General features: G+C 44.8%; 1 protein-coding gene across 2 annotated transcripts; it reads left to right on the plus strand.

Annotated features, from left to right (window-relative positions):
* Positions 1-33837: 33837 nt before the first annotated feature.
* Positions 33838-113455, plus strand: PLPP3 (phospholipid phosphatase 3). 2 transcript variants are annotated; one of them, XM_068239418.1, is made up of 6 exons: positions 33838-34796; positions 75098-75255; positions 85095-85375; positions 86144-86201; positions 96982-97158; positions 111612-113455. In XM_068239418.1, the coding sequence occupies exons 1-6, from the start codon at positions 34658-34660 to the stop codon at positions 111720-111722; spliced, it is 924 nt and encodes a 307-aa protein (XP_068095519.1). In that variant the 5' UTR covers positions 33838-34657; the 3' UTR covers positions 111723-113455. The 2 variants fall into 2 exon arrangements, with proteins under 2 accessions (XP_068095519.1, XP_068095518.1); XM_068239417.1 differs by lacking the exon at positions 75098-75255 and adding an exon at positions 77076-77233.
* The last annotated feature ends 30724 nt before the right edge of the window (positions 113456-144179 follow it).

Below are 144179 nucleotides of genomic sequence, written 5' to 3' on the forward strand. Positions count from 1 at the left end.
TGACATGTACCTGTTGTTGGTAATGTCTGCATTTTACTGCAGATTTCTTGTCAATTGTAAAGTCTGCATGCCACTAGAACTTGCCTAATATGGTCAATGTCAATGAATACTTGACTGTTGTTTGGGGTACAGGTAGCTTATGTGCAGCAGTCACAGGTGGTGCCCAATCTGCCCAACATACCTCCCCCAATCTGTCAGCAGTATGATCTCCTAATCTCTGTTAGCAGTATTGTTCAGTATTGTTCAGTATTGTTCTAGACTCAGAGTGGGGGACATATAACAGGGGCACTACACAAAATGGTGACAAACTGGGGTTGATTCATATAAGGCTGTGTGAAAAAAAAATCTGGTCGGGAAAATACAGCATTCGGTATTTTAGACTTTTGTGTGCCAATTCATAAAAATTTTCAGAGGTGCGGTAGAAGTTCGGGAAATTACTGATGCCCATTGACAAAAACCTTTGCGGTAACAGCAGAGCAGGGCGGAGTGTCTCTGTGTTGTTACAAGCTGTCCCGTGCAGTGAGAGCATTGTGAGGTATCCAACATCCCTTTAGATGTTTTGTTATATTGCCTCTGCTTGCTCTGAATCTTTTCTGAATCTGTCTATTAGTCTTTCTTAACATTCAATTTAATTGCCACAGCTTAGAAGAACTTCAAGAAACTTTACACATGCCATGCTTAGGTGATTTTCCCCACTAACTCCTATACATCTTCAAACTGGAAACTAAAGGGTTAAACAGCCGAAGGTATTTAGGTGAAGCCTGTTTTGTTCCGATTTCTCTGCTGCTGCCTGGGGGGTTTAGAAGCTTGTCCCACCTGAGAAGGCTGCGGGTCCTATCAGATTCCATCATTGTAGGAGAACAGGGGCTGTTTCCATTGGTTCCCTGCTTCTGTCAGTCACAGTTCTCACTGCTTCTGCTTGTGAGTCATGCTCCTAGCACAGTCTCCTCACACAGACTCTGCATTATTTTCGTCACCTCAAAGCAGATGGTATTTTGTCGTGCCTTTACCGCATGTTGTAAGCTTTACGAATTGACATTTACTGACACGTGTTGTGGTATTTACTGCACAAGTCGGTAATTTAACTCACTGCTCGATCATTTCAGGTTTCCATGTGGTAACAGCCTTTATGAATTGACACTTTCCTAAGTGCTTGGTAAAGTCAGCTGTTTTCTGCATTACCGAATGTGGTAATGCTTTATGAATCGACCCCAATGTAAGGGAACTGGAAGCCTGAGACACATTTCAAGAGTACTCAAAAGATAGGTATTAAAGGGCGCTGCTATCAGTCGAATTAAAAATCAATATGTCCCTACTTCTTCCTGCTGCCTTTCCCTCAAGGTCTGGTATATACCCTTATCCCCTTCCAAGCATCTAATAAAAATTCTATAGAGAGTGGCACTGGACTTGATTTTATTTTCTATTTAGTAAAAATTCCAATCTTTAGGATAAGTATCACTATGTATTCAAACATGATTAAAATATTGCAGTATCATTAATAACTACTTTACCCCCGCGCGTACGTATTTCTCCGCCCCTTTTTCCATCCTTTAACAACCAGGGACGGAGAAATACGTACTTTCCGCGTTCCCGACGCTGTCCGCGCTCCCGCTCGTAAACACGCCGCCCGCCGCTAGTAAACACGCCGCCGCCCGCTCGCCCAGAGATCAATGAACGGGAAAATCCATTCCCGTTCGTTGATCTAAGCCCCGCAATGATCCGCTGCTTTCCTATGGGCAGCACGATCATTGTGAGAAAAAACTCACGTGTCCAGCCTCCTTATACTTCCTCCAAGCTTCCGGAAGGAAGCTTGGAGGTCGCATTAAAACAAAAAGTTACTGTGGCCATCTTGTGGCCAAATAGTAAACTACACCCTACACATTTTTCACATACAAATAAATGACTTTTACACATAAAATTAACTCATTACCTCCCACACTCCCCATTTTTTTTTTTTTTTGTAATTAAAAAAAAATTAAAAAATTTACAATTAAAAAAAAGACATAAATAGTTACCTTAGGGACTGAACTTTTTAAATATTTATGTCAAGAGGGTATAACACTGTTACTTTATAAACTATGGGCTTGTAATTAGGGATGGACGCAAAAATGAAAAAAATGCACCTTTATTTCCAAATAAAATATTGGCGCCAAACATTGTGATAGGGACATATTTAAATTGTTTTATAACCGGGACAAAAGGGCAAATACATTTCATGGGTTTTAATTACAGTAGCATGCATTATTTAAAAACTATAATAGCCGAAAACTGAAAAATAATTATTTTTTTCCCCACATTTTTCCTATTTTCCCATTAAAACACATTTAGAAAAAAATAATTCTTGGCATAATGTCCCACCTAAAGAAAGCCTAATTGGTGGCGGAAAAAACAAGATATAGTTCATTTCATTGCGATAAGTAATGATAAAGTTATAGACGAATGAATGGAAGGAGCGCTGAAAGGTGAAAATTGCTCTGATGCTCAGGGGGTAAAACCCCTCAGTGGTGAAGTGGTTAATATCAATTATAGTTCAAAACTTCATAGAATCCACATCCTCATTGTAGGTGAATCCAATAAATATAGGAAAAATTATAAATAAAAATAAAAGTGAAAATCAAGGTCTAAAAATGTCATACAGGGGGTTGCAAAAGTATTCGGCCCCCTTGAAGTTTTCCACATTTTGTCATATTACTGCCACAAACATGAATCAATTTTATTGGAATTCCACATGAAAGACCAATACAAAGTGGTGTACACATGAGAAGTGGAACAAAAATCATACATGATTCCAAACATTTTTTACAAGTAAACAAATGCAAACTGGGGTGTGCGTAATTATTCAGCCCCCTTTGGTCTAAGTGCAGTCAGTTGCCCATAGACATTGCCTGATGAGTGCTAATGACTAAATAGAGTGCGCCTGTGTGTAATCTAATGTCAGTACAAATACAGCTGCGCTGTGACGGCCTCAGAGGTTGTCTAAGAGAGTATTGGGAGCAACAAGACCATGAAGTCCAAAGAACACACCAGACAGGTCAGGGATAAAGTTATTGAGAAATGTAAAGCAGGCTTAGGTTACAAAAAGATTTCCAAAGCCTTGAACATCCCACGGAGCACTGTTCAAGCAATCATTCAAAAATGGAAGGCGCATGACACAACTGTAAACCTACCAAGACAAGGCTGTCCACCTAAACTCACAGGCCGAACAAGGAGAGCGCTGATCAGAAATGCAGCCAAGAGGCCCATGGTGACTCTGGACGAGCTTCAGAGATCTACAGCTCAGGTGGGAGACTTTGTCCATAGGACAACTATTAGTCATGCACTGTACAAAGTTGGCCTTTATGGAAGAGTTGCAAGAAGAAAGGAATTGTTAACAGAAAGCATAAGAAGTCCCGTTTGCAGTTTGCCACAAGCCATGTGGGGGACACAGCAACCATGTGGAAGAAGGTGCTCTGGTCAGATGAGACCAAAATGGAACTTTTTGGACAAAATGCAAAACCCTATGTGTGGCAGGAAACTAACACTGCACATCACTCTGAACACACCATCCCCACTGTCAAATATGGTGGTGGCAGCATCATGCTCGGGGGGTGCATCTCTTCAGCAGGGACAAGGAAGCTGGTCAGAGTTGATGGGAAGATGGATGGAGCCAAATACAGGGCAAACTTGGAAGAAAACCTCTTGGAGACTGCAAAAGACTTGAGACTGGGGCGGAGGTTCACCTTCCAGCAGGACAATGACCCTAAACATAAAGCCAGGACAACAATGGAATGGTTTAAAACAAAACATATCTATGTGTTAGAATGGCCCAGTCAAAGTCCAGATCTAAATCTAATCGAGAATCTGTGGCAAGATCTGAAAACTGCTGTTCACAAACGCTGTCCATCTAATCTGACGGAGCTGGAGCTGTTTTGCAAAGAAGAATGGGCAAGGATTTTAGTCTCTAGATGTGCAAAGCTGGTAGAGACATACCCTAAAAGACTGGCAGCTGTAATTGCAGCAAAAGGTGGTTCTACAAAGTATTGACTCGGGGTGCCGAATAATTACGCACACCCCACTTTGCAGTTATTTATTTGTAAAAAAATGTTTGGAATGATGTATGATTTTCGATCCACTTCTCACATGTACACCACTTTGTATTGGTATTTCACGTGGAATTCCAATAAAATTGATGCATGTTTGTGGCAGTAATGTGACAAAATGTGGAAAACTTCAAGGGGGCCGAATACTTTTGCAACCCACTGTATCTCAAGCTCGATGAATTATGGAGCATTAGGTGTGTTAATTAGAGATGGTGGCGAACAGTTCGCCAGCGAATCTCTATGGGCCAATACTACTTCCGGTTCGCTATGACCCGAAGTAGTACGGCTGTCATAGCGACCCGGTAGTAGAGATTCGAGCGAACCGTTCGCCAGCTAATCTCTATGGACCTGCACTACTTCAGGGTCGCTATGACCCGGAGTAGTACAGCTGCGCTGGGCCAGCGGTGCGCGTCTTTGATCGCACGCCTGTTGCCAGGCACTCTCTGCGCATGAGCGTGACGTCACTCATGACGTCACGCACATGCGCATAAAGTGCCTGGCAACAGGCGCGCGATCAATGACGCGCACCGCCGGCCCAGCGCAGCCGTACTACTCCAGGTCATAGCAACCCCGAAGTAGTACAGGGTGAGGGGTTCGCCGACATCTCTACACGGAAGTAGTACAGTAAGAGGGGTTTGCCGGCGAACGGTTTGCGAACCGTTCGATGACATCTCTGGTGTTAATAGGTCTCCATAAACCTCTAAAATAGGGTTGTTACCAATTGGTTGAAACGTCACACTATACCAATGTATTCACACACTCACCATACACCTCGCTCACACTAGAGCCACCTGATTCCCCTATGTTAAGCTCCTCTACCTAAAAACTCAACAGGACTGTATATTGCACAAAATGATATGCATCTAATGGCTGTCTGTAATATTAATCATTTGTAAACTCGGTATATTGCACAAAAACAGACTTCTCTTATGTCCAGATCCGTGTTTTTAGTCGAAATCACTCAAGAGTCTAGCAGCTTTACTGTATAAGTTCTCCAATGCGGGCCCCGGCCGGTGGCCTTGCACTTTGTTTCCACTCCGTTGTTTCCAAACAGCCTCCCTCCGTACTGCGTCTGTTAGCGTAGTCCCCGCAGTCCTGTGTCAGGGAGATGCGGCTTCCGGCCAAGTTGCTTTCTGGGAGTAACGTCACTTCCCTACGGGCGTCCATCATGCGTTCCACCTTGCGCTTAACTCACACTCACTGATCTCCAGGCCTGTATACATGAACTGTGTGATGCGAAAAAGACTTACGTTGGTGGGACCAACTGGATTAAATGCTGAGGCGCCCCCAGATCGACAATAGCTATATGGCTGTCTTCCTCAGGATCAAATCAACAGAGTGCTTCCACTTCCTGCCTTAAATACCTATTGGAGCCGCGAAACACCTTCCTCCCCTTAAAGGGGGACTCTCACTTTTAATATATCCACATTCACAAAGGATATACATCACACTGATAGCGAACTTCTTATCATATCAGTTCTTTATCCATATGTTAATTATAGTCAGAAATTACTTTAATTTCATATTCAGCACAACTCATAGGGTTTCTTTCCTTCTTTAATTCAGTATTTATGCCACTTTCTCTTAATCACAATAGGTCCCTCCCCTTCTTTGTTTATTTCAAATCCATCATCCGCTTCCCAAAGTCACTCGCGACTGTCCATGGCAGCATCTTCCTAACTCACTTGGGGAAACAGATGGCTCCATGATCAGGTGGCTCCCATTCATTCTACCTCAAAAAGCCAAACATCTCCCACTCTTCATTTAAGCCTTTCGGCACCATGGTATTCATGTTGAAGATCCATTGGCTTTCCTTTCTAGACATCTTTGCTATGTAGTCGCCCCCTCTTGGATCTCTCTGGACTATTTCAAGGCCAAAATATATTACATTTTCTATTTTACATCCATGATATTGTTTAAAGTGTTTAGAGGGAGGTTGTTCCTCCCAACCCTTGAGGACATTTCAAGAGTACTGTAAAGATGGAGCACTCTTTACCTACCGCCACTAGGAGGCTGGAGCCCCCAATGGTTGGAAGTTGAAGGTTGCAAGATCATATGGGGGGCACTAGAAAGCTGAGACTCACTATATGAGTAACTAAAAGGTTGAGACATAATCAGAATCAATTTATTTGGACTAGTAAATTTGCACTTACAAGCAATTTGACTTGGCAGTTGCTTAACAGACACACATAAAACAATACAAGGACAGACAGCATATGTATTACAAGTCAAGGACAGTATGTAGGTTATAGTCGCAGTAAACAGGGTGAGAAGTGTTTATTTTCAGTACTATGCTGTAATGCTTTCAAGTCCTTGCAGATCTAGCATGTTTCTGCATTAAGCATGGCTACCACCTGAGGGTAGAATGTGTTCCTGTGCCTAGAAGTTTTAGTTGCTTCTCCTGAAGGCAAGAGCTGTAAGATGGAGTGAGCTGGGTGGGAGGGGTCAGAGGCAATCTTGGTCGCTCTCTTTCTGCACCTACTAATGCAAAGATCCTGCAGGGAAGGTAAGCTACAGCTAGGGCTGCTCAAATCCGGAACCGGGAGATACCCGGATAGTTGCTATCTGGATATCTCCCAGTAAACCTGGGCGGGGGGGGGGGTCAATCTTACCTGTCTGACGTCTTCTTCGTCCGTCCCTCGGCGCCACTCACGATGTGCTCCATGCGCGTCACGTGATTACAAACACTTCCTCCTCCAACCCGAAAGGAGGAAGTGTTTGTAATCACTTGACCGCCGCTTGGACCGCACCGTGGGAGGCGCCGAGGGACAGATGAAGAAGACGTCAGACAGGTAAGATTGACCCCCCCCCCCCCCGCACAGGTTTACTGGGAGATATCCGGATAGAGCTCCCGGTTCCGGATTTGAGCAGCCCTGGCCAGGGGCAAACGCAGGATTTTTAAGGGGGGGGTTCCTGAAAGGTCCAAAAGCACGTATGTCCCGAGTGCTTCCGAATACAGGTGGCTCCATACTGCCCATGCACAAAAGTGCGCTGGCGTATTACGGAGCTGCCTATCTTTGGAAGTACTCAAGGACACTAGTGTTTCTGAGGGCTTCTGGTAGCAGCAAATGTGAACGGGGTACAGCGCTGGAACAACTCCCCAAGAGAGGAACAGGAGATAGACTTAGTTTGGACAATTCAGTGGAATATGCTACATAGTTTCACATAGCGCAAGCGATACCCATATGATGCAGGGATATATGCATCTGCGGAAGATGTCGGCGCTACATAAATACTAAATAATAATATTTTGCCTCACCAGGATTGCACTTTTTTTTAGCTTTCCTGTAAGACAAGAACACACAGTCAGCACTAGGGGAAGAGGGAAACAAAGGTGAATGAGGGAGGGCTGGTGCACACCAAGAGTGCTTCTGAGCGTTTTTCAAATCAACAGTGATTTGAAAAGCGCTTGGCTAATGTTACCCTATGTGGGTGTTCCCACAGCAGCGTTGTGATTTTTTCAAAATCGCAGGTATACTGCATGTAGCATGTTTTTGAGCAATTCATTCAAAAATCGCTCTGAAAATCACTTCACAAAATCACACTCACAAATTGCTAGCGATTGCTATTGTCATTTTGGCGTTGCACTAGCCCAGAGAGAGGAGTGGAGAAATTGAGAATAGCCTGAGATGGAGCAGAGAACTTATCTGTATTGAAGTCCCACATCACACAGGCTACTTGCCTGTAATCGGACTCCTGTCCCTGTCAGTCTCTCACACAAGTCAGAAAGAAGCCCTCCTGGAGTCTAGGGACTGTCAAAAACTTTTCAGCTTGTTATCCACACCTTATCCACACATGCGGTCATTATAACAATGGGGAGAGACCAGACAGATGTTTGCCCACAGACCCTGAGTCCAGGCAAGCTCTGCATCATGCTGTGCATATTTACCAGCTTGCCTGCACTCTAATTTCATCATGTCTGACACTTCTGTGCTGTGGAGAGTCCAGGACTCCATAATCAACATTCTCTCACTGCAGGCTGCATCTTCTTCTGAGGGTTGTGAGGGAAGCTCGGCTGCCTCTCTCATTCTATTAGCTGGAGGGAGGCACCAGAAGTAAGAAGGGAGGGAGAATGAGGCTGTTTATATTATGCGGGCTTCCCTGGCTGAATACACAGCTCAGTGCAGGGGGGAGGTTCCAGACACCCGGAATAGCCCCCTGAGTTCGCCAGTGGCCCTGGCTACAGCCAATTATACTTTCCCCTGTGCGGATAATGTGCTGTAGTCTCACCTTTTCTAGTACTGAGCAGGAGCCGAACCATACAATCATACAATCATGTCATGATGGATTCAATGATTGCAGTGTAGAACTGCACCATTCATTTTTGTGGTAAGCCAAACTTTTTCAGGTGCCGTAGGCACTGGAATTCCTACTACAAGAGAGATTTTTTACTTAAAGGAATTATTGGACAAAAAAATGAGTTTCACTTACCTGGGGCTTCTCCCAGCCCCATGCAGCCATCCTGTGCCCTCACAGTCACTCACTGCTGCTCCAGTTTCCCGCCGCCAGCTAGTTTTGTTTTCGGGGTCGGCAGGCCGCATTGCATACATTTTTACGCATTCCCGCTGGTGCAGGAAGATTAATACATATATTTTTACACGTTAGTGGTGTAATGCGTACATTTTTACGTATTGAACCACCGACGAATAAAAATGTGTCAAATACGTAAAAATGTACGCATTACACTACTAACGCGTAAAAATATATGTATTAATCTTCCTGCACCAGCGGGAATGCGTAAAAATGTACGCAATGCGGCCTGCCGACCCCAAGGTCGGCAAAAACAAAACTAGCTGGCGGCGGGGAACTGGAGCAGCAGTGAGTGACTGCGAGGGCACAGGATGGCTGTATGGGGCTGGTAGAAGCCCCAGGTAAGTGAAACTCTTTTTTTTTGCCTGATAACTCCTTTAAACACACCATATTTGTCCCATGAAGACCTGTCTTGCCCACACTCAATACCCAACCCTTCTTTTAAACACTGTAATGGTCATCTAGTTTTCGTATATAAATCCGGGGGTGGGTTATAAAATATGTACAAACTTACACTGTGGCGTAGTAACTTACCGGATAAGTGTTTATGCTTGCTAATGTTGATGGAAACTGTACTAGACATATACAAGTTAATTGCACATTGTTTGTTATAGTTACAGTCCCAAGTAACACTTAAATGCGATGTTAGGACACTTCAGAATGAGGAATTTCCAGCATACTGCAAAGTATACCTGTAAATACAAACTGAACTGTGTGTTGCATTGTGAACACTAGATGTCACTGTTGTGCTTTGCTTGAAATATCCTATTCCACTATTTTCTCATAATGTCATAGCACCTCAGTGCGAGCTGTATAAAAAAATAGCTGACTAAAGATAGCCATTCGACCACAGCGCCTTTCGACCGATGATTGACGATACAACTGAGATCACAAGTCGTTCACTGCAAAATCGCCTATCTTGATCATGGGATGTTTATCGCAGGACAACCGCGGTGCCGTGGTTAACCACAATTTCTGCTCAATTAGATGTTTTAGTCAAATCTAACCTCTAATTGTGGTAAAAAAAATTGTAAAGGGGATCTCCGGACTAAATTAAAAATCCTGCAGCGTCCCTGTAAAAGAAAGCTACCTGTGTAGTCTTGCAGAGGAGTAGCTATGGGTGGGCAAGGGGGAACATGTGTCCCCAGGCACAGCACTGTGAGGGCGCTCAGCAGGACCCACTGCACCCCCATGTGCATGAGAGGAGGCTTGCTGGCTGCCCGAAGTGCCCCTGCTTCTCTCCCTCCCTCTGGAGAAGTTTTAACAGCAGCAGAGTAAGGCTACCTAAAGGAGGCACATCTGGCTATCTAAACGGGGGAAGGGGGCACATCTGGCTAACTAAAGGGGCACAAATTTGGCTATTTAAAAGGGGGCACATCTGGATACCTGAATGGGGTAAGGGGGCACATATAGCAATCTAAATAACTTTTGACTCCACCCATGACTATGACTACATTCTGATGTGTGGCCACGCCCATTTTGTCCAAAGGGGGGGGCGCAAAAACTGTCTTTGTCCTCGGGCACTGAAAACCCTAGCTATGCCTCTGCAGTCTTGTCTTGCAAAGCCGCCCCGAAGACCCGCATCACCCAACTTCCGGTGGCTGGCCCCACCTCCCCTCTCTCCCCTGCAGTAAATATCTTGGTGTTTTTTTCTGGGGAGAGAGGAGGTGGGGCCAGGTGCTGGAAGTCAGGTGATGCAGGGTCTTTGGGACAGCTTTGCGGGACAAGTCGGTTTTTAATTTAGTCCGGAGGTCTGCTTTAACGACCCTTTTCGACTAGCAGCGTTTTGCGATTTGATTCCAATCTCGCTTCGGAAACGCTAAGTACTCTACAGACTAATGTGAACTATTTCTCCTGAGCGCAATCACCATGCCTGCTGCATTTGTGTGCATTGTAATTCCTATAGAAAGTGTAGAAGCGCAGGAAGATAGCAATTGCACCACTATGCAATTTATTCACAATCTGGGATCTGAAAATATATTCCCACATCTCCCGGCGTATCGCACCACAGTAGGTGTGCAAGGCCCTACAGGTTTTCATTGCTTTAGCGTTTCCCAGCTGTAAAAAAGGGTAACGCAACGCAATAAAAACGTCCCAGTGTGAAAAGGACCTCAAAGTCCTAAATCCAGAGCATCTATGTTTTGACATTTTTAAAGAGAACCTGTACTGAGTAAAAATATTTAAAATAAACACATGAGGTAACTTCAAATGAACATTACATAGTTACCTTGCCAACAGTTCCTTTCAGAAGCTCACCATTTTCTTCTTAAAACAATCCCTTCCAGTCCTGACAATATTTTGTCAGAACTGAAATATATCAGTTGCTGTCAGTAAAATATCAGTTGCTGTCAGTTATAGCTGAGAGGACAACTCATGTGCCCGGTAATGTCCATGTTTCTCTATGGCTCAAGTGGGCGATGTTACAGTTTAACTGTGTGCTGACCAGAAAGCTGTTATGGGTAATGGCCATTTTCAAAATGGAGGACGGAAAATTCCCTTGATCACAGTGAACAAACAGGACGTGGGACAGGAGAAAGACACTGAGGAGTAGACTACATGGAAGATAAGTATGACTTGTGTATGCTTATTTTGACTTTTAATTTTCAGTTTAGGTTTTCTTTAAGGGTGAGTCAGTGGGAAGAGGGAAAAATGTATCTGGAGTGGGGTGCTGGACTATCTGCCACACCTCATTACATGGCGTTTTATGCTGCAGGGAAGTCTTCAGGGCATTGCACAAGTTCAGGTGCACTTTACAGTAATCTCCTGATAGGTAGTGTCACTTGTTGCACCTAGTTGGGTGACACCTCACACTTTGCCTAGAAGGAGATGTATAATTATTATCCGGAGACCCTTGCAGTCCAGGAAGTGGCTAGTTCCACCTGCTTGGGAAGTTCTGTATAATTACTGTAATAAGTACCTCAGTGGTTTCATTTAGACTGACCATACGTCCCGGATTGCCTGGGACAGGTCCCGGATTCGGGGTCCCCTGTCCCAGGCTGGCTTGGGTCCCGGGAAACGCGTACATTTGAATACGGCGCTGGTAGACTTGGGCGCAGGATCCAGCTGTTAAATGGCTGGTCCTGCTTCTGCACAAGTCCGGGGCGTTTTAATTACTATTCCCCCTCCAGGCCGACATGGATAGTGGGGGAATGAAATAATTCGGCTTCCAGCGATTGCTGGAGGCCGAATTATTGTGTTTTTTAAGCAACTTCGGCTCCGTCTTCTGACGGAGCCGACCTTCCTCACTGAGCGCCGCTATAGACTGATTCCCATTACAGTCTATGGCGGCGCTGGCTGCGCCCAAATCTAGCAGCGCTGAAAAGCACTGCTCCGCGGGAAACGTCCCACATTTAGATGCAGGACGTCCCGGCTGCGGGAGTATGTGACGTCAATGTCCCGCCCCCCGCCGCCCTGCTGCTACTGCTCCCCTCCCTCCGTCTTCTGCCTGCATTGGCTAAGGATTCCCAGCGCTGTCTGGACCCGCCCCCCGCCCTGATGCTACTGCTCCCTCCCTCCCTCCCTGTCTTCTGCCTCCATTGGCTAAGGATTCTGTCGAGCAGGGCTACGGCAAGATGGCTGCCGAAGCCCTGTACTGGGGACTGTGTCTCCAGTACAGGGCTTCGGGGCGCCATCTTGCCGTAGCCCTGTCAGCGCGGGAGACGAGCAGGAGGAAGGTGGTCCCGGGAGCAGCGCGCCAGAGGCCGGAGACTTCTGCCAGGTGAGTAAATGCTTTCTTTTCCAGGTGAAATGTTTGCCCGCATTGCGTTTCTTTTCCGGTGAAATGTTTTCCCGCATTGCGTTTCTTTTCCGGTGAAATGTTTGCCCACGTTGCGTTTATTTTCCGGTGTAATGTTTGCCCGCGTTGCGTTTATTTTCCGGTGAAATGTTTGCCAGTGTTGCGTTAATTTTCTGGTGAAATGTTTGCCCGCATTGCGTTTATTTTCTGATGAAATGTTTGCCCGCATTGCGTTTATTTTCTGGTGAAATGTTTGCCCGCATTGCGTTTAGTTTGTACTGACATGTTTGCCCGCATTGCGTTTAGTTTGTACTGACATGTTTGCCCGCGTTGCGTTTATTTTCTGGTGAAATGTTTGCCCGCATTGTGTTTATTTTCTGGTGAAATGTTTGCCCGCATTGCGTTAATTTTCTGGTGAAATGTTTGCCCGCGTTGCGTTTATTTTCTGGTGAAATGTTTGCCCGCGTTGCGTTTATTTTCTGGTGAAATGTTTGTCCGCATTGCGTTAATTTTCTGGTGAAATGTTTGCCTGTGTTGCGTTAATTTTCTGGTGAAATGTTTGCCCGCAATGCGTTTATTTTCTGGTGAAATGTTTGCCTGCATTGCGTTTATTTTCTGGTGAAATGTTTGCCCGCATTGCGTTTAGTTTGTACTGACATGTTTGCCCGCATTGCGTTTAGTTTGTACTGACATGTTTGCCCGCATTGCATTTAGTTTGTACTGACATGTTTGCCCGCGTTGCGTTTATTTTGTACTGACATCTTTGCCCGCATTGCGTTTATTTTGTACTGACATGTTTGCCCGCATTGCATTTATTTTATACTGACATGTTGCCCGCATTGCGTTTATTTTGTGCTGAATTGTTGTCCATTGCTTTTATTTTCTGGTGTCCGGGGTAACTGTTACTGCATTTATTATTTAATGGTCATAGATGGCTACGTTTGCTGCTTTGTGGTTACGGTATACTATAAGCATCACACAGTTTCTGCACACCCATGATGCAAAGTCTCGTTTGTCCACATCATGGTGTAAACACTGCTTTCTTATGCCTCGCTGTTACATCATTATGTTAGCTCCGCCCATACAATGTCATGGCCACGCCCATTTCTCACTGCGGCGCGCCACAGCCCCCCCCCCCCCCTGGTCTTCATCGATGCGCGCTCCTCAGTCCTCCCCGCTTTTCGCCACGCCGCTCTGCGCCCCCCCCCCCCCCCCCCCCGCGACCCCTCCCCGTCCCAGGTTGGACCCACAAAATCTGGTCACTCTATTTTATTACACCTGTATTTCTGTCATTTACCAGTTTCCACAATTCTAATTACAGTGCTTAACATCTGTTTTTCCCAGTGCTCTGCCATGCTTACTGGCCTCAGCTCTCTGATGTAAGCTGGTCAGGTTCCACAGCTAGTATTACTAGTTTTTCTGCCAATTAGGCTTATGGCCCATCCAGCTAATAGTGTTTATTTAGCTAAACGTAACTCCTCATTTAAATCCTCTCCCTCTCTGTCACTCTCAATGGTGATGGTTTAGCAAAACAGGTGACTAGAGGGTGAAAACATCCAATCAGATGTCATCATTTGAAGCCTTAATGCTAACCAACATTTTATGTCAGCACTGGATATTAGGGGGCAGTGGTGTACACACCACAAGGCTGCAGGTGCTTACAGCACCGGGTGTAGCCGTGGCTAGTGTGGTGCTCAGTCAGTGTTCTTCCACCTGGGACCTTTTTCATAGTTTGGGCAACATTTGGGAAAATAACAGCGGGCAGGAAAGGACTGTAGTACTTTCTGCACTAGATGTAGCACCCCTCCCCCTTTCTGTCCTGTGGGCAATGTGACTCCTCGCTCTCTACACGCAGCCTGCAGTGAGTGAATGTGCAGAGCAGCAGGGTAAGTAGAGAGAATGATTGCTGTGCTGCAGCTGGGACATTAGCAGGAAGAGGTGGCAGGGTGGGTTTAGTGCTTCAGAAGTTGCCTGTCATTAGTAGCTATGTGCACTGGCTGCTGTAATACCAGAGTGCCCTAGACTATTTATTTATCCTGATCAGAGTAATTAATCAATAATGTAGGGTAGGCTGCTGTTCCAGAAGCCAGTGGCACTGACATCTTCTGCAGCACTGTACAGAGTACAGAGTTTCAAAACGGTCAGCACCGTCCACATCCTGATGACTCCTTTTCCGTACAAATCCCACCAAATTTGCAGTGACACGCTCTGCGCCCCAACCCGTCAACCTTCCCATCAAAAAATTGTTGTTTTTGGGTGGTGTCTGTAAATAATCTGCACCGGGTGTCCCTAGGTATACCACTGTTAGGGGGAAAAAAATCTTCCGAATTCCTGTTGCTGCAAAACTAAACACGCTAAACACCCATGGTAATTTTAGTGGTATTTACCCAATCTACGAAACACTGATGCTCATAGTGCAACTGGTTTTGTGTGCAATACATGCACACTGGTCATTTACAATGTGTTACGCAAATAACCTCACACATGGCATACAACCAGCGCACACGTTATGCACATAACGAGAGCTGGGTTATGTGCATAACATGAGTTAAAGTGTACCTGAGATGAAAGAAATCTCAGGTATCATACTTACTTGGGGCTTCCTTAAGCCCCCCTTGAGGCCGCTCAGTCCCTTGCTGTCTCCCCGTGTGGCTCCTGTCCCCAGCCATATGGCATGAAAGCCTGGTCGAGTCGCTACGCCACTGTTCCTCTCCATAACAGCCCCCACGACAACCGCATCTTTAATCGCTCTGGAGATTTGTGGTAGCGGAGAGTATAAGTGGGGTGTCTCTTCGAAGGCAAACTATCTATATAAACTAGACCTGACGTCTTCAAAAAATCCCACTGCAGTATATTCTCCCCGTGACCACTCCATAACCATAGCTCCCAACTGTCCCTTTTTCAGAGGGACAGTCCCTCTTTGGGAGCCCTGTTCCTCTTTCCTCCTCGTTTGTCCCTCTTTCAGGACTTTGTCCCTCTTTCTATATATTTATATATATATATTGCTATACTAAAAATGTGTTTGATTGACTCTAAACTTTATTCCCATCCTTCAAATTGATATATTACTAATTTTAAAATGTTACTATGAAGGAAAATTAACCAAGATAGAAAGGACCAGTGTGGTTTGAATTCTAAAACAACATATTTTTCTTATGAAATTTTTATGGTATGTGTGACTAGAAGCGTGGTGGGAGTGTGGCCAGGGGTGTGTCAGGGGTGTGGCTTAAGTGTCTCTTTTTCTCATCTCAAAAAGTTGGGACCACCCTGGTTTCCTCCCTCGAATTGAGATCAATTACCTTCATTGGCTCCCCCACAACTGTCCTTTGGGTGTTGCAGAGACAGTGCGTATTGAAGATCAGTTCATTGTGAGAAATGTTTTAAATGAATTATAAAATTGCATACACTTTTCAAGGGTGGATTTTGTTTATAATTAGAGTTTAAATAGCCTTTATCTATATTTTATAATGATTTACGGGGACAGTGTTGTCCAACTGGAGCATCTGACCTGAGTATACTAAAGAGCAAAAAACACTCCACAGAAAAAAAATTCTAAACCAGCTCCTTGCCCCAATGCCATGAGGAGTGAAGTGGTGACTGACACTTGCAGCTGTACCCATCCGACCTGTCTCCACACCCCAGCCACGGTGCAGCTCATTAATCTACTGCTCCCCATTTACCTAATCACTCTTGTGTGTGACAGGCCTTAATTGCTCGGGAAAACAGCCCATCAAAATCTATTTAAGTGCAAAGCAGAGTAATGTGTTGAGTGATCACTGAGGCCCATAATGCTTCTGAGCTGCGGCTGTCATGCCAACCTCACGCTAACTGCCTGGGCTGGTTACCATTCAGGCTCTCTTTACTTAATAAACAGGAAAATATTCCCAGCACCCGGGAGATCTTCAGATGTCACTGATTCATATAGGGCAGATTAGCAATGCCATGGGGGGAAATTATTTTATTAAACAGATATAGGGCTTGATTCACAAAGCGGTGCTAACTGTTAGCACGCCTGTGAAAACCCCCTTAGCACGTCTAAACGAGCTTTTCGCGCGCAAAACTTTATGTGCGCACTGCACAGAGCGCAGGGCGCTCCGCGCCAAGTGCCTATTAAAGCCTATGGGACTTAGCGCGCATAGGACTTTGCACGTGTAAAACTTTAACTTTACGTGCGCAAAGTTAGCGCGCGATCTGATTGAGAAATCCGGTGCTAACCTACTTAGCACCCTGGTTAGCACGTCTAAAGACTTTAGACGTGCTAAGTAGGTTAGCACCGCTTTGTGAATCAAGCCCATAATGTTTTTTGTTTGGTTTTATTGTGTTGGATAGAGAATCTGCATGCCGCTTTTTTCTCTGGCCTGAGAAGCAGATTTGACAGGTAGAAAATCAAACATACTTGTAGCCACAAACCCTCCAAACCCCCTTCCCCACCTCCACCACTGCCGCCACCACCACCAAAACAAAAGTAACATACTTACCTAAAAAGAGGGACGTCTCTGAATGCCTTTCAGCTTTCCCAGTTCTCTCTGCATCATGCTGCTCCACCATCTGGCCCCTCTTGCAGTGATCTGACTTTAATGTCCTGGAAGCCTTTGAGTCTCCTCAGTAGACTGTGGAAGTACTTGGGTCTGAATGGTGATATGGCTTTTGGCCTAAAAAGTTTGGACACCCCTGTATTAGATGGGAAATGTTTTTTCACTTGGGTTTTACTAAAGTATCATAGGGGTGGCTGAGAGGTTGGGAAATTCGCAGTTGAGCAATTGTAGCCTCACTTTTTTCTTTTAATAAATTCAATCTGTGATGGATACACTTACAAAGTCTTTCTAGAGATGCTGCATTCAACTGTAACCACACAAACCTCTCAGCAACTTTCACAATGATCTCATATGACCCAGGTGACCTGAGTTGAGGTTGGCACATTTTTAACCAGCTCGGGGCTGACAATTGTTAATGAATCCCGTGAGGTTTGCTGACCACCTATGATATGCCCATTGGGGGAGCCTGAAGATCTTGAGAAATGGCTCAGTAAATTAGGCCATGCCCTACTTTATTAAAGGACTCCTCTATGGACTCTGCTCTGTGATCTATATTTGTGCTGAGTTCTGAGTTCTTCCACTGAGATTAAAGCATAAAGCCCAGGGCATATAGCACTGGGATCTCTATCAGATTACTCACTTGCTATTTTTACACACTGCCGGCTCCGTAGAGGAACATGAACACCCAAAAAAGGGACTCGTGCACCCGGCAGTCTCCTCTTCACCAACTCATATTCATTTCACACAGGCCACATCAATAGGGGACTCCTACACATATCAAGTAGAAGAAGTGAAGGTTACACATATCAGATAGAAGAAGTGAAAGTTACACATATGAAATATTATATAACAAGTGAAAGTTACACGTATCAAATACAATAAGTGAAAGTTACACATATCAAAATGACATGTCAAATATGTCTGTGCAGTACTGTCCTGATGACGTCGGCCAGACCAAGGTGACCCGCGCAGTGGAGTGCAGAAGACGCCGACCTGGCGAGGTCGGGTTCTGCAGCGGAGAAGACCGGGAGCCTCCGGAGCTGCGGCGAGGGCACAGGACGGCTGCCGCAGGCTGGAGGAAGCCCCAGGTAAGTGGATCTTTTTTTTAATTTTCCTTGGACCCTAACTTTAAAGTTATTCTGAAGTAATTTCAAAAAAACAAAAAAACAGATGCCTAAGGAGACGGAAGGTTCAGGGGTTTATAGAGCCTTCCTGTTCCTCATACGGTCCCTGCGTTCCAGCAGTGCTGCATCCTCCGTCGACCGATGAGTCGGAGTCTGCTCACCTCTGCTGTTGCTGGAGGCTTTGGCATACTTCGAAAGCCCAAGTGGGCCCGAAGACGGCCGTTCCGTACTGCGCAGGCCTGGGTGCGCATTCTTGCACATGCGCAGTACGGGGCGGCTGTCTAGGGGGGCTTTTGAGAGGGATACCTGAACGTGGTGCCCCCTGCTATTCACATAATCTACAATTGTGTGCAACTGAGCTCTCTCTCCTGTTTATCGCCATATTTTTCATTGCTACATTTGGTACTGCAGACACAGGTGCATGTATTTGCATCTTTTTAAATGGCAATTTGCTGTCTTGGAGTGAGCACTTGCTTCTTGTGTTTGACAGATTGATCAAAATGCCAGTAAATGGGCGAAGTCAGGGCCGGATTTACCATAAGGCACTGTAGGCATGTGCCTACAGGCGCCTGGTGATTGAAAGGCGGCTCACTCCCCTCCCGGAGAGCCTCCCTCCTTCCTTCCCTATGCAGAGTCCTGATGAGAGTGTAAATGAGAGGTTACTCACCCTGCTCTCGGCATTCCACTGACGAGAACTCCCTTCAGTCAAGGGCACCCCTAGCTACGTAATACTGAGGTTCCTCTAGCTATCTTCTTGAAGGCACCTCCAGCTACTTAATACTATGGGTACTTCTGGCTACCTAATACTAAGGAACACCTGTAGCTGCCTATGATGGGCAAAGGACAAAATGACAGCCAGGGCAGCCAGCACAAGTGTGGTGCAGTTTGCGGCGGTTTGCAGGTTCAGGCATGGTGAAGTCTATGGTGCCAAGATATCTGTGTCTATAGGCTCCTGTTAGGTAAATCCGGGCCTGGGCGAAGTAACAGGGTGATCCATTTGTTTTCATCGACTTCCATCAAGCATGTGAACAAGGCTCAAATCTACCATCTGACAGCGCTGTAAGCAGTGTGGCCAAATGTCATTAAATATTATATCTACACCCATTCAAGGGTTAACATTGCATCCCATACCTGGAGGATGTAGTGGTTTTATATCTGAGTGGGTGTCACAACCGCAGGCATCCTGGGCCGCCACCAGCATTGAGAGTAGCGCACTTCCTCACTCTTACCTGCTTAGAATCACTTACTGTTGTATTGTTATTGATAGCGGGATGAGATAGAAAGAAGAGATTCGGCTTCTTGCTGTGGAATTCCGCAGGCATTTCAGACACGCTCCGACAAGTTCAGTCAGCTCTGCGGCTTTCTAGGACCACAGAAATCTTTGCCCTGAAAACCTATTTTCACCGGCGCTGGGAAATGTGTCAAGTTGTATTTTATTTTCTGGATATTTACATAATAGAACTGCCTGCTGTTCCACCTATTTTGCACAAATAAAATAAGATAAAACTCCAGGAACCAGACACAAAATACAATATACACAATTCCTGTTTGCTGGATTCTGAAGAGGTTAGGGGTGCTGCTAAGGTTTTTGTGGCACCAAATAGAACATAATTCACGCCCCCCCCCCCCCCCCCTTTTGTCCCCCTCTGTGTCACTTTTGTTACCTCTATTCCTCCTGTGTCTCTTGTCCCCGTCTTAGCTCTGTTCTCTCATGTCTCCTTTGTCCCTGTGTCCCTGTCACCTCTTTTCCCCCTGTGCCTCTTTTCTCCCTCTCTGTGTCACCTCTGTACCCCTTTGTGTCTCTTTTGTCCCCCTCTGTTCCTCCTGTGCCTCTTTTGTCCTCCTTTGTGTCACTTCTGATTCCCCCTGTGTCTCTTTCATCCTCCTTTGTTCCCCAAGTCTATTGTGTCCCCCTCTGTTCCCCCATGCCTTTTTTGTCTCCCCCTGTGTCACGTTTGTTCCCCCTGTGTCACCTCTGCCAAGTTGCAATTACTAACTCACATGGCCCTGATCCAGCGCCGAATCTCACAGCTCTCCTGCCACTTAGCATCCGGTCACCATGGTTTCTTCTGGCCAGCAATTCTCATCATGAGAGGCACCAGCCGGAAGTTACTATGGTGACTGGACGCTAAGCGTCAGGTGAGAGGTGAGATTTAGCGCTGGATCAGGGCCATGTGAGTTACTAATTGCAAGTTGGCAAAAGGGGGGCAGCGGAGCACAGGGCAGCCCAGTCCGAGGCCTCTGCAGATTGTGAGGCCCCAAGCTGTTGCGTGGGTCGCTTGTACCCTCGTAGAATAATTGGTAGTGATCATTGATCATGGGGGACAAAAAGCAGTGTGCATGCATCAAAATTCGACCAAAATGATACATCCTGACTGTTTGAGGTTCTACACTTGATTTTGGTCATATTTTGGGAACTAAATCCATATACTACTTGAGTTTTTCCATCGATATCGGACCATTTGATTGAATTTGCTAAAAATCGATGCTGCAAACTAATCTTGATCAATAGATTGTCAGATGAAATTGCCAGATGGAAGATTTTGCTCAATTGGCGTTTGGTTGGAAGTACGTCCCTAGCGGCATCTGATTTCCCAATGAGCGATGCAGCAGTGGAGCTACTCTCACCGTATCTTCCATGTCTTCTCTCTACTGCCGGGGTTCCTTCTGTCTTCTAGAGGAGCTGTGTGTTACAGTTATGCGACAAACACTAGAGGCCAAATACAAGAGGCCTCTAGAGGTCACATGAGGTACTACAAGAAAAAGCTTCTGGAAATTTGTCTCTCCTGTAAGCGTAATGATAATTTTACATTTTGCCCCAAGTGTAGCAGCAGTGCAATTTTTGCACCCGATGTGCAGGTGCCCATACATTACTCAATTTGTTACATCAATATTCAACAGATTCAATGATAATGATCAATGCAGCAACGTGGCCACCCGATCGTAATTTTGATCAATTTCCAGCTGAAATTTATTGAAACAATCGATCCAGCATGTTGGATAGATCTCACTCATAAGGAATCAGTCCGTTGCACGGCAGCAGCGTTCAATTTCTTGGCAACCAATGGGCCCCTGGCCCGTCTCCCGCATGTGTACCCCAGGCCCATAGTGAGTGTCGAGGCGGTGCTTAAGCTCATCTGACTGCTGGCACGCCTCCTCCAGTGTCCTGTGTCTTCTCTCCATAGCCGCTGGGCGTCTATATCATGTGACCTGATGGCCTGTACACGGTCAAACTCATGCTATCAGGTCACAGGGTACAGGCTTCCCAGCCTGATGGAGCGAACACAGTGAAGAAGTTGTGTCATCAGTCTGCACCACTTCAGGCATAATGTATACCAGGGGTATACATTATATGAGAGAGGTCAGGGGCGTAACTAGAAATCACCGCCCCCCCTGCAAAAATTAGGATGCACCCCCCAGGCCCGCTTAGTGCCGTTTTGGGGGGCTGGAGGGGTTGCAGCATGAGGGGAAAGCGTGGCCACACATCGGCGGGGAGGGGGGACATTCCCTCCCCCTCACCTCGGGCTCTCCCCTCTGCACTCCCCTCCTGCATCAATCATCAGTGGCAGCAGGTGGCGGGCAGGAACACATACCTCCATCCACTGCGGAGGTCCATCTCTAAGTGCCTCACGCTACTTCCTGTTTAAACAGGAAGTAGCGTCAGACACTTAGAGTTCGGAACCTCCGGCGAGTGGATGGAAGTATGTGTTCCTGCCCGCCGCCTGCTGCCACTGATGATGATTGATGCTGGAGGGGAGCGCAGAGGAGAGAGCCGGAGGTGAGGGAGGGGGGCTGTCCCCCCTCCCTGGCGATGTGTGGCCACGCTTTCCCCTGAGTGGGCCCCAGCAGGTGCAGTAGCTGCGTCCCCTATTGTTACGCCAGTGGCCTGGTGGTCCAGCATTCAGTGGAGACTGCACAGATTTCAACTAGATCATGCTAAAAACCATTGGAAATCTGTGTGCACTACACTGGCAGTGACAGATCCCCCTCTGATCAGATTCGATCATAGAGGGGTCTCTCTGATGATTGAATCTGCTGCCCATCTGCCAGTGTATGGGCACCTTTAGTTTCCTCAGTGTTCTGAATGTTGCCTGGTATTTCATGTGTGCTTCTGAGGCCAGCTTCACTATGGCAGCCAATGGCGCATTGTTCAGTATTTCCATGTTGTGGCTGCAGCTCTGGAACACGACTTTTACAAGTTCAGGTCAAGAGATCCATCAGTTTTACACATAACGCTGACTGCGTTTGTGGCTTTTGCTTTCTCACTTTAGCTTTACTTGGGAAAATGTGAAGTAGATGAATCATTTTCTCCAGTCTAAAGCTTGCTTCCTTCTTCTCCACCACACTGGACTGAGGATCTGTGAATTCTTCATGCGAAAGAACACCTGCAGTGAGCAGGATATGGAAGTGGCCATCTTTATTATTCCCCTTTCTTAAAGCGGACCTGAACTCAGAACGTCCTCTCTGCTCTAAAAGATAAGCAGCAGCATAATAACTTTAAAGAAAAAGATTTCTTTGTTACAGCTGATATAACTCCTACAGTGTGTCTACTTCCTGCTTTCACGGAAGCAGACATTTATTGTATTTATAAAGCGCCAACATATTACGCAGCGCTGGACATTAGTTAAGCTTACAGACAATATTTAGGGGTGACATACAGCAATATGACAATACAGGAATACATGCAAACCAGATCACACAGCACAGTATGAGTACCAGGTAATGCTTAGTCACTGGATGGGAGCATGGAGATTAGGCAAGTCGAGTTCCTTCAGATCCATAGGATGGGTGTACGGTAATGGAGCTGCGTGATCAGGTAGGAGACATAAGGAGGAAGACCCTGCCCTAAGGCTTACAATCTAGAGGGAGAGGTAAGGACACGAAAAGTGGGGGACTAGAGTTCAGCTGCGGGTTTAGAGCACTTCTGAGGGGTGGTAGGCCAGAGTGAAAAGGTGAGTTTTGAGGGCCTTCTTGAAGATGTTGAAGGAGGGAGAAACCATAATGGGTGGAGGTAGGGAGTTCCATAGTGTTGGAGCAGCTCTTGAGAAGTCCTGGAGGCGTGCATAGGATTGGGTGATGCAGGGGGGCAGTCAGGCAAAGTTCATTGGAGGAGCAGAGTGTGCGGCTAGGTGTGTACCTCTGGACATCCTGTGTTTACAAATTAGTTTACAAATTAGTTGCTTTGCCGAGGCAGCCAGCTGACATAGCTGAGAGATCAAATTATAGTTGTGATTAGTCACAGATGAGAGGGAATTAGATAGGCTAAACTCTCTAAATACATACGGGGGCCATTTCTCTATGTTTTCCTTCCTGTCGTGTGCAAGAGTTCAGGTCCACTTTAATCACTTAAGGACCGAGCTGTTTATGTCTGATCTGTGCTGCGTGGGCTCTCCAGCCCACAGCACAGATCAGCAGGCACGCAGGGCGATCAGACTTCCCCCCTTTTTTCCCCACTAGGGGGATGTCCTGCTGGGGGGTCTGATCGTCACCGCTCACATGTGCCTAGGGGGGGGGGCTCTTCAAAGCCCCCCTCCGCAGCGTTTTCCGCCCTCCCCGGCTTTCCCTCCCTCCCCTCCTTTCCCTGGGCGGCTGACAGGCTTTAGCCTATCATATGCCGGCGATCCCCGGACAATCGGAGGCCGGGGATCGCCGATCTCCTTTACGACGCTGCTGCTGTAAACAGCTGGGATTTCTTCCCCGCGTGTTTACATTAGTTTGCGAGCCGCGATCGGCGGCTCGCAGGCTGTTCACGGAGACACCCTTCGTGAACTGGCATGGAAAGGCTTCCATGCTATACCACTAACGACCAGCCGACGCCTATTGGCGTTAGGAGGTCGTTAAGTGGTTAAAATGCCATTTCCCTGGCTGTCATGATGAACTTTTGGATTCAGTATTTTCCAGCGCACATGCAGCCAGTAGGGTTGCCAACTGTCCATAAATGTAAAGATAGTCAGGAAAAATCTAGAACTATTTGTAATGTTCATGAAAAATATGAGACTGCCTGTTAATGTTTGGATGGGCAGGGCTCCCCAGTGCAGAGTAGTGCCAGGGAGGCATGCTGGATTCTCCTCCCATCCAATAAAATGAGCGGGCCTGGCTTTCTGCAGTCACGTGACTGTGCTCAGAGACCAAGCGGCCCGAACAGGTGAGTACTGCTGCCCACTGCATGACTCTGCATGGGTGGTCCAGTAGACCCAATAGCCCTAGCGACGTGGCTAATAACAGGGGACATTATTATAGTAGGGGAACAATAACAGAAGTGGTGATATAAGAACACCATCCTTTGAGCCCTAATATAGGTCGTCAAACCATGCCCACACCATATTATTATTATTATTCAGTATTTATTTAGCACCAACATCTTCCACAGATTATATAAAGTCTGGGAACTTAACTGTCCCTCAGAGGGGCTCACAATTTAACCCCTACCATAGTCATGTGTCCATCATAGCCTAGGGACAATTTTTTTGAGGGGGAACTAATTAACTTATTAGCATGTTTTTGGGGTGTGGGAGGAAGCTAGAGTGCCCAGAGGAAACCCACATAGACACCAGGAGAACATACAAACTCTGTACAGATAGTGCCCTGGCTGGGATTTGAACCAGGGAGCCAGCACTGCAAGGCAAGAGCACTGACCACTACACAACCACAACTATGAAGTGAGTCAGCAAGTACATTCAGAATCTCAGATCTTTATACTTATTCTGGCATAGGGCTTGTTCACACTGTGGTGGCAATTTTAAAATAATTATTTTAGCCGCATGTGCTGATCTATGGAAAGGACAGAGGAGAGAACAAACAAGCAGCACCACACAGCAGGAACCAACTGTTGCAAAACATGTAAACAAATCAGGGGCCAGCGATCTTACCAGGGTGGATCCCTATTGGGTAGGTCAGCGACATTAGGGGACACTTAGACACATTTTAGACTTCCGACTACAACAAACAGGAATCATCACTTAGGTCAAGCAAAATCCAGTATGTGTGTAGCTTCAAGTGGAGTCATGCCTGCATTTGCTGGTACTATCAGAGCTTGCAATCAGGTTTTTCAGCAGGAAGATGATTCTGTGTTTTGCTTGGACCTGCTCTCAGTCGGCACCATTATAGTGGTCCTCTAGGTCAGCTATAGAGAGATACGGGCTCTCCCATTATCAGAACACACATGGGATACAGGCTGATATCCATCACACGTGGAGATCGATTAGCGGCTGTTTCTGTCTAGACAGACCAGGTGAGAGAGCTTACCTGGCTCCTGTCTAATGAATGTGAGAGAATTCTTCAATCAAAGCCACCCAGGGACTTATTCACCACCAGTAATGGATGTCTGCACCACCATATGTTACATGCAAGAAGGGGTGCACTAGTGCCTATTAGCAGAGGCCTGACTTCACTGTGGAGATCTTAACTACAAGAGTACTAATTTTTGGTCACATATCACACTTTCCATTCAAGCAAGTCATCTTTGAATTGGACACCACGACTTGGCAACCAATCGACCATTGATTCGATAATTATTAGCTTATGAAAATTGGTGCTGTCGAGAGTATGCCTGATCGATGATGCAACCAATTTCGGGCCAAAAATTTGGACATGCTGCAATATGTTGGGCTGTCATGGTTGATCGAGTGTGCCGTGGTAGCAACATGCAATATCGGAACGAGCGATGAAGCCCCCATCGCTGTCCTCCCTAATGTAAAAATGTCTCAGACGCACCCACGTATATGCTGGAAACCACGTGGGGCGCGTGTATGCGGATTGTGGGCTGAGCCTGGAGCCAGCAGCGGACATGACAGGCATCGGGCACTGGGGGGAGGGGGGGTGGGGGAGACACATTTTACATTAGGGGGACAGTGCCAGGCCGGCGTTCAGAAGAACGATACCCAAGAGATTTCCTGCTGAAATTGATCGGGAATCGGCCTGAGGCGTATGGGCAGCCCACAGATCTCTCTCTTATCAGATTCGATCAGAGAGATCTGTCTCTTGGTCGATCTGCCCATACATTGTCTGATGTATGGGCTTTCCTATGGACAGCTGAAGGGGTGAATTCACTGCCTTTCAGCTGCTCTCTTGCAATGGCCAGGCTGAGACGTTGGCTAGCACTTGGTAACAACGGTGGACAGGTGGCCCTCCCACGGAGATGCGTCATGGTTGTCTGCCGATGGGTAATGAAACCGCATGTCAAGCGATGACATGCGTGTTATTCCAAATGCTTCAGTTCAGCTGCATTTTAATTGCACCCAAATGGCGCTCAACTTAGGCAGAAGGGCGAAGAACTGCCTGAAAAGCATGCAGGTCAGACCTCTGTCTCAGGCCTTACGGGCTCGTACCCACCACGTCTGCTTCAGTTAGATAAACAAAGCACATGCATTTTGCCAATAGCAAGGGCACTGTGAATAACATAAATTACTGAGCGCCCAAATTTCCATGGAGCAACAGACTGACAGAGGAGTGTGCCCGCCAGGACAGGGGAGACGCTGCGGCTGAAGGCATTACACTGGGCCCCGAGGAAAGACAGTTTACTTGGAGGGGGCAATATAAATTTACTATGTAAATGCATTATACGGATAACAAATGCATTATACTGATAACAATAATTGTATTGCTGTGAATGGGGCAGCCTTTTTAACTGGCGCTCCTATTAAAGGGATCCTGAACCGAGTAAAATTATTTAAAATAAACACATGATGTACCTGCAAATGAATATTACATTTACCTCGCTGTCAGTTCCTCATAGAAGCTCACCACTTTCTCCTTACAACAATACCTTCTGTCACAACTGAAATATATGAGTTGCTGTCAGTTATATAAGAGTTGCTTTCAGTTATAACTGAATGGACAACTGATGTGCAAGCTACTGTTGATGTTTCCCTATGGCTTAAAGAAAACCTGTACTGAAAATTAAAAGTCAAAATAAACATACACAAGTCATACTTACCTCCCATGTAGTCTACTCCTCAATCTATTTTTCCTCTCCTGCGTCCTGTTTGTCCACTGTGATCAATGGAATTCTCTGTCCTCCATTTTGAAAATGGCCATTACCCTATAACAGCTTCCTGGTCAGCACACAGTTAAACTGTAACATCACCCACTTGAGCCATAGGGAAACATGGACACATCAGTTCTCCTCTCAGCTGTAACTGACAGCAACTGATATATAACTGACAGCAACTGATATATTTCAGTTCTGACAAAATGTTGTCAGAACTGGAAGGGATCACTGTAAGAAGAAAATGGTGAGCTTCTGAGAGGAACTGGTGGCAAGGTAATTATGTAATGTTCATTTGAAGTTACCTCATGTGTTTATTTTAAATAATTTTACTCAGTACAGGTTCTCTTTAAGTGGGTAATGTTACAGTTTAACAGTGTGCTGACTTGGAAGCTGTTAGGCTCCGTTCACACCTAAAACCGCAAAACGTCGGCGATTACCGCTAGCGTTTTGCGGGAGTAATTTTTCCGCGATTAACGTGGAAAAATCACTGGACACTGTAGCGGTTTGGGAGCGATCGCAATTAGCGGTTGTATACATGCTAATCGCAATCGCTCCGGAATCGCCGGGAAACCGCTGCATGTAACACGTTTGCGGTTAACGCTAACCACAAATGCGGCAGTGAGAACACTGCCATAGTGTTACATGTGCTAGCGGTTTTTAAAAGCCGCTAGTGGTTTGCCTTGAGCGGGAATCACGCGATTCCCGCTAAAGTGTGAATGGAACCTTACGGGGTAGTGGCCATTTTCAACACGGAAGATGGAGAATTCTATTGATCACAGTGGGCAAATAGTACACGGGAGAGGAGAAAGAGATTAAGGAGTAGACGACATGGGAGGTAAGTATGACCTGTGTATGTGTATTTTGACTTTTCATTTTCAGTTTAGGTTTGCTTTACATGTTTTGCCCTCCAGTCCCATCCAGGTGTTCCTCTCCAAATCAACACACACTTCTTCTCACAGTTTCTAATAAACAGAGTGGTGCATGGGAAACTCGCAGCAGATAGAGTCACTGGGGTGACCTTGCCCTTTGGGACAGCATGATGAATGAAAGCTGGGAAGTGTGCAGGTAAACCGCAGTGTGCTGACTGCACCCTCAGTCATGTGACCAGCACGGAAACAGGAGACAGACGGAACTATATAAACACTCTGCTAGTAAACCTGCCCTATTGTAACGCAGTAGTTAATGAGTATAAAAGAAATATCACCTGAGGCAATGGTGTGGGAGTAACTCCTTCCTGACCAGTGGGCTCCTACAGCTGTTTCTCGCCTACCTGGGCATCCTCAGCTGTCACTTCCCCATAACAAGGCTTAGGCCTGGTACACACTTTCAATTATGATTGGCCAATCACTGACTAATTTTACCACCTCCATGTAGTGTGAAGGTTTATCTACACAATACGCTAATAGGATTCAGTATCTGTTGGTCCTCATACTACATGGAGGTGGTAAAATCGGTCAGTGATTGGCCAATCATAATTGAAAGTGTGTACCAGGATTTGCTAAATACGTTAAACGTTTATCCAGGAACTGGGAAGTGTGTCAGAGAGCCAGGAGCTGAATCTTTGAAATATGTAGCATGCTTTGACAGCACCTTACTAAAATCAGGTAGTTTAGACCCTGGTTCTTAAAGGACCACTATCCCGAAAAAACTAGGCAGTTAAAACCTGACAGAACTGACAGGTTTTGGGCCAGTCCATCTCCTCATGGAGGATTCTCAGGGTTTTCTTTGTTTTCAACAGCATTTCCTGAACAGCAGTTGCAAAGTCTAACTGACAAAATAGTGTGCAAGGCCTAGTGCACACCAAAAACCGCTAGCAGATCCGCAAAACGCTAGCGGTTTTTGAAGTGTTTTTTCTTATTATTATGAAGCATTTTGCGGTTTTGTGCAGTGTTTTTTACTTAAAGTGAAGCGTTTCTGGTAGCGTTTTTGTGTAGCAGATTACAGATATTGTTACAGTAAAGCTGTTACTGAACAGCTACTGTAACAAAAACGCCTGGAAAACCGCTCTGATCTGGCGTTTTATCAAGCGTTTTGCGTTTTTCCTATACTTGACATTGGAGGCAGAAACTCTTCCGGAATCCAAAAAATGCTGCAGCCTGGGAGTTTGCGTTTCAGCTAAAATTGACCCGCTCTGGTGTGCACCAGCCCATTGAAATACATTACCCAAGCGTTTCCTCAGCCGCAAGCGTTCCTAAAAATGCATCCGAACCGCTCTGGTGTACACCAGGCCCAAGTGAGTAGGGAGGCTGGCTGGTATCTTACTATGTTGGCAGTTACACTGCTGTTCAGGAAATGCTGTTGAAAACAAAGAAAAACCCTGGTTATTATCTGAGGCGGTCGTTATTGGCAGCCTCAGCCCACTTTAGGGCTGGTTCAGACGGACGCTTGCGGAGCATTTACCGCCAGCGTTCGGGGCTTGGCGTTAAACGCTCCCATTCAAGTGAATGGGAGAATTTGTACCAAGCTTTCATGCGCGTTTGCATGAGCGTCCTGATTTTCCCTGGCCTTCAAGGAGCCCCTGGAAGCTACATGTAGCTTCCAGGGGCGGTTAACCGCGACGGGTAATGTCCCCCTAGGGGAAGAAAAAACACGACCGCATCCAAACGCAACGCAAACGCTGCTGAAAGCCCGAACGCATTGCCGCCGCGACGCCAACGAACGCGACGCCTCCAAACGTCCGTCTGAACCAGCCCTTAGTCAAGCGCGTGTATGAGGCTTATCTCAGTCCTAATGTATAGATAAATAATCAATTTGACATCATTCAGTTGGCTTCCGTGCATTGAATAAAATGTTTATTCAAACAGACTGTATAAAAAAAAGAAATAGTATTTACATAGCGCCGACATCTTACGCAGCGTTTTACAGAGGACATCTTGCTACTAACTGTCCTTCAGGGGAGCTCACAATCTAATCTTTACAGTAGTCATATGTCCTTCATTCTGTAAAGGGGCCCATACACCTAACGATTTTCCTGCCGATATACAGCAGATTCGTTCCCGTCAATTCCCGTCGATCCGTGCAAAAGATTTTTCTCGATTGCCGGCGGGTAAGGAGTGCGTCGTTAGCGGCGTTCGAATGCCCGACGACCGACGCAATACAGCAGAGATACATTACATGTTCCGGCCGGCGCGACTCCCCTGGTCTCCGCTGTCTTCTTCTCCGCTCCGGGCTGCAGCTTCACTGAACTTCCTGTCCCGACAGGAAGTTTAAACAGTAGAGCGCCCTCTACTGTTTAAACTTCCCCTGGAGAGAAAGTACAGTGAAGCAAGCCAGCCGGATCGGAGACCAGTGCGGAGAAGAAGACAGCGGAGGCCGGGGGAGTCGCACCGGCCAGATCAGGTAATGTATAGCTGGTGGGCAGGCGGCAGCAGCAGGTACACAGATTGTTATCGGTTTCATGCTGAAATCGATTCACAATTTGTTTGCAGTAAAGGCAGCCATACGATCCCTCTCTGTTCAGATTCGATCAGAGAGGGATCTATCTGTTGGTCGAATCTGATGGCAAATCGACCAGTGTATGGCTACCTTAAGGTCAATTTAGGGGGAAGCCAATCCACTTAGGGCTTGTTCATACTTAGGGTGTTTTGTTTTTTCTTTGAGCGCTGGCAATTTTTAAAAACATGTACCATTTACGGGGAGATTTTGCTAGGATGGAAGGTATAGGAAAAGTGCAAAACACTCACAAATTGGTTTATCCGGTGATTGCGTTCGCGCTTTTAAGAATAAATACATTGTATTTATTATGTTCCGGGTCAAAGAGTTCATTTCCTGACTTGGGTCAGGAAGTGAAAAAGCAGAGCCGCTCTGCAAAGGGATCAGTGAATAATGGCGCACAGCGCCTATGCATAGAAATGGCGCTGCATTAAAAAGATAAGCTTATCGCTATTTATCATTAGTACTGCATAATAATGGCGCACAGGGAAAAAAGAAGAAAAACGGCGCACAGTAACGTTATTTATCAACAGCGCCCTACATAAGCCAAACTGCAGACGTTATTTAACTGCAAAACAGTGAATGGATTTAATGTAACACTGTCAAGGTTAGGGTTAGGCACCACTGGGGGGTCTTAGGGTTAGGCACCACCAAGGGGGTGGTTAGGGTTAGGTACAGGGTGGGTTCTGTGTGAGAGTAGGGTTAGGTATAGTTACAGTACAATATACACCACCAGGGGGGTCTTAGGGTTAGGCACCACCAGGGAAGGTTTAGGGGTTAGGGATAGGTACAGAGAGGGTTCTGTGTGTTAACGCTAAATAACAATAAGGCTTTAACGTTAAAAAGCAATAAGCGGCAAACGGATTAGCGGCAACACTGTGCCATTTTCAGATGGATGCCTCTGCAAAAGCGCTTTAGCTAAGCACTGTAAAAAACACGCAGTGCCCACTTGAGCGTCGGGAGTTGGAAAAACATTGCACCCAAAATCGAATATCACTGCAGTCTGCAATTCGATTTTAGATGTGAACAAAGCCTTGCTGTATCTGTATGTTCTTGGGATGTGTGAGGAAACTTAAGTGCCCGGAGGAAACCCACATAGACATTGGGAGAACATACAAACTCTGTGCAGATAGTGCCGTGGCTGGAATTCAAATAATGATAATCCTACCGAATAAAACCTAAGTGCCTCTGCGTCCCATATCCCTGTGTGTGTGTGTTTCCGTTCTGCGCATGTGCAGGGACGCAGAGTCACTGACGTGCGGCTTGCAGGGGAGGATGGGGCCAGGAGGGGCAGGCGTGTGCACGTGCGGCGGGCACATGTGCACTGACGTGCGGCTTGCAGGGGAGGACGGGGCCAGGAGGGGCAGGCGTGTGCACGTGCGGCAGGGGAGGACGGGGCCAGGAGGGGCAGGCGTGTGCACGTGCGGCGGGCACATGCGCACTGACATGCGGCTTGCAGGGGAGGACGGAGCCAGTAGGGGCAGGCGTGCGCATGTGCAGGGACGCAGAGACACTGACGTGCGGCTTGCAGGGGAGGACGGGGCCAGGAGGGGCAGGCGTGTGCACGTGCGGCGGGCACATGTGCACTGACGTGCGGCTTGCAGGGGAGGACGGGGCCAGGAGGGGCAGGCGTGTGCACGTGGGGCGGGCACATGTGCACTGACGTGCGGCTTGCAGGGGAGGACGGAGCCAGGAGGGGCAGGCGTGTGCACGTGTGGCGGGCACATGTGCACTGACGTGCGGTTTGCAGGGGAGGACGGGGCCAGGAGGGGCAGGCGTGTGCACGTGCGGCGGGCACATGTGCACTGACGTGCGGCTTGCAGGGGAGGACGGAGCCAGGAGGGGCAGGCGTGTGCACGTGCGGCGGGCACATGTGCACTGACGTGCGGCTTGCAGGGGAGGACGGGGCCAGGAGGGGCAGGCGTGTGCACGTGCGGCGGGCACATGTGCACTGACGTGCGGCTTGCAGGGGAGGACGGGGCCAGGAGGGGCAGGCGTGTGCACGTGCGGTGGGCACATGTGCACTGACGTGCGGCTTGCAGGGGAGGACGGGGCCAGGAGGGGCAGGCGTGTGCACGTGCGGCGGGCACATGTGCACTGACGTGCGGCTTGCAGGGGAGGACGGAGCCAGGAGGGGCAGGCGTGTGCACGTGCGGCGGGCACATGTGCACTGACGTGCGGCTTGCAGGGGAGGACGGGGCCAGGAGGGGCAGGCGTGTGCACGTGCGGCGGGCACATGCGCACTGACGTGCAGCTTGCAGGGGAGGACGGGGCCAGAAGGGGCAGGCGTGTGCACGTGCGGCGGGCACATGCGCACTGACGTGCAGCTTGCAGGGGAGTACGGGGCCAGGAGGGGCAGGCGTGTGCACGTGCGGCGGGCACATGTGCACTGACATGCGGCTTGCAGGGGAGGACGGGGCCAGGAGGGGCAGGCGTGTGCACGTGCGGCGGGCACATGCGCACTGACGTGCGGTGGTGACAGACCTAGAGCCCGTTTTTAAATGAGCTTAGGTCGCGTAATTTAATAATTAATCAGAAGACCTGTCTGCTGGGTACACACTATAAGATTTTCTGGCCGATTTACTATCAGAACGATTATTACCAACATGTCCAATTTGCTTTCCGATCGATTTCCGAGCATTTTCCGATCGATTTTCGTTTTCTGTAATAGGAAATCGATCGGAATATGCTCGGAAATCGATCGGAAAGCAAATCGGACATGTTGGAAATAATCGATCTGACAGTAAATCTGCCAGAAAATCTCATAGTGTGTACCCAGCATAATTTCTGCAGTCGTTCGAAAAGATCCGATATGAGAACCAGTTACTTGAGAGTCATGATGTCAGTTGCTTCGCGTTGCAGCGGACAATATCAACGCATCACAACGCACATGCAATGATAATCCTATGGGGCTGCACATTGATTGTGGTGGGGCTTAATGCGGCGAGTTCCGTGGGGACCGTGCACTGCATGCGTGTACAGAGCGTGTAATGTGTAGCGTGCGCATTTACAGGCATACTATCACCATACTGTATGCACTGTAAACACGCGATGCAACTTTTCACATACGTTGAGATGCGATTGAAGAACTTTTGCATCACAATGTTATCTTCATAGTTTGATAGGAGCCTTTAAGTTATGCGTGTTACCAGATTAGCAATTTCACTGTAGATGCAGTTTAACAAAATAATTGTATTTTATTAGTCAAGTTTTGTTTTTCTTTTTATTATTGCCTTACAAAAAATTGCCTCGTTCCAGCTCAACAGGTTTAAATCTTCAATGAACAACCAGTACCTTGCTAGCCACTGGCAAGCAAGGTGTTAATAACTAGTATTCCGTGACCCAACCCCAGGCATGCCAGCAAGGCTGCTAGTGACAACCTCCTAACATGTTATCACTTGCAATGGCATCGTGTGAATGAGAAGACACAAACGTCTCCCTTTCCACCTCTACAGACCCATATAAGCTTCATGCAGGCTTACAAACCCCTCCCAGGACCTCTGCAGGACCTCCCCCTACCTGGAGGACAAGGTACATTCTCTGATCTGGGGAGGGGGCTGGTTGATGCCTCAAAACTTTGACAACTTCTTGGAAATAGGAAGGAAAAAAAACCCAGAAAAAGTTTTGGAGCAGCCTCTGAACACTAGGGGCTCCCTCATTCTTCTGGGGAGAGCTTTCCTCCAGTTTCTCTCCCTCTCTCACTTCTCTGGAAACAAATCTGTACTTAATTATCATATGTATAAGTAAAGTTTCAGGAAGGGGGCTGTGCTTGTGAAATCCCATCAGAGCCAAGAGCAGAGGCAGTTTCTTATAGGGGGTGGAAAGCAAAGCCTGTGGAATAAAAGTGCAGGAGGACACCAGGCAGAGCATGAGCAGAGACTGAGCTCTCAGCACTTTTATCAGCTCCACTGACTGAAGCTTTTGTGAGAGAGGCTGGGATCTGTGGGAATTCTGTCCCCCCTCTCTCTCTGTCACTGCAGGCACTGAGAGTCCAGGCAGGGCTGGAAGAAAGAAACTACAAGGCTGAAAAAGTTTCCTAAACTTTTCACAAGGACTTTGTTATGCACCCCTGCAGTGGTGACTAAGCTTGTGCAGGCGTAGAGGACTTTGTACCCAGGAGATTGCCACCAGGGGACAAAGTCAAAGCCTTCTCTCTGGGTCGCTGTCACTGGCTCTGCGCAAAACTGGGCAGCCTGGATTTAAAGAAAATTGTGTCCAACTGCAACACCAGCATGCAGAACTACAAATATGACAAGGCGATGGTTCCTGAGAGCCGGAATGGGGGCAGCACGACCTTAAACAACAATAATGGCACGGGGAATTGCAAGAGGATCATGCTTATATTGCTGGATCTTTTCTGCCTTATAGTAGGTGAGTAATTCTGAAACCTATTCTTAGACCCCCCCCCCCCCCCCCCTGACCCGCTCTGGCATTGAGATGGGTGCAGAACGTTTGCACCCGCTGTCCCGGGTGGCATTGCTCCTCCTGAGTGCACCAAAAGCTTTCACCACTATGTACATATACAGTATCTGATATATTAACCCTGTATTTACTTAGTAAGCCATAAGGTAGTAATACATCTAGCGGTTTTGATTTCATTGACTAAGCGATCGACTTTATTGAGTGATCAACTTCAGTGTGGATGATCGAAAGTCGATCGACTAGTAGCCCACACACAAGCGTTTTCTTATGTGTATGTATTATGTATCTGACCGATGTCGTGCCTCCAAATTTGATTGTGTCGATCGACTGTAATCAGTAGCCTATTCCTGTGCAATCGACTGATATGCTCCATCCTGCTCGCTTGACTAGGTTTGTCGATACGACATGATATTGGCCACTTTTCATCCATCGGGCATACTGGAACACACTCGATTAGCTAAAATGATTGAATCAAGTGGTCGATCGTACAGCCAAATCGCTAGATGCATGGTCACCCACTTTCTCCCGATCTACCTCCTCTAACTGGCTACAAAATCCAATTTGTTACAGAATTTCTGCCACCACACTTTGCATGGAGAAAAGTTTTCGAACGAGTTTTGTAAAGTTTTTCTATGGAATACTATTTACGTTGCCTTCCAGCAGGGTGCAGGGCGTACTGTGTACAGTCTAATTTTTTTGACGGCTTTTAGAAGATGAGTTAATGGTTTAGCAAGTGAAAAGTAATGTATTAATTACAGGCTGGCTGTGAGCTCCACTAGCTTCAGCAGGCACTCCTGATGAGTGATGCAAGTTGCAACTTTCACTTGTGTTGTCAATTAATAACGTGAAAAGGAAAGTTGTCAAATAGTGGAAAGTACCGAATTCCTCCTGATATTCCAGGAAATAATAAAATTCCCTTATGATTGGATGTGTATGGGCTTGTTTGCATGATCTGTGTATTATACCTTGTACCACCACTTGTGTTTTATTGTGTACACTGTGTATTGCATCATGTACATATTTTCCATTTTTATGGCTTTTGCATTTTTACTTCACGTTTATTTATTTGCAGATTGCCTTTCCAATACACCCACCCCCTCCCTCCATCCATATAAACATCCCGAATGCTGTTTCTGAAGTTGCATGTGTTTAGAGCACCGCTTTCCAAACCAAGCAAATTAAGTTGTACAAACTGTGTGGTCCTAGGAAAAGAAAGGGGGGACCTCCACTTGCTCAAGAGGCACATAATCCTCCATAGCTTTAAGTATTTTAGGCTTTTTCTTTTTGCTGAAGCCGTGGAAGGAGTTGACAGGCGGATCAATAGCTCTAGAGCTGTATTTGCTCTGAAGACCTACAGCCATCCTAAGGGGCTGTTGTTCTCTTATCAGATCCTGGTGGCTTCAAAGTAGGAGCGCTCATTTGACTCTCTTGTGTTGAATTCCATGAGTTGCTAGGTGCAGCTATGGATGACCCATTCAGATTTTTTTTTAAAAAACTTCTTCATTGTCCCCCATACTGTTGTCTCCATGTAGCACCTGTAGCAGTTTGAAACATTCCATGAAAAAATCTTGTCATTTCAGCTGTGCCTGGCATCCCCCTAAACTCTTGGGTATTGCTTTCCTTCCATGGACAAATTGCCCAATGTTTTCTTCACAGCTGTGAAATGCTGCCACGATGATTGCTCCATAAGTCACGCTTAACCCCGAGTGTATGAAATCCTAGAATGAATTGCATGAGTTTTATGGCCAGGCTATAAGACATCATGGCACTAGGAAGCTGAGGATGTTGAGTATTTGGAGTTATTTGGAGTTTGCTTAGGTAACTGAGCAGGTCTCCAAGATGGAGCTCGGCTCATAAATCATTACATAATTGACATCTGGTTCATATTGTTTCATACAACTGAGAGTTCTGGGGATTGGGTGGAATTAGGCTCTTTAAACTTAGTTAAGGGTCCGCTTGACGTGCAGTCTGTTTTGGCTGTTGGCCATCTGCTCTAGGGTGAGGAAGTTTTCCCTCTGTCATTTATTGCATTATAAATTGCTGAAAAGATTTTGCCGTTAAAAAAAACCCTAAAAGTGAAAAGAAACGTAGCAAACAAGTTCCCGTCAAACAGATTGGTTGTGAACTCTAGATTCGTAAAGATTGGTAATGAAGGGACGATGAGTTGTTATGAAGGCTACTTTGGAGGTGACAACAAATTTTTGCCTAGTTTTGCATGATGGTCAGCCTTTGTCTTGGCTTCTGCAGAAGTGTCCACAATCAGATTACGGTTCCTGGAGATTAAAGGCGCTGATGCCAGATAATGCTATCATGTGCTTAAATTCTTAAGATAAGATTGTGCCTGTTAACTCAGGAGGTTTTGCTCTGTAAACTTTCCAAATATAGGATTTAATCTGTATCTACTTACTAAAACCAGCAGATAAGCTCCAAACTGAAGTGCAGAACTTGTAGGCACATTGAATACTGCAGAGAGCCTTCTTCTTCTCCAACTCTGGTGATTGAGAGTTTTTTGGCCAATTGATATTGAGCGTATTGCGGGGTGTATTGTGTATATGTGAGGTGACAGCTGTCTTCACTCTCTTGGCTTCTCCAGGGATACAAATTTACTTGTGCAATTGAACTCTGTGGTTACAGTGTTCCTTAGAGGATGGATTGACTGTCGCTGGGTTTCCCTGATGCTCATATACTGCTGGTGGCTATGAAATATGATGTCCACATGCTCAACAAGGAAGAGGTATCGCGTGACACCATGTAGGCGCTCTTAGACAATGCCAATGATGTGTTGACTAGTAATAAGTATCCCACAGACAGATAGAAAGGACCTTGCTATCTGCTGCTATCTGTTTTCATCAAGCAGTAGCTGTACCTACAAAGAAAGAAAGTTATTCATAGCTCCAAAATAAAAAAACATTTTGTAACTAGGGATTATGAAACTTGGCAGGCTCACATTTTTATTTTAAAACCTAATACTGGGTGTCAAATGCCAACGGGATGAACTTGAGAGAAGAAAATAGTGTCAGTCTGGGTAAGACTCACTAAGGTGACATCTGTGTTTAGATTTTGGCCTTGGCCAACTCATGCTGGTTCGTGGTCTAGATCTGTCACTTGACCATCATTTTATCACCATGGGGTAGTCTTTCACCAGAACACCCGGAAACATTTGAACAGACAACCTTTGTACTTTTGTGCCCAGCTGAAATTTTGAAGACTGGTGGGATTCCTAGGTCAAGCTCTCCTAAAATAAAGTCTAGCAGGTCTTGAGTCAGAAGTGATAGGCTGGGTACGTAAATCAAAAGGAGGAGACACTGCCTGTCAACAAGATGTTTGCTTTGTCAAGGGTGGTGAGCTTTTAATTAGTGAATTCAAATCCTTATTACTTGCAAATTCCTTGGCTCAAAACAGTAGGAGTTCACTTTCTTGTCTACAAAATTTACATCTAATACAACATTCTCGGGAGTCAACCTATTAGGTCAGTCCAGTAGGGTGCAGAGTTGTCCTTCTGCAAACAGTCACTGGGCCCGATCCAGTTCACGTTTTCACCTAGGAGATACTTTTTCATCGTCTGTTTAAAATAACCTTTCAGCACTATGTAATTGAAAAAGTACTAAAAAAAAGGTGAAAAAGTACTGTCCAAACTATTCTATTTTCTAATGTGAAAATATCACCTAGGAGAAAATTTGCAGTATGTCTACTTCCTGCTTTCATGAAAGCAGACATAGGGTTAATACCCTGGATTTACCAATTCGCTGCTCTGCTGTGGCAGTGCTGACACAGCTGAGAGATCAAATTACACCTGTGATTGGTCACAGATGAGGGGGAATTAGACAGCTTAAACTCTCTAAATACATACAGGGTGCATTTCTCTGTTTTACTTCTGTCCCGTGCAAGAGTTCAGCCCCACGTTAAACCTGTGGCGAGCTTGAATATAGGTCCAGTGATTTTGTATTCACCATGCAGCATGATAATGAACTTGTTGGTTGGTTATTTTTTTAAACGAGATATTTAGTGGCATTTTTATGATGATCCTGTTTAAAGTGGACCTGAATTCTTGCACAGAACAGAAGGAAAACAAAGAGAAATGGACCCTGTGTGTATTTAGCGAGTTTAGCCTGTCTAATTTCCCCTCATCTGTGTCTAATCACAAGTTGTAATTTGTTCTCTCCCCTGTGTCACCTGACTCCGTGGCAGATAAGCTCATTTGAAAGCATTGGTTGTTAACAATATGTCTGCTTCTATGAAAGAAGGAAGTAGACACACTGCAGATTTATTTCAGGATTTGTAACAAACAAATGTTTTTCTTTAAAAGTTATTATGCTGTTGCGTATCTTTTAGAGCAGAGAGGAAGTTCTGATTTCAGGTTCGCTGTGATTCTCAAACTGATGCCTCATTCCAATGTATTGCCTTGACAAAGGATTAGTGAATGCTCATGCCATTGTACAAGGCCTGACACAACAGCTGCATTTGCATAATGAGTTTGGGGACACAGCTCCCCTGGGGTCTATTCCAAAGAGCAGGTGTGATACAATCAGCTCATACAACGTTAAGGTGACTAAAGAACTCACAAGTTTACACTTTCCTTAACAATGCATTAGCCATTAAACAATTAAACAAATGTTACAGCCTATCTTACCTGATCTTAGAAATCAAACAAATATCCATTAAATTATAAAAAGATTTCTGTAGTTGGTATCAGGGCAGATACACAAATCCATGCATTATTGTCCAAATTATAGGTTCTCAAATTTCTATTGTCCACGAATCCATTGTCCTTACACAAATGTATGCAAAGTCCTTTGTAGGTGTTCAGTGGCAGAGCTTGTTTTTACTTGTGTAGAAGATCCTCAAGGTCCGTACACACGCCGGACTGGAGGCAACGACGGGTCCGTCGTCACCTCTCGCTGGGTGGGCGTTCCAACGACAGTCCGGCGTGTGTACGCACTGTCGGCGGACTGATACGGCTGCTTCTGAGCGATCCGCGGCGGATCGCTCAGAAACAGCCGTATCAGTCCGCCGACAGTGCGTACACACGCCGGACTGTCGTTGGAACGCCCACCCAGTGGGAGGTGACGACGGACCCGTCGTTGCCTCCAGTCCGGCGTGTGCACGGACCTTTAAAGTGGAGCTGAACTCTTGCACAGGACAGTAGGAAAACAGAGAGATATGCACCCTGTATGTATTTAGAGAGTTTAGCCTGTCTAATTTCCCCTCATCTGTGACTAATTGTAATTTGATCTCTTAGGTGGCTGGCTCAGTAGAGCAACTAATTTGTAAACACAGGATGTTAACCGTATGTCTTCTTTCATGAAATCAGGAAGTAGACACTCTGCAGATTTGTTGCAGGATTTGTATCAGCTGTAACAAAGAAATGTTTTTTCTTTTAGGGTCCTTTTACACTGGTGTGGTGCGTCAAATTGATCTATATTGTGCCCACATGTGTTCTCAAAGCAAGCTAGATATGACAGTGCAATTTCTAGGAGAAAAAAAAGAGTAAGGGAGGAAATGACATAAGGATTAGCTTCAGTCAGAGGCAGTAAAGAAGGAAAATGCCTGAAACAGTTTTTTCTTTATTTACTATATAAAATTCATTAAAATCAAAAAGTGGACAGTACAATACATTTATTATGCAAGTAGAATAGTTATTTACCCACTTATGTGTGTTTTTTTCCTGGGATAGTATGGCTGTCCCTGTTCTGTAAAGTCCTATAAAGTTTGCAGAATGGAAAGTATAGTTCCACCCTTTTTGGTCAGTTTGGGGTGATCTTGAGGTTACACAGCCTGGTACAGCAATGCACCACCAGTGTGACGAGGGGAAACCCTGGAATCTACCATCCCCCCATCCCTCCCCCCTTCTCCAGGACCACAAGGTTTGGCCTGCTCTAATGCCCCTGTGTGTGTAGATACAGAGCTTTTAGTCTCGGCTGGGATAAGATTGACAGGTGCAAACACTTGTGGGCCATCCAGCGCTGAGTGCGCAGCAGTGATTAGAGGACTTTCACAAACGACATTTTCCAACAAAACATTTTCTTAGATGGTATCGCCAAAATTGAAGTCGTAGGAAAATCTCAGGCATTCCACCAATGTGGCGCAGCAGACTGGACTAATTTCATCCACCCAGTTAATAATATTTACAGAAATGTTTCTCTTTTCCTGTCTTAGTGCTGGAAGAGGATCGTGGAGCATCTGGAAGAATTTTAGGATGGGGAGGAGGGGGGAAGGGGAAGAAGTACTTAACTCATTGTGGGCCTGTGCCAAGCCAGAAGTGGTTTAAGGTGGTCCTCCCAGCGATTGTAAGCAAATAATCCACTAGTCTTTATATACCTAATTAATTGATTTATTGAAGTATTTATATAGCACTGACATATTACGCAGCGCTGTACAGAGTATATTGTCTTGTCACTAACTGTCCTTCAGAGGGGCTCACAATCTAGTCTCTACCATAGTCATATGTCTATGTATGGTGTAGTGCATGTATCATAGTCTAGGGCCAATTTAGGGGGAAGTCAATTTACTTATCTGTATGTTTTTGGGATGTGGGAGGAAACCAGGGTGCTCGGAAGAAACCCACGTAGAAACAGGGAGAACATACAGACTCCTTGCAGATGTTGCCCTGGCTGGGATTTGAACCAGGGATCCAGCGGTGCAAGGCGAGAGCGCTAACCACTACTCCACCGTGCTTTTACGTAACGAAAACCTTACTTAGGATAAAAAATGCAGTGTGTAATTATGGCTATACTCATATTGACCCTCTGTACTCCACTGCACACCATCTGAAATATCAGATTAGCCTGATGATATCAGTGTTGACACTGATTGCAAGAGTAGAGCTGATAGAAAAAAAATATTTGTAGAGATGAGGAAATGTAATTTAACTTAAGGCCTGTACACACAATGAAACTCGGCCAAGGCGGCCAATAATGATCGCCTCTGTTGAGAATCCAGCGTGTGTACGGCAACCCCCGATGCCCCCAGTCCTGATGGATCACTCTGGCCGAGCAACAGGAGAAAGCATTGTTCGCCCCCACTGGCCCCGCCCACAGCGCAACGTCACTCCCATGTCGCTCCGCCTCCCTGCATAAGTGAGCGACGTGTTTGTAGGAGACCTTGGGCAACACTCCCTAACACTGCTATTGCCCAGAGAGCGCGTCCTAGTGATTGCAGCTCTGGCGTTTTTCAGTCCACCAGGAGAAAGCGCAATATATGTTATTTGTCTTGTCTGTGTCTTGTCTTGCACAGTTTCGACTCTGCAATGTCTGTAACAATAAAATGGTTTTTTTTCCGTAAAGGTTAATATGCTGTTGCGTATCTTTTGGAGCAGAGAGGAAGTTCTGAGTTCACGTACGCTTTAAGCCACCAGCAAGCAAGAAACTACTTTAATAATTTTGTACAGTATATTTTCATCTACTTTTTGGTACTTTTTTAGTTGCAGAGGGCTGAAAAGTTTTTTTTTACGAAGATGAAAAATGATCTCCTAGGAGAAAACTTAAGGTGGCCATACACTTATAGATTTTCAGCAGATTCGACCATAAGGTAGATTTCTGCCAGATGCCTGTCAAGTGGAATCTGACAGGAATCTATCTGAATCTATCTATCACACTAGGAACAGATTTCAAATAGATTTCAGAATTTAATCTACTGTATCTAAATGCATTATTGGACCATTAAATCCAATGCAACTCAATGGGCCATGGATCTGCTACCAGCAGTAAATCGAGCTAGATCTTCCATCCTGTCAGATAGATCAAATCCATCGAAATCGGACACAAATCGATCGATAGATAGATTGTTCGATGGCTGAAATCGACCAGTGTATGGGCCCCTTTAGGCAAAAAAAGAATTGAATAAGGGCTATTAAGTTGATTGGGTTCAAAGCCTTCACTAGCATGTGACGCTTTGTTTGGATCATCAATAGATAAGAATGCGAAAGTCTTGTTTTGATGCCAGAGGTATGATGTAAGCACTTATAAAAAAATAGGCCCCAAAATGTTACAATTCCCTTTAAAAAAAAACTTTTATGTGCTGCTCTTGAATTCTCTCCAGTCTGGTTCCTCCCATCGCCATCTGGGCCATCACCATCTGCGAATACAATAAACTCAGAGACAAACCAGAACATGGGTACAGACTGGTAAAGCCTCATTTTTTATGTTTTGTACGGAAGCCTAATGAATCGGCGGCTATGAAGCGGTGCCTGTCTTGTGGTCAGAATTTCCAGAGGAGCCCCCGTCTCTTTCTTTCTTCATATTTTCTTCTTAATTACTCCCATTTTGGGGGGGAAACTGGATCCCCCATCTGGTCTGTAAAACGCGGTTATGTCCGCTGCAGAGACGTGCTTGACATGGTCTGGAAATTGGCAGCCAAGTGATATATAAGGGCTGTTTTTTTTCTCTATTTTCCAGAACCCTGCTACTTGATTCCTTGGAAAATACATACATAAAAAATAACGCAAAGTGTCTGAGGGCCGTTCAGCTGACGCCGCAACTTTGATCTGAATTGTGAAATGTGACACTTACTCTGGTTTCTGCCTGAGTGAATTTTTTTTTTTTTACTTGCATTTCTTTAGCTGACCATAAACATCAAACCCAGCCACAAATGTAGCCTAGCGACAAACCCTGTTGCTATGGAGGGGAGGGGGAGGAATGACAGCTCAACAGAGTAGGAGTGGTAAGGAGGAGAACAATAGCCCCAGCCAGCACTTATATGAGATGATGAAGCAAATGTGGGGGTCAGCGGACACACGCCAGATTCTCAGCATAGGCAGCTCCAACCGGCCGCCTAGGCTGAAAACTAACTGGTGCAGGACTGTCGAAAACCGAGGTCCTCACACTTTTTTGGCACAGCTCTAATAAATTGATGGGTCTGAATCAGGAAAGGTGTGATTCATAAAGTAGAACACATTTCTCAGTCCCAGGGCTGTATGTAGACTCCTGCAGCTGGGCTGCTTCAGGCAACTTGAATGTATTTTAGGATTTGTGGCTGCAAAAAACTTTATTTGACTCACTGGACACTCTGGTTGCTAAGATATTGGATTATATTTAGAACCAAACTCGCTGGCTGTGAGTGTCCGGGAGGCGGGGTGGTGAGACACAGCTTGGCCACAACTACCCTCCCAGAAGCCTTCACATCTCCATCAAGCTTGGGTAACAGCATTCCATGGAGCAGAAGCAGTCATGTGTTAGTTAAAACTAAAGAACATCTGCAGTGAGAAGTATATGGGAGCAGCCATTTTTATTTCCTTTTAAACAATACCTGTTGCCGGGCCTTATGCTGATCTTTTATGTATCGGTAGTGTCTGAATAACACACCTGAAACAGGCATGTGGCAAATCCAGCCAAACGTCAGTCAGAAACACCTTATCTGCATACTTGTACAGGGTCTATGGCTAAAAGTATTAGAGTCAGAGGATTAGCAGGGAAGCCAGGCAATGTGCGTTATTTAAACGGAAATAAATATGGCAGCCTCACACTACACTCCTTTAAGTTATTTATCAGGATTTTTTTAATATTAAAACTTCACTTTTAGGACCGGTAGGAGGAGGGGGGGGGGGGATTAGTGTAAAATGCATGAAGGTCCACATGGGCTTTAAGAAAGTCCTCCATTTAAAGGTAAATCCATGCAGTTCACGGAATAGCTTTTTTGAAGTCTTTTTTGCTTGAAGAGCATCATTACAATAATGTAATAATTGTGGAGTTGTTCTGCATTAAACTAATATGCTGACTGCGGATTACTCTAAGTGCAGCTCTCAGAGGCTGGTAAGTGTAGGAAGGGAGACGGCGTATTACCCAATTACAGAATGCCTCTAAGGCACTTCCATTCAAATTCATTTAATACTATCAAGCATCAATATTTGTGCTGCCTCAGTCATTTTCTAGAACAAAACAATACACTCTAGTAAAGAAACGTGGTAATGGCCCTTTATATAGTTTACATCATCTCCAACTGATAGCCTATAACTTTTCCTTCTTTCTCACAAAACAATATTTTTACAAATGTGTGTAAAAAAGAAAAAAAGGTAAAAACATAAGAGTGCAACCATGACACTCCATTTGCAAAACATAATGAATTTCCTAATGAGAAAGCCCAGCATTGCCTGTCTATGTGCTGATTAGTACTATTATTTTTTAGTATTTAGAAATACATTTCTAATAAAGAAAACAACAAACAGCCTTTCGGCTCTATCAGTTGTGAAAAGGCTGTTTGTGGGCACTTTCTCCCCGACAAAAGTCCCCCATTTGAAGGGGTGAAACATGTAGGGTTGGTGGTGGGGGTCTTTTCCTGTTTGTAAGCTTATTAGTACCATTAGCAAGCAGTGAGGGGCTGATCCTGTGAGCTTGAATTACTATGTATGCCTATGGATTGATGGCAGGTACCTGTGCCCCTACTTGATTGAAAGTATTTCAACTTTATATAGTACATCAGTAGCTAAAAATCTTTTATTGAATGTAATTAAACGTTATATTATAATGTATCAATCTCCTCATTAAAGGAGTCATCAATCAAAACAAGCCCAGCCAACCCCCCCCCCCCCCCCCCTTCCCCGTTCTACTTACCCGGGGTTTCCTCCAGCCCCTTGCAGCTGACATGTCCCACACAGACAGCTCCGTGTTCAGCTGTCGGCCTGGGGTCCCCTCCGGTGCAGAGGCCGACCTCGAGGTTGTCTCTTGATTGACAGCGCCACTGTCAATCAAGCCCACGTTGTCCGTGGTGTACTGCACGGGAGCAGAACTACTGCACCTGCGCAATGTGGACTTGATTGACAGCAGCGCTCGCACAGGTACACTAGAGGAAGTCGGCCTCTGCACTGTGCGGGGACCCCAGGCCAGCGGCCGCGAGCGGAGCTGTCAGCATGGGACGTGTCAGCTGCAAGGGGCTGGAGTAAGCCCCGGGTAAGTAGAATGGGGGGGAGGGGCTTGTTTTGATGTCTCCTTTAAGATTAAAAATTGTGTGACAAGTAGTTTACTATATCAGCAGTTTACTATAGCAGAATTGGTCGTACATTGTATATTCACACATGTGCACAGTCGAGACCTAAGGACTGAGTTTATTATAGCCAAAGGATTACTATAGCTGAGTTTACTATAATAGCATTCTACTGTACTTTGTACTTGAAAATGATTTTGTTCTATATTTGAACCTGTGAATCCTGACGTTAGAGAGTTGCCAGTATGTATATAAATAGTCCGTCCAAAGCCAGGAAACCAAAAACAATTGCATTTGGGGATAACAACAGCTACTTGGTTGTTGTCTAGGCATGGATTATCATTTAGAGTATATAGAGCTTCAATTGATTCCGTAGTATTGAATAAAGCTTTAGCTTCCTGTGCTCCTTGCAGCCTTAGCAGAGTCGGAGTGTGTTTCAATGGCTGGCGACAGTCCAGGAGCATCAGAGATGCTGCAGTAGCTGAGAGTTTTGTTGTAACAGCTGACAGGAAGGCAGAAGAGGGCCGCATCTAATAGCCCAGCTCACTCCGAAATCCCCTCATTTTCCACTTGGTGTCTCTTCATTCTTGTTGAAGACCAAAGTGCTGATTATCGATCCTGTTACTTTTAATTTAAAGAAGAACTGTAGTGAAAATAACATTATGAATAAAATTGCTTATTTTTTTACAATATCCATTTATAGATTGTTTAGTCAGTGGTTGCCCATTGTAAAATCTTTCCCCTCTCTGATTTACTTTCTGATTTTTATCACTGATGGTGACATCTTTAGTCCTGCCAGGTGATCTGTACGGAATGTTCGTTTACTGAGAGCTCTATGCACAGAGGGAGATGCTTCTTGCTTGGCAGTTGGAAACAGTCGTTATTTCCAATAATGCAATGAGGTTCACAGACAGCAAACTGTCATGGTCATGGCATCACGCTGTGGGAGGCAGGGGCATAACCAGGGGCGTAACAATAGACCCTGCAAGGGATGCAACCACAGGGGGGCCCAGAAGCCACAGGGGGCCCTGTCCTGAGAGGCTGACAACTCAGGGCAAGGAGAGAAAAAACTTTCTGCTCCCTGAACAATTGTTCTAATGACTGCATCTGCTCAGCCACTGATATCAAATCATACAAAGTGTTGTAGAGAAAGACTTGTAGACAGTCCCTATTAAGTGTACAGGGAAAGGGGGGCCCATCTAAAGTTTTGCAGGGAGGCCCAGTGATTTCTAGTTATGCCCCTGGGCACAACTATAAATCATGGGGCCCCCCAGCAAAACTTTGATGGGGCCCTCCAGTGTTTACACCCTTCCCCATTCACCCCTGGTGACCCTCACAGCCTAGGGGACCATCTTGCAAGGGTCATAAAACAAGTGTGGACATCATAGTCTTCACACCCGTAACAAGTGTAGCCACAAGAACACCTGATTTAAAGGATGGACCCTTTTATCCAAGGGTGTGAAGTAGTAGTTGGGGCCCCTGGCGGTTGGAGAATATCATGGGGGAGGGGGACCTGCAAAAGCTCACAGCCAGCTAGTTGCGTTAATCTGCCAACAATGGAATCTCCATAGCGCTGTCATTAGTTCAACCTGTCTTTACGTTTTCTGTGCTCGTTACGTTATTGTACACATTTTTGGAGGAAAGAAAACCAAATCCTGCAAGAACTTTCTGGGGACATAGGCGACCAGTCAAGCCAAAGCAAGTAACCAGAAGAAGAAAAAAGTTGTATTTTGCTACGGTTGTGAGTCACTGTGTGGTCAGGTTATGCCTGTAATAGTTATGGGATCATTAGCCTTCAGTGACGATTTCTCAACATGAATATCCAGCATTAGTTTAGCACAACACATTCTACGTCCAGTGAAGGGTTGATTGGCCAATCAAAAGATGGAGAAGGCGCTATTAAAAAAAATCGGAACAATGCCCCTTTTAGCTGTCTGATCTAATTTAGTATCTCTGAAAAGTGAATGCTATATTGTGCTATGCGTTTTAAGCGGCCATTGAAAAGTCTCCCGTCAATGCCAATTCATGCTGTACATCACTCGGCCAGAGCCGAATGCCAGTCGCTTTTTTCCCACCAACACTCTTGAAAAGCCCCCACAATGGACATTGTTTGAGGAACATCTCCGTGGCAACGGCAAGTTGTCAGCAAATCGCGGAGCATAATCCACGCGTTTGTGTCGTAATCCGGATTTGCACACGAGCGACGTCTTCATTCAAGACTGTTATAGAAAAATCAAAAAGTTCAAAAAGTTTTTTTCTTTAAAAAAAAATAAATAAATAAAAAAAAATTAAAGTGTTCAATTAAAGGAGGAAAAAAATAACTTTCTCTAATGACCCCTTTTAATTAGCCGCTCGTTAGAGTTTCTGCCGAGCCCCTGATAGTTTTCTAACAAGTTTGCTTGGCATGCGGCGTTCCAGCCGCAGAATGTGAGACTTGTTTTTTTGTCTCGAAATTACAGAGCATCGTTTTATGAGCCCCTCGCTAATGGGAGCGTGGAAAGGGCTCTTTGCAAGTGAAAGAACAAATGCATTGTGGGGCAGGCTCAGTACGCCCCTGGCCCATTGTCAAAGCTCTCTATTCAGATGGGAGCGGGGCTGAATGGGGCTGCGATTAGCATGGGAGACAGTTTGTGGGGAGGCTGTGTTCATGAAACTCTTCTGATACAGAAAAGCTGTCCCACATTGTCCTCCACTGCCAAGAGCAAATGAAAAGTGGAACGCTGGAGATATTTATAAGGGTTTTGCAATGTGGCACAACAACGGCTTTCCGCTCAAGTGCTGTTTAGATGGGACAAAATATCTATGCTGAAATAGACAAGGGCTTTACAGTGCTTGCTATGTTTTTGTACGTTGTCTCAGTCTTCGCAAAAGTTTTTCAACAGGGCCAGGAACAATGGAGGGCTGTCTGCTGTAGTGAAACAAAGACTGAGATCATGTCCAGTAATCGGGTCATTCTGGGGGTGCTGTGTTACTCGTACAGACTCTAAAAGGATTGTGTGATCTTTTGCAATGGACAGTGGGAGTGTACCAGAACTGTTTTATAGTCTGTCTGTCGGTCTGGTGGGCAGGTCCTGTTGTAGGTGGAAGTGTAGTGTTCTGCTTATTGACTAGATCTGTATTCAGATTGTTAATAACATTATAGAGTTATATAAACCCCAGTATATCCCATGGTGTTTTACAGCTACAGTGTGTGTGTGTGTGTGTGTGTGTGTGTGTGTGTGTGTGTGTGTGTGTGTGTGTGTGTGTGTGTGTGTGTGTGTGTGTGTGTGTGTGGTGTGTGTGTGTGTGTGGTGTGTGTGTGTGTGTGTGGTGTGTGTGTGTGTGTGTATGTGTGTATGTGTGTGTGTGTGTGTGTGTGTGGTGTGTGTGTGTGTGTGTGTGTGTGTGGTGTGTGTGGTGTGTGTGTGTGTGTGTGTGTATGTGTGTATGTGTGTGTGTGTGTGGTGTGTGGTGTGGTGTGTGTGTGTGTGTGTGGTGTGTGTGTGTGTGTGTGTGTGGTGTGTGTGTGTGTGTGTGTGTGTGTGTGTGTGTGTGTGTGTGTGTGTGTGTGTGTTAAAGGAAGCTGATGGTAAAATTTCATGTCTTGACTAGGTGGTAGAGAGCGAGACCATGGTCAGATTATGTTCTTGTCTGAAGAGGTACATTTTAACACAACATTTGAAGTTCTTGAAGGATGGTGAGCGCTGAATGGAATGTGAAAAGGTGCCCTGGTGCAGAGGAGTCCTGAATGTGGGTGTGGGAGGACGTGATTATAGCAGATTAGAAGGAAAGTTGTTTTTTTTTGTTTTATTTTTTTAACTCCAGGATATAGAGTAGTTTGAGTGGTATCCTTGACAGAGAGCTTTATGGGTAACAGTTAGAAGCTTAAACTGAATTCTTTGTGCGATAGGGAGTCCGTGGAGAGAATGACACGAGGAGAAGCACTGGAGGAGCAAGAAGAAAAGGGGGTGAGTGGTTGAGAAAAAAAGTGGAGAGTGGCAAGACCCCTCATGGCAGCCATAGCTGTGCACTTGAGCTTCACCAAATTGCACCCATTGGCAAGATGTCAAGACAGGTGCCAAGTTACGTGTTACCGTCCGCTATCCCATTACTAGAGACAGTTGACCAGTATGAAGCGTTTGGTAAGACAGAAAGGGGCGGATACATTTTACAACTAAGGTCTGACTCCAGTCTGACTCCTGTTCCATAAACAGTTGTACACCTGTCTATTTTAATGATTTAAAAAAAAAATCTTTTTTTAGCTAGCAACACGATAAAATATATTTTCAGTGCAGGTTAATCTCCAATTTCAACTCTAATCACGAGTACTATTCGAAGCTTCATGAAGTGACTATATCATACTGCATAAAGAACTCTCTTTGAATCCTCCGTGAGTTGTTAATCCTGCTTTGTTTTTCTTGTTGAAAACTCTTTTATTTCCTTCCCATAAAGAGTGCCTTGGAACCTTCTGAGTTCCAAGATTCCAAGCCCTATTGTGAACCGCAGCCCTGCTGGCAGTGCCTCGGTGCTGCTCAAACTTTTTCACCAGCAGAAATCTTAGGGGTTCAAGTTCAGGATAGGAAGAGAAGCTTGGAAAGCCCAGGGGCACAAACAATGAGGCTTTTCAAGAGGACAGAAGCAAGTTGGCTGCAAGGCAGAGCAATTTCTTTAGAAGGAGTGCACTGAGAGCATGCCTAAAAAAAAGCCTAGCAGTGTACAATTTCTTCTTCATGTACAGACACAAGATTTTATTTGGAATTCTTGAGGGTGTTTCTGGTTTGATTTTCATTTACAGGAAAAGCTTCAGAAGTTTTGGTGTTTTTCTTGGAGTATCTGGCTGGGGTTCTGAAGGCTCCTAAATTAGTCTTGACTTGATCGTTCAGTGGCATCTTAGGACTTGTGTACAGATCACTTTACATACTTCCTCAGAAACCAGGTGAATACTTTAATTCTTTCACAATATGAGGAGTAAGAAGGATGTTGAAGTTTATATATTATGTATATATTTTTTTCCAGGGAAGCTGGTGAATGCGGATACGGTACTTCTAAATAGCAGTAGCAGTTGTGTTTGTATAATGTTTAAAGGTAGCCAAGTACTGAACTGAGTTAAAGGGGATACCTTTATTGGCTAAGTGAGATTACAATAGTTATAGTAGTATACTACCAATGACTAGCCTGAAAGAATACTTCACTATCCAAGGCATTCATACAATTAAAAAAAAAATAGCATGCATTTATATTGAAACAGGTGGTTTTGGCGCATGACGCTCGTCGGATCGTCGGACCCCAAATTACATCTCCCTCCGAATTGCTACTACTCAGATGGGAAATAGCATATAATATCCCCAGGGATTTAAAGCGGACCCAAACCAAACATTTTTTTAATTAAAAATATTTAGTTGCAGCACTCTGACACATACAAAGATAAATAAACACTCCTTCAAGCCTATGAGCATTTCAGTGCATGCTTTTCACCCTTCTCTTTTCATAGCTAGGGTTATACTGGGGGCAGCCATTAGCAATTCCTCCATTGCCAGACACCATCTACTACACCAGTTTGCCGGAAAAATCCCGGCAATTTGAAAGGAAGGGAGGGGTTCCTCCAATAAATGTAAAATATTTTATATTCGTCATCATGCAGCTGAAAAAAGACTGCTATTTATTATTATAATTTAGAAAATAGATTTTATACCTGAAATCTTGTATTTTTAGTTTGGGTCCACTTTAAGCAGCAACAGGGTGAGTGGTCATTTGGCTAACCCTGCGCCCAGCTATCCGGCAGTGTACTAATATGTACACATTTATATACCACTGACACATTTTCCCACATCACTTTATGGTGTGCATTGAATAGTACATGTATTAAAGCTAGGCACACATTGTTAATAACTACCACCCGTACGGACCAGGACCTGATCTAAAGGACAACTGTGCATGAGAGCATACAGACATGTCTCATGGCTACAGCCAAGAGATGAGTACTGTCTCTAAGGAGAGGACATGATGGGGGGCAGCTGCCAGCGGGCCTAGTAAGGGGGTAGGGATAGTACACTCAGCCGTTGCTGTCATGTGCAGGGGAGAAGTAGGATCCACAGTGGAGGTACTTAGTAGTATCATGGAAGTTCTAGGCTCGGCTGTCATTTAAAGATCTGGTGTGCAGGGGAGGAGTAGTATCCACAGTGGAGGTACTTAGTATCAGGAAAGGTTTAGGCTCAGCTGTCATTCAAAGATCCGGTGTGTGCAGGGGAGGAGTAGAAACCTCAAGGGAGGTACTTAGTATCATGAAAGGTTTAGGCTCAGCTATCATTTAAATATCCGGTGTGTAGGGGAGGAGTAGGAACCTTGGGGGGTGGGTACTTAGTATCATGGAAGTTTTAGGCTCTGTGAAGGAATTGACTACAGTTAGCTGTTGATGTTGATAGACTACAAGTTCATTTTTATTATCTTCATTCTTTTTTTCTTTCCACTGCAGGGCTCTTTGTAAACCTGTCAGTTGACTTCTGTTGGCGCTTTGTGAGTTTTGTTATAAATCGGGAAACCCCCTTTGAAGTGAGATTAGGCTTGAAGAGCCCTGGTGAAGCCTCAGGTCTGACTCTATCCAAACAGGATATCCAGAACAATTAGGTGGATTCCTATGGTTAATTATTCTTTAGCAACAACTCACCTTGTTTTATTTCCCTTTGGCAGAGTCTTGTCTGAGCTCTTCTACTGATAAACTTTGGCTGGGAGTAGATGAAAAGTAGATCCATCCAAAACAATGGAGAGCTTGTGGGAATTCCATGCAAATAAAACACATTGGCTTGTTATTAATAAAGTTAGTCAATGAGTGATGGAGTAACTAACTGCTGCATGACGCCACATGCAGAAGAAAACTACCTGGAAATTACCAGACGTCTTTACTGAGTTTTCCTAGCTGGAAGGCAATTCTCACCGCTTTATTTAGGGAGGGGGGATGTTAGGAAGTGACTATCCAGCACAGCGTAATCTGTTGGCGCTTCATACATAAAAGATAATGGTAATCCGCGGTAATTTTATTAGTAGTATTGTTGTGTGTGTGTGTATTTATTTAGCACTAACCTCTAAAGGCTCGTAACACGTGACTAATGTCGCCTGTCGGGCATTGGGATCCGATCTCCTGCGCAACATTTTTGGGTCAAAGCTGTAAAGACGCGGAGTCGGTTGTATAGCTGATGCGTTTTGTTGCTATGCGGGGAGGTGGAGGGTTGACGGAGGGGCGCAGATGTGATGTCACGCAGTGGGTGAGGCAAGCGGCATGCACACAGGTATCGGTTGTCACTCGAGCAAGATGGTCCACTGGGTGGAGGTTGAGGCCCACTGTACAGAGCTGAATTATTGGCTGAGGCGATCGTTATCTGTCACCTCAGCCAACTTTAATCTAGCGTGTGCGCGAGGCTTTAAATAGCGCTTTACAGTATCCATAGTGATGTCACTGACTTTCCTCAGAGAAGCTTACAATCTCATCCCTACCACAGTCAAAATATAGTGTCAATTTCAAAGGGGAAGGCCAGTTGGGAAGGGGGGGGGGGGGGAGTCAATTAACCTACTAGTATGTGTACATTAGCTGGGAAGGTGGGTTATTTTGCAGGAAGCAAAAAGTGGGTGCGTTTTTGTTTTTTTTACCTTATTTACGGTACTATTTTAAAATGTAGCTGAATTCTTGTTTAGCCTTTGTCAATGTTCCTTCTATTATAGGGTACGCCATAAGCGCCCATGTTAAAAGACATGATTTGTGGCTACAAAAGAAAAATACATTTGGGCGCCCGGAAAAAATTGTGGCCATAAATAACCCCCATAGGAGAATAGCAGCACAAATAGCCGCTTCAAAAACAGGGCGCCCGTATTTAGTTTAGTGGTAAGTGTAGGTTTGTTTTACGAGTAAGTGTGTGTGTGTGTGTGTGTGTGTGTGGTGGGGGGGCGGTTTGTTGGGTTGAGGTTAGTGGAAGGCATAGATAGGTGGGAGGTTAGTGTTAGGAGTAGGTGAGAGGAGGTTAGTGTATGGCGTAGGTAGGGATGGATCAGTGTGATAATTACAGTACAAAGGGTTAGTAGAATATCGGTATAATTAACAATATTTGTCTATCGGGGACAGTACAATATCAGTAAAATCACTGATGTTTTACTATTTCTATTACCCATTTTTCCTCGCACTTTTTTTCAAAGGTACACTTGAATCCAGCTAACAGCGCATGCCACCTTTTTCAAAAAGATAGAGATGGTCTAGCTTACTTTGCTGGGAGAGAATACACTGAATGACAATCATAAAACAGAGTAAACCTAAAAAGAGATGGTCTAGCTTACTTTGCTGGGAGAGAGACTACACTGAATGACAATCATAAAACAGAGTAAACAAAAAGCATGGGTAAGGTTGTAGACTCTGCGTTGTCACCTCGCATGCCAGCTGGGCGGCACTGTATTGTGACCGCACAGCTGTCCTATGCAGAGGGCGATATTTTATCTGTGTGCTGAAGACTATTGCACTGTTCCCACCAAAGTCTGCTCTAAAGACAATGACTGGACTATCAGCAGCTCTTGCTTACACGCCAGATAGTAGTTCTCTCTCTTGTAGCTCTCAGGCTCTAATGATTAGATGGTGCCAGCTGAAGATGGTGGTTCTGAGGTGATAACCACGGAGAGCCTGGAAGGAATTTACTTGAAGTGAAAGAAGCTTACTGCTTTGAAAAGTACTGAGGCTTATTCACACATGAGCAGCTTTATTGTTTTAGACAGGGGCGCCATCAGAATCCATAAAGCTTATGAGGATCTTCTACGAGGAACATTTGAGTTTTTCTTGTCCTTCCTCCCTTCTGCACCACAACCAAACCACACAAAGTGAAGTGTTTTGCTGCTCACCTTGGGCCTGGTACTGGACCTCTATCTGTTACCCCCTCATAGTAGCCCTGGGTGTAGACAACATAGGGAGTAATGGATTGATGATATGTAAAGTAATACACCGAAAAACTTCAGTGCAATCTGTTTCTAGTAAATGGAGAGGCTGCACTAGTTTCTAGTAAATGGAAAGGCTACATTCTTGGTGATGTCACAGGTATCTAATGAATGGGTATGCGGCATTTTTAGTGATGTCATTGCTCCCTAGTGAGTTGAAAGGTTGCATTCTCAGTGATGTCTTTGGACACTAGTGAGTAGCGATGAATAATGCTATGCAATTTTTTTCTGAGTTTATGCAAATGTATGTAGATCAGTGGTTCCCAACCTGGGGGCGCTCGCCCCCAGGTGGGCGATTTGGGTTCTAAGGGGGACGGTAAATTTGTGGGGGGCGACAGGGGGGCGATCAGTATGAAGAGGCAGAAAAAATAAAGTGTCGCAGTGTCACTCGTTTTTAAGAAAATTATGGGCAAAAAATATGATCTGTATAAAATATGCAAGTGTGCATGATAGAGTTGCGTAATTCCTCAGGGCTCGTTGGTCACGCGCCGGTGTAATGTCAGATATTGCAGCCCGGAAGCAGCCTTCCTCACTGAGTATCGCGCATGCTCAGTGGGAAGTTAGATATTATTTACCTGAAATATCTCCGCTTCCGCACCACGTACACTCCCGAAATTTTCAGGGGAGGGAGGGGACCCCCAGATCTAGCTCTGTGTCGAATTGCAGCCCCCGAGCCCTGCTAGTTCCCGAGATAGGTTTGCTGCAATCAGTCTCGGGAACCAGCAGGGCTCGGGGGCTGCAATTCGGCACAGAGCTAGATCTGGAAATTTCAGGAGTGTACGTGGTGCGGAAGCGGAGATATTTAGGACGTTTTACGTGGCTGCACAATTTAATGGGACGCAGGCACCTACTGCGCATGCGGCGCTGCACAACGTGCGGGGCTGCAATAGCTGACATTACACCGGTAAGGGAATTGGCGCAAAGTAGTTGAGTCACCGGCTATTTTTAGCTGGCAAGGTCACAGAGCTACCCCCTCCACTGGCACCACCACCTGGCGTAAGGGTATACCGTACTAAGAGAAGGGGGACGACAGGGGTGAGTTGTCTTCCCCTAAGGGGCGATACCTCATAAAAGGTTGGGAACCACTGATGTAGATTTTTATGCAAATATATGCAGCTTGAAAATGGACCAATCAGTTTAAACTGAGGTGGGACTTGATTGGTCCATTTTTAAGCTGCATATATTTGCATAAAAAGTTACTTAAGTTTGCATAAACTCTTTGATCATCCCTACTAGTAAGTAGAAAGTTTGCCTTCTCAGTGATGTCACTGGTCACTAGTGAGTAGAAAGTTTGCCTTCTCAGTAATGTCACTGGTCACTAGTGAGTAGAAAGGTTGCCTTCTCAGAGATGTCACTGGTCACTAGTGAGTAGAAAGTAAGACTTCCCAGTGTTGTTACTAGTCACTAGTGAGTAGAAAGGTTGCCTTCTCAGAGATGTCACTGGTCACTTGTGAGTAGAAAGTTTGCCTTCTCAGTGATGTCACTGGTCACTAGTGAGTAGAAAGTTTGCCTTCTCAGTTTTGTCACTGGTCACTTGTGAGTAGAAAGGTTGCCTTCTCAGTGTTGTCACTCAGGGGCAAACCCAGGATTTTCAAAGGGGGGATTCCTGAAAGGTCTCCCTCAGCCGCGCACAATACAGTATAATAATATGGTAGGGCATCATGCTGGCTACATATAATGCAATTTCCTGTCCGACAGACAGGATCTGACAATTATCTCCTAAATGTCCGATCTGCTCCTGATCGACAACGGGATACAGATTGGATACAGATAATGAGGACAGCCGACATTGCACAGGGCTGTGCTCATACCTGACTCTGTTAAGTTCCCCAGAGCTGCTCCATGCTCTGTACACACACTAATGCTCCATGCTCTGTACACACGCTGCTGCTCCATCCAAAGTCAACTGTAGCAGGTAAAGAAAGGGGGCGGTGCTGTGAGCTGGATGCCTGCAGATATTCTGGTGTCTCAACTTATGCCTGTCCCCAGACACTGCACTGGCCCTGGTCTGAGGGGGGATTCTGGGCAGCTGTAATCTCTCCCCCTGTGTTTGCCTGCGTTTGCCTATGTCACTGGTCACTTGTGAGTAGAAAGTTTGCCTTCTGATATCACAGGGATCTCACGAGTAGAAAGCCTGCCTTCTCAGTGATGTTATTAAGTAACAACATCCTATAGATCTTCTTTGTTAAATTGTGCTCCTTGTACATTTGTTCAAATTTGAGTTGTTTATTAAGTTCCTGATCTGCCATCACCGTTTCCTTGGAGGCTTTCTCTGCTTTGTCTGTGGAGAACCTTATTAACAATAGAAGTTGAAAGCCTACAGCTACAACTGTACTCGTCATCCCTCCATGGCCAACCTGTTGCCACGTAATTGTCTAATTACAAAGTCACAACAAACATTCAGCCACAACCTACTACTTACTGTTGCTGATTAAATCTTGCAGGGAGCCTCCCCTCCCCCTGATTCCCCCATGCCTCCTCCATCCTTCAACTTCATATAATTGCAATCCTCTTCTGAGTTCTGGCCAAGTTCCTTCTCTCTCGATGGGGCATTTGAAGTGCTCAGTCCTGTCAAGATCTTGTTGTGCAGCAAACTTATTGAAAACCAACACCTTGCCCTCTTGGCGAAGATTTAACTGGCTGATTAATTAGGGCTTTACAGAGGGCCAGTTTGCTTACACATCCGTTGTTATTCATAAGGAAAGAGAAAGACGTTGCTCAATACGCCTAATGTGCTTTGAAGTAGCGACTCATAGAAAGGTGCCCGCATTGCATCATGTAGCTACATTGCTTCCAAAACAAAGTTTCCACAGCTCCACTTTCTGCAATCTTTTTATTAAAAACTCCTAGCTGGTTGACTACTGTAGTTCCATTTCCACAGGTAGTATGGTTAAGGTGACCACCCATTGAGAAACCTCATAGAAAACAGTTCTCCAATCACAATCACCCTCTACAATTTGGAGTGTTGCAATTGGCCCAATAGCGTGGGCATAGTTATTACTACAACTTATCTGAAACCTAATGATTCTAGAGTTTGCTGTCATTGGAGAACTGTTGAAACAGCAACCAATCACGTTACCCAGTGGGTCACCTCAACCATACCAGCACTCCATTTCCTATTGGAACCACACTGTAGCGGTACTGAAGAGAAAGCTGTCCAGACTCCTCCCCTTATCTAGTCATTATCTGCATGAGGTAGTCAGAGGAGAGGCAACAAACCAATATTTCCCTGTAAGCACAGATCCCCTGATCTCTCCCGCCTACCAGTAAGAGGTTAACTATTTGTGACTTCAAATGCAGCTAGAACAGTGTTCCATCAATATCATCATGCTGCAGAGCTGGTCACAAAGAGTCAATAATCTCTGAGCAGCATAAGGAGGAGGTAGGTGGGTGGGATGGCTTTGTGCTCATTCATCTAGACACACCCACTCGCCTTGCAGCTGTAAGCATTTGTGAATGGATACCGGGTCTCTGGCACAGCTGCACCAAATAAGAAAATGGTGAGAGTCCCCAATTTACTTCTACTAACCGAAAAAAATAACCTAAAAAAATCAGTGATCAGGACAATCAAGTGCAACAGTCCAACTTTTTTTTTGTTTTTTGATGACTTTTTGATAGTGGTGAGAGCCTCAGTTGTGTTATTGGAGAGATTTTGTGTGGTTGCAGCATGTCTTTCCATGCTAGTGATATTCTTCTTTCTGATCTCACACAACTCTCTGGAATATTTGGTGAGGGACTTATTATTATTATTTTTTTTCCATGTCGCTTTCAGTTTAACCTTTTTGCTCCCGGTGAAGTATGAATAATCCGCAGAATTAGAATAGAGAGGGGAGACAATGCCTCCTTCATAGCCGCCTCTTTGTCCCCCTGAGAGTGAGGCAGTGGTGAATGGAGGTCAGCGGCCCAGCCACCAGGGTAGTGAAATTGGTCCCGTGGGAATTGAAAGGATTCCCTTGTCACCATGTGATCCTCACAAACCTGCGTGCCACAGCACAAAGGCGGGGGATTTGGTTCGGCGGGATTCCTATTCAGGCTAGGTGACTGAGCAGATGTAAGCATAATTAGATGAACCTTGAATACCACCACTATTGCAGGGAGCTCCAGAACGCCCCTCACGGTAAGATCTGCTCTCTGGGACCCTCGATTTATAGAGGAGAGAAACACAAGAAACACTGGTGGACTGAGGTGTTATTTTAAAGTAAGCCTGGAAAGACAAGGATATAGAAGAAGATGATGTTTCTGGCTTTGGATTGGTTCAGATGGACATCTCAACCAGCTGCCCGCCTCAGCCTGGCGTCTCGTCTTAAATACTTTTCTACAAGCATGCAGAAAAGCATTTGTTGGCATTTCAGCAGAGCTTCCTGGAGTGCGGTGTTTTTTTTTTATTCCCCACAGGGGGACACAGAAGTGTAGCGGAAAAGCACCGGGAATACCACGTCAAAAATTGTGAAGAAAACGCTGCATTTGCGCAAACGCCGGTTAGCGATCATATCGATGGCTGGCTGTCCGTTCAGCTGAATGGACAGAGTTAAACGACGAGCATCAAGGTAAAAGGAATATGGAGGATGACATGTTTATTTCCTTTCTGATCCTCTGCCTCTAATATTTTAAGCCATAGACCCTGAACAAGCATGCAGATCAGATGTGTATAACAAATCTGACAAGATTAGCTGCATGCTTGTTTTAGTTGTGTGATTCAAATGCTACTAACCAGAAAAATCAGCAGGGCTGCCAGGCAACTGGTATTGTTTAAAAGGAAATAAATATGACAGCCCCCATAGGTCTCATGCCTCGGGTTCCTTTTAAACTCCTTTGGGATCTGTGTTGTGGTGAGTATTACCAGGTACAATAGACTTTTACCTGCAGTCATTCAGAGTTGTCCTTTAGTCTAGTGTCACTGTGGACTGTGTGTATCCTGTAACAACACGTTATCTGCGCATTGCGTCGCACACAGTGAAGCATATAGTCAATGAAAGTATGCTTCACCGTCATACGTGTTTTGCGATAATGCACTGCATGCAGTGCGTTGGGACGCAGGTGGTGCAGTGCGGAAAGCCACATTACAGGTTGCCCATTACGCCACAGCGCACCACTGTGAACGTAGCCCTCAAAGTGCAATGTGCGTATGAAAATGATTTCATCCATGGCCAGATTTTGGCCTGCATTCAGCTCCAGAGGACCGGAGCTCGCCATCTCCGCCCCATGAAACCATCAGCTTCGGAAATCCTTTCAAAAAACATTTTCTTCCACATAAAAGGATTAGTAAACTTTTTTTCCTCCCTAACAGAATGGCAAATTTCCGTTTTTTTTCTTGAAACTGCCGTGGCTCTGGCCCTTGTATCCCGTAATGGGTTAGCACACTTGCGCTGTTTGTGCAGGTGGCAGCTGTCGACACTGCCGAGGCCTTTCCACGTGTACAATAGGAACATTGACAAGACTTGGCCGCCTGTTCCCCCTGCATGTGTATAGCAGATACTTAAATCCTGCCCTTTACTGTCGCATCCTGAGATCGGGCTTAATCAGATATTCATTAAACAGTCATTGAGGGAAACAGGGAACAGCACCGAAAACCTGTGTTTACAATCATTGCCTTTTTTACGAGGGAGACCGCCATGTTGTGGGTTAGGGCTACGGAAATCGACTATTAAAGAAGTCTGGTACAATATGGAAATCGACTATTAAATAAGTCTAGTACAATACGATTCCTTACTTAATTTAGCTACTTAAATATCAGTTCTTATAGGTTTAAAAGGGGAAGTGACAATTATGTTATTAAAAGTGACATGCTTATTTATTTCTCATATTTATACGGTAATAGCATATCAAAGCAGCAAAAAAAAGCCATACTACGCCAGGAAAAAAAACACATATATAAGTAGACATCTACTAGTTCTACTTACATAACAGATGTATTGTATGGTCTATGTTTTTCAGTGAGTTTTATATAGTAAATAAAGAGTTCCTGGCATTTGCCATTCTGGTTCCCACTGACTGAAGCCAATCCTGATGTAATTTCCTCCCTTACTTTTTTCTCCTAGAATCTGCTCTAGATATCTTGCTATGTAAACATGTAAGCACAGCAAGATCAGATTTTAGCAGCATGTCACACTGAACTGCCCTCAGCCAATCAGTGAGGAGCAGGAATATGGGAAGGGTAATGGCAAGTTTCCTTCTCGTCGGCAATGTACCAAATAGAGCCAGGCTGACAGATGAGATGTATTACAGCAGAAACATTTCTGATTAGATTGGAGTGCTTGCAATGCAGGGTGAGGTCCCAGGCTGTATAAGGAACACAGAACAGTTGGTAAATGGAATTTGATTTTGTGGCAGGCAATCCCTCTGTAAGTACAGTTTTATTGAGTGCACAGAACTTCTCACATGATTCACTCGCACCATAAGAGCTATAGTCATCACTGTATAGTGGAAAGAGCAGTTTCCTCTCGCAGTACAGCGTATTTTACGATTTAGGGGGAGACGAGTATTGAACATTTAGGACTCTTACAGGATGCAGTGTTTCCTGAAAGGAATTGTCAAAATACTTAAAAGAAAAATGTTTGTATAGTGGCAATTCACAAAGTTACAAGTGACCTGAATCAGTGCATGCTGTGAGTTCTTATCACCTAATGCCTATGTATCCAGTTCCACAATAATGCCATCACCTCACCCCAGTCACAGTGTCACTCACTAGATCAGCTTTCTCAACCAGGGTTCCTTGAGCACTCTGCAGGGGTTCCTTGGCATTTTACCCCATCGTGGAGGAAGTATAATAGAGCACACTATAATAGGTGGTACTGTAACAAGAAGCACTAAATTGGGGGGTCAGGAGACAGTATAATGAGTTATAGGAGATAGTGAAATTAGCAGCCTAACCTACTTAAAGTAGAGTGACCATATTTTTGTGGGTCCAACCTGGGACGGGGGGGGGGCGTGGGGGGGGGGGGGCGGCGCGCGCAGCGCGCCGCGGCGAAAAGTGGGAAGGAGTGAGGAGCACGCAGCGGCGAAGACTGGGGGAGGGGGGCTGCGCCGCGCCGAAAAAATGGGCGTGGCCATGACATTGTATGGGCGGAGCTAACGTAATGATGTAACAGCGAGGCATAAGAAAGCAGTGTTTACGCCATGATGTGGACAAACGAGACTTTGTATCATGGGTGTGCAGAAACTGTGTGATGCTAATAGTATACCGTAACCACAAAGCAGCAAACATAGCCATCTATGACCATTAAATAATAAATGCAGTAACAGTTACCCCGGACACCAGAAAATAAACGCAATAGGCAACATGTCAGTATAAAATAAATGCAATGCGGGCAAACATGTCAGTACAAAATAAACGCAATGCGGGCAACATGTCAGTACAAAATAAACGCACTGCGGGCAAACATTTCACCAGAAAAGAAACGCACTGCGGCCAAACATTTCACCAGAAAAGAAACGCACTGCGGCCAAACATTTCACCAGAAAAGAAACGCACTGCGGGCAAACATTTCACCAGAAAAGAAACGCACTGCGGCCAAACATTTCACCAGAAAAGAAACGCAATGCGGGCAAACATTTCGCCAGAAAAGAAACGCACTGCGGGCAAACATTTCGCCAGAAAAGAAACAATGCGGGCAAACATTTCACCTGGAAAAGAAACAATGCGGGCAAACATTTCACCTGGAAAAGAAACAATGCGGGCAAACATTTCACCAGAAAAGAAACAATGCGGGCAAACATTTCACCTGGAAAAGAAACAATGCGGGCAAACATTTCACCTGGAAAAGAAACAATGCGGGCAAACATTTCACCTGGAAAAGAAACAATGCGGGCAAACATTTCACCTGGAAAAGAAACAATGCGGGCAAACATTTCACCTGGAAAAGAAAGCATTTACTCACCTGGCAGAAGTGTCCGGCCTCTGGCGCGCTGCTCCGTCCCGGGACCGTCTTCCTCCTCCTGCTCTTCTCTCCCGCGCTGACAGGGCTACGGCAAGATGGCGCCCGAAGCCCTGTACTAGTGACACAAATAGGTCTCCAGTACAGGGCTTCGGCAGCCATCTTGCCGTAGCCCTGCTCGCCTGCCGGTGTCGGAAACAGACACCGGAAGACGAGGCTGGAGCGGGGCTGCGGGCAATGAACTGGCACGGCGTCTATAGACGCCGCTGCCAGTTCATTGAGGAGAGAGTGGCCAGAGTCCCGAGGCCGGGACGTCCCGCTGCTGAAAGCGGGACGTTTCCCGGGACCTCATTAAGCCTGGGACAGCGGACCCCGAATCCGGGACGTGTCCCGGGCAATCCGGGACGTCTGGTCACTCTAGCTCTGACTGAAGTCAGACTGGATTAGCTGCATGCTTGTTTCAGGTGTGTCATTCAGCCACTTCTGCAGCCATAGAGAGCAACAAGGCTGCCAGGCAACTGGTATTGTTTAAAAGAAAAATCCATACCCCTCTCAGTTTAGGTTCCCTTTAAACAGCGGGGGGCGGGGCAGACTGCGACAGGAATCCAGTTGTTAGCCAATTCAATGCAGGCAGAAGACAGGGAGGGAGGGGAGCAGTAGCAGCAGGGCAGAGCAGGGCGGCGGTGGGCCGAGGACGGAACACTGATGTCACATACTCCCGCAGCTGGGACGTCCTGCATCTAAAAGTGGGACTTTTCCTGGGACCCAAGCCAGCCTGGGACAGGGGACCCCGAATCTGGGACCCGTCCCAGGTAATCTGGGACGTATGGTCACTCTACTTAAAGAGAATCTGTATTGTTAAAATCGCACAAAAGTAAACATACCAGTGCGTTAGGGGACATCTCCTATTACCCTCTGTCACAATTTCGCCGCTCCTCGCCGCATTAAAAGTGGTTAAAAACAGTTTTAAAAAGTTTGTTTATAAACAAACAAAATGGCCACCAAAACAGGAAGTAGGTTGATGTACAGTATGTCCACACATAGAAAATACATTCATACACAAGCAGGCTGTATACATCCTTCCTTTTGTATCTCAAGAGATCATTATACACAGGCAGTGTGCATAGAGGGGCCAGGAGGGGGGAGATGCATCACAGAACCACAACACTGAAGAACTTGGCAGCCTTCCAGACACAGGCTGACAAGTCTGACAAGAGAGAGATAAGTTGATTTATTACAGAGATGGTGATAGTAGAACGTGCTGCAGTAAGCCAGAACACATTAGAATAGCTTTTGGAACTTGTAGGATGATAAAAAACAGGATGTAATTTTTGTTACGGAGTCTCTTTAAAGACCATGCCTCCTGAAAAATAAATGTAGGGGTTCCTCGAGACCAAAAAATTGTTTGCAGGGGTTCCTTGAGATCCAAAAGTTATTTACAGGGTTCCTCCAGGGAAGAAAGGTTGAGAAAGGCTGCACTAGATTGTAATACCCCAAAGGGGAGACATTGCTCCTATTCAAGTCCAAAGCCTCTCAGGTCAACAATGGCTTAAAGATTGAGCGGTAATCTGCTGGTGCTCCATAATATGTTGTGCAAAATGGTGTGTGCTTTATTCTTAGTTTAAAAAGTTAGTTAGCCATTAGTCCTTCATAACATCCTGTTGGACGAAACCGGTCAGGTACACCTGATTCAAGCCATAGGAGCCACTAGGTCTGTGCAAATCAATGTTCAGTCTCTGCAGAGTTGTGCCATTTATGCAAAGTGATGGCCATGTCTAGGAGAAATCATGGAGAAGCGTGTGATCAGTCTGGTCAGGTGATAGATATGCAAGTCTCTGATTTGCTAGTCATGATCATGTGCTAAAAGCAGGATGTATCACAGCAAATCAGAGCTTTGCAAATTTATCAGCTGATCAAAGAAATAATATGATTTTCCAAGAGTTTTTCTAGACATGACCATCACTACTAGAGTATGGACATTGATTCTGTACACACCTAACCAGGAGAAGTGGAAATCTGATGTTCCCAAATGGATGGAAATTACGTTGATTGTCCCGTTTCAGTATTTGGTTCAATATTCCATTGACTTCTCTGTGTTTCAGTATATTGGTCTCTAATCAAAACCAGGCAAGTAAATGGTTTATTTCTGCTCCCGTTTTTAATGATTCGCTTATACTTCGAAGGGCGCTTTTTATAATTTTTTTGGGTAAAGAGATTGGCACGATTGGGAGCCAAGACAATTAGCGATGAGAAAACACACTTTAGCAGGAATAATGCGTTTCCACATGAACCGCGCAAACGGGAGGTGGTCAAAAATAAATATATGAGCGCATTAATAGGGCCCGCAAATCGTTTTTTTCTTCTTGTAACTGCTGTTTAATAGCACAGCCAGGGTGGTAAGCGAACAGAGACGGGCGCAAAATGCACATCAGTGGCGGTGTGTACACAGAAATAATTCCTCTATTAAACGGAGCGACTTCAAAGGCAAAGCGAGACGTTTCAGGTCCAGCCACTTTGGCCGGGTGCCAGTCTCAATAATCCGCGCGTATATTACAAACCAAAGCAGGTTTACACGAACCCCAAGACCGGTAGCGATCAGCTGCTTAAAATAGCACCCAGTGTCACACGCGTAAAAACCATAATATTTACAGTGCGAGCCTCGCACCGGTGCTGCATACCTCGGAAAGATCGCGCCTCTATAACTCTTTTTTTCAGTCCCTGGCGGGGTTCCCGAAATCTAAGCTGCGACCAAATATTAAAGCGAAATTTCCAAGTCCAGCCCTCCGCTCGTGGAGCGCTCTCTAATGCGAAGATTAGCTCAAAATGAGCTTACGGCACCAGCCGATGGATATTCTGGCAGACGCTGCCAAGTTCCACGTCACTCGCCTCTTTCTGCAGAGTGAAGCGGCCATGGATTTAGAGTGAGCCTTTTGTATTACTGCAGGCGCAACAATTTCCATAGTCCTGTGTAGGATTGCAGCAGCAGAGTGTGTGCTTATCTATGTAAAATGTCTGCAATTCAAGGGAACCTGATGTGAAAGGAATATGCAGGCTGACATATTTATTTCCTTTTAAACAATGCAAGTTGCCGGGCTGTCCTGCTGATCCATTCCTCTACCTTTAATACTTTAAGCCTTTAAGAAACAAACTTTAATACTTTAAGAAACAAACCTTGTATTCCCAGCATCGGACTCTGGACTAAAATGCAAACCCGATTAGCGCATGCTTGTTTCTGGTGTGTGATTCACATACTACTGCAGCCAAAGAGATCAGCAGGACAGCCAGGCAACATGTATTGTTAAATAAATATGGCAGCCTCCATATGTCTCTTAGGGCTCAAACCCATTAGCAGCCTTTTCTAAGCGCAATGCAATGCTATGGGGGAATTTTAAAAAATCACATCGCTCAAATAAAATCACACCCATAGCCTTACATTAGCAAGAGCTTTTCAAATCACAAAGCGCTCCTAGTGGGTTCTAGGCCTTACTGGTTAATGGCTCTGCCTATAACGCAGGAGACCTGAGCTCGACTCAGTAAGGAAACCTTGGGCAAGACTCCATAACACTGCTACTGCCGACTGAGCGCGCCTTAGTGGCTACAGCTCTGGCGCTTTGGAGAGAAGGAGAAAAGCGTGATATAAATGTTCTGTGTCTTGTCTTCAGGTTACCTTTAAAGATGCATGTACATGAACAAGCGTCAATCAGTCTCTGGTGATTGGAGGAGGGACAACAGCGCAACACGCAATGAAGTGCCGTCTGTCGGAGGCGGTGTAAGGAGGAGAACCAATCGCTTGCTAGTTGCTGTTGCTTAAAGACCTGGCATGCCTGATGTTTAGATGACATTGAAAGTGAGCTGCACACACGATAGATTCTCGGTCGAGATGACCCCCGAGTGGCCGCTTCAGCCGAGTTCCGTCTAGCGGAGGCATTTCTCTCTGTTTTCCTTCTGTCCTGTGCAAGAGTTCAGGTCCACTTTAAGGTAGCATAGAACATAGAAGACAAATAAATAATTAAGCCACTGTCATTTCTGTATCTGGCAAAAGTAAAATATACGAGTTCATCAACTTTTTCGCCCTGATCCTGCCAGGAAGTGATGTCACAGCCGCTACGTTATATTGCCCAGATATGTTGAACCTGAGCCACTTTCCATTTTACGCTTTAGTTCAGGTCTGCTGCAGATTAGAGATCCAGCCAAGGCTTTTTTGGATAGCGTGGGAAGGATTAGAACCAGTGTCAGGTATTTATTGCCATCTGGGTTTCGATCCTGGACATAACCACTCACTTCCTGTAGTCTGTGAAAGCAGTGGTCATTCAGACAGGAAGTGGGAGATTTTCCCAAATGGGGGCTCAGATAGCAATCATTTAATCATTCATGACCAAAGATGTGTTAGTGTTAGTGTATTTCAATCTAATAGTTTAAAATGAGTCTCTAATAATGAATGCAGTGTGCTTGTATTCATTATTTTGCTTGTCTTCCAAAATACAACTTTCTCTTCTACTAATGTTAACATTGCACACAGCAGGTAGCAGCCGTTCTCTGCACACAGGGTACTAGCAGAGGTTTTCAGCACATAGAGATATAATTAGGAGCGTGTAGAGCCAATGTAACCCTGTAGAGCCAGTAGTGAAGTAGTGTAAACAAATACTGGAGAGATCAGAACAGACTGTAGCCTGTTTACTATCACTATAATCACAGAATAACAGCTTATACTGTACTACACACTGTATCTTGCAAAGTGATTACTGATCAAAGTCCTGTTTTATTCAGTTATTTGACAGAGGAACTATAGTGAAAATAACGCATCGAATAAAATTGTTTGATTTTTGTTTGTTTTTGTACAATATTCATTTATAAATTATTTAGTCAGTATTTGACCCATTGTAAAATCTTTTCTAACCCCAATTAACTTTCTGAAATGTATCACAAGTGGTGACATATTTTAGTCCTGTCAGGTGCATCTCTGCGGAATGTTTGTTTACTGACAGTTCCGAAGCCAGTACAAAATATACCTGGTGACCCAGAATTCCACATATATGAACAGCCTAGGGTAAATATAATTGGAAGGGCAGGGATACATACCAATATACAGCAATAGATAGGAACTGTTTCTGATGCTGAAACGTACTGTCAAAAGGGGGCATCCTTATTATCTTTTGTAGCCATCCAGTGATTGACGGCAGTCTGACGCCCCCATGACAGACTCTGTCAGGAACACTGTGGAATAGCTGTGTTTTCTATGCACAAAAACCCAACTAAGCAAATTGAAATAATGTTTGCTAATCATTTTTGCAAGTTACAGAGCTGAAGTAAAGAAAAGAGAGTGTCATCCCAATCTTCAAAACTGTGCTTCTCACTGAAGTGAGTCCAAGTGACTTATGCATAAACACGACCCCCCCCCCCCCCCCCCCCCCCCCAAGAAATACTGTATATTATGCAGCCTACCTCCCCAGCCCTGCATTCCTGAGCTATGTCATAACAATAAGTGCTCTGCTATCCAGCGGACAGCCTTCTGGTTACAGTAAAAGTCGCTGAGGTTTCTCCGTACAGGATTAAACATTTCCATTCTGGACCACAAGTTTAACCGGGCAAAACCAAAACAACTATGTGAGCTCCCAACAGAAAGGAAAATTAAAAGGAAAGTAAAAGTCAGAACGCATGAAGTGCCTCCAGAGTTTGAGTTTGAAGCAAATAAAATGCAACTCTCCAAGATCTACCCATTGCAAGAATTTCTACAAGCATTACATCAGCTTGCGTATGTTCCTATATGAAAACCGGTCACTGCAGAGAGACCCTTGCTGGAGAGCAGCATTCTTTCTTATTTTAATGCATAAGTATAGTATTGACATCTTCCCCTTTACAAGGTCCATAGTCATGTCACTAACTGCCCCTCGGAGGAGCTCACAATCTAATGATTAATTCCTACCATAGTCATACTCTAATGTTTGGACCTTAGGCCTGGTGCACACCAAAACCTGCTAGCAGATCCGCAAAATGCTAACAGATTTTGAAATGCTTTTTCTTTTTTTTCTGAAGCGGTTCAGCTAGCATTTTGCGGTTTTGGGAAGCGGTTTTTGTGTAGCAGAATTCAGATATTGTTACAGTAAAGCTGTTACTGAACAGCTTCTGTAACAAAAACGACTGCAAAACCGCTCAGAACTGCCGTTTTTCAGAGCGGTTTGCGGTTTTCCTATACTTTACATTGGAGGCAGAAACGCCGCCGCAATCCAAAAAATGCCTCACCCCGGGAGTATGCGTTTAAGCAAAACGCCTCCCACTTTGATGTGACCCACCCCATTGAAATACATTACCCTAGCGTATCTGCAGCCGCAAGCGGCTGCAAAAACGCCTGAAAACCCGCTCGGTGTGCCCCAGCCCTTAGTCTAGGGTCTATTAACTTATCTACTTTTTGAGATGTGGGAAGAAACCTGAGTGTCTAGAGGAAACCCATGTAAGCACTGAGAGAACATTCTAACTCTATGCAGGTAGTGTCTGTGCAACATTCAATCCTGCACTGCAAGGCAAGTATGCTATCATCTGTTCCACTAAACCACCCAATGGCTTTGTTGGCAAGCAAGCAAGCAGGATGTTTATAGGTAAAACACAATGAACCTATACTTTGCTAATTATATCAATGAGAAGACAAGTTGGTGTACCGTGATGGCCCCACAATCTCACCCCACATGGCTTTCTCCGCCCACCTGTGCCTTCCTATATAAGCCACTCCCACATCTCCTATTAGTGCTTGGGTAAGGGTTTCAAGCAGAAGTGTCCACAGCCTGTCAGCTTCAGGACATGTGTAATGGCATCATTGTGTGTCTGAACATTACTAGCTGACAAGTGAGGATGTGCGAGAGAGAGAAGGGGATAGGGGGTCAGTGGGGGCCCACAGCAAGGTTGCTCAAGTGCAGCGCTACTGTTCACTGTGTGGTTTTCAGATGTGTTTATATTAGAGTTTTGTAATTGTCAATGAAGGAAATGCTTGCATGCTTGGACTGTGGTTGTGCATTTTTTAGACTACTATGGAAACATAGTCACAACTCTGAGTAGCAAAATGTGACATAGGCTTTCCCAGGAAAAAAATGCATGTCACTTCACACTGTGTAATAGTTTTTTTTTCTTACAAAACCATATTGAGATGTATTGTGTGAATGGGCACTTGAACTGTAGTGCTGGCCTCAAAGAGTTAATCTCTCAGGTGCACAGAGAAGAGGTGGGAAGGGTCAGCTGATTACCTCTGTAAGCATAAATTAAATGATGCCCCTCCCAGCTCTGCTCTCCCATGTGGGAGATGATGGGAGGAGTTTGGACAGAAGCCAGAGACCTGGTTTGACACGTAACATTGCTCTGTCATCTCAGCAGGCAATAGAACTACAGGACCCAGCCTGCAAGGTACTTTTAATATATTTACTGTATTGCAAATGAGTAGAATGCCCAGAACATTGTGCATTGTTAATTAATTAAAATTTAAAATCTTTCTTGTGCCATTAAGATAAAAAAAATGTGAGGCTTAAAGGGGCACTACAGCGAAAAACTGTAAAATTTAAAATATGTGCAAACATATACAAATAAGAAGTACATTTTTTCCAGAGTAAAATGATCCATAAATTACATTTCTCCTATAATGCTGTCACTTACAGTAGGCAGTAGAAATCTGACAGAAGTGACAGGTTTTGGACTAGTCCATCTCTTCATAGGGGATTCTTAGCAAGGCTTTTATTCTTTATAAAGATATTCCCTAAAAAGGATTTAAACAATTATGCTGGCCGGCTTCCCTGCTCCCTACACAGTGTTTTTGGCAGTTGGACAGAGCAACTGCCATTTACTAAGTGCTTTTGAAAATAACTATATCCCTGAGAATCCCCTATAAAGAGATGGACTAGTCCAGAATCTATTACTTCTGTCAGATTTCTACTATCTACTGTAAATGATAGCAACATAGGAAAAAAGTAATTTATGGCTCATTTTACTCTGGAAAAAATGTACTTCTTATTTGTATATGTTTGCACATATTTTAAATTTTACAGTTTTTCGCTGTAGTGCCCCTTTCATAAGAGTTTTAAGTGAACCAGATTTTTTTTTCATCTCGCCGGCAGTTGCCTACCAGACATGAAGGGGTTAAAACTCCAGCGTGCGCGCTGTGACCTCACAACACATGTGTACACCAGATCTTCATGTGCAAGGCATTGGCAGAGCGATGTGGGTGTAAAGCAGTCCTATTAATGCTAGCAGGGCCACGTAACCAGATTGCTACAGGCCCAGCAGCTGTTTCCATTTGCATACTACGCAGCGCTGCTGGATCTCAGGGAGTTTGTGAGAGTCTGCGTTACAGGTTCTCATTACCAGCTTGGCCGGTCTTGTCTTACAAAAGTGCTCTTCTCGGCTCACTCTTGGCACACAAATTTGCCTGGCCGGGCCAAGTTGGCTGCGATGTGGGATGTTTAAGTTGTGAAATAAGATGAGCTTCTATAAGACATTTCACAGTAGAAAAGCCAGTCTGTCTGTAACACAACCGCATTCATTTTCTCTGGTGCTTATGGTACACTCTGTATAGGAGCAATGCTTTACCCTATTTAAACCAGCTACCTGGGACTTTAACATTGCATTTTGCCTGGTTGGATGAAAGCCCAACTTTGCGGATGCAAAAATGATTTTAGTTCTGGACAGTGTGGAGAGTTGTTCTAACCTCTTTTGGCATTTTACTGCTGTCTGTGTCCCCATTGGCTTCAGCCCAGACAGATGAGGATCTAAATAGGAACTGTAGTGAAAATAATGTAATAATATTTTTTTTTTCTTACAACATTAATTGATTATGTATTCAGTGTTTTCCCATTGTAAGGCCTCTTGCACACTACATGCGTTTCCAATTCTTTTTATCTTGTCCGATTTTGGATTCCGATTAAAACAACGCGCTGCAAGCTGCTAAGATTTTTAATCGGAATCCAAATCGGACGTATAAAAAATCGGAATCGCATGCAGTGTGCAAGAGGCCTTAAATCTTTCCTCTCCCAGATTTACATTCTGAAATGTATCATAAATGGCAACATCTAGTCCTGCAGTGTTCATTTACTGAGAGTTGTATGCACAGATGGAGATACTGGTTGCTTGGCAGTTGGAAACATACATTATTTCCCACAATGCAATGAGGTTCACAGACAGCAAACTGTCAGGACCTTGGTCATGACATCACACTGTGGAAGGGGTTTCACCACAATATCAGCCTTATAGACTGATGATCTATTTGAGAAAAGGGAAAGATTTCTCATGGGAAAGGGGGTATCAGCTACTGATTGGGATGAAGATCAATCCTGGGTTACAGTTCCACTATAAGAGTCCAGATGGTTCATGTTAAAGCCATGGTGGGGCAAGAATTGAAGTAAAATTGTCTCAATGGGAAAGACAGCCGTAAAAACCTAGAGGGGGTTCTGCTGCGTTCCTCACTGTCCAAAGCTAAAGTACAAATTTTTATTTACCTGAAAGTGGTCTTTATGTGTTATTGTAGTTGTTGCTATTGTTGTTTTGTTATTGTTGAAAATTATTGTTTTTTTTTTAGGTGGCATTCCAGATGTTTACGTTTTGATTATGTGAAAAGAGTTAGAACATTTGTTGGACTTTAATTGCTGTCTGTGTCCCTGTTGGGGTATATGCTCAGTTTATCTGTTTGATAACCATATCGCCAGGGCCAAAAGTGCACAGACCTTCTGAATGGGGATAAAGACAGTAGATTCACCAGTGTTTACAAATGATCTCATGCTAATAAAGTTGTCTTTAATACAACATGTGTCCACATAAGACCAATATCCCCTCACTACCTGTTCTGTCATGGACTGTGTTGCTGGGACAGTCTGTGTGGAAACACCTCCCAAATTGGATCCATGACTAAAGCCTGGTACACACCTTCAATTGTGATTGGCCAATTTTACCATCTCCATATAGTTTGAGAGCTTAGCTACACAATCTGTTCATAGTATTCAAAAACTGTTGACCCTCCTACTACATGGAGGTGGTAAAGATGGCCAATCATTGGCAATTCAAATTGAAGTTGTGTACCAGGCTTAAGGGTGCGTACAAACATTCCGATTTTTATTGGCCAATTTGACCAATTCAATGTAATATGAGATACCAGGGTGAAAGAGGCCCCCAAAGGAAATAACATGAATTAAAACCAATACAATAAATAAGAAGAGGCTCACCTCAAAGATGACACAAAGAACAAAATGAAATCTGGATATTTTAATTTGCACTACAGCAACACGTTTCATAGTACATAGGACTGACTTCCTCAGGCCAAGAATCAGTGCCTGCCGTATCTCTTAAGGCGCGTACACACGCCATATTTTTACAAACGACGGGTCCACCAGACCCTCCCATGGGGCGGTCATTCTGCCGACAGTAGCACGGGAGTACAGGCTGTCGGCAGACTGATAAGACAAAGATGTTTTGACTGATCTGCAGAGCGGTCTTATCAGTCTGCTGACAGCCTGTACTCACGTGCTACTGTCGGCAGAATGACCGCCCCACGGGAGGGTCTGGCGGACCCGTCGTTTGTAAAAATACGCCGTGTGTACGCGCCAGTGGTAAAATTGGACAGTCATTGGCCAATCAAAATTGGATGTGTGTATGCATCCTAAGTCTTACGCTGGGCATACACGGTTCGATCCGGCGGCCGATTAGCCGCCGGATCGACTCCCGACACGTCCCCGCTCGTCCGCCCGGATCGATTCCTGCTTGTCCCCGCTGGCGCTTCTTATCTTCCGTTCGATTCGCCGCTATTGTCCGCCCGTGGGTATCGAGCGCGGAATGGATCCACGCTGTGATCGGACACGTCGGATATTATCAATCGAGCCATTAGGCTCGATTGATAATCTTCCCTCGACGCCGTGTATGACCAGCATTATGCTGGTAATACACCATACAATTTTCTGTTAGATTCTTCTGTTAGATTTTTCTGTTAGATTTTCTGTTAGAATGCGTAATTAGATTATTTTCTGTAGAGAATGGTCATTATCTCTGGTGCATTGTCTTCTGTTTATCTCCTGCTGAGTAGAACAATACCTAATTGCTCGGCAGATAGATCGTAAAATAGATACTTTTCGAACATGTTGAACTTTATCTATCTGGCAGGTAAATCTAACAGAAAATTGTATGGTGTATTCCCAGCATAACGACCGCTATTAGAATTTTGAGTTAGATCACCAGCAGCCACATAAAACTGATGTATCGGTTTCAGATGGACTAGCCCTTTAAAGTGACCCAGCAGTGAGAGGGATATGGAAGCTGCCATATTTGTTTCTTATAATTCCATTTGCCTGGCTGTTCTGGTGATCTTCCTGGCTTCAGGAGTTCCTGTATCACACGCCTGATACAAGCATGTGGTTACCGTGGTCACCTGATCTGCATCCGCATTCTGGGTCAGTGGCTTAAGGTCCCCTGTAAGGGCTGGTTCACACTGGGCACTATTGCAACGCTTTGCTGATCGCCGCACTGCAAAGTCCCACCTATGCAACGTTTACAGTGTGTCAGGTACAGTATTATGGCGTGCAGCATCATTACAACAAAACAGTGACAGTGAAGCATCATTTTCAGTGACTGTATGCTTCACTGTACGTGATGCAACACACAGATAACGTGAAACGCGGCTTTCCCGTTCTGTTACATTCTTGCTGTAACAGGGAAAGCAATACAACTACTACTGTCAACATAGCTTTAAAGAAAAACTCTGACCAAGAATTGAACTTTATCCCAATCAGTAGCTGATACTCCCTTTTACATGAGAAATCTATTCCTTTTCACAAACAGACCATCAGGGGGCACTGTATGGCTGATATTGTGGTGAAACCCCTCCCACAAAGAAATTCTTAGTACATACTCTTGGCAGTTTCCTGTCTGTGAACCCTGTTGCATTGTGGGAAATAGCTGTTTACAGTTGTTTCCATTTCCAACTGCCAAAACAACAAGCAGCAGCTACATCACTTGCCAGCAGTAAAAATGTCACCATGTGATAAATGTCAGAATATAAATCAGGGATTTAAAATATTTTACAATGGGCAAACACTGACTAAATCATTTATACATAATTATTGTAAAAATGAAGCTATTTTTTTTTATTACATTATTTTCACTGGAGTTCCTCTTTAAGCTGGGTACACACAATACAATTTTCTGTCAGATTGATGGATTGATTAATGATGTCAGACCGGTCCGATCAGATTCGATCAACAGCGTGATTGATTTTGGGTAGTTATCATTGCAAAATCGATTGCATTATCGATCGGGAACAATTTGGGCATCTACACATGATGCAACTTCTTATCAGATCACCCATCAATCTGATGGAAAATGTTACTGTGTGTATAAAGGCTTTAGAGGCAGAGGATCAGTAGAACAGCCAGGCAACTGGTGTTGTTTAAAGGGCTATACATATGGCAGCCTTTATACCCCTCTCACTGCAAAGCCACTTTAATTGCTTTCATTTTAGGGAAAATGACTGTAATTGTGACCTCTTGCCATTTGTTCTGACAGCGCTGGCTCCAGCAGTGGTGACGAACTGCACCTCCATTATCCCGACCTACCAGAGGGGGTTCCACTGCAACGATGAGAGCATAAGATACGCATTTAAGAAAGGCACAATATCTGTCCCAATCCTCTTAATGGTTGGGTCATTGATGGCATTGTTATTTGTAAGTGACAAGCAAAACAGTGCAGTACTTCTATCTGGGCCCACGCAACCACGTGAGATAGTGTTAGTAGTGTTCACCTCCGATATATCCGTTACTCAAACCTCGTCACATCGGGGTGTTTTCCAAATAGAAAAATCCCCAACAGCAAGTTTTTTACTTAATGGGTAGCTGTAAAGATAAAAGATCTTTTTCAAACCTGTTTGGAAATCCCCTTCTCAGTAATAATGCAGTTATATTGCATTGATTGATTTTTGCTTCTGTGACTGGTTTTGACCCTGCAGCACCTTAATGTTTACATGCTGCACGGCTGCGTAGCCTGCTGAATGTAAACAAATAGGAGGCAGTGCAACAAGCAAAATAAATGATGCAATAGCCATACATCTAGCGATGATGGGCAGATTCGACCAAGAGACAGAACTCTCTCTGATCACATCTGATTAGAGAGAGATCTGCCGGCTGCGCATACGCCACAGGCCGATTCCTGACCAATTTCAACATGAAATCTCGCAGGAATCAGCCAGGCCCGCCACATGCACTGCCTCGCTGCTGTTCCCCTAATGTATAAATTCGTGTGCATTTATATATAACCTGTTCTGTGTCGCGATGCCCGTCCGTCTTCCAAAGCCGCCACTCTTCAATTAGCCCTATATATGCCGATGGGGTGGCCTGTGACGTTACACGCTGGCGTGCTATGTGACGGGGGCGTGTATGGGGCTAATGGAAGAGCGGCGGATTCAGACGTCGGATAGGCACAGCCACACAGGACAAGTAATATATAAATGCACACATGCACGCACATTTATATAGAGGAACAGCGGTGCAGGTTTTGTCGCTCATCCCAGTATCGCTCGCCATTACGGCTGCACATCCATCCGATCACAACGGCCCAACATCTTGCAGCATGTCCGACCGATCCATGCGACCAGTTTCGTCCCGAAAGTAGTCGCATTGTCAATCGGGCATGCACTTGGCGACACCGATTTTCATCCGATTCCGATTATAATAATCAAATCGGATGATCGATCGGCTGCCAAGTCGCCTGATATATGGCCACCTTAAAGGGGCACTACAGCGAAAAACTGTGAAATTTAAAATACAGTATGTGCAAACATATACAAATAAGAAGTACATTTTTTCCAGAGTAAAATGAGCCACAAATTACTTTTCTCCTATGTTGCTGTCACTTACAGAAATCTGACAGAAGTGACAGGTTTTGGACTAGTCCAGCTTTTCATAGGGGATTCTTGGCAAGGCTTTTATTCTTTATAAAGATATTCCCTAAAAAGGATTTAAACAATGATGCTGGCCAGCTTCCCTGCTCGCTACACAGTGTTTTTGGCAGTTGGACAGAGCAACTGCCATTCACTAAGTGCGTTTGAAAATAAATATATCCCTGAGAATCCCCTATAAAGAGATGGACTAGTCCAAAACCTGTCACTTCTGTCAGATTTCTACTACCTACTGTAAGTGACAGCAACATAGGAGAAAAGTAATTTATGGCTCATTTTACTCTGGAAAAAAATGTACTTCTTATTTGTATATGTTTGCACATATTTTAAATTTTACAGTTTTTCGCTGTAGTGCCCCTTTAATTGTGTGACTGATTGATTGATTGCCAGAGGGGTGTGATTATGAACATGTCTTTTGTCACTATGGTTACATTTCAGAGCCATGCACAGTCCATACCACGAAGGCGTTGCGTTGGCCCAGACGAAGCAAGGCTGTGCGCTGTTTTGTGTGATTTTCGTTCACGTGCATTATGTTGCTTATTGATGGTTTCTGTCTTCTCTCTCTCTCTCTCTCTCTTCCTCTTTCGCTAGCTGCCCTGCCTTTCCTGATAATTGAATCTAATCAAATCCAACCATATCGCAGGGGGTATTACTGTGATGACGAAAGTATCAAGTACCCCCTCAAGCGAGGAGAGACAATCAATGACGCTGTCCTGTCCGCTGTCGGCATTTTAATCTCCATCCTTGCTGTAAGTGCGGACAACTTAATTGCAAAAAAATGAAAATCGTGGTCGTGGTGCTGACTGCTTTACCTTATGCTAACAACTCTGTTTTTATTGTCTGCCATATTACTTGATAAGGCAAAGTGCATTACTTTATCAATGCTAGCTTGCTGTTCACTCACTGAACTTCAGTAAACCGAAATTTCATTGGTTGTATTTGATTTGGCGTCTTCATTGCACTCTGCCTTATTAAATAAGCCTTGTGGATTGCTTTAGGGATTTGCTTCTTGCATTTTGCTGATATGTGTCTTAAAGGATAAGCGAACTTATAGCATAAGTAGTATGTCACTCCCTGATCACTTTCTGATCAATAATGCAGGGAGAGGTGGCAGCGCTTCCCAAAGCAGGCTGCATCCGAAGGACTACCAGCATAGATGTGCAGAGCCTAATTATAGGCAGGGTGCACATCTTGCATTCAAAACAGATGCACCAATTAACAATGATGGAGGATGTTAGCTTCCAAAACAGTTTACATTCAAAGTATTCCGTACTGGACCCTTCAACCGCAATGAGGCCATCCTTTTGTAAGGGACCCTAGCCTCTAACTGATTAACAAAAATGCATAATGTAAACCTGGGACCAGCTCCCTGCTGTTACACTCTATCTGAGGTTAGGGTTTAGTGCAAAACTTCGCATCTGTATTGAAAATAAGGTGTGTATGTTGCCTTTAGGGGGATCAGCACGCCTCTGTTGGTAGTCACTCAGATGTGGCCTGGTCTAGGATGCGCTATAATTCAGGTATGATTTGCTCCTTCAAATAGACCTGAGAACCACCTGGGCTGCCTATTGTTTACATGTACTTTCAGTTCATCAGCAGTGTGTACAGACAGAGCAAATATTGCTGAAGCTGCAGCCTAGTGCTATGATAGCTCTTCTGTACTTCCTCCTGCAAACACCCGCCCCTTCCTGTCTCCATTCCCCCATCTATGCTCCTGCCCATGGCTGTGTGTGCTACCTTCATAAATCATTCGATGTATGGCCAGATCGACTATTATGGTGGCCACTAATGATCCAATCTTTTTCATCCAATCTTACCAAATCTATGTAGTATAAGGGTAAATTGAGTGAATATACTGAATGGATACTTCAGGCAGTTACCTTATATTACATAGAAATGGTAAGATTGGATGAAAAAGATTGGATCATTAGTGGCCACCTTTAGATAGATCCCTCTATGATCGAATCTGATTGGAGGGGGGATCTTTTGCCTGCCGCACACTGCACAGCAATATCCAATAGATTTCAGCATGAAATCTGTTGGAAATGACCTTGCTGCCATCCCTCAATAGTATGTCGTCGTCCCCCCCCCCCCCTGGTATGCAGTGTTGAAGGCTCACCGGTTCCCCGGCACAGATCCTGACCTCTGGCGTCAGTCATCACAGCAAGTGCATGTACCATGTGACACCAGCCGCATGTGGTGAGGTCGCTATATGCACCGATACCACACGGTACAGACGGTAACGGTGAGACGCCAGACACTGGAGCAGTCCAGTTATCGCTGTGCACCCGATCAAGCCCTTGCAGCCAAGATTTTTGCAATATTTCTTATCAATCAATCGGAAGATCGATTGGGTGGCCATGTTGCACTACTTTTTCTAAAATTATTAGATCGAAAGGTCGATCGGCCCGCAAAATCGAATAATGTAAGGGCACCCTTACCCATAGGCATGCATCTGTGATCTGATTATAATAGAACTGTAACCTGCAGTGTGGTCTGACATGATCACTGTCTTCTGAAAGCTGATCGCTTATCAGACATGATGTGCTGATCACAGATGAAGTATGTGGTTCAGATCCCAGACTTGTTAGTCATCCTGTCACACACAGCCATGGGCAGCAGTGGAGGATTTGCAAGGACAGAAACAAGGAAGAGCAGCAGAATGTACTGTAGGCAGTATACAGGTTGCTGGTAAACAGGAAGCACTTATAAATGACAGCCAGACAGGGGGTTCTATAATCTGCACAAGGCGGGCAAAATTAGTAAATTACTATTATAGCGTTATTGATCATTTGTGGAGTGACTTTGCTTATTTATGCTAGCTTACAATCCTTTAACAGGGTCTCCGCCACTGTTCTCATGAAGCTGACTATTGTATCCGCTACAACCGGTGCTGATGGCACTTTATTACTCATGTCTAAATTTTATTATTGCCCCATGAAAAGCCAGCTACAAGGATCTAGATGCCACTTACTCTCTTACCCTCCTCCTTGAACACTCAGTTGAGCTAAGCAGGCCTATTTATGCCCTGGGCCTGAGGGCAGTTATGATGAGGTTTACTTGGATGCCCGTCCATAGAGGTCTGTGGAGTGCTGTAGGCCAATCAAAAGCAGGAAACGTGGTCTTTCATTTGCACATGGAACAGTGTTCGGTGTCAAGGATGCATCAGTTTAAAATTGTAACTGGTGGAAAAAATGGTTTCAAGAAAGTCTGTACTAAACAAATTGTAAGGCAACATTTCTTATAAATGCGGTTTATTATACAACTGTGAAGCCCCAGTGGGTCTTTCTTGCCATTACTCAAGATGTTCGATAAACGTGGTCACTTTTGGACCTCTGTATTGGTACAGAAGACGGAAGTGTCTTCAGAAGGAGGCATGTAAGTGTGGCACTTATAAAGACCTGCTGAGACTGAACAGGGTTTATCAGCTTACAGAACAGATGCCAGGTAATAAGACTAAAAATATAATAGGGGAAGTTAATCTACAGACAGAAGACAGAGTGCTCTGAGCTAAAATAATGTACATTCCCATGACTGTTCTCCTCTAAAGTTAAATATTAGATTCCTTAAATAATCACATCCTTATCTACAAGGGTAGATCATGATGGCCAGTGAGATATAGTGTTGAATACAAGAGCCTACAAGTAACAGTTACTACCAATTACAGCCACTTCATGGCCACTGGGTGACATCTGTGAGACATCAGGGGTGCTGCTTTCTCCGATGTCCAATACAAGAGGTCTAGCTGTTATTTGTCTCTTGTTTTCCCAGGAAAATAGAAAACACTCCTCAGCAGTTAATTGGTAGAGACTTAATTCTCCAATTTACAACATAGACATCTGGTCCAGCATTGGGACCACCAACAGAGGTAGCATCAGGGAGAGGAGAAGGATGATAACTGATAGATAAATAAATAGAAGTTTATGGGGAGCCACCAGGCTTCACTTTCCAACTCACAACTAAGTAATTAGGGAGCCAGAAAATAAAATCTAGTCTCCAAGAAACTTTGTAGCACTTAGTAGACTTTCTGGTCAGGCGGATCAGACCTATTGGCCCATATGCAATTCACCTTTTCTCCTGAGTTCTCTCCTTGGTGATGTTTTCAAATTTGTCAATAAAATGCCCTTTAAACCACCAGCAAGCAAGAAAATACTAGTTTTGATAGTACTTTTCCACCTACTTTTTGGTGCTTTTTAAATTACAAAATGCTGAAAAGTTATTTTAAATAGAAGATAAAAAAAAATTATCTCCTAGGAGAAAACAGAGGGGAAAATGTGAATTGCATATGGGCCAATATGAGTTAAAGAAAAAGGTGAATGAAATAAGGGCCCAGCTATATGTATGCAGCAGATCCCAGGGACTGAACACTCCTTTACTTTGGCTAAATAAACATAAAGTTAAAAAAGAACATTTTCTTCATAGCTTAGTGAAAACTGTTGCTTTTATGAAATTGAAACTGACAAGACAACAGAAACTCCTTTTTGTCTACCATCTCTCGGGGTCCTTCTCCAGAAGTCCTTCAATCAATGGATGGAGAATATAAATATTTACTGTAGAGAGAGAAGGAGAAAGAGAGAGACAGTACTTGGAGAAAAAACAAAAATTTTCCCAAAACTGCTCAAGCCACAATTATACGTCTCTAACTGTAGTTTACACGCTGTGGCACCAGCACAAATAAACATAACTAAAGTAATTTATATCCACCAAACTTTTCTGTCATGGGACTTGACAAAGCCGTAACATCTCCGCGTACGTTAAAAAGGGGCGCTGGGAAAAAAGGGCGCGGGGTTTTAAACGATAAGCATGGATAACGTTTAAAAATGTATTGTACTGTTTTTCGTTTAAAATTAATGTTTTATAAAGTTATAAATCTTTAAATAATGTACATTAAATCGGCAATTGTAAAAACGTTAATCTTCCGTTTAAATATTGAAACATATAATAACGTTTAAAAAAAAATATTGAAACATATAATAACGTTTAAAAAAAAATTACTAAGTAACCCTCCCTGTACCTACCCCTAACCCCTAGACCCCCCTGTTGGTGCCTAAACCTAAGACCCCCCTGTTGTTGTCTAAACCTAAGACCCCCCTGTTGGTGCCTAAACCTAAGACCCCCCTGTTGGTGCCTAAACCTAAGACCCCCTTGTTGGTGTCTAAACCTAAGACCCCCTCTGTTGGTGCCTAAGTAACCCTCCCTGTACCTACCCCTAACCCCTAGACCCTCCTGTTGGTGCCTAAACCTAAGACCCCCCTATTGGTGCCTAAACCTAAGACCCCCCCTGTTGGTGCCTAAACCTAAGACCCCCCTGTTGGTGCCTAAACCTAAGACTCCCCCTGGTGGTGCCTAAACCTAAGACCCCCCTGTTGGTCCCTAAACCTAAGACCCTCTTTAGTGATCACTGTATTGTGTGTAGAATAATGTTTTAAAAACAGTAAGGGATAAAATATATTACAATTTACATTACGTACTGATCGCTTTGTTTCGTGAATAATAATGTTTTACAAACAGTAAGGGATAACATTTAAAATAATGTTTTATTGAAATAAGAAACGTAAATCATCACAAGCAGTTATAAAACATGAAAAATCTTCGGGCGCCGTTGGAAAACGTTATTATTCTCGGGCGCCCTTTTTTCCTGTTCGGTGCCCGGTAAACGATAATTATTATGGTAGTCAATGGCGGCGCCCGATTTGTCCACTAGCCTCCTGCGCCCTTTTTTACTGTTACCAACATCTCCACTCCAGAAATGCTCAGAATATGAAATGGTTCTAAAAACTTAGCTTCCACACTTTAATAAGTACAAATAAAATGTTTAACCTGCTAAAATGCTGGCAATGCCAGCCAGCAAGAACTCTGGCTCATGTACCTCTGTGATGCTGTACAGCCAACTATTAGAGAAATGCTCTTCCAGTGTTGCCACTCTGCCTTCAGCCTGCCTATTGGACTGTGGGTAGTTAACATTAGAAGAATCTGAGTGTGTTAAGATAAGAGCAACTAAGTGAATGAGGGAGGGAGTTCCAGAGAGTCAAAGGAGCACTGGAAAAGCCTTGAAGTTTTGGAGTGAAGAACGCATCAGAAGTTCATTGGAGGATTGGAAAAGGCAGTTAGCAGTGTATTTTTATAATAGGTTAGGTGAGATCTGCACAGGGTAGTACTACCAAGAGAGGGTTGACCTCCTTTGGTGTGGTTAGGTCACACTCCAGAAAAAGGGATAGGAGATGGGGGAAATGTAAAAAAACAAACAATTGCCCAAACTAAAAATCGACCCCATGAGGGTTCAGCGCTGGGAGGGAGGTTCCCAGAGGATATGTAAAATGATTAATAACAGTTTAAAAGAAAAGAAAAACATACCCCAAGATGAGGACGATTATAAGATTAAAAAAAATATATATTCAAAAGTACTGGACAACGCATTTTGCAGGCATCCACCCGCTTCCTCAGGTCAATAAAACAGTTGTCTCAAAAGTGAATTCACTCTTACCTTGAGATGTTTTATTTCTGTATCTTATATCAGTCCTTGCCCTGGGGTTTTACTTGCCTGTTAAACTGTTGTGTATTATTTTATACATCCTTGGGGCACCTCCGTCCCAGTTTCATTTTTTGAAACTAGATATTTAGAAATAATTTAACAGCTTAGTCAATAATATTTAACGGGGATAAAAGGCCTTTCTGCTGTAAGATGGAGCTTCAGCTTTCAAGTAGAAAATTCAACATGTTTAGAACAAAGTTATGGAAGACAATCCCTTAAAATTTGGGACAGGAAATATGCAGTGGTAAATCCTACTGGGAAATGCTAAGAATAAGGCTTAATACTGAGGAACATGGGGCTTTGTGAGCCTGTCTGTGCATAAATGTTCAAATCCTGACCCAAGTTACAAAATATAACTGCAATAAGCACAATCATTAGGGGGACTCGGGAATAAACTGGGGGTCTCAGAACACATTCCTGAGTTCTGACAGTTATCCTTTCATTTTACAAGGCAGAAACCGTCAGAGCAGAATGAATTGAAATTGATACATCTTCCAGCCCCTGCCATGAAGAGCGCATGGAAATGCCAACAAGTGTCTAGAAAATTGATGGCCCTAGAGAGTCAAATGTCCTTTTTTTTTTTAAATAAGACCTGTAATGAAATATTTATCACTTTTCTGCTCATTGTTTCCATAAAATGAATTTAAATTTTTCTGGCACGTTTCTTGCTTTTGATCGTAGACCTGGTTAATTCCACCATTTTTTTTCACAAGATTCTCATCCCTTATGTTTGGCACATTGCAGTGCATTCATCTGTATTGTCTTATAATTTCAACAGTACATAGGTCTTTCACGTAGCCTAGTCAGCCATATTATAGGCCCCAGGAATCCATAGTGTTCATGTACTTGATAGGTCAAGTTACTAATAGCACTAATAAAGGAGGGCTCAGTCATGTCGCTCGAGAGCTGATTGGTTGAAGGCTTGATTATGGTAACCTACCACATTTCCCTGATTTTGCAGGATGTCCACACATTTGGGACAGTGCTTGGAATAGTTAACAAACTGACCAAGTTTTTGACTAAATATGAACCCTTTTTGAATAGATTGGGTGAAACCAGACAGGCCATTATATTTGTAAAATATGTTAGAACAGAGATGTATCTAGTGAGCTAAAAGCTCCTTAACCATGGCTACTGGTACTGTTCAGAATACAAAATGGCTGCTTCTCTATGTGTATGTAACAGGTGCACTTTAATGTGGACTTGTATCTAGCAATACGCCTGTCAAACACAGCACTATAAAGACACTAGCTGCTTTGTTGCAGAATTTCAGATGCACATCCTTCCACATGGCCAAGGTAATGCAAGTAACTCAATGGACAAGTAATTGACTTGTGAATGCCTACAGTCTATGCAGACAGACTTTTGAAGCCCTGCTAAGCTTAATTAAAATACAAAAAGACGGGCTAATGCTGACTAGCTCAGTACTGCCCTGCATCGTACACCCCCTTCACAGGCAGGGGAGGGAGCCATACACCCATCACCTGTGTTGATGATGGGTGTGAGGGTGGGGCAATAAAAGATAATGTGCTATGCTGATATAGTCACCACTAGTCCTGTTTTGTTTTTTTCTTTTTAATTTAGGCTGAGCAGGGCTTTAACTCTGACTGCACAAATGAAGTGGCAAGTAGTCATGTTAGCTACGAGTATGTAGCTATTCGTAATCGAAATTTAAGTTAAATAGCGCTGCCCGCGGCAGAGGGGGAGTTAACTTACCTATACTGCCGCCTATAGCTGATGTGTTGTACTTGTGGTCCATGTAACTCCACTACTACACTTCCTCCTTTAATCCCTAAAGGAGGAAGTATCGGCTTTATGTGGACTGCAAGTGGAACGCATTGGCTATAGGGGATGGCATCGGTAAGTTAACCCCCCTTTCCCTAGATAACATCACGAGTGGCAAGCAATAAGACTCAGACATCTTATAACGCCACTGTTATTTGGTATATGGTTTATTGCCTGCAGGTTCATGTTAAATTCACCAATCTTTATGTGCTTTTTGTGTGTTCTTGAGCTGAATTTCACCCTGTGTGACCCACGTTGCCTTTTCATAATGAATGGTCCCTGTCTTTTTACAGATCATAGTTGGGGAGTGCTTCCGGATCTACTACCTAAAGGAGAGATCCTACTCCTTCATCCAGAACCCTTATGTGTCGGCCTTGTACAAGCAAGTCGGCTGCTTTATCTTTGGCTGCGCCATCAGCCAGTCTTTCACGGACATTGCTAAGGTGTCCATTGGCCGCTTGCGGCCTCACTTTATAGAGGTCTGCAAGCCAGACCCATCGACAGTGGAATGCTCGCTTGGTTACGTTGTGGGCTACGTATGCACAGGCGATGCCAGCAAGGTCATGGAAGCAAGGTACGTGTCTGGATTTAAAAAAAAAAAAAGTATGTCGATCACTATTGAATTCTACTCTACCATAGTGTGTGGACCTGCACTATCCCCAAGCGCCCCCCCCCCCCCCCCCCCCGCAGACATTTGAAATCGTCGCCGGTAGACTTGGGCGCAGGATACAGCCGGTATATGGCTGATCCTGCTTCTGCACGAGTCCGGGCCGTGTTAGTTACTATTCCCCCTACAGGCCGCCATGGATAGTGGGAGAATGAAATAATTCGGCTTTCAGCGATTGCTGGAGGCCGAATTATTGTGTTTTTTAAGCAACTTCAGCTCCGTCTTCTGATGGCGCCGACCTTGCTCACTGAACGCCGCTATAGATCCTCAGGTCAGACATGCTGGAAGTAATCGATCGGGCAGGTGAATCTGCCGAAAAATTGTATGGTGTGGATCCAGCATTAGACTTTAGTTATTAGTACTACTCATCTTGTTACACAAAGGTAAACACACCTCAGATTGCATTTGAAGCATGAAGTATTTTATGATTATGATTCATCAGAACGGCAGCTGTTTGCACTGAGCTGTTATCTGTTTTCCCGAGATAGATCAGCCGCATACATCAATCGCACTCACTGCTGCCCTGATTCTTCTTCCACTCTTGTTGATTCATGCAGGGCTATCCATGCATTGCATCCGGCCCCCATATTGATTTACGACACGATAAGGCCATGAGTCATATATTGCTTAATCCACGGAAGGATAAAAGTCCTCATTTGTGTTATCTTTTTACAGGAAGTCCTTCTTTTCTGGACACGCCTCCTTCTCCATGTATACCATGCTGTACTTGGTGGTGAGTATTGTTTATTTTAAAATAAATCTGTATTTATGGCTTTATGCTTGTGCTGAATGACAAAGACAGTTTATCATTGCATGGGCAATTAGCTAATGGACTTACGTGTGGTATGGTTTGTCACCTGTTGCAAAATTATAGCTGGAATAGGCTAAGTGGTGTGTGATTCAAATGTATGCATGGAAGACAAGTTTGAAAGCACTTGTTGAATTGGGACTGGTCATGGCTTTACTATAGGTGCCTATTTCAAGGGGAGAAGTTGAGTATTGGTTATTTTTAGCTACTAGAGTTTAGCAGTTAGAGCTAGGGGATAGGGTTGGGTGCCAACAGAGCCGGGACAAGGTCCTCCAGCACCCAAGGCTGAGACACCAAAGTGACCCCCCATTCCTTGCACCGCAGCCGTCACACACTGATTACTATTAGACTAAGATATGCCCCAGGGCTGCCAACCCCCCAACACCTTAATCTCTAGTTATCTGGCTTGCAGTCACTGCCATGTATCCCGTTTTCTTATTTCTCTCTGCTTCAAACACAATAGGGGGATGATAGCTGAGTGAGTTGTGCGCCCTCCTACACTGCACCCTGAGGCTGCAGCCTCTCTCGCCTCTGCCTGGCCCTGGGTGCCAATATTAGGAGGGTTAGTGTTAGGAGATAAGGAAGGGTGAGGTTAGTTTCTAGTTGTCATGGTTAGGGGTCAGGAAGGGGATTATATTAGGCAGGTAAGTTAGGGGTATGCATCAGGCAAGGCATAACATTAGGCAGGGAGGATAGGGGACTATGCTGAAGAGAGGTTAGAGTTAAAGAGGAACTGTAGTGAGAATATCTTAATGGATACAATTGCTTATTGTTTACAATATTCACTTATAGATCATTTAGTCAGTGTTTGCCCATTGTAAAATCTTTCCTCTCCCTGATTTACATTTGAAATGTAACACAGGTGGTGGCATACAGTATTTATTTCTGCCAGGTGATCTGTTTGGAATGTTCGTTACTGAGACTTCTATACACAGAGGGAGATACTGGTTGCTTGGTAATTGGAAAAAGCCATTATTTCCTACAATGCTACGAGGTTCGCAGACAGCAAACTGTCAGGACCTTGGTCATGACATCACACTGTGGGAGGGGTTTCACCACAATATTAGCCATACAGACCCCACTGATGATCTATTTGAGAAAAGGTAAAGATTTATCATGGGAAAGGGGGTATCAGCTACTGATTGCGATCAAGTTCAATCCTTGGTTAGAGTTCCTCTTTAAAGGAAAGGTGCGAGGCGTAAAAAATAAATAAGATCTGCTTAGCTGGGGCTTCCTCCAGCCCCTGGCAGTCTATTTGTCCCTCGCCGCAGCTCCAGTGTCCCAGGATCCTCTCCGTTGCAGATGCCAACCTTGCCAGGTCACATCTTCTGCGCCTGCATGAGCGAGTGGCCTTCCCCGTCGCAATCACGCTCACGTGGCCTGGAGCATCCTGTGCAGGCCAGGAGCACTGTGCCTGCGCAGAACACTCCAGGCCACAAGAGCATGAGCGCAGGCGCAGAAGATGTCGACGTGGCGCCTGCAATGGGAGGGTTCTCGGGACACCTGATCTGCGCCGAGGGACAGATAGGCTGCCAGGGCTTGGAGGAAGCCCCAGCTAAGTAAATCTCAACTGCTTTCTTTCCTATCCTTTCATATCATTATTTTATTACATCATTTTTCTTTTCACATTTCTGCTTCCCTACATTATTTATTCAGTTTATTGACTGGAAAATGGCTTGACTTGACACATAGTCAGTTGTCCTTAAAATATTACCTGGTTCAGGTGTTGGAAGAGAAAGGTGGTGGCGTATTTCCTCCACAGCGGAGCACGACCCCCATCTCAGGGCGCGTCTGCAAGCAGTTAGAGCCCAGTCCCCCTTCTTGGATGCTAAAAACACATTTGGCCAACTAAGCTGCTTTAAAAAGGCCATCTTTCTTTTCACCCGTGTAAGCGGACTGTTTTTGTAAGACCCCCCTCCCCCCCACACACATACAGGCACACAGGCGCACACACACATATACACACTTTATTAAAACAGAAGTTCATGTACTTGCGGCACTGAATGAAGGTTTTGTATTGGTCAGTTTAACACAAAAGTTAAAAAAACACTTCCTTTTTCCAGAAAGGCAAAGTTGACACTTTAATTGACAGCTTTCTATTTTTAGAAAGTTTCAGGTTCTTTTTACTTAGTTACAGGAAAAACATACAGATACGGTATACATTGTGCTTAGGTTTTTAGTTTTTTTGTTTTGTTTGTTTTTTTTACTTCCTATCATTTATTTTTAGCAATTGCTTTATGAAACTTTTTTGTTTGTGACCAATGAAGGAAAAAAAAACCTCAAAGCCAATAGCAGTCTGGTTATTAACTGACAACTTGGGGTTTTTATTGGCTAAACTTCATTCCTGTAGTGAATGTTTGCATTTTGGGAGAGAGTTTTATAGCCAAGAATGATCAAGTAATCATGGTAAAGAGCAACATTAATTGAACATATGGGGCTTCTAAAGCAAGGGACAAAGTTATATTTTAAAAATAGTAGCAGCCAATAAGAGATGGGAGTTGCCCCCCGACAAGCACACACAGATTTGTAAAGATTTAATGCTGAAATTGATTGAAAATCTGTGTGGAGAGTTTTGAGGCGATAGATCCCTCTCTGATCACATAATGATTGGAGAGGGATCTATCTGTTGGCCATATCGCCTAGTGTGTGGCTGGCTTTAAGGTAGCCATACATCTAGCGATGATGGGCCGATTCAAGAGGCAAATCTCTCTTTTATCGAATCTGATTAGAGAGAGATCTGTTGGCTGCCCATACACCAAAGGCCGATTCCCGACCAATTTCATGCTGCAATCGATCTGGAATCGGCTTTGTGACGCCGCATCTGCCGGCCCGACGCTGTCCTCCTAATGTGCAATGTGTCCCCCACCCAGCGTCCAGTGCACTGTACATTTCCTGTCCTTGTCTGCTGCTGGCTCCGGGCTTTGTCCTTTCTCCATACACACGCCCAACATGGGCGCACGTGTGATGTCACGCACACGTCCCCGTTACTCCAGCAACCACGTGGGGCACATGTATGGATGGAGGATGGGGCCCAGAACAAGCGGTGGACACAGACAGGTATTGTGTAGTGTACTGGGCACCGGGCAGACACATTGAACATAAGGGGGGACAGCACCGTCATCGTTCATCGTTACCGCTCCGCACCCGATCGACCACAACGGCCTGGCATCTTGCAGCATGTCTGATCGACCTGTTCACCCCAAAATTGGTTGCATCGTCGATAGGACATGCACTTGGTGGCACTGATTTTCATCCAAATCGATACTTATCTGTGATGGTCGATCGGCCGCCAAGTCGATAGATGTAGGGGCATCTTTTTAGTTTAAAAAGAAAAAAAGTTTGTATTTTATAAAATGTTTGGGTTGTGGGGTTATGTTATCTGTCCAGCTCAGATGCAAACAGTGCTTCGTGGATGTGTTTAGACACTTGATACTCCTCTGGCTCTAGCGTGAAGAGATAAGCTGTAGTTAATATTTAGCGAGTCACCTGTTGGTTGTTTTTAAGGCATCCGCTTACTTGGCAGGTTCTGCACGGCTCTGGAAAGCATTCATAATTCTGTTTTCTGGAACAATAACACAGCTGAACCTGGCTGCCAGGAAGCAGTTTCCCTCAGCTTGTCAGTGGGGCACGTAGGTCATGAATTTGGCTCCTATCAGCAGTCACTGTGCCAGCCTATGTACAGTGAGGACACCTTGAGCCAGTTTTACTAAGCTACCCTGCACATGGATAACAGATCTTAAGGTACATGCATTTTCAGTGCATATTCGATTCAAAGCCAATAGGGTAGAAAATCACTTCTATATTAAATGTTAACCCCTTTCTGCCACTCAGCCTCAACCACTTAACGCCAGCCCATTGGCGGCGAAAAGAGGCCTCGCTTGTGTGCATGTTCATGTATATGTGCGCAGCACCTGCAAGTGTACTTCCGAAACCTACCACAGCACCAGAGAGCAGACTTCGACCCATTGGTCAGAGACTGCTAACAGGGGAGCCTGCAAGGGAACAAGAGGATGAGGAGAGGAACGGGAAGGCTCTGTAAGACCCAGAGCCCTCCCTCTCCTTAGGTAAGTATCTGTTGTTTGTTTTTTTATATCCGGTTCCGACTCGGTTTAAGGTGTCCATACACTTGTCAAATATCCCCTGCAGATTCAGTCATCATGATGCCGCAACATAGTTTCTCGATTGTAATTTTGATCGACTTCCACCAGAAATTGATTAAAGCTATTGACTACTCTGAATGGTAAGATCTCACTCGAACTGGGGCAGATTATCGATTTTGTCCTGGGTGGGAAATTCTGATTGATCTGGTGTGGTAGATCGATGGTTCCATAGATTTGCTGAAATCTGTTGAATATCTACAGGCAGTGTGTGGCAGGTATCGAGGACGTGCAAATGTGACGAGCCAGTGTGGTTGCTCATAGGACGTATATAATCCCAAACTGCATGGAAACCAGTATTTTTTCACAAGCATAAGTGCAGAGTTTGCTTATTTGCTTTCTCTTTCCTCACATGCCGGCTTTCCCGCTCCTCTTTTATGTTGTGATTTTATGTGGTTGGTCATTGATCTGTTTGCCTTCCTGTGAGAGGACGGAGACCTCTGGTTCATTGCGCTCTGTAAACGACAGATTATCTTGCAGAGATAGGAGCAGAACTTTACAGTTTGCTTCCTCATTGACATGAAACATGAGTCATTTTCTATCAAGTCAAATCATTGAAGAGAAAAAAGCATGGATAGTTCCATCTAGGCTATCTGTTTACTGCAAATTGCACATATTTATTGTGAGGCTCCTACACACGTGCAACTTTTCCGCCCAACTATCATCCAAACTTGGTCTGATTGGGCATGGGAACGCATGACAAACGACTAGATGAACGACTGATAACAAGCGGCTTGTTTGATCCAACTGGCAGATCAACTCACACGACTGTTGGGCTGATATTGTGCTGTTGGTCGCTTGTGTACAAGTTGTTTGAACGACTTGTACTTGTTTTGAATGCCGCTATATCATGCAGTCCGTCGTTCCGCTTTTGTGCGCAGTGTGCAAATGAGTTGGCCGCTCAGTTGGTTGGTGCACGTAAAAAACAAGTTGTGCAATCACTTGGTTGTGTGATCGGTCATGTTGTCGGGTTGGTTGTGTGGAAAGTTGCACGTGTGTATCTCTCAAGGCTTGTACACTCAAAATCAATGTCTGCTGGTGGTGATCAGTAGGCAATCCCGTAGGTGACATTGCAGGGTTGAGGCTGTGAAGACACAGCCTCCAGGCTAGCGGCATGTACAGCTGGGGGGCAGAGGGATGACGAAGTGGCATATTTGTAGTAAGTGGGGCGAACAATGCACTCAGCCGTAGCTGGGCTAAAGAGGGCCGCCAGGTCGGTTCACTGGCTGAGTGGTTGAAGCAGGTCGGGGCTGCTGTATACACACTGGAGTCTCAGCAGTGGTGATCCTTATAGCCACCTAAACAAGCTTCCTTTTCCTGCCGAGAGGCATAGTTCTTACAGTCCCTGTCCTGGCCCCCACTATGTTGGTCAAGGGGTGTTGGTTTCTGGAATATGACAAGGGGTGGGTGCTGCAGGAAGAAGCTAGGTAGTAGGGAGGGATTGGTGGGATTAGATCAGTGAGAAAGGAGTCGCTGTGAACCCACAAAGATCCTGGTTGTCTATGTTAACTGCTGGGTCACATTGCCTAATCTTGAGGAGAATGGGTGGGTAGTACTGTGTCAGGTTAGTTAAAGGGGAAGGTTTGAATAGAAAACACAAATTATGGAGTAGTGCATGAAGTTGGAGCTTACAGTAAGCAACTAATTTCTACAGAGCGTCGAACCTCTAGACACATAAACATGTTGTGGTGGGTGGAAGGGGTTAATAGTAGAATGGCTGCTGGGAGCTCACTGTTTTCCACACCCGTCCCCTAGTGACTGCCCCACATCAGCAGCTGGGTGGAATTACTGTCCTGCCACCGCTCAGGTGTTTCATTTCCCCCCATCTCTACCCATCTTGCTCATGAGGTGCGGCGGCCATGCTGCTCGGGGCCCAGCCTAGATTTCAAAGGCTTCAAGCCATGACACTCGGCTCTGGCAGATATTAAGAAATATATTGCCGGGCTGTGATATATAGCAGCAGTTTCAGGCTGCCGCGTGGCATGACTGGCTGTGTTCAGATCTCATTTATATTTTAGGAGTGATTCAAAAGGTTGAGAAGGTATTGCTGAGTAGGTGTGAGGTGAGCGGTGCAGACTGAGCTGAGTCCAGCCATTCAGCACTGTACGGTCAGCGGGGGAGACAGTATGCCACACAGTCACTCAAAAATTTTACACGTTGACTTTTAATAATTGACTTTCAGAGTGAAGTGATCACATAGTGCTTTATTTTTTAGTTTCATAATTCTTTTATTAGGTAAAAGTAGCAATTTTCATAAGAAAATATAGCATATAATCATGAGGATTCCCAACATGGGACCTCACTTTCATCAATATAAACATAGCAAAACAAATAGAATCAGTGGCGTACATAAGATTTGGTATGAAGACATAACATCAAGAAAAAAATAACAGCAGCAATAGCAATGAAAAGTGTTAAAATTTTTGGCAAGAAACAAATGCGAATATAGCCAGTGCTTCCCTCGTAACGATGGTGTATAGGTAGTCTAGCATGTGGTAACCTATTCTGGGTTTCAATGGACCTTTTCCTTGAGAATTACTATTAATCCAGAAGGGTCTGTGAACCACTAGATAGACCTTTCGTTGTCCAAGAGTCCAACACCTCGTTGAAGTGGCTCGTCTTATCGTTAATAATATCATCGATGTGCTCACAAGTCAGGGTGTGGTTCATTTTGGCAATTACCAAGGAGTAGTAGAGTGTTTTTGTTTATTTTTTTTTATAGGGAACTGGAAATGAGAAGCGTATAGAAGCTGCCATATTTATTTCCTTTTAAACAATACCAGTTGCCGGGCAGCCCTGCTGATCTTACTGGCTGCAATAGTGTCTAATGCTGGGCATACACGGATGCAATTATGCGCCGGATCGGGCCGCTGGCTCGATGCCGGCGCATCTCCGCTCGTCCACACGTGCGTGCGGATCGATCCCCGCTCGTCCACGTGGACATCACTTATCAGCCACTCGATTCCCCGCTACTGTCCGCCCGCGGGGATCGAGCGGGGAATCTATCCGGCAGGTCATCGGACCTGTCGGATATTATCAATCGAGTCATCAGCGGCTCGATTGATAACAGCGCACCTCGCCATGTATGCCCAGCATTAATCACACACTTGAAACAAGCATGCAGTAATCTCATTAGATTTTTGTCAGAAACATCTAATCTGCATGCTGTTCAGGGTCTATTGCTAAAAGTATAAACGCCGTGTACACATGCTAAACAAAAGTCATTTGAACGTCCAACAAACTACAATCGTGTGCAAAAATGTAGACAAACAACAAGAACGACTGTTGGGCAGATATCTTGCAGTCGGCCACGTGTGTACATTGTCATTTGAACAACATTGTTCTACTGAATGCAGACATGTCGTGCATACTGTTTCCGTTTGTGTGCGCACCTTTGGAGCGTACCTAGCATTACATTTTTTTGCGGTTGAAGAAGTTCATAAATCGTAGCCTCGTTGAGTAGGATTTCAGTGGAATAATCTCCTGAGCAATCATTGATCTGTTCCCAGCAATCAGAGGCTTTATCTCCAAACCCTGACAAGGACTGACTGAATGCATTCTGACAGTCTCCAAACAGATCAGATTACTCCTATCACAACAGCCCATTGAAAGCAATCTTGGTGGCATTGTTTTTCTGTGACAGTAGATGGGGGGTCAGTGCCCTAACAGAGACCTCCTTGTGTACTCTGTGTCCAATGGCATTCACCAGACATGTCATGGGGGGGATATCAGCTGGACATCAAGGTGTGAGGAAAGGTCAGCAGGCCCAGAGAAGTGATAAAGATTGCTTTATGCCTCAACAATGACCTGATCATTATCACTCTTCCTCTTCATTTTAATTTGCTCTGAAAACGAAATCGTTTGGCTCACAACAATGGGAACACCCTCATCTTATGCCTAGACACATTGTGCATTGCATTTTGCCAAGAATCCAGAGTTATTAACCAGAATGTGATGAGCAAGTGATAGATGCACAAAGGATGTATCACTTCCTAGGTCAAAGGGCAACATTGGGAAGGGAAAAGTGGCATCACTTGACGTCAACACAAGACAAGCAACATCAGTCATGCAGACTTGTAGGAAAGCAGAGCTGCCGATCTTGCAGGAATTATCGGAAACACGTGATTATAAAAACACATACAGGATATATAGCTCGACCATTAAATGCAGCAGTTAGTTCCTGAGAACAAAAATTAAGGATTCTTGATGTTCATTGGTGGTAGAACCTAAAAATGTTTATGCATTTGTAGGGGGGAAGGGGGGGGGGGAGGTTGTTGTGTATTGTAAAGACATCATGAAGACCATTATCTAAGTTGTTTACTGTAAATGTATTTTGAAGGGAGGGTAAGTTCATACGGGCATACTTGGGAGCACTCTTGCCTTGTAGCGATGGGTTCCCGGCTCGAAGTTGTATGATGGAGTTTGTATGTTCTCCATGTGTCTGTATGGGTTTCCTCCGGGCACTGAAGTTTCCTCTCACATCCCAAAAACGTACAGATAAGTTAATACATCCACAACATGATACATATATAGAGATATGACTATGGTAGGGATTAGATTGTGAGCCCCTCTAAAGGACATTTAAGTGACAACAATATATACTCTGTACGGCACTGAAGAAGATGATAGTTTAACAGCAGCAGCTGTAGATAGAATTAAAGTCAATAATACCCATGTTAAAAAAAAAGTCAGATACTTACCTAAGGAGAGGGAATGCGCGGAGTCCTAATGAGCCTTCCCGCTCCTCTACTGGTGCCTGTACCAGCGCAGGATCCCCCGTATTTTGGTCAAATGCTGCTGCCTCCGCCGCCAAAGGGAGGCTTCGGAGTTCTCCTGTAGATGGGCCACTCCATACTGTGCTGGCACGAGCGCTCTCTCTCTGGCACTCGTAGTACGGAGCCGCCTGTCTGGAGACTTCCGAAGTCCCCTGCGGCGGGGGATTTAAACGGGGGAGCCAACGCTGCACCGAGGGCACCGGGAGAGGAACGGGAAGGCTCGTTAGGACCCAGAGCCTTCGCTCTCCTTTGGTAAGTATCTGGCTTCTTTTTTTTTTTAAAGACTCCCATTAGCTTTGAAAATATCTTTTGAGTTGACTCAAATCTGCAAAGCATTTCCTCCATAGCCAGTGTAATGAGCATTTGTAATTGGTTCTCAGTGTGCTGCCTGAGCGAGATTACTTACGGTACTTAATCCAGCACAGCACTGAGACAGCACCCCATGCAACAGAGCGGCTGACTTTCTGACAGTAAGCACCGCTGTGTCACCATAACCTCAGGTGGGTCTTTGTTTTGTGTCCAATTCACAGGCTGCTTTTCAAGGTACATTACCACAGCCTAGAAAATGTCTGTCTCAGACAAATGTCAAACTTTTTTAAAGGAATAGTAATACTACTATAAATACTTGGCTCTTTCCATAAAACAAAGATGCTCAAGGTTATTTTTGGTGCATTACTGTACCTGAGGGATCCACACAATACTCTGCCCCAAGTGCGCTCCATCTCTGAGTGTCAGAATGCAATATTTCTCCTCAGAGTTCCTGTACATTGTGCCTGTGCTTCCGGATGTACAGGAGACCATTTAAAAATATACATGTGACCTAAGGGCCTCGCAGCTAGACCGAGGCCTCAGGCTTCCTTCCTAAAGGAAGGGTGGGAGATATCAGCGAGGCCTGACAACCGCCAGCCCTACTCACTGAGGTCTGGTCATCCACAGGCTGCTTTGATTCATGGAACCAAAGTGGTTCATTTTCCTGTGTCCTTTCTTCTCCTCCTTGTTCCCACAGAAACCCAGGGAGCAGGGTGAGGCCTTGTTATAGACAGAAATAACGTCAAGTAGAGACAATGAGCCTCCCTCCATTGTTGTTTCTTCTAGGCACTATGCTTATCTGCTGAAGTGCTGTGCTGACAGACCTCACTTGGTGAGCTGTACTGTTATCTTTAACCTGAGGTCATTACTCCACCCCCAGTCCTCTCTCAATGCACCTGCACTGTTTTTCATTGGTATAACCAGTGGTTCTCAAACTTTTTGGGGTTAGGGTGCCTTAATGGCTCTGAAATTTTTTCAATACACCACTCCGCAAAAAAAAAAAAAAAATACTGAAATGCTGTTACGACCTTAGGCAGCAATTCCACTCCACACTTCCCCTTTTACATGAGAAATCTATTCATTTTCACAAACGGATCATCAGGGGGCTCTGTATGGCTGATATTGTGGTGAAGCCTCTCCCACAGGAAACTGTGAGGACCATGGTCCTGGCAGTTTCCTGTCTGTGAACCTTGTTGCATTGTGGTAAATAGCTGTATACAGTTGTTTCCAACTGCCAAAAAAGCAAGCAGCAGCTACTTCCAGTGACATCACCTGCCAGCAGTAAAAATGTCACCATGTGATAAATGTCAGAATGTAAATCAGGGAGAGGAAAGCTTTTACAATGGGCAAACACTGAATAAATCATTTATACATAATTATTGTAAAAATGAAGCACTTTTTTTATTACATTGTTTTCACTGGAGTTCCTCTTTAACAGGTGTTCTCTTTTTCCTTCTCTTTCAGTTCTACCTGCAGGCCCGGTTTACATGGCGAGGGGCCCGCCTCCTGCGCCCTCTCCTGCAGTTCACGCTGGTGATGATGGCGTTTTACACGGGCCTGTCCCGAGTGTCGGACCACAAGCACCACCCCACAGACGTGCTGGCGGGATTCGTGCAGGGAGCCCTGGTGGCGTACTGCATAGTAAGTATAGCACAGGAGGAATGCTTCACACAGGAAGCTGAACATCCAGAGACACGTTCCCATACATAGGAAGAATGCAGCCCGCATCATATCTAATGAGGGAATCGGCCAGCAGTGACCCGCGGATCTCAGACATAACCAGCTCATTTTATTAATGCTTCATCTTATAGAGTGGGATTGTGCTCCACACACAGGCCTGAGCTGGCTGCTTTCATCAGGAATTCTGCTGGTCAGCAGGACTTGCATGAAAGACTGTCTGTTTTTGTGAACTGGCATTGAATACGTTGGTTATGAGCTTTGTTTCCTGTAGAGGTGACTTAGGTCTGCATGAGGGTCTGTGCCCCCCCTGCTGAAATACTCTGTGCTGGTGGAGCTCTGTGCCCCTCATCTCAGTTACCCCTCTTTGCTGAAATGCTGTGTGCCTTTCACACAATTGCACCCCTGGGCTGTGATACTCTGTGCTGCTGGAGGGGGGGGGGGTCTATGCCCCTTTACCCCAGTGACCCCTCTCTGATGAAAAACTCTGTGCCCTTCCACACAGTTGTGCTGCTAGAAGTCTATGCCCCCCTGCTGAAATACTCTGTGTCCCCTTATCTCAGTCACTCTCCCCCCCCTTCCATTGTAGAAATACTATGTGCCTTTCACAGAATTGCCCAAGGCATCCCCGAATCTCCGAATAGCTGGTTACCAGAACCAAGTCCAAATAACCTTTACTGGCAGGACCGAATACACTTAGCATTGTCAGAGCAAAACATCAGCATTAGCATGGGAGGGGGTGGTTGTGGGTATAGGGGCCGGGGTATTCAGTCCATAAGGGCTCATTCACACTAGGGGCGTTTTTGCCCTTTTTTCGAGCACAAGCGATTTTCAAAATCGTTCCCAAAATGCGCGTGCAATGAATGTCTATAAGAAGGTTCATATCAGCGCGGTTTGTGCGCTGTGCGTTCAACGAAGCAGTGCCTGGACCATTTTTGCTATAATGGAAGGTATAGGAAAAGCGCTAAACGCTCACAAAATCGCTTTGTGGGGCGATTGCGTTCACGTTTTAAAGAATAAATACATTGTATTTATTATTTTCCAGGTCAGAGTTCACTTCCTGAAACGCTCGGGAAAAGCACTTAGAAAAATGCTTTTCACAAAAACGGAACACCAACCCAAAGCGCCGGGAATCGGAAAAAAAATTGCCACAGAAAACCCCCACCGCGAATTCTAATGTGAGCAGAACGCAATATGAACCAGCCCTCAGGGTGTGAAGACTATAGCATGTGTACATAGCCTTAAGGTGGCTACACACCATATAATAAAAAGATTCAATTTTACACCAATTTCGATAATTACGATCGGTTGTCCCGAAAAATCAAAAGAGGTTTTTTTTCATTCGTTCCAGAAATCTGATTGAATTTCCCGTTTTTATTCGATAAAATAAGATCGGGAGTGTTGGATTTTTCGGATCAATTTTTCTCAAAATTGTACGGTGTATGGTAGATTGTCAATTACTTGATGTACGGACCCAATCATTTTTTTTTTCATAAAAGGCGAAAAATTTAACATAGGTGTGTGGTACATTGGTCAGATTTTTGAAATGATACAATCAGTCAGAAAAAATCCATTGCAATTCTTGAATTGAAAAGATATTTAAAACATTGTATGGTGTGTGGCCACCTTTAGTTTTCTTAGTTGCTTTTCATGAAATACACCCTGTGTTACTGGAGTTCTCTATACCTTCCAGTTTCTTAACTCTCTCCTCCGAAAATACGCTTTGTGTTACTGGAGGACTCTGCTCCTTCTAATGGCCCATACTCACGGGCTACAAATGTCGCCGCAACACGCGGCGCGCGCGTGTTGCAGCGACAGGTCGCCCGTGAGTATGCGGCGTTGCACGGGCACGCACCCCGAACCGTCGCACGCTCACGTGTGCTGGCGACAGGCCAAAAAGTTGCCCGTGAGTATGGGCCATAAGTCTTGAAATAGACTATGTGCTACTCAAACACATTGGTTCAGCAGTAAAGCTGGCTCCCCTGTGTACAGTATAGCAACAGCACTATTCCCCTTCTCCCTGTATCCAGGCATTTTGCTTCTCATTCTCCTCACAGTACATATGGCTAGGCAGATGGAGAAGACTTTATGGCACAGATCGGGTTACCCTGTCCCCTCTTGGCTTCTGACATTAAGCATTGATCAGGCCTCCTCTGTGATGATTTTATGGAGTAGGTGAATTAGATAGCGTTAGAATTTTGCTGCTGTGCAGCTGCCTGCCTCTCTGCAGCCACTCCTGCCACCCTGGGAACCTCGGCTGGCTTGTTTTCATTGGAAAAACCTCATGATTCTAGATTTGTGAAAATCAGTTTACCATGATTGCAGCTTAAGGCCACTTTTCTCGTTCTCATACAATTTGCACGGCTGGCGGCCACCAGACTCCCACTGTTGAGTCGACTCGGCCTGATGTGTTCCAGCTTAATTCAGGAGGCTTGTGGAAAAACCCAAACACATAATCTAGCCGAGCCTACAATATTATCTGCATGTGCGGCACCAGCCAACAGAAGATAAACACCCAAAAGAATGCAAAAAAGATTACACAGTTGTGTCTCCAGCAAGAAAGCAGATTGTGTTCTCTGTAGTGAAACCTTGTGTGGTGGGTCAAAGTTAAAGAAAAACTCCGGGTATAAAAGTCTTCCTAGTCCTGTGTATGTACTCAGCATTAGAATTTGATTCTTATCTATAAATGTTTTTTTCTTAAAGGACTTCCGAGGCCAAAAAGATGAAAATTACACAATACCTTTTATATATCTGAATCCACGGAGGACGTCCAGCGCGTCCTCCGCACCGTACCGCCGTCATTGCTGCCTTTCTCTTTCCCCCCTGGCTCGGCCCGACCCCACTGAACGGGTCGCATAGGCTTCCACTACTAAGATGGCCGCCGCCTTGAGCCGCGGCTGCGCAGTACGCTTTGCCCTTAGTGCGACTGCGCAGCCTTCAGCCCGCCTCCCGCAGCGTACGGATTCCGTAATGCTGCCCAAGCGTATGTCCGTACGCTGCGGGAGGCGGGCTGAAGGCTGCGCAGTCGCACTAAGGGCAAAGCGTACTGCGCAGCCGCGGCTCAAGGCGGCGGCCATCTTAGTAGTGGAAGCCTATGCGACCCGTTCAGTGGGGTCGGGCCGAGCCAGGGGGGAAAGAGAAAGGCAGCAATGACGGCGGTACGGTGCGGAGGACGCGCTGGACGTCCTCCGTGGATTCAGATATATAAAAGGTATTGTGTAATTTTCATCTTTTTGGCCTCGGAAGTCCTTTAAGGCCCGTACCCACCTCGTAATTTTTCCGATGACCGGCGATTTTTTTAGCGACAAGCTAATGTCTCTGATCTCGCGACGTGGTTACAGGCACACAATCCAGGTTGGATCTTTAAGATCCCTTAGGATTTCCCGTTCTCGCCTGTCATGTGATGTTGCGAGTACCCACCCACAGGTAGTTGGATCGGGGAGTGCTTATCATCGAGGGACGTCGCTGGGATCCATCTACCTGGGTGACGAGGTGAGGATTCAGGTGTCCAAAAAATTAGCTAGTCAAATCACTTTTAAACGATCTGATCATTGACTCCTTCATGAGTAGTTTTCCAGGGCTCAAACTCCAGAACCGCAGATTGTGATCTTCTCAAACAGCACGGCCTGTGCTTTCTTTCCTTGCAGTCCATGGGCTTGATTCACAAAAGAGTGCTAACTGTTAGCACGGCCGTTTTCGCGTGAATTTTCGCATGGCGCGCGAACGCGAATTTTCGCGCGAAATGATAACGTTTTCGCGCGCAAACGTGAATTACATGAACGTAAAATTCGCGATCGCGCGCAATGCAAAAATTCGCGTAAAAACGGCCGTGCTAACAGTTAGCACCCTTTTGTGAATCAAGCCCCATGTCTTACCTTTGGTTCAAGTTTAACGCCATGGTTTATGCATTGTAACTGCATCACAGAGAGAGAGGTGTTTATTCCACTGTCTCCTGAGTAGAGAGGGATCCGAGAGGGATGTATCTGATCGAATCATCTCCACACACTACACACTGATTTTGAATATTGAAAATCTGTGCTCACTGCCTGTCGGGTCCCCAGGTCTTCCAGTCTTTCAGTCCGCCCCTCCCTTTCCCGCCATGGACTGTGCAGAGTGTAAGCTGTTCACCTGTCCAGCAGCGCGTATCTTCTCTCAACCGCAGGGTGCTCCTTCCTGTCTTTTCTCTCATGGGGAGCCTTGCATCCCAGGTCAAATGCTAGAGGGCGAACCCTACAGGCACCATGGCACAACCCTTATGTGACCACTAGAGGCCTCTACTGTCTGACCTCTAGCATATGTCACATCTGGCAGGTTCCCCCAAGAGAGAAGAGAAAGGAAGAAGCCCCAACAGTGGCGAGTAGATCTGCTGGTAGACAGGTGAGTGTAAGCTTTGCTGCCTACACTGCATGTCACCATATCGAATGCTGGTAGCAAAGCAATCCTGGCCTGACGCTGGTTGAGCGTTATCTTCCATCCAGTGCGTTCCATTTGATTTTTGGACATATTAAAATTGCATTAAGAAGTGACTGAGCCCCTTGACTCACATTGGTTGTAAAACTGAACACTCACCTACCGATGCCTCCCAACCACTTAGGTTCCCCGATCCATCTGCCTACCAGCAGGACCACGCATGGTCACACAACGGGTACGAACGAGAGTTCAAACGATCATGGCACTTTGAGCGGGAGTCGTCTGGGATCTTAAAGGAATACTTAAGGGAAACAAAAAAAATGACATTTACTCACCCGGGGCATCCCACAGCCCCCTGAAGCTGGATGGTGCCCTCGCAGCCCCGCTCCGATCATCCTGTCCCCGCCGGCGGCTACTTCCGGGTTCGGCGACAACCGCCGACATGTTGGGAACGCGGCTGATTTTCCGCGTTCCCACTCGCTATATGCTGCTATAGTGTATATAGCTACGCTATAGCAGCATATAGCGAGTGGGAACGCGGAAAATCAGCCGCGTTCCCAACCTGTCGGCGGCTGTCGCCGAACCCAGAAGTAGCCGCCGGCGGGGACAGGACGATCGGAGCGGGGCTGCGAGGGCACCATCCAGCTTCAGGGGGCTGTGGGATGCCCCGGGTGAGTAAATGTCATTTTTTTTTGTTTCCCTTAAGTATTCCTTTAAGGATCTGATCCGTCATGATGGTCGTTATTGCTGCGCATAATCAAAACATTGTTTGTGTAAGTGCGCCTTTACCCACATTGCGAGATCGTGGAAAGGATTGCTCATTGCATTGCTCGTTGCCCCAAAAATCACCAGTTTTCTGGAAAATTGTGGTAAAAAACACATTGTGGGTACGGCCGGCCTTTAGTTCTAATGTGAATTTGCATGCAGATCAGGTGTTATGACCATGCTGGCGGCATGTTTGTTCCAGGTGTGAAACTAGTTAAACCAGGAGATCAGCATGACACGTTCAGCTTGAACCTTCACGTTCCTGTCACTGCTGGTGTTTGTTATGTAAAATATTGTTCTGACTGCGAGTGCATTGCAGACTCTGCCCCTGGCCTTCAGTTGTAAAAGCCGCCCATCCGGGTTTTACGTCCGCTGCATGCGTACTGTAAAGCATTGCGGGACACGGACGGGAGGGGACTGTTTTTCCAGCCGCTCTTTGTGCAGTTATATAGGAAACAGCTGGGCTGACAAAGGCATAAACTTGTATTGTGTTCTGATTCCAAACCATGCGACAGCCTTGCTGGGAGTTTATATTACACCTTCCCTGCCCACAATAAAATATCACTCCATGATTTCTCTATTCCACATTGTTGCACAACTACCTTTAAAAGCTCAACTTCAATTGCAGATCTAAATTTAACATTTTATGACAACAGCAAAGCACAGCAGCAGATCACAAACAAGAGTTCCCTAAATATAAAAAAAAATCCAGTTTTTAAAAATTTCACGTGACTGGGTAAAACCATTTTGGGCCCCCTCTACGGAGGATCTTGTGTGTGTACAGCGGACCCTGATTCCTCAGTTCATCAGTGGTGTCAACAAGCTCCTCCCTCTGCCCGCTCCATGCCACTCCATCGTGTGGTGCTTTCAGCACTACTCCCTCCTCCATGGCAACAGAGTGCTTCACTAGCCTGTAGGCTATCAACACGTCTATATAGCATTTGGCCCCGAACTGTCACCCAAGGAATTGAGTCCAATCCCTGCAGGCAGCAGTAATTGTGCATGCGTGCACACCTTAAAGGACACCTGAAGTGAGAGGGATATGGAGACTGTCAGTTATTTCCATTTAAACAATGCAAATTGACTGACTGCCCTGCTCATCATCTGCCTATAATACTTTTAGCCATAGCCTCTGAACAAGCATTCAGTTTGGATGTTTGAAGATTGCATGGATTTACAGTTTACTTATTTCAGGTGTGTGTAGGGCTGAATTTTCCATAAGGCACGGTAGGCACGTGCCTAGAGGCGCCTTATGTGGGAGAGGCGGTTTCCTCCACAGATCACTGACTTCAGGAGCTTACAGTCTAAATGCTGTCTCATATCACTAACCGCAGACACTTACACCCTAATCTTTGTCTCATGTCACTAAGGATAATATAGGACAGTGATTAGAGAGTAAAGGTAGCCATACACTGGTCGATTTGCCATCAGATTCGACCAACAGACAGCTCCCTATCTGATCGAATCTGATCAGAGAGAGATCGTATGGCTACCTTTACTGCAAACAGATTGTGAACCGATTTCAGCCTGAAACCGTTCACAATCTGTGGTGGTGCTGCCGCCGCTGCCCCCGCCCGCATACATTACCTGCTCCGCCGGCGCAACTCCCGGGTCTCCGCTCTTCTTCTCCGCTCTGGTCTGGTCTGGTCTCCGGCATGCTTCCCTTCTTCCTGTCTGGGGGAAGTTTAAACAGTAGAGCGCCCTCTACTGTTTAAACTTCCTGCCGGGACAGGAAGAAGGGAAGCATGCCGGAGACCAGACCAGAGCGGAGAAGAAGAGCGGAGACCCGGGAGTCGCGCCGGCGGAGCAGGTAATGTATTGCAGCTCTATTGCGTCGGTAGTCGGGCACTCGAACGCTGCTAGCGATGCGCTCTTTACCCGCGGGCGATCGACGGTTATTTTCCGCACGGCGCGATCGACGGGATCGTACGGAATGGATCGAAATTCGGCGTGTAGCGCGAACGATTGGCAGCAGATTCGATCCCAGTGATGTCGAAACGGCCGCAAATCGGGCCAGTGTATGGCCAGCTTAAGATTATAAGGACAGTTAGTGACATAACAAAGGGATTAGAGTTCCGAATATTTTTACTTGGGGGTGTGGCCTTTGTCCAGGGGCGGAGTTTAGAACACCAGAATGCCTGTGTCTATAGGCTACAGGCCTCTGAATCACACACCCAGGGTCGGATTTACAACTCAGACACTACTGATGCATGAAACAGCAGGATAGCCAGGCAATTGGTATTATTCAGAAGGATATAAATATGGCAGCCTCCATATCTCGCTCACTCCAGACGTCCATTAAGTGCCATAAAACAGTGACACCACTGGCTGTACTATAGCCAGAGAACAGAGGGGAGCACGCAGCAGAAGAGTATTAAAGGAGTCATAAAATACCCTAATTCAGGAAAACAGCAATTAAAAAACGTCGCCCTATGAGTAATTTCAATCCTCGCAACAAGTTAACAAACAGGCAGTGCATTCATCGTGACCTTTGTGCGTCCGAGAACTGGCGAGTTATTGTTGGGGATGTGTGGCGGCTGTCTGTGCGGAGGGATAGCGTGTGTAACGGGTCACACCACAGATATCGGAGGAGCTGAGGGTCACACACATGGCGAGAATGATGTCACCCTCTTCCTCAGCATGAAGCCCCCTTTAGCCTTTATGGTTGCCGCGTCATCTTAGCGGCACAATGCGGGATGAGCTGTTGCCCCTGCAGCTGTTCATGCTGTCATCAAATCGTGTTTTATATCAGAGGAAGCGGACGTCATCCTCGCCGCCGCAAATACCAAGCAGGAAATGAGTGCAGACTGACACAGAAATTACCCTTATTTCTTACAATACTGGAAAAAAAGCCAAAATAAGTGGAGGGATGTCACACAAACCAGAATATCCAAATCCAAGATAGCTTTATTGACAGTGCAACCCCTGCCCTAGCCACAGACTCTGAACAAGCATGCAGAGCAGGTGCTCTGACTCAAGTCTGACTAGATTAGCTGCATGCTTGTTTCAGGTGTGTGTTCAGACACTACTGCAGCCAAAAAGATAAGCAGTACTGCCAGGCAACTAGTGTTATGTATAAGGAAATAGAATTATGTAAAAAGAGGAAATCATCTTTTTTAAGTAACACTGAAGCGAAAAAAAAACCCTCATGATGTAATTAATTGGTTGTGTAATATGGATAATATAAGTACCCCCCAGGGGGTTGATGAGCCAATCAGTTATGTTGACCCTTGAGCATAGTGAAAGGAGTTTGCTAAACTTCCAAAGCAGTTAGTCAGAGATGACTGGAATGTTATATAAAATTAGAGTAAAATTAGTCATAAATGATAGTATCGGAACAGATCTGTTCTATCATGCCTAAGCACAGAAAGAAAAATGTTTCTGAAGATATACATCTTTCTGGGAAATTCTGTTCCGTCAGACCAAACTTTCCTTTTAAGCTAATTACGGTGATCATAGAGGAGGTGGGGGTCACATGATAAGGGACCACACTGATTGGTCTCCAGTTTTACTTGATTGTTAAAGCTGAGCACTGCGGCACACCCTCTGCAATTAGCGGCACAGCCTCTGCGATTAACGGCACAGCCTCTGCAATTAGCGGCACAGCCTCTGCGATTAACGGCACAGCCTCTGCAATTAGTGGCACAGCTTCTGCACGGCATGGCCTCTGCGATTAGTGGCACACCCTCTGCGATTAACGGCACAGCCTCTGCAATTAGTGGCACAGCCTCTGCGATTAGTGGCACAGCCTCTGCACGGCATGGCCTTTGCAGTTTAGCGGCACAGCCTCTGTGACCAGTGCTTGAAAGTGTGCAGACACACAAAGCAAGGTTAGTGCAGCAAAGTCCCTGGTATCCGGCACTGGCAGGGATCGCCTGGTGCCGGATGCATGTGCTTGCCAGTTCCTTGAGCTACCGGTCAACAAATCGCTAACCTCCCTGCCCCTTGCAAATATAAAATACTTACCGAGTGTCCTTCCAGCCTTCCTGTATCTCATAGTGGCTTTCCGAGGTCCCCCATCGTCCTGGTGTGTCGCCTGACCCTCTTCGGGTCACGGGACTCGCTGGGAGTCCTGCACGGATGCTGGTAAGCCACTAGGAGGTAAAGGAAGGTTAGAAGACGGTACTGGACACCCGGTGAGTGTTTTTTGCCCTGAAAAACCCCAAATCATAGTCCCTGTTATCCCCTCAGGTATGCTAGTTTACCATTCCAGCAGGGAGCATGTGCTTTGCAAAGGCTTACTATTGCCGAATAAACATAGGGGTTGATTCACAGCTGTTTACACCACTGATGTAAAGTGCATTGCGCACGTAGCACAACTCCCCTTATAAACGCTATATGCGCGCTACTAGTCTGCGCATTACGCAAATGGCGTAACACGTGTTATAAGAAGCTAACACAATGATCTGCTATGCGTGCAACTCACGCTGTACTACTTGCTGGTGAAACAGTCATGCCTGTTTGCACTTTACATTAGTAAATCAATCCCATTTTTTACTACGCTTGAGCTCGTACAAAGTGAACGAGGAGTGCAGGAAAACGGCATACTTAACGTGCCACGATTTTCTTGCAGTTAGGAAATTCAAATTATTTTCCCGACCATTTTCTTTTTTTTATGTCCCGTCAGAAATTACAAAATCACCACAATTACACCGTACACTCTATCGTGGCAGAATCGCGGTAGTGAAAAATAGAAAGAAACGCAATTGCATTTATTAGTGGAAATGGGCCCTAAATGATTTTATTTTGCTGTGAGCTGACCCTGCATGAACTCCAGGAGCAGTTAGTATCCCTGAGGTGTACCTCACACCATAGTATCCCTAGTACAGCATAGTATCCCTGAGGTGTGAGGTACAGCATAGTATCCCTGAGGTGTGAGGTACAGCATAGTATCCCTGAGGTGTGGGGTACGGCATAGTATCCCTGAGGTGTGAGGTACGGCATAGTATCCCTGAGGTGTGAGGTACAGCATAGTATCCGTGAGGTACAGCATAGTATCCCTGAGGTGTGAGGTACAGCATAGTATCCCTGAGGTGTGAGGTACAGCATAGTATCCCTGAGGTGTGAGGTACAGCATACCTCCCTGTCTACTCACAGAAGATTTATTTTCAGTGTCTGAGGTGAATTCTTGCATGAAAATATTTTCATTTAGCACATTTTTTTAAAGAACGTGAGGGCCACAAGCATAGTGCATGGCAGCAGGGCGTCAACCAGGGCAGCCGCTGGCACAAGTAAGCCACATCTGGCCTAAAGATTCCTGTTTTCCCTCTGAAATATGCAAAGCAGCAGAAGAGGCATAAAAAATGGTGGAAACTTGACAGATGGGCCCAGAAACGAGAGCACATTCCTAACCCGAATCTGCAGTTTATTTTGTGGGTGGAGATCTCATTTTTCAGGAAACGGACCAAACCCAAGTTAGCAAAAGTGTTTCCCCCTCTCCCCCTCGTCTGCCTGGCCGCCCTTCATTGTGTGACCCACATGAAGCAGCACCAGGAGTCTTTAACACCCGTATCCAGCCCAGCAGTGGTTATATTTCACGGGAGCTGCCAGTGTTTACATAACCTCCAGCTATAGAGAAATGCAGTCTTGCTGCTGTGAGGAGACAGAGGCCAGCGTATTAGTAACTTAACAATTTCAGGCCTGTCACTCTGAAATACCAGGTGAACCTTCAAAGGGATTTGCGAGTAGAGCAGCTTTTTTCTTACACCTAAAATCCATATTTTTGAGTACGATAAATGCATTTTACAGGACTATTTATTTATGCCCTATCTTTACATAAGGCTCTCCTATAATAGGACAACACTTTACAGAGAACATTGAGCAGTTCATCTACAACTCCTGCCCCGGGGCAAGAATCAAGCCTGTGACTCTAATAAGGCAGCAAGGCAAGAGCACTAACCACGATGTATGGACAAATCAACCAAGAGACAGATGCCTCATGCAGTATACTTTACCTGTTGGTGTCCACCGTTCTCTCTTTCCTCTGGCCACATACACACGCCCCACATTGTTACCGGTGTGACGTGGGCGCATGGGTGACGCATGTACATGGTGGGAGCATGGAACCAGCAGCGGACACCGATAGGTAAAGTATACTGCATGGGCGGGGGGGGGGGGGGCGCACATTTTACACTAGGGGGGACAGTGCCAGGGGTTCCATCCCACTCATCGCTCTTCCCGATATCGCGCGCCGTAAACTGCCGCAAAACCCGATCGAGCATGTCGTCCCAACATCTTGCAGCATGTCCGACTGAAACATGCAACTGATTTCGGTCCGAAATTGGTTTCACCGTCGATCGGGCAAGCTCTTGGCAGCACCGATTTTAGATCCAATTATAATAATCAAGTCTGTTGGTGGATCGGAGAGAAATTTGTGCACAGTGTCTGACAGCGATAGATCCTTGTCTGGTGAGATTCGATCAGAGAGGGATCGATCTGCTGTCCCATCTGCCAATGTATGGGCACCTTTACTTTAGTAAGGAATATTTAAAAATCCTCCCTGTATTTGGCACCGCAAGTACCGAAGGCAACAGAGCATCCATATTAACTTCTCTTTAAGTGTATTCAAGTTTCTTTACCAAAACAGGATGATGTAAAAAGTGTTTAAGTTCAGTATAAACAGCAGCCCTCAGAACCCATCTGGTGCATTCTGACTTCAGTAAACTGATTTCTGATTGGCTGCTGCTGGTTTCTTGCCCTTTTCCCTTGGCATTCTTCTCTCTTTGTCTATTGAGAGAGGCCTATTTGCCCTTGGGCAGCCATATGTTTTACGTAATATTACTGGAAAATAATGAGAAAGTAAATCCGCCCGTAACTAAAGCCCAAGAAAACACAGTCTCTCGTAAAAAGGGAACAAAAAGTCGTAAAGTAAATGTTGAGGATGACCCCGGAGGGATGTGTGCCCTCATTGTGTGCTGTCCCCAGCTGACTCTGGCAGTTCCCAGTCTGAGCTGTGAATAGTTTGGGGAGCTGCAGGAAATGAGGTGGAGGTGGCTGTAGGGCTGCTGCTGTCACACCCCGGTTCCGCTCCAGCCGTATCTCTCTCCAGCTATGGAAATGTCGACTATTTCACATCCTGCAGACTGATCCCTGCGCTGGCTATTCAGGAAATCGCAGACAAATATCTCTTCCTTCCATTGGAGTTGACCTCTGTGTCAGCAGTGTGGATAAAGTTCCAGAATAACACAGTCATTGCCACCAGGCTCACCTTATACATTACTTGACACTGCGTGTCTATAGATATATATATTGTGGAAATAGTCAATCTGAGATAATAATGTTCAATTCCCATGGAACCATTTTGGACACATTAGAGTCTGCATGGAAAACAGTCTCCTGGGGCGTAACTAGAGGGGAGCAGCACCTGCGATCGCAGGGGAGGGGCAGATATGTAGGGGCTCCAACATCTAGCCTTCCCTTCCTCCAAAACAAGGGACTACACATCAGATCGGGTGTTTTTGTGGCTGCACTGGTTATGGGTGTGAAGATCAGGATGACCACACTTGTGTTATGACCCTTGTGAGATGGGCCCCAAGGTCGTGAAGGACACCGAAGGGAGGCAAGGGAAGGGAAGGGGTGTGACCATTGGGGGGGGGAGTGTCCCATACAAGTTTCACATGAATTATAATTATGCCACTGCCTGGGCTCTAATCAATTCCCTTTTTTCCTAAGCTTTCTCCTAGTAGATCATTTTTCATCTTCTGTTTGGGGCTGATTCACAGGGGCACCTAAACGCGGCAGTTGTGGCCTCCATATCCCTCTCACTTCAGGAGTCCTTTAACCTCCTTAGCCATAATCCCGAGTCAGGCTCGGGGCGGAAATCTGCAGCTCAGAGCAGTAATCCCGAGTCTGACTGATTTCTATGCAGGAGCTGCTGCAGATTTCTCTGTAGTGTGTTTTCCCTTGTTTTTAGGGTCTAAATGCTAGGGCCACTTTTAGGGAAGCCAATTAACTTATCTGTATGTTTTTGGGACGTGGGAGGAAACCAGAATGTCTGGAGGAAACCCACAGAGACATGAGGAGAACACACAAACTCCGTGCAGAGTTATCACTCGCCATTACTGCATGGCGAGTGCCAATCACTACGCCACTGTGCTGCCGACATAGAATGAGGAATACATAAGACATTAAGTTAAACTTCAGTCTGTTCTTCTGTCCCCCTCCTCCTCTGCCCTCTGAATTCTCTATTCATTCCAATGGCACATTCCATGCTGGTAGTTATGACAACCACATTGTACCTGAACCATTTTATGGAAGCAATGCCATAAGTGGAAAGAGTGTGGGACCCACAGCCAATTGCATCAGTGATTTAATTATCACTTATGTCAACTCCCTAAAGACAGTCATTGGTCCGGTCCTATCTATCTAGTGATCACATATCTGTGATCTGAAAGTCTGGTCTGAACTGATCACTGCTCTGGCAATCCACCAATCCATTCCCTTCTTGTTTTGTCTGCATCTTTGATTGAAACTGGTGCACAGATAACATGTCTCGTGATTACAGTAATTCTTTTTTTTATATACTTGGGCATCATTGTTTGCAAATTGCTATTAAAGAGATAAATACTGGCAACCCAGGGATTGTCAGTAGATAGTAGATCCAACTTTGGCTATTTGCAAGTTGCATAAATGTATTTATAATACAAATTTATAATAAAAATAATTAATAAAAAAAAAAATTGACACACAAAGTGAATCGATTCAAGTGTATTAGCATCTACTTGACAATCTCTAAAGCCTGGAACACACTTTCAATTATGATCGGCCAATCACTGACCAATTTTACTACCTTCATGTGCGTAAAGCCTGGTACACACATCCAATTTTGACTGGCCAACGGTTGGCCAATTTTACCACCTCCATATCATATGAGAGCCAACAGATTGTGAATATACTATACAAAGCTTGTGTAGGTGAGCCCTCATAGTACATAGGAGAGGTCATATTGGTTAGTCATTGGTCAATCAAAATTGGATGTGTGTACCAGGTTTAATCCTCTGGTCTTTTGAGAATGGTTAAATAAGTACAGTAGCTCATTGTAATTACATTATTGATTGAGTTGAAATTTGGGGTTTTTTCTATCGTATTTAGAAATCCCCTTTCTCTTAGAGTTAAAAAAAAAGATAAAAACTTTCAAATACTATAGTTGCCCATTCTTATTTACGGTATTTATTTTTACAAGTAATTTTAAAAACTTGGGTTTTCATACAACTCGCTAAACCATTTTTTTTCTCTTCATCCAGGTCTTTTACGTCTCAGACCTTTTCAAGCCACGTAAGAAGAGTTGCCCTGCACCCGTCGTCAAGAAAGAGACACTGACCCCTGTGGACATTATTGACCGGAATATTGTATAAGAAACCACAAGACGATCACACACACACACAAAGGAAAAACTTCTGACAATGAATTCAACTACCTGCTGCTTTCAAATCTCATCGGACAGTAGAATGTAGGGAGAAACTGTTTTACCCACCAGAAAAAAAAAATTGAAGAAAAAATTAATGCATAATAAAAAAAAGTCTGCTATAAGGCCTTTCGATTGCAGCGCCGCATAACTTGGGTGATCACCAACTAACAGAATGCCAAGCAAAGACGAAACATTGAAGTTGGAATTCCAGATGTACAACTGATCATTATCTGTTCATGTTTTAATGAACACATTATCTTGTTCATAAGTTATGAACGCTAAACTGTTTTTCTTCTTTCTTTTGTTCTTTTTTTTTTCTTTTCAAAAAGGGAGTCATTTTTGAATCTAGATTTTCTTGGCTCATAGAGAAACTTACCAATAATGATAGCACTAAAGTATTTTTGTTTTGTTTGGGGATTTTGGAAAGGAATAGCACTGACTTGGGCCCAGTTCCCGGGAGTCACAGTGTTTGATTAAAGAGTGACTGACAACACCAGAGGGACCTCTCTGTGCAAAGATCTATAAATATATAAACCTATATATATAACATTTTTGTGTAATTTTACCAGTAATTTCCCGAAGACCTAAATCAGGCATTCCCACTATGGATAACCAAGATGGCACCCTTTCGTCTGCGTCTCTTACTCAAAGCCACCTAAAAGAGCAAGATCTTGCCGACGTTACCCAACGCTACTTTTGCCTTGTGAAAAATTCTTCAAGTTTTCTGTTGGAGGACTGTTAAGAGTTCTGTCTTGCTTGGAACATCTTTTTTAAGCACTAACAACATTGGGGTTGACACCCGATGTTCATTGGCGCCGCTGGACGGTCCTAACTGAATAATCCATCTTATCTGTCTGATATTGCATGGACTAAGGTTTCTAAAGCCATTGCATTTCACACCTGCGTATAACTCCTCTTCACAATCCTTTGGCGTAGTCGTCAAAGTAGTGCCACCCGGCGCGATAAGTGATATATCCTATAGCCGATCAGATCTAACGCTTCAACGGTTCAGAGGATAAATTCTGGGTGGTTGCTGTGGGTCAAGGCACTTGCTACTCATAATATGAAAAGAAGACCCGAGCATCCAATCCATCAAAAGCAAAAAAGGCAGTTATAAAGGAAAACATGTGAAAGGGTTACACCGAAAGGGACAATATATTATAAAATAAATAAATCTATGAGTTTCATATTTGCACATCCATATTACTACACAATCCGTCCTATCATTTCAACTATAGCAAGCTATGATTTTTTATATTATATTATATAAATAATGTATAAAACCTTAAAAATTAACTATGTAAAATATTATTTCTGAACAAAAGAACAAAAACAAAAAGTTTAGATATATCCACTATGATGATTAACTGTGTCTTGACCTGTGTTACTTGCTGCTTTTAATGTCACAAAAGCATCGATTTTAATTTTTGTATAGTCAACTAAAAAAAAATATTTTTAGATCTGTGGTAGTAATTTCACTATTAAAAAATTACAACTAGTGGCAATTGTATAAAAGAAAATGAAATGAATTGTCAGTATTTTTGTAATGTTTCATACTGTAAAGAAAAATAAAAAAAGAATATTATTCAGAAACTTTTGTAGAACACAAAAATCAAGGTTTGTTTTTTGCAGAAATTGCTGTACAAAAATGCTTTTTAAATAAAAGCTCATAACAGTTAATTCTTACATTATTGAGTGTTCTGTGTTTTTAGGGGTGGTTGTTGGTTTTGTGTGAATCTTTGATTTGAATTATTGAGCTATTGCTTAGCCAGAGAACATACAAGATCTTGGAAACCTGCTTTAGGTTTAGCTTTAGGTTACATTCCCAGTGGTGCGGCATAAAAAACGCAGCTTGACGCACTGCAAAGCACTATCCAATAGTTACTTCTGCCAGATGATCTGTACGGAGTGTTCAATACTTAGAGCTCTATGCACAAAAGGAGATACTGCTTGCTTGGCAGTTGGAAAAAGCCGTTATTTCCCACAATGCAATGAGGTTCACATACAGTAAACTCTCAGGACCTTAGTCATGACATTACACTGTGGGAGGGGTTTCACCACAATGTCAGTCATACAGACTTCTCTGATGATCTATTTGAGAAAAGGTAAAGATTTCTCATGGGAAAGGGGGTATCAGCTACTGAATGTAGTAAATGCAGTAAAACTACTGATTGGAATGAAGTGCAATCTTTGGTTACAGTCCCTCTTTAAGCTGTGATGGCACCCATACTGAGATCAGAGGCTCCCATACGCTATGTACCTTGTTACAAGGCTCTGTGTATTGACCTGAGGAAGCGGGCTAGTCCCTGTGAAACGCGTTGTCTATCTGTGTTTTGAATTAAAAAAAATTCCAGTTGAATTGGTGGTTTTATGGAGAGGTAAGAGAGTTTTTATAAACCTTTTATACCAATAGAAAACCATTATTCTTACATTCTGAGCACCTCCGCCTCTATACATTTCCACCAGTTCATAACTGATACAGCCGCTGAGGCTCTCTACACTGGCTTCCTGCTCACAGCTTTTTCTGTAATTTGGGCGCCAGTCACACAATTTTGGCCAGATACAGCTGCTACAGGCGACTCACAGCTTTTTTTCATAATTTGTGGGACGATTTTGGCTCTCTGCAGGCGCCAGGTTATCCTAGGTAAAGGGGGGTATTGTTAGGCATAGATAGATTAGTGTTCGGTCTTGTTCGAAGGGGACTAGTGTTAGGCATAGATAGATTAGTGTTAGGCCTCGTTCACACTTGCAAGCAAAGATGGCCATACAATCAAAATGCAACACAAATGATCGCACACCATCTGCGTTCCTGTGCATAGCACTGCTGATCCCATTCACTACGTGAATGGGTCGGGGTTGTGTACTGCCAATAATGCATCGCACTGCTGCTCATGAAGTGTGAGCAAGCCTTAGGGAAGAGTTAAAGAGTAACTGTTAGCATTAAAATACACAATTAGTTCTGCAATGCAGGCTGATATATTAGTAAAAAGGATGTTAATCAGGCAATTGAAAAGTTTAAAATCATTCTTACTTTTTTTATGTGCAGTTTCTCTCTCTATGCCCCCAGGCTCTAAGAGCGTACGTACGGCCGCAGAACAGAAGTGACAGGCATGCTGAATCAGCCTGATTGGCTGATGTCTCTGTCACTCACTTATCTGGTCTTTGATTGGCCGCCTTGGTCTCCCCTTCTCTCCGTGGTCCAGCCGCTGTAAGAGCGCATGGAGGGGGGCCAAAAGCTATCTACTGTCACTGTCCTTTGCCCCCCTCCTCCAGTAGCATGTCCGCGCCCCCCCCCCTCAGCCCTTCTGCCACCCACCGCAGCCGGATTCTCTCCCCCGCACTGAACATCGGGGAAGGATAAAGGCAGCGCACACAGAGTCCCTGAATAATGGTTCCAGGCACTGCAGTATCCTTCTATACTCTCTGCACTGCCTCCGGTGGTAGTGCAGAGAATACATGGGAAATGCAGTGCTTGGATCCATTAGCAGGTGAGTCTGTGGCTGCTGCATTTTTTACTCCCCGCTGTGCACAGAAACAGTGCGGGGAGGGGGGGGGGGGGAAGGATCCAGCCAGAGCACACAAGATGGCCCCTGATGGAGTCATCTAAGATGACAAGATGGAGTCATCTAACTTTAGAATTTGTAAAACACAGGAATAAAAATGTGGACACTACAATATATCTGTTATGTAAGTAGAGCAAGTATTTATCTACTTACATATGTGTTTTGGGTGGGGGGCATTTTTTAGCTAATAGTTCCTCTTTAAGGCTGCCATGCACTGGTCGATTGCCACCAGATTGATCAACAGATAGACCTCTCTCTGATCGAATTTGATCAGAGAGGGATCTATTGGCTGCCCATACACTTCACACAGATTTTGAATTGATTTCAGCATGAAATTGATTCACAACCTGTGGAGCTGCCTCTGTCTGCCTCAACTACCCCATTTGGGCTCCCCCAGCCAGCAGCAATGATATTACCTGACCGCCGCCGCGAGTCACAGAGTCAGTGCTGTCCCTTTTTCTGGCTGTCCGCCTTCTCCATCTCTTCCTGTCCTGTCCTCTGACAAGCGGAAGTTCAAACAGTAGAGGGTGCTCTACTGTTTGAACTTCGCCTTTTCATAGGACGGGACAGGAAGTGAAGTGGATATGGAGAAGGCCAGCCGGAGAAAGGGACAGCACGGACTCGGGGACTCGCACCAGCGGGACAGATGAGATTATTGTTGCGTTGGTCGTTTCCAAATCGAACACGGCTAACGAAGCGATCCAGACCCACCTGGGGTAGGTCAACATTTGCATTAACGATTTCACAGCAGATTCTATCACAGTGATCGAATCTGCTGTATATCGACAGGAAATCGATGTAGTTTATGGGTACCTTAAAGAGAACCCGAGGTGGGTTTGAAGAATATTATCTGCATACAGAGGCTGGATCTGCCTATACAGCCCAGCCTCTGTTGCTATCCCAAACCCCCCTAAGGTCCCCCTGCACTCTGCAATCCCTCATAAATCACAGCCACGCTGCTGACGAACAGCTTGTCAGAGCTGGCTGTATTTATCTCTATAGTGTCAGTCTGCTGCTCTCCCCGCCTCCTGCAGAACTCCAGCCCCCGCCTGCATCCCTTCCCTCCCTGCTGATTGGAGGGAAGGGACGGGGGCAGGGACTGGAGCTATGCAGGAGGCGGGGGAGCAGCTGAGACTGACACTACAGATGTAAACACAGCCTCACAGCACAGCTGTGATTTATGAGGGATTGCAGAGTGCAGGGGGACCTTAGTGGGGTTTTGGATAGCAACAGAGGCTGGGCTGTAAAGGCAGATCCAGCCTCTGTATGCAGATAACATTCTTTAAACACACCTCGGGTTCTCTTTAAGTATGAGAATTTGGTTACAGTGAGGGATACAAGGGTACAGTAGAATGTCGGCATAATTATGGAGATTCTACTGTTGGGATCGGGGATAGTAGAATAACGGTAACATTACCAATATTCTTCTATCCAGATTTCCTCAAGCCCATTTTACCAGGCTTCCTTTTTAAATGTACGCATTTTGACATGTCAGATGCTGGTCTTCATATATCAGGAGACTCCATAGAGCAGGCATGTAATTTCTGTTGGCCTTCAAAGCTCTCTACACTGATTAGCAGCTGCCACTGTGCTAACTTCACACAGTATATGTGATAGGCATAGCGTACCTAACAGCAATCAGCAAAAAATTGTGCGTAATTTCACTAGTTCAGCCCCCTAGCACTCTCAAGAATGGTGATATGGCCCTTGACCTAAAGTTTTGACACCATTGCCATAGGAATAACTACAGGTTTGGAAAAAGTTAGTGCAGCTCTAGCATGAAGCAATAAAGACAACTAGCGGACCAGCAACCAGCTGCAACTAGCAGGAGAAAGGTATAGAGCCATCATTTGACCAATGTTGAGAATGTTTGCTGGATACAGTGCCATATCTGAGTTTTATATCGGGTTGGTCATAAACGTCACCATGGCATATCAAATCCAAACCTCTGTATATACTCTCCTAACTTGGAGTGTTCCACCACTATTTATTTAGGTTTATTAACAGGATTTTTATTAGTCCAAAATCATCTATTGGTTTTGATGCGGACAACCCAAAGTCTATACATTTTTATTGAAAATTATATGCTGTATTGTATGACAAGTGGTGTACCCTGTAATGAATTCTCATGCTGCAACCATTCAGAACTCGATTATGACCCAATATGCCAAGATGATCAATCTCCATCCAATTAGAATTCCATTGATGGTCACTGATGCCTACCATAGTCAACAAACTCAGTATTCAGCATCATCAGCCATCGGTCCCCACCACTGCTGCCTCGCCCCCTTGCACGGATATTTTCCACAGTACCCCATCAGACTTTTGATCGATAAACTGCCATAAATCTATAGAAAGTGAATAGGTAAGATATTTTGCTGCAAGAGATGACTGGCAGATAAAATTATCAAATTGGCCAAAAATTGACTGTAAAAATCAATACATGTGTGACCAGCCATACTTCCGCCATCCATTTGGGTCCCATCATGAAAATAACACGAGTAAGCAGATCGCAGAGCACCCATTGATTTGCCCAATTGAGCAGTGAGTATTGTCCCTTACCAGGAAGGATTCTCATTGGTTCACTGAGTAGCGGATCAATGAATATCCTCCCTGCTACTTTTTCAAACCAATGGGAGCCTGATGGGGCTCTCGGATTTGCATACCCGCATATCTTCTTCAGAGGAACCATGCAGCGGCAGAGGAACATGAATGCAAAGTGGCAGCTACCGATAGGGTGGTGATACGAAAACGGAACAAAAACACCGGGTGAAAAACTGATGCCAACCGTAAGAAACGAATCTGTGCCAAAGGAAAACGGACCAGGTTTTACAGGCAGGGCTGGATTTCTACAAAGGCCACAAAGGCCTTGAGTGGCTGTAGCCCTAAGAGGGCACCTGCTCATGAAAAGGAGCTGCTCATATGGAAGCTGAAAATGCAGAGCAACACATGAAAAATGGCAACTGATGCCCAAGGGAGCTGTTCATGAAACAGAGGGGCTACAGTACATGGATGATACACATGGAAGAGAGGGCTGCACATGGAATGGGAGGGGCGCTGCTGCACAAGAATGAGTACAGTGTGAAGCGGCCCATACTAGCAAATAATGGACATAGCTAGATATCTTTATGTAAAATGTAACCATGAAGATCTGGATTAGCCGGTGAAAATGTGTGCCTAACACAAATAAAGTTTCATATAGCTGGTAAGCTGATGTAAACTCAGTGGAAGGACATGGCAGTTTCTATTTTTTTGTAGTAAATCAATGAGTGAGGGGGGGGGGGGGGGGCATGTCTTGCTCTCGGGCTGTCGGCCTTGTTGGGGGCCCGTCTGCCTCCTCCCCGCTCTACTCTTGTAAAACGTCTCTCCGATGTAGAGCTAATTCTGTCTGCCTCCTCCTGCAGCCATCACCACACAAATCACTACTAGGGGCCTTTAGATTCCCGCGTTCCAGGCCCCCTCGCCTTTGGACAGCAACAAAGCAGAGCGGGGCCGGCGGACCCCAAGCTTCCCCATGCCCAGCCCCAGGGGTAACCTCATTACCCCGCTCCTGACTAATTCTAATATTCATTCACACTCAATATAAACAAGGAGAACCATTTCATTCTCCTTGTAAAAATCTCTGGCTCGCACGGGAACGCCATAAAAGCATCTAAAAAGCCAATATAATGGGCTGTTACATACTCCATTTTTAAGTGCACTGCCGGTGTTTAAAGGAGAAAGTATGATGTGTTGTGTGTAAGTCCATTTGCTGAATGACGTGCGTAACAGCTACCTGGAAAGCCATATTTGATGTGGCTGAGCGGTTTGTTCCATCTGAACAGAGTTATATTTCCCTGTATTTGTATTTCCTATGTGGGTTCTGCTTTCCTCCCACAGTCGGAAATCACATTGGTGGGATAACTGGCACCCGCCCAAACGGGCCCTACCATTCAGCTCTGGCAGCGACATGAGAGAGCAGCAGAGCTGGACTTCTACAATGGTTGTGACCCACACAGCTGCTGCAAAATAGTCATTTTCTTTAAGGGCTGGAACCCAATAGAGCGATTTTCTGAGCATTTAGGGAGCGAGTCAAAATGCTAGCGATTTTCCTAAACGCTCAGCTAATGTTATTGGATGGGCCAAATTCCTTTGGAGCAATCGCGATGACCAAAATTGCAAACGCAGGACATGCAGCATTTTTAGTGGTTAGCTGTAGAGTTTCTGTAATGTAAAGAATATAAATGCTGGCGTAATCGCTCGTCAAAACCTACACAGAGCGATTTTGCTAGCGTTTTGAAATTACTGCACACTGTAAAAAAATTTAAATTAATTGAAAGGACCAATCAGAATAAAAAAACGCTAATCGCTACACAATCACTGGCAACATGCTTACACTTTTTAAAATCACTATCAAAATCGCCAGAAAATGTTCATGAAATCGCTTACAAAACGCTCATACACAACACTAGCGATTGCGATTAGCGACAATTTTACTGTTTTTTATGCAAGTGATGTAGCACTCATAGCTCAAGTCGCGTTATGTGGGTTAACTCACATGCCTCTGTAATGCACACTATGCTAGTAATAAGTGCGTCACCCACATAATGTGCGCAATGCATGTTACTGTGCGCAATGCATGTTACGTCACTTTTATTAATACCAGTGAATCAAACTCAATTTCGTTTGATTAGGCATGCTGGATTGCTAAACAACCTTTAAGGAGTGCATTATTTGAGCAACCAATACGCTTGTATGTGCACCATCCCACTCACCGTCCCTTCACCCCTCTCCATTTAAAGTAAATGGTTACCGATTTAAAAATAAAAAGTCGGTCCTAATGAGCCTTCCCTCTCCTCTCCCGGTGTCCTCAGGATCCTCCGTTCAAAACCCCCACCGCGGGGGACTTCGGAAGTCTTCGGGAGCACTCGGGTTCCTGAAGACGGGCCGCTCCATACTGCGCACGTGCGAGTGCGTCAGAGACCCGCGCGAGTGCGTCATAGAGGGCGCTCGTGCGTGCGTAGTATGGAGTGGCCCGTCTTCGGGAGCCCAAGTGCTCCCGAAGACTTCCGAAACCTCCCTTCGGCGGCAGAAGTGGCAGTATTTGACCGAACTGGTCGAATACTGCTACGGGGGATCCTGAGCGGGACCGGACACCGGGAGAGGAGAGGCTCATTAGGACCGAGCCTTCCCTCTCCTTAGGTGAGTATCTGACTTTTTTACTTTTAAATCGGTACCCATTGGCTTTAAAGTGGACCTGAACTCTTGCACAGAACAGAAGGAAAACATAAAGAAATGCACCCTGAATGTATTTAGAGAGTTTAGCCTGTCTAATTCCCCGTCATTTGTATCTAATCACAAGTGATCCTCCCCTGCGTCACATGACTGCCTATAGCAGATAAGCCCATTTAAAAGCACAGGCTGTAAACGATATGGCTGCTGTCATGAAACAGGAAGTAGAAACAGTGCAGATTTATTTTAGGATATCAGCTGTAACAAAGAAATGTTTTTTGTTTAAAGGTTATTATGCTGTTGTGTATCTTTTAGAGCAGAGAGGAAGTTCTGAGTTCATGTAACGATTGGTGTCAGCACACAGAGAGAATCTGATTATTGATGATCTGCAGAATCATCAACAATACAGATGTATACTTGATCATGGATGATCTGCAGAATCACCAATAATACAAGTATGACTAACCTCTGGACACCTAATGAAGTGTAAGTGTTTGGTGTAACTGTAGGCTATCTCCCGTGAGGCGGGAGACACAGGCAGCTCGGCCAGGAACCACCTGAGGACCAGGTGGCCCTCGGCTGTGCAGGGACTATCTCCTTGAGAGAGGGAATAGAGAGAACCTGGCAACCAGTGATACTTGGTGATCAGATAATAGACTGTACTGCAGCCAGGGGACTCCAGAGGAGTAGAGGCCACTGGCTGCTAGCAGGCCGGACTCTCTGAGGAGCAGGAGTCCTAACAGCTAACTGACACTTGGTGGAATAGTGTCACAGCTAGTACAGATAGACTGAGCACTCAAGGGATGAGTGACAGCCTGGAGGGTCGGGCAGGCCAGGTCAGCAACACACGAGCAGATAAGGTACAGAGACAGAAGGCTGATTCGGTAACCAGGTACAGGCAAGGTTTGGCAACAGGTAGGCAGATATGCAGAGGTACCGAATCAGAAAGCAAGAGAGAGGTCGACAGAGCAAATAGTCATAACAGATATAAAGCACAGTCCTAGTCTGAGGTGTGAGGTCCTTGGTCTCGACACCCAGGAACTAGTCTAGAGAATAACTCAACAATGACACTGTAATCCTAAGCTTGGGTGTGAGGTCCTTGGTCTCAACACCCCGGAACTGGACTAAAGTATAACACCTTAATGACACAGTGATCCTAAACTTGGGTGTGAGGTCCTTGGTCTTAACACGCCGGAACTGGTCTAAAGTATAACACAGCAATGACACAGTGATCCTAAGTTTGGGTGTGAGGTCCTTGGTCTCAACACCCCGGACTGGTCTAAAGTATAACACAGCAATGACACACTGATCCTAAGCTTGGGTGTGAGGTCCTTGGTCTCAACACCCCGGAACTGGTCTAAAGTATAACACAGCAGTAATCTGGCTAAGTGTGAATTCCCAGGTCCACCTGGTTCTAACACACTGTGGGATCTGACTGAGGTCTGAGTGCTCACACGTAAGTATTCGCAACGGCAGACAACCAGAAACTGACCAGCAAGATCTATATATACTGCAGCGCTCCTCCGCGCCGCCCTGCGCCACTCAGCCAATCAGTAAGCGCGCTGGGATCAGCTGATCGACCTGATCAGCTGATCGCTCTCCTACTGGCATAAAAGGCTTGCCTTCTGTAGCTCTCCATCTGTGTGCACTAGACGGCCCAGGCAAACCAGACGCATGCTGCTGTGCAGAAACCGCCGGTCTGAACGCGGAGACAGCCGCCCCGCTGCCAGACCGCGCGGCGGCATCTCCGCAATCCATTACAGTTCAGGTCCGCTTTAACAGTGGCGTATCTGTATAATGCTCATACCCAGCACTAATGCCCTGATAATCATCATTTTCCTGGTTTCAGCATCAGAAACACTTTGTATATTTAATTGCTATGTATTGGTAAGTAGCCCCACCTTCCCAGTGACGGGAATCAAACAGACTCTTCTCTCTAAGGTCCACTTTAAAAATAAAAATAACTTCCATGCTACCTCATTTTATGACTTCCACAGTCAGTCTGGAACCTCCAGCATCTCTCTAGATGTGTTATGATGTGCCTTCCTTTCTGTCCCTATGAGGGGAGCTAGACCCTGAGGTAGAACTTCTCCTTCAGAGCCAGGAGGTGACAGGAAAATGATTCATACCCTCTCTCTTTGGCATGGAATCTGCCTCTATCAAATGGGCCACTGTCATTCTCCTGCTAGGCCATACATGCCAAACTCCGGCCTGCGAGCTAAATCTGGCCCTCAGAGCCATTAAATTTGGCCCTCAAATGGTTTCCCCGCTGTGCATTATGTTTGGCCCACTCTAGACCCCCAGGGAAGCTAAACTGGAGGTGAAGCCCTAGATCACCAGGAAAACCATACTGGGGAGGTAGGGGGAAAGCACTAAACACTAGGGAACTGTATAGGGAAGGGTAGGAGCCTCTAGACACCAGGGAACTGTATAGGGAAGGGAGGACCACCAAACACCAGGAAACTGTATAGGGGTCAGAGGGGGCCATTAAACACTTGGGAAGTTTATAAGGGAGGTAGGTGGCCAGTAGACATTGAGGTTGGCCCGCGACTAGGTCCCAGTGTACAATTTGTCCCTCTCTGTATTTGAGTTTGACACTCCTGTGCTAGAGGAAGCCAAGTCCAGACCTGAATTGTAGCATCTGATACTGCTGACATCCTCTGCAAGATCCAGCATGCTGCATTTTTTATTATTATTATTATGAGGAATCAAATGACAAAATGTAAACTAACCAGCTGTGCTTGTTGTAGCTGTGCCATTGAAAGGAACCTGTCATCGGGGGATAAAGTAGTAATAATAAACTAACATAAAACTAAACTGACATAAAACGTGAAAACAAGCACCACTGGGGCCGGCTTGCATCAATGGTGAGTAGAAACTTCTGGGTAACAGGAAGTGAAGGAGACAATGGCCGACTCAAAGCCAATCTCGTATCTAGCAGCTGGTAAATTTACATAGAGATCAGTTTAACTATTAGACTGTTCTGGGTTTACTTATTATACTACACATTTTCAATATCATTCAACAATTAGCATTTTACTAGTGTGTACACTTTGCCTTAAAGAGACTCTGTAACAAATTTTTCAGCCTTAGTTCTTCTATCCTATAAGTTCCTATGCCTGTTCTAATCTGCTCTGGCTTACTGCAGTCTTTCCTAACTGCACTGTCTCTGTAATAAATCAATGTATCTTTCCTCTGTCCTGTTTGTCGGGCTAAAGCTTGATTGTGAATGTGCAGGGCTGCTTGTGATTGGTAAAAGCGATACACACCCTCTGCAGGCCCCCTGCATACTATGAATGACTCACACACTATGCTTAGCTGAGCCTATTAGAAGCTGGTTAGTTTGTTTGTAAACACTGCCTAAAACTGTTAATTACAAGCCAGGATTGCAGCAGAGAGTGGCAGAAACAGCACAGAGGGGCACAGGAGAAAATAATGAATAGAATGGTATGCTTTTTATTGTAAGAATTTTAGAGTACAGATTCTCTTTAAGGCTATGTGCACACATAGAAGAAACGCTAGCGTTGCGGAAAACGCTGCATTTTTGCCACTAATGGAAGTCTATGGGCCACAGGAAAAACGCATATGCCTTTTTAATGGGTGTGTTTTAAAAAACGCTGGTTTTGTTGCATAATCTTCAAAAATGCATGAAAGCGCGTTTTTCATGGGTTTTCATGTGTTTTTCTATGCGTTTCTGCTTAAAAAATTGTTTACTGATGTCATTCCGCTTCCTGTTGTCTTTCTAGTGATTTGCATAAAATGTGAAATGAAAATGCATACAAAACGCATATGCATTTTATATGCAAACGCATTAAAACGCACGCAAAACGCTTCAAAAACGCATCTGCAGTAAAAAAACGCTAATGAAAACGCAGCATAAATACACAAAAAACGCACACAACATTAACATAAAACATGACATAAAACGCAGCTTTTCATGTTATGTCATGTGTGCACCTAGCCTCAAGGATATCTGAACTGACATGTGAATTGATGAGGTAAACACAGGTACATATGGTACTAGTACTACTAAGACATTGTCTGAAGTCTGAAGCTATTGCAGGCACTTTTATTACAGTCATTATGTCTTAAATTGCTCCTGAACCGATATAGCCGAATTTAACATTATGGCCTATGGCGGCGCAGAAATCAGGTGCAGCATGGCGCCAAGTGGGCACCGAAACCACTTTACTTGTCTGAAAGATTTAGGGGCATCCATCGACTTAGGTAAGTACCCAAATTGGGCATTTTTTTCTCTTCAGGTACACTTTACAGTTAACTCAAACTGAATGTATATATACTGTATGTCCAGTGTAGTTATAGCAGGTGCACCACCAGTTTGTTATTAAATGGGGCATATGCGGTATCATTTTAACTGTTGTAGAATACATTTTGGTGTGTTTTAAAGCTTAGACCCACATCACATAAAAAATTGGTGGAAACAAACTCAATCCAACATAAAAAGTTATTTAAGTTATTTTCAAAATTATAATCAAACTTGGGAAAGTTCTAGCAAAACTACAAGAGACATATGTGGTAACATTTTAACTGTGATAAGTCGTAGAATAGATGTTAGTGTTTTTAGGGTCAAGGCCAATGTCTTGTGTATTCTCTTTAGTGACAAACTGAATCATCAGCAATAACAATTTTGTATATTCTGTACCAAAATAAAAGCCTTGTAAAATGAAAATGAAGTGACAGAATAGAATAGAAAATGCATATATATTGTTACCTTAAGAACTTGGCTTTTTAAATATGTATGCCATGAGGGTATATTACTGTTATTTTTACAAATAAGATCTTGTAATCATCAATAATGTAGAATGAGAAAGCAAAAATCATTAAAACAGAAAAAAGACACCTTTATTTCCAAATACAATATTGTCACCATACATTGTCCTAGGAACATAATCTAAGCGTTGTAGTTTCCAAGATGGATAATCAAATACAATTTGTGAGTTTAACTTATAGTTAGCACTGTTTATTGTAAAGCAATAATGGATGTAAATGAAGAAATAGTGTGTTTTTTTTATTTTTCCCTTATTTTCCCTTTAAAATGCATAGAAAATAGGGTAATTTCTAAACAAAAATATCACCCACTAAAACAATACTGTATTAGGTGTGGTAAACAATCTTTTAGGTGTGGTAAGTAGTAATAAAGTTATTGGCGAATGAATGGAAACAGTGCTGATATGTGAAAATTGCTTGGGGGCTGAAGTGGTTAATTAACAAAGCCCTAAGCCATAAATATCACTTGGTCGTGCAAAATATGCTAGTTTATGCACAAATTAAATAAATTAGTTCATTTATATGCATGACTAGGCGCTAGGTTACCGCAACTTTTATTCAAGGTTATTAAAGAGACTGTAACAAAATTGTCAGCCTTATTTCTTCTATCCTATAAGTTCCTATACCTGTTCTAATGTGGTCTGGATTACTGCAGCCTTTTCTAGTTGCACTGTCTGTGTAATATATCTAATCTTCTTTTCTTTGTCAAGCTTTGTCGACCCAGGGAGGAATGGGGTGCCTCTGTTGTAATGAATAGTTATGCACGCCCCCTGCAGGCTCTGTGTGCTTTGTTTACTCCTCACAGACAACGTCTCTACTCTCAGTTTCAGCTTGTTTGTGATGCAGTTTGTGAGGTTGAGGAGGGAGGGAGCTGCCTGTCACATGCTGAGAAACTGTGAGAAACCCAGACTCTCAAGCTCTTCACTGGCTACCAATTAATGAGAGGATTCAGTTCAAACTCTTAACCCTAACCTACAAAGCTCTCCACAATCTCTCTCCCCTGTACATCTCCTCACTAGTCTCCAGATACCAACCCAACCGCAATCTCAGATCTGCACACGAGCTTCTTCTATCCTCTTCTACAATTACCTCCTCACATTCACGTGTACAAGACTTCTCACGTGCCTCACCCCTCCTCTGGAATGCCCTTCCACAACACATCCGCCACTCTCCCACCTTTGAAATCTTTAAACGCTCCCTCAAAACCCACCTTTTCCGACAAGCATATTCTCTAGCTTAGGCCAAGCACCCACTAAATAACCGAATTGCGCACTGCCTGTACATATACTGTATACATCCCCACCTCTTGTTTCCACCCCATTCCTTTAGATTGTAAGCTCGCAAGGGCAGGGCTCTCACCCTTTTGTGTCATGGACTGTTATTAATTTAATTGCTTGCACACTGTTAGACATTTATACATTTTATTAATCATGTTAAATCAAATTGTAATCAGCAGTGCTGTATCTTGTATCAATGTTCATATTTGATGTATTTCATTGTCTGTATCATTATGTATCCCTTGTTTGTTTTCTTACATTGTACAGCACCACGGAATATGTTGGCACTTTATAAATAAATAACAATAATATATATATATACACACACAAACATCACTTGCTGGTTAGCGGCCATGTTTTTTGTTTGTAAACACTGCCTAAAACTGGCGATTTAATGCCAGGATTGCGTCGGGGAGCAGCGCAAACGGCAAAAAGGGATCCAGGAGATCACAGTGACTCGATTGGTATGTTTTTTATTGTACAAATCAAACAGTACAGATTCTTTTTAAATCTGATGATAAGTTAAAGGCAGCAGCATCCTTAAAAAAGGAAGGTAAAACAGAAGTTACCGGCAGTGCTGGCACTAAAGTAAAACTGCTGACTCACACCCAGTGTCTGAACACTGTACAGAGCCTGGCGGCATGGTGTGGGCACAAGTAGGGTGACTGTGTGAACTACTGCTTGGCAGGACTTGTGGTACAACCTCATCCCACACACATCGCTGCTGCTGGCGCGGCCCCAGCGCAGGGCACGTCTCATGTCGTTGGGCTGCACTCGCTGCTGACAGGATCCCGCAGAAACATTTCACGTGTTTCTCTTTCAGACCTGTTTGGAAAGAATCGCTGCATTGCTCAACTCTAAATAAACGTCAGACTTAAGAGATCAGATAGAGAGCAAACTGCTGTCCCTGCAGCTGAGGTAACTGGTGGCTCACAAGCCGTGGGTGAGCTACAAGTTCCATCATGCCTGGCCGCCAGTGGCGGTTCTTCTTGTGTGATGTGTTATGTGGTGCAAGATGCTTTGTTTACCTTCATATTCAGGAAGTCATGCAAGGACAGAGCTTAGAGGACAACTGAAGTGAGAAGAATATGGAGGCTGCTATATTTTTTTATTTTTTTAAACAATACCAGGTGCCTGGCAGCCCTGCTGATCTATTTGGCTGCAGTAGTGTCTGAATAACACAAGAAGCTAAAATGCAGCTAATCTCAGATCTGGCAATAATGTCAGAAACGCCTGATCTGCTGCATGCTTGTTCAGGGTCTTTGGCTAAAAGTATTAGAGGCAGAGGATCAGCAGGGAAGCCAGGCAACTGGTATTGTTTAACTGCTTGCACCAGGACCGCCTAATGTCGATCGGCATAAGGTCCTTGGGACTCGCAGCGCAGGAGATCGCGCACAGGCTGTGTGTGCATCTCCTGTTGATGGGCGGAGCTCCGCCTTCAGTCTTCAAGCGGCGATCGCCGCTCGGGAGACTGTTAGACAGCGCTTTCACCGTCGAATTACGTTGTACAGCGCTGCGATCTGCAACAGCGGTGTACTGGGGACAGCCATGTGACAGGTCTGCCCCCTGGGTCACTAGAGAGCGACCGGCTCTCATAGGCAGAAGCCTATGACAGCTGATCGCCATGATTGGCCGACTGCGAGGAGGGAGGGAAAATAAATAATAATTAAAAAAAAATACTATATTTATTTCAAATAAAAATATTTACAAAAAAAAATAAACACAGGGGGAGCGATCAGACCCCACCTACAGAGAGCTCTGTTGGTGGATAGAAAAGGGGGGGGGGGGGGGGGGAATCACTTGTGTGCTGTGTTGTGTTAAGGCTTGGCCTTAAAGCTGCAGTGGCCTATTTAAAAAAAATGGTCTGGTCACTAGGGGGGTTTAACACCGCGGTCTTCAAGAGGTTAAAAGGAAATAAAATGTGGCATCCTCCATATACCTCTCGCTTCAGTTGTCCTTTAAACTGGACCTGGGCTTCTCTACTTCCCCTCAGACTAATGCAGCCTGATTGGCTGAAGCCTCTTTCTCTCCTGTTTTCCCCTCCCACACCTCTGTTCCTCTCTGATTGGCCAATATTTCTCATGCTGAGACAGTGCTATAGTTTTTCTATAGTGAAGGGCGGGCAAATCAGGCAGAGTAGAGTAAGGGAGGAAATGACATCAGGATTGGCTTCAAAATAGCCACAATTAAAATGTGAAATGCTAAGAAGAATTTTCTCTTTTTTTACTGTACAAAAAATCACTAAAATCAAAATGTGGACAGTGCAATACATATGTTATGTTAGTAGAGCAAGTATTTATCTACTTATATATGCGTTTTTTTTCTGACAGCTCCTCTTTAACAATATATCGGCTTCCATGAATCAGGAAGTAGAAACAGTGCAGATTTATTGCAGGATTTGTATCAGCTGTACCAAATAAATGTTTTTGTAAAATTTATTATGCTGTTGTGTATCTTTTAGAGCAGAGAGGACATTCTGAATTCAGGTCCGCTTTAAGGTCATATATGAAAAAAAAGGAACCCAGAAATTTGGGCACTCAGAAATAGCCGATAGTAATAATCTGTAAATGTACCGATATCCTACACTTGCAGTGCTAATGACGATAGTAAAATAGCAGCAAAACCTACAGCTAAACCTAACCCTATTCTCACAGTGAACCCTCCCTCTACCAATGCCTAATCTTAATAGCTCCACCCCCACACAAACACACATATGCCTAACCTTAACCATCCCCCCTTGATGCCTTACCTTACCCATCGCTTCCCCCATCACCTAACTTTAACTTCCCAGCATGTCTGAAAAGGTGTGTTTTTAGAGTACGTTAGATTTCCAGGCTTGGAGCATGATGGACAGGCTGTGGGAGAAAGTTCCAAAGAAAAGAGGCTGCTCGTGAGAAGTTCTGGATGCGAGAGTGAGAGGAGATGATGACCAAGCTAGAGGATAAAAGGGTCTCCTGGGAAAAGCAATGGTTCCAGGCTATTAAAGTAGCTGTGGCTGTGCAGAGTTCAGTGTTAGAATCTCCACAGCTGAACCCGGGTTCAGAGATAGAAATGTGCAATATACTGTAGACAGTATTGTGCAGTTACATACTAAACTCAAAAAGGTGCAAAGTGCACAGAAACCAAACAATCATATGTGCAAATATTGCTACAAAAATAAAACATGACATATATTATGGCTGTAAATGACCATGGGCAAAGAGCAGTGTGCACAAAGGCGCAAGTGTGCTTACGTGAGCTAGGAAGAAGTAAATGTTCAAGCAGGCAAGTAAATAGGATCAGGATGGCAAGCAGTGGCAGTCAAGGATTCCTCACAAAGCCCCCACTAGTTCAGCAGGATGTACACCGGAGCCCGATCTAACCACACCAATCGGCATGCAATGCAAAATACGGCTACCAATAGCTGGAGCAAGTGCCCAAACTTCTGCCCAGGTGCCCAAGGAAGGAAGTCATACAGATGCAAATGCAAGATGCCATTTGTGATTAAGGGCTCGTTTCCACTAGAGTGAATCCGCATGCGTTGTCCGCATGCAGATTCGCATAACCAATACAAGTGGATGGGACTGTTTCCACTTGTCAGTTTTCATTTGCGTCTTTCTGTGCAGGATTTTTCTGCACGGCAGAGCCCGCAAAATTCGCCTGCGTGTGGAATGCAGGCGAATTGCAGGCAATGTATTTAATAGGGAAATCGCATGCTTTTTTTTGCATTCGTTTTTTCCCGCGATTTCGCGTGCGATTTCGTATAGGTACCCATGTTAATTCACACAGGCAGTGACATAGTTAAAATCGCATATACCCTGCCTATGCGAAATCGCATGCGAAATCGCGGGAAAAAAATTTAGTCAGCGGTGGAATCCAGGCGATTCCGCACCGCAATAGTGGAAACGAGCCCTTAAAGTCCAGAGCTCTCATTCTTCATCTGTGTCATGCTGGGAATACACAATGAGTTTTTTCGGCAGATTTACTGGCCGATCGATTTTCCAATCGGTCTTCCGACTGATTTCTATTCACTTCTATGAAAAAAATCGATCACAAAAACGATCAAAATCAGATCGGACCTTTCGGAAATTATATATCGAGCCATCTATCTGCCAAAAAAACTCATGGTGTATTCCCAGCATTAGAGTCCTTCAACAAGCGTGTAGCAGCCAAATGTCCTGCCACTGACTGGCTGCCTGCTAGGTCATGTTCTGGGTCAGTCATTGTACGCTAGTAAAGCATAATGAGGATGGCAGCCTTGGTGCTTATACAAACAATGCCTGTGTGTGACGGCTTGTAATACTGCATCCCCTGGGAACTGTAAAGCCTTTGTTAAAACTCATTTTGTTTTATGTAGTAGACTTAATTGATTAATTCACAGATTATACAGTTTTGGGATAACCTAGCTGGTGCTCCTTCCAGTTCCCTTAATATGTAGTATGTTTCTATATACAGAAGGTGCTGTGACATTATATTTGTCATTCTAAAGCTACCTACATAAGGATTAGATACAAATGGCGTACAGCTCCGAAGTATAAAAATGGCACCGTATTCAATTGTTTATTTTTTTATATAATTAGATTTTTATTAAAGAAAACCTGTACTGAAAAAAAAGTTCCCCTGGGGGGTACTCACCTCAGTAGGGGGAAGCCTCTGGACTCTATCGAGGCTTCCCCCGTCCTCCTGTGGCCCACGGCAGTCTCGCTGCAGCACCCAGAACGGAACGCACAGGTGACAAATCCTACAGCCTGTGCAATACTTAGCTTTTTTTACCTCAGAGATAGGTGAAAATAGCCGATCTCCGTCGGGTCCGCTCTACTACGGAGGCGCAGGAGACTTGCTCCTGCGCAGTAGATCGGCCCGACGGAGATCGGCAATTTTCGCCTATCTCCATGCAGAGAGCGGATACTGCGTCTGCGCTGGAGCCAACAGGTAAATATTTACGTTGCCGCCGCTCCGGGAGGATTTTCGCCGCCCCCGTGGGACCGAACAGGACAGGGGAAGCCTCAATAGGATCCGGAGGCTTCCCCCACCCGAGATGAGTACCCCCAGGGAGTTTTTTTCATTACATATTTTCTTTAACAAAAATAATCAAAATAATACATAACAGACTATAACAAATCAAATCAAACAAAATAATAAAAACAAAAACATCAGAATCAAAAACCTTCTTCCTCAGAGAGCAATAATTCTTTATACTCATCTGTATTCATAAATTCACACCATCCTGACCATTTTATACAATAGCTCTCCCATCTATCCAACTCTAGCACAATCTGTTCTTCCGCATCTTTAACCTGGTTAACTCTCCCTATTCACCCACCAACAGGAGAATCTGGACTCCTCCAAAATGCCTCAATTATACTCTTAACAGCTATGAGCAGCTGAGGAATGAATTACTTTTTATACCTGGAAATGGACATACCAGAACAATGTAATAGAACTTCTAAAGGATCACTCTTCATTTGTATTCAGTTGTTATATAAAAAGCTATCTAACGTTGTGAAGGTTAAAAAATGACGCATGGGCTGAAATACAGTAGTACAAGCGGCGATTACCGATAAATAGCAGGCACAATCATTTACCCTCCTTGCCACTTATCGCAGCTTGTACATGCTCAGGCAGGGGGGCTAGTGTTAGACAGCAGGGGTGGGGGGATGTCGGAGAATGAGTGCATAGACATTTATACATTACCTTATCCCGGCAATTGCTCCTTCACTTCCTCAGTTAGTTTGCTGTAGTCCGGCATCCAGCCAATCACCTTGTGGCTTCTGGCCCCGCATGGTGATTGGCTGGCTGCAGGACTACAGCAAACCAACTAGGAAGTGAAGGAGCAATCGCCGGGACAAGGTAATGTATATTACCGATAAATGTATCATAAAACAGCTTTTAGCGTTTTAATGTATTTAACATGTATTTACATTAAAACGGTAAATAGCATTTTATGATACATTTATCAGCGGAGCGGCGCACCATTTTTTAACCTGCGCCACATGTAAAGCATATCTTCGGTTCCCATGCACGCTGGTTGAGGCTTGTTGAAGGATGTGTTCTAGATCCTAGGTTCTCAACGTGTGGTAAATGTACCCCCTGCAGATATTTGGCTGGGTACAAGGGATACTTGAACATGTCATATTTTATCTATTACAATGAGTTTTGGGATTTAAATTAAAAAAAGATCTTGTACCAGTAAGACAATAAGTATTTTAGTAAATGAAATGAATGTTTGAAAACCATTATGAAACAATATTGAGTACTCGTAACATGTGTCAAGGGGTACTTCAGATAATATCATGCACAATAGGGGGTACTCGGCAAATTTAATCTTTGATAGAGGTAGGGCCGGCGCTACCATATTGGGCAAAGGGGGGGCCATTGCCCCAGGGTCCCAGCATCCATAGGGGCCCCCCGAAGTGTCTGCCACCATTCCACTAAATTATCTCCCTTAAAGTGATCTGGAGCCGAAGCTCAGGTACAAAATTAGATACTACACAAATAATTTAATGGGGGCATTGGGAAGCCTCCCCGTGGCGCTCCTGGATAGTGCTAATGTAGCATGAACTAATTCCCGCAGGGCAACCACTTTGCGGTATTTCTTTTTGACCCTGCATAATTTTGCATGCGGAAGCAAATGCATATTTGCATGAGCAATGTCTCGTGAGAAGCCAATTAGGCCAAATTTGCAAAGCCAGATTTGTCAGGTTTAACTTGGTTTGATGCACACATAAAATTCTATGTGTAGTGTACTCACAAAATTAGATACTTAGCTAAAAAGAGGGAAGCCTTAGGATCCTATTGAGGCTCCACTTTGTATTCTGATGTCCCCTGTCGCTGAGGGCAGCCCCCTATGAGTTTAGCGACAAGGCATTGTTGCCAATCATATTGGGGCCGCGCAGCTCCTCTTCTTGAAGAGTGGCCATGCAGTAGCCAGGAGAGCCTGCCCGCGCATGCACAGTAAGCTGGAGCTGCGGTGTACGAGCAGCAACGTGCCAATGCGCATGCACAGCCGTGTGCGGCTACTGCACGGCCTCGCTTAACCAGCCGGGCGGTATGGACGAGCTCAGCTCGTCCATCACCGCCGGAGGCTGCCGCTCAGGCCCTGCTGGGCCGATTTTCTTCAAATAAAGAGCAGCACATGCAGCCGGCACTTTGCCAGCCGCGTGTGCTGCCCGATCGCCGCCGCTCTGCGGCGATCCGCTGCGAGCAGCGGCGAAAGAGGGTCCCCCCAGCCGCCTGAGCCCAGCGTAGCCGGAACAAAAAGTTCCGGCCAGCGGTAAGGGCTGGATCGGAGGCGTCTGACGTCAGGACGTCGGCTGACGTCCATGACGTCACTCCGCTCGTCGCTATGGCGACGATCTAAGCAAAACAAGGAAGGCCGCTCATTGCGGCCTTCCTTGTTTATTCTGGGCGCCGGAGGCGATCGGAAGAACGCCTCCGGAGCGCCCTCTAGTGGGCTTTCATGCAGCCAACTTTCAGTTGGCTGCATGAAATAGTTTTTTTTTTATTTAAAAAAAACCCTCCCGCAGCTGCCCTGGCGATCTTAATAGAACGCCAGGGTGGTTAACAGAGGAGGAGCGCGGCCACGATCTGGAGGGGAACCACATACAGTGACAGGGGGACATCAGAGAAGGGAGGATCCCTCAATAAGATCCTGAGGCTTCCCTCTCTTCAGATAAATATCTCATTTTTATCCCGAGCTTCGGCTTGGGATCACTTTGATCCCCCTCCCCTGCAGAGTTACAGAGGCATTGGTGACAGGCACACACTCATCTCCTCCGAGTTCCATGCGTCTGTCTTCTCTCTAGTGTTGCTGCTCTGCACTTCCTGCTTCTCCATTTTGGCTCTAGTGCCTGCTGTGAGGAGCAGGAAGTGCAGAGCAGCAAAACTACAGAGGAGACAGATGAGACTTCCTGTATCTGGAACTCAGAGTTGGTGGGCCAATAGGGGCATCTCTGGATACTATACTGGAGGGGTGTCAGTGGGACCCCGAGATTACTTTGGGGCCCCATTGTAGCTAGAGAACCTGCTCTGGATAGAGGGGTATATGCTATAATGATGTTGAGAAATACTGTACTAGATAGCAGAGCCTCCAGTTGGTAACAGATGAAAGCTGCAGGGATAGAGGGAAGGTGAGGATAAGCGATGCCGAGTGAGAAAGGCTCTTTATACAGCAATTCTGAAATAAGGCTAATTCAAAGCCAAGTATTCAAGCCGTGTTCCCAATGAAAATAAACATTCCAGGGAAAGGTGTATATGTTGGACAGTATAGTCACTGAAATATTTAACTGCTTATGGGGTTTGGGTCCTTTCACTGGAGCTGATTTACAAAACTTATCTTCTCAAATGATCTGACTTTACTTAGTTTTCACCTCGGCTATAAGAAAAAATATTTCATCAGGGCAACGGTAAATAAAAAGAAATAATTGACGAGATAAAACTGATAAGGGGGTCAATTCACAGAATTTATGCCATGTAGGTAGCGAGCGTTGCACACATAGTAACACTCGCATTATGCTTCCAACGTTCGTGTTACTTGTATAACGCGTGTTATGCTATTTGCATTTTTACTGGAATTTTGTGAATCCACCACGTGGAAAGATAAGTCATGGGATAAAAGGGATAAGGGGGTGTATTCCCATTAAAACCACCATGCACTATTTGCACAGTACCCTGGCAACATATGTGTTACCCAGGTAATGCTGGTCACGCTAGTTGCGCAGCATGTGCTACGCAGCTGTAGGAAGTACCAGTACAATTGCCATGCACTCTCTGTGCGTGGCAATGTTACCTAATGCTACGTACACACCTGCGATAATGATCGTTTACTACGAACGATAGTTCTGCGACGAACGATAGTTGCACGAGGAAAGGAATAAATGCAAATTAAGTAACAGAGAACGTAGTGCAGCGGTTGTTATCACTGAAACGAACGATCACTAAAGAATAGGTGCGTGCGCACACGGACATGACGTGCTAGCGAACGTCGCACGACAAACGTACACACAGTGACGATCTTTGGGCGTTAAAAAACAATCGTTACGCAGCGAAGCGGATCAAAAGAAAAGTGTGTACATTTTACAAAAGTAACAAAACACAAAAACATATATATATATATATATATATATATATATATATATATATATATATATATATATATATACGTATATATACATACAGGGCTCGTCCGCATTTCCCTCTAGGTATCGCATGGTGGTTTAGGGGCCCACGGCCAGTGAGAGAGACTGGGGCCCATGACTGTCGGGCGAATCAGTGTTTGTGAGCATATAGGACATATCGTGACATCACACATGTGCCACGTACTATGCACCAGTGGCGTGTATGCCGCTAATGGAAGAGCGTGGGCACTGTGTGGTGGGCGACACAGGACAGGTAGTGTATAAATGCACACATGGGGGGGGGGTACATTTATACACTGGGGGAACAGTGCCGAGTTTTGTTGCATTCGCCGCTCATCCCGATATAACTTGCTGTTATGTCCACGCACCCATGTCCAATCTTGCAGCATGCCCGATTTCGGTCAGAAATTGGTCGCGTCAGCGATCGAGCATGCTCTTGGTGGCACCACTTCCGATTTGATAATTATCGAATGGCATGGTCAATCGGCTGCCAAGCCGAGAGATGTATGGGCACCTCAACACTTCCGTTTTGTTGCTCAAATCCCACTGAGGACATGTTTCGAGTTGTATCCTTCAGGTAGTCCTGCTACATTACCCTGAACATCTAGAAGCCATTGTGAAGTTAATCAAAGAGGTCTCCTTCCTTCTGCTGCACTCTTGATAATGTAGGAAGATAGGCAAATAAAAGTGCATTATTGCTCACTGTGCAAACGATAGTCCATTCGCATGGAAAGGAAAACCTGAGCGCTGTTTAATGTCACCATATCACCTAGTTGTGATACATTAATCCTCCATAGCTCACCCTTGATACATAAAAGAGAACGGCGCTCAATGCAGACAGTCTGGATTTCCAGCCAGACGATATATCTGTCGTGATGTAACTCGGACGTAACAGGCAGCCGACTGTGCCAAGGTTACATGGGACTCGTGTCAGAGATGAAGATTGTTTTATTTTCCATGGGAACGATTCCCAGACTACACTGAAGTCAGTTCAAGGATGTTATGGCAATCTGTAAAGTGAAATATAGAATAAAGATTATCATTATTTTGTTCTTGTCTTTTAAAAAATATTATATTTCAGCCATTGCTGAATTCAGTGCACTCAATGGAAGATGACCAAATTGTGCTTGTCGCCCAGAGACTGGGGCCATCTTCAGGTCAAGGTGATTAGGGCGCCTGTTTTAGACTTCAGGCTAGGTTCGCAGTGTGAACGCAACATTACGACGCAATGCACCAAAAAAGTCGCAACGCACCTTAACGCTGCATTACCATCGCATACAGTAGATACAGTGAAGCATACAGGCGATGAAAAGTATGTTTCCCTGTATCTGTTAACGCGTGCATCACACTGCAACAGTGCGTTACAATAAATGCAACATTTACAACGCAAGTTTAACGTCGCACTGTGAACGTCGCATAGAGTTAACATTGCCACGCTTTAACCTGCATTATAATGAATTTATAACGCTGGATAATAATGTCCCACTGTAAACCTAACCTCAAAGTCATCAAGGTCTAACAAGAATAGACTTTTGTCTGTGTTTGATCACTAGGGGCCTGTTAAAGGACATCTGAGGTGAAAATAAACTGATGAGAAAAACAATTGTATCTACCCTCCTTCACCTAAAAATGACTTTTTTTTTTTTTAGCTACGCCACAGTTTTATTTTATACTGAAATCTAGTTTTTACGTTTTTACTGTTTCATTGTCTTTGCTCAATGACACCTTCATTGAAGTATGCTAGAGCTCAAAGCTATAGATTATTGACCCTTTTTATCTCTTTCCTGCTCTCAGAAGCCATTTACTGACAGGAAAGTATTTTACGGCTGTAAATACTTATCAGTGAGGGTTAAGCTGTAGTCTGACCCGGTCAGAAACTGTCACTTGCATACCTGATATTTAACTCTTTCAAGCAAAGAAAGAAAAAAAAGGAACACAGCCTAGTTTGTGTGCTAAGCACTGTATATACACATGTCTATCTCATCATGTCACATGTCACTTCGGTGGGCCTTTAAGCTATGTACTCATCACCCGATGGGTCCAGTGACATCAGCTTGACGACGAGCATGCAGCGATTCCTCTTCCTGCTGGCGAAGTTGCACGAACGAGAAGTCAAGCGATTGCGGTACTTTCACTGAGTCATCTGGGATCTTAAAGATCCGCCGTGACGGTCGTTACCGGCGCACTTTGCTAAACGTCACTTGTGTACCTGTACTCACATCACAAGAATGTGGAAACAGTCATTGTGAAAATAGTCGGTAAAATCGTGTGGTGGGTATGGGCCTTAAAGAGGAGCTGTTAGGTATAGCGTCTCAGAGAAAATAAACACATATATCAGTAGCTAAAGATTGGCTGTACTTACATTACATATGCATTTCACTGTCCACGTTTGGATTTCACAGAATTTGTATATAGTATATGCAGAGATAGATGCTCCTGACAGCTCATGGCAGGCTCCATGTTTTTCTGTCAAATGTGTCGTCATGTCCTGCCTGCTTCCTGATCACAGATAAGCTGGTACTTGAACAACACAGTGTGCAGTGAATATTAATGAGCCATGTGGCTAGGAACAATAGCTGACTCCTGCAGAGTACTCTGCCCCGAGATTTATCAGTGCTACGCGCTGGAAGGATTAGAAGCTGCTGTAACGTCTCATTAGCAGCCGAGGGGAGGGCCCCAGAATGCTTTGCAGTTTAGTATGCGGCTTGCGTCCTTATGGGTCTATAACAGCCTTTAAGATAAGCACACATCAAAGGTAACTGAGATTTTTATCTTCACTAATGGCTTTTGGGCTTCCTTCTAAACTGTTTAACACAGGAGAATAGAGGTTTAAATTAGCTTCTGCAGCCTGACAGTTACTCTTTAAAGAGAAACTCCAACCAAGAATTGAACTTTATCCCAATCAGTAGTTGATACCCCATTTTACATGAGAAATATATTGCTTTTCACAAACAGACCATGAGGGGGCGCTGTATGACTGATTTTGTGCTGAAACCCCTCCCACAAGAAGCTCTGAGTACCGCGGTACTTTTGGCAGTTTGTTGCAATGTAACAAGGCTCACAGACAGGAATTAGCTGTTTACAGCTGTCTCTAACAGTCAAAAAAAGCTAGCAGCAGCTACATAACCTGCCCACAGTAAAAATGTCACCATGTAATAAACGTCAGAATGTAAATCGGAAAGAGGAAAGATTTTACAATGAGCAAACACTGACTAAATCATTTATACATAATTATGGTAAAAATTAAGCACTTTTTTTTACATTATTTTTAATGGAGTTCCTCTTTAAGTGTTTGCTGTGGCTGCAGCACTGAGGCTGATTGCCCCAGCAGTGTGTAGCCGTCCCTATAGTCTTATTTCCCCAATGGTTGATAGGGATAATCAATGAGATGCAAACACTTCCGAAGTTGTGCAAATTTTTATGCAAATATATGCAGCTTGAAAAACGACCAATCAATTTAAACCTGGGTTTAAATTGATTGGCCCATTTTCAAACTGCATACATTTGCATAAAAAAATTTGCATAGTTTCGGAGGAATTTGCATCTCATTGATCACCCCTAGTGGTGGGTAGCCCTTTCTGTTGTCTTATTGCTCCATTGGTGTGTAGCCCTCCCTATTGTCATTTTGCCCCAGCAGTGTATAGACCTCTCGATAGTTTTTTTGCACCAGTGCTATGTAGCCCTCCATATAGTCTTATCGCCCCAGTGGGTCATAGCCTTTTCTATAGTCTTATTGCCCCAGTGCTGTGTAGTCTTATCTCCCCAGCAGGGGTGTAACTACAAATCATGGGGCCCCCCCAAGAAATCTTTGGGCCCCCCAATGTTTGCGCCCTTTCCCTTGCCTATCCCTGGTGACCTTCACAGCCCATCCTGCATGTCTGACCATTATAATCTTCACACCCATAACCACTGTAGCCACTAAAACGCAGTGCTGTAAAAGGAGATGTGGATGCAGCCGGCGCCACCATAGGCCGTAATAGGAAATACGGCTATAACGGCGCTCACTGAGTAATTTGGGCGCCGTCGAAAGACAGAGCAGAAATTACTACAAAAACACTGTAATTCAGCCCCCAGCGATAGCTGGAAGCCGAATTATATCTTTCCCCACTATCCATGGTGGCCTGGAGGGGGAATAGTAACTAACGCCGCCGGGACTTGTGCAGGAGCAGGGTGAGCCGTTTTATGGCTTTACCCTCCGCCCAAATCTCCCGGCATCTGATTCAAAGGTGTGCACTAAAAAAACGGATCTGAATTTCAGGAAGGACCCCTATATCAGAGGGTGTGAAGAAGTAGTTTGGGCCCCTTACAGCTCCCGGCTCCCCTATGGTTGCATGGGCTGCTCCACTATAGTTACGACCATGCCAGGGGCTTAGCCCCCCCCCCCCAAAAAAAAACACGATAAGGTATCTTTGTGCCCCAGGAGCCAACCAGCATAGGGAGCCAGAGATACCTCCCAGAGTTATGTATTCCCCAGGTATAGGTAGCCACAGTATAATTAGTATGTGTAGCCAGAACGGAGTGCAGTATAGGTAGCCAGATTAGCCCCTCAGTATACCTAGCCAGTTTAGGCTCCAGTATAAATAGCCCCCGTATAGTTAGCCAGATTACCCCCAGTTTAGGTAGTGCCTCCCTCCCCCAGGTATAGGTAGCCATATTAGCCCTCCTCCCCAAAGTATAGGTAGCCCAATAAGCCCCCCCCCATATGAACACTAAGCAAGCATAGTGGTGGAAGAAAGTGACATGTCTCACCAGTCTCCACTGATTGTCCTTCCCTCCAGTGCTCTGCTTGCTACTCTGCAATTCAGGGGGCCCGCCATGTGTCTCCATGAAGCCTGCTGTGGACCCCATTATCGCTGACCGAGACCACCATGTCCCCCATGGCTACGGGCCCCATAGCAGCCGCTATGGCTGCAATGATTGGTGATCCCTACCCCACTGCCAGCAGCTGCAGCCAGAAAGGAGTAGAAGCAAGCTGTACTGCACCGACAAGCACATTTTGCTTCTATGCTCTATACTGTTTATATTCACTTATCACCCTGATTGCCGTTAGAGTTGGCCTTGTGCAATCTTTGGTTTAGCTGGGCTTTAAGGATCACATTAAATGAGTATTTATGGCATTCCCTGGAATATTTATACATAGTGGCGTTACAGCGCGTTCCTTGCGGGGTGAACGGTTTGCTGTTCTGCGAGTCTTCCCGAAGCTCACACTGACAATTAACCAAGAATAATAAAGCTATCGCTGAGTAAGTCTAAACAGAGTGGCCCGGGCCAGTTCTGGGAGAGGTCATTGTTCTGCTGGAAATGTTTTCCTACTCCGGCAGCTGAAGACGTTCAGAGGGATCCACGTTGGAAGGTTGGAAGCGGAATCTTAGAGCGAAACCAAACTGAAGAAAAAGTTCTGGATGTGGAGCTCAAACAGCCCTGATGAGGATTGGTTCTGACAGCTGAACCTTATAAACCTTTATGGTCAACATTGTAAAGACGTGTTTTTACTGGGCGCTCGGAAATATTACAACACATACGGTTTAACATGCTATGCTCCTTTAGAAAACTTGTGCTCATTGGAGAATATGAACCTGGCCTAGGTTTATTTGCTACTAGGAAGGAAACGTTTGCACCCCTTGCCTTGCTCATACCAGACCGTAGTGAGAGTGAAAGCAATTGGCGGTAATATGATTGCACTTGCAGTGTGAATGTCTTTTTAACCCATAAGCAGCTTCAATAGAGTTTTTCTTGTTTGAGATAAGTGCATTGCTTTTGACTTCAGTGGGTAGAACTCGTTGTGCTGTAAATTCTTGGAATGCTTTGATCACTCTCTACTAGCAGAAAATATAGAAGCTGAAAGCAGAAGTTTTCTGTTATTGTCTCACACTGCCCCCTAGTGACATGTCACCATAAATACACATTACAGCAGTACTAATAATAAGAAGCAGGGAAATGTAACAAATAAGAAATAAAAAAAAAATTTGCTAAAAAAATTGGCCTGAAGAACTTACAAGCCTCTGAATAAATTTCTGTTTAAGGAGTTAGAAGCAAATCTGTAATAAAACTAGATTTATGAGAAGAATAAATGTATCCGTAGGACTAATCTTAAGTAGAACTTTGCTGGAGTCTCATATTCTTATTTTAGGTGTAAAGGACAACTGAAGCCAGAGGGATATGAAGGTGGACATATTTTTTTTCCTTTTTAGCAATTTTAGTTGCCTGGCAGCCCTACTGACCCTCTGCCTCTCCAAACTTTTGCAGGGGGGCCCAGTGATTTGAAGTTACGCCCCTGGTTTTGTGGGTAAACTGCATGGGTAAAAATCGCTGGAAAATCGTTGGAAAAACTCTGTAGATTGTGAACAGGCCAGCGCTTCTAGAGCAATTTACCAGCATCCTATACTTAAGATTGAAATGCTAATCGCTCAGAATCACTCAGAAAATGCTGCAGGCAATGCGTTTGCATTTCAGCAAATTGCAAAGTGCTTAGGGCCTGAGTCCACTAACGCAGTTGTACTCAGTTGTGTCCGCTTTTCAGCATCTGTAACATTCATGTGTTGCTGAAAAGCAGACACAACTGCGCACAACTGCGTTAGTGGACTCAGGCCCTTAGATGAGAACTCTTCCAAGCATTTTTCAAAACTGAAATCGCTTATAAAGCGCACAAGTGTGAATGGGCCCTTTTTGCCAGATTGAGACTTACTATTGAGACGATTGAGACTCACTATTGGGACGATTGAGACTTACTATTGAGACTTATCATTCTCCAAACCTGGTGAACAGTGGGTAAACAAAATTATCCAGCAAACCTGTCCAAAGGTTATTAAAATTTCCTGCTAATTGGGAAAAAAAAAGGTTTGCGTCTTTCACCTGGGTCACTCATCTCAGGCCGTAGCAAGGATTGATGAAAAGTTCACGAAATAGTGATTGTGGGATAGCATTTGATTGCACATACCTACAGTGAGAATTTTTTTTTTACAGTACTCTATTTGAGCTGCAGTTGCCATTGAAGGTGTGTGTTTGTGTTGTGCAATCCTCAGTCACTACACTTTTATATGGTGTAAATTGGGGTGGCAGCGTTTTTGCTAACGAATACCAAAACAATAGGATATATTCAGGTAGTCAGCATTCAGTGCATGACACTTTTAATGGTATTTTTATTTAATATTTATACAGCATTGACATCTTATGCAGCGTTGTACAGAGTATATTGTCTTGTCACTTAAAGAGACACTGAAGCGAAAAAAATATATAATGATTTGTATGTGTAGTACAGCTAAGGAATAAAACATTAGGAGCAGATATATGAGTCTAATGTTGTTTCCAGTACAGGAAGAGTTAAGAAACTTCAGTTGTTATCTATGCAAAAGAGCCACTGAGCTCCACGACTTTCAAAATCACAGAGAGCTCTGTCTTCTGAAGCTTATCTCAACTGTCAGTCATGGTATTTTTTTTTCTCTGCAGAGGACAGGTCAAAAGTTCACAAGACTGCTCTGTAAAATCATTTAGAATGCTGAGTAGTGTGTAAACTGAAAATATTAGAGAATGATGCAATGTTATAAAAAACACTATATAACTGAAAATAAAAATATGAGAATATTTTCTTTGCTACTAATGTTCTAGTAATTATCCGTACTACACAACCAATCCATTATATCATCATTTTTTTCCGCTTCAGTGTATCTTTAACTGTCCCTCAGAGGGGCTCACAATCTAATCCCTACCATAGTCATATGTCTGTATTGTGTAGTCAAAAATATGTATTATAGTCTAGGGAGAATTTACGGATAAGCCAATTAACTTATCTGTATGTTTGTGGTATGTGGGAGGAAACCGGAGTACCCGGGGGAAACCCACACAGGCACGGGGAGAACATACAAACTTCGTGCAGCTAGTGCCCCAGGTGAGATTCGAGCCGGGAACCCAGCACTGCAAGGCAAGATAGCGCTAACCACTACACCTGCGTGCGAGACACTAGCAACGTGCAACAATGGCTTTGTTACGCGGTATTTATTAAGTTCAGGCTATGTTTGTCATTTAGGCCCTTAGTGTTACCAGATTCTTCCTTGCCTTCTAATTTTACAACAGTATCCTCCTTTAATTAAACTGTTGGTCTTTTGTAATTCTTACTCCTTTAGCAATGGTGGAGACTTAGCAGGATAAGGATGTGCTGCTGCAAATGACAAGTTATGTTTGCAGTAGAACTTGACCATAGTTTGACATAAAAGGCAGCAAAAGGAAACTTTAAAGTCAAACTTGGTGCCAGCGTGACCCCAGCAAATGCCGGCGTGACCAGCATCAAAGGCTTTCCTGTAGAATGGCGTCTGGAGGCGTCCCGCGCTCCCTTTATGAAAGGAACGGCATGTAGTGGCCTCACACTGACAAAAGTGTAAATCCAGACACTGTTATGTCACAATCTGAAAACAAGTTACATCTGGAGAGTGTGCATTGGAGAGGGGTAGAGAGA

The sequence above is a fragment of the Hyperolius riggenbachi genome, chromosome 6, assembly GCF_040937935.1.
Source record: "Hyperolius riggenbachi isolate aHypRig1 chromosome 6, aHypRig1.pri, whole genome shotgun sequence".
Classification (NCBI taxonomy): Eukaryota; Metazoa; Chordata; class Amphibia; order Anura; family Hyperoliidae; genus Hyperolius; species Hyperolius riggenbachi.

Coding starts and splice junctions, on each gene's coding strand:
- PLPP3 (XM_068239418.1), top strand. CDS start 34,658: ATGCAGAACTACAAATATGACAAGGCGATGGTTCCTGAGAGCCGGAAT. Junction 34,797..75,097: donor TCTTTTCTGCCTTATAGTAG/GTGAGTAATTCT, acceptor TTGTTCTGACAG/CGCTGGCTCCAGCAGTGGTG. Junction 85,376..86,143: donor AGCAAGGTCATGGAAGCAAG/GTACGTGTCTGG, acceptor ATCTTTTTACAG/GAAGTCCTTCTTTTCTGGAC.